We start from the raw sequence: 123077 nt of genomic DNA, 5'->3' as shown, positions 1-123077 counted from the left end.
TGTATTTTGCGTGGCAAACTGTAGTGTATATTGGCGCCATAAAGGTACATTAAGGCCTCATGTCCATGGGGACAGATCCGCAGCGGGTGTCCCGCAAGTGTGATCCGCGCCCCATAGGGATGCATTGGACACCCGCGGGTAATTAAATACCTGCGGATGTCATTTTTTTTCTTGAGGCGCGGATTGCGTGTGCGGGAAAACACCCGCAGCATGCTCCATTTTAGTGTGGGTGTCCCGCAGGCTTCTATTGAAGCCTATGGAAGCCGTCCGGATCCGCGGCACACCTGCAGCTGAATTCCTGCTCTCCGGCGCAAGAGAGCATGACTTTAAAAAAAATAGAGTACACGGCGCATGCGCGCGGCACGCTGCCAGCGTGCCAAGCACATCCGTTGGCCTGCAGAACGAAGATCCGGCCGCGATGGAGAGCAGATCTGCAGTGTCCGGACAGGTAAGTAATTCTTCTTTTCAGGCCTCATGTCCGCGGGAAAGGAGGGACCCGCTGCGGGATTCTGCATGAAGAATCCGCGGTGGGCCTGATTTTCCCCGTGGACATGAGGCCTAAATGTATTGTAAAACTTTTATTACTTTTGTTTGGGAGGGCAGGAAGAGGCCACACATCAATTCTGCCATTGTTTGTTTTTTTACAGTGTCATGCAGCACGATACAAGTTTTTTCTGCGGGTCGGTACAATTATATAGATACCAAAATTATTATTATTTTATTTAGTTTTTTTCACTTTTGCGCTAATTGTTTTTTTTTTTTATGTCGTTGCATTCAAAGTCACATCACGTTTTGATTTTTCCATGGGCTTTCTTTTTTTTGCGTGACAAGCTGTAGTCTTTATTTGAACCAGTTTGGGTTACAATGGGGCTTTTTTGATCATTTTCTTTAGAGGCGAAATGAACATTTTGCCCCCATCCGTTTTTTTAGTTTATTTTGCCGTGCAGGAAAAATAGCATGTTCGATTTATTGGAAAGATTGCAAAATCGTTACGGATATGATGATACCAAATATGTGGGGGGTTTTTTGTTTTTTTTAATTTATATTAACAGAAAAAAGTTTTTTAAATTAGATTTTAGCCCTTGTATTTCAAGGTTTAATCCCACAACATAAGGGTTTAACCCTTTGCAATCCAATTTTAGATTCAGGGTTTCCTAGGGGGCTTTCTCTTTCCGCCATTATACAATGGCGCCATCTGCTGGCTAGAGCTAGTACTGCGGTATTGGACATGCTGGAGAGGCCTCCGACAACAGAGCGGCCAGTAATATACAGTAAGAATACCCTGCCGGACGTCTTCCGACATCGGAGCTGAACAGACTTCAATCAGAATGTCTTCAGACGTCAGACAGTGGATTGGAAATGGTTAAACAGACAAACTTGTTTACACACATTTTTGTGAGCGTGAAACTTACGCCTGCAAAACGTGACAAAGCAAATCCACTGATTTCAATAGGTCAGTTCTCATGAGCGTGTTTCTTGCGCGTAAATCCTGCGCAAGAGAAAAGATAGGACCTGCCCTGTCTTTCTACGTGTTATGCGGAAAGCTGCCATAGAAGTCTACGGTAGGTTAAAAAAATCAAGGTGAAGGGTGTGATGCTGCAGGCAACCCTTGTTCATGCGCAATTATACTCTGTTGCGGTGAGCATATATGTGCATACATTCGTCTGTTGAAGCCCCAAGGGCGGCTTCAGACGAGCATTAGCACAAATACGCTCACCACAGCGCAGTGTATTTGCGCATGAACCATATTTGAAGAGCGGGGTAATCAGGGTGTTGCGCGCATGTTAGCACTTATTACTGTACTTCTTGCGCATGCAGGGGTCGATCACACACACGCATGACCCTCCCTTTCCATGGCTATTAACCCTTTGCAATCTAATTTTGGATTCAGGGTTTCCTAGGGGTTTTCTCTTTCTGCCATTATACAATGGCACCAACTGCAGTATGTGACATGCTGGAGAGGCCACCAAAAACAGAGCGGCCAGTAATCTACAGTAAGAATACCCTGCCGGACGTCTTTCGACATTGGAGCTGTACAGCCTTCAATCAGAATGTCTTCAGACGTCAGACAGTGGATTGGAAAGGGTTAAAGCCTAATGAGGTCCAACTGCACACCCCACCTCTTGCGTAATTTCACACCTGCCATAAACTTCACGCGCTTATGTGAAGGCGTGCTGCGGATCGCTATGTTAGGGCTTAGTCACATGTCCGTTATTTTCAGCAGTATATAGTGAGCCAAAACCAGGAGCGGGTTCAAAATACGGAAGAAATCTCTGCTTTCTTTCTGAAGTTTCCACTTCTGGTTTTGACTCACAAATTACTGGTGAAAACCACAGACGTGTAAATATGCTTTAACTATAGGAGCTTCTATTGGGTCCCCATCCCCCGCTGGGTCCTGCTAGCTGCGGTGTATACTATACACACCAGTACATGATCAGTATACAGAGGATAATGTGTACACTGTATACTGCCTGAATCACAATATAAAGTCCAGTATTCACCAGATCCAGCAACATCCACAAGACTGATTTACACAACGAGACCCGCTGGTTACTTCTTACTGTCTGTTGCCCAATCATCAACGGCATCAGCAGAATCCGCAACATGTAACCCCTGTCTACCATGACAATATATAGTTACTGCATATAGTTAGTTGAAATCCTTTAAGTTCAGCCTTATGGGCTCCCTCACACGGGCGTATTTGCTTGTGTAACATTTATACACACTATATGCATAAGTTTATATTTCCATATTTTGTGTGCCCATTTCAGTTGCACCAAAAAAATGTAGTATTCTCTACTTTTCTGCACATTTGTGCTTCAAAGGTCCCCATAGGAGTCAATGATGATGATTATCCGTTCAGTCACATCCGACACTCGTTCACTCTTTGGATCAATGTTCTCCATGCATTCCTGTCTTTCACGGCTTCTTTCAGTTCAGCGATTGACATGTTGGTGGTGGCCTTGATTGTATCTAACCATCTTGTTCTTTGTCGTCCTGATCTTCTCTTTCCACTGACTTTGCCAAACATCAGTATTGTTTCCAGTGAGTTCACGCACATCACGTGGCCAAAAGAACAGAGTCGCTGTGGATGATTTTGCCCTCTAGTTATATCTTCGGTTTGCCGCGATCTAACACTACCTTGTTGGTTGTCATGGCAGTCCACGGTATCCGTAGCATTCTCTTCCAGCGCCAGAGTTCAAACGCATCAATTTTCCTTCTGTTTCCTGGGCATCCAACTTCCGCAACCATACGTCGTTATGGGACAGACAGTTGCATTGACCAGTCTGGTTTTTGTTGCAATGCTAATATCCTTGCTTTTCCAGATCTTTTCCATTCCTTGCATTACATTCCTACCAAGTGTAATCCGTCTCCTGATCTCGGGTCCAGATTGCCCGTTGCAATCGATTCTGCATCCAAGGAAGATGAAATCTTGGACCGTCTTGACTTCTTCGTTGGTGATTTTTATGTTCTGTGTACCGTTGCCTACCGCGGTCATGACTTTGGTTTTCTTGCTGTTGAGGTACAGTCCCATGTGTTCGCTTTCCTTTAGCACTCGTTGGATAAGGAATTCCAGGTCCCTTCCACTTTCCACAAGCAGGTTGGTGTCGTCTGCATATCGGAGGTTGTTGACATTTCTGCCACTGATTTTGACTCAGTTATTCTAATTCATCCAGATTGCATCGCCTCATGATCATTTCTGCGTACAGATTGGACAGGACTGGCGATAGAATGCAGCCTTGCCGGACGCCTTTCTCGATTCCGAACCAATCCGTATTTCCATAAGCTGTCCTGACTGTTGCTTCTTATAAAGCGACCTTATAAGCTGTTCCATATGTTCTGGGACGCCCATTTGCTTCAGACTCTTCCAAAGCTTGTCATGTTCGACACAATCCAAAGCTTGCTGTAGTCGATGAAACACATGTACACGTCCTTTTGATACTCCCGGGTCTTCTCCATGATCCAGCGCAGGTTCACGATCTGGTCTCTGGTGCCACGTCCTTTGGGGAAGCCAGCTTGAACGTCCGTCAGTTCCCGTTCAACAATTGTCGCGATAGGAGTCAATGGGGGTGTGCAAATAAGCGTGCAATAAGCAAGAAGATGTGTAATTCCACTGGAAAAAGAACACATCTGGAACTTATTAGACTAATTAGCCATTTCAATCAGTGCGTCTTTGCTGAGCCTTGCTCAGTGAGTGTTAAAGTTGTGCAAAGGCACACGCAATTACGCATGCACTTGTGTGAAACCTTTAGGCCCAATGTCCACGGGTAGATTAGATTCCACATGCGGTCACTGCTTACCCGTCCAGGTCTTCTGTGTGTCTGTCCAGGTCCTCTATTTTCTTCACTGCAGATGTGAGCGGAACATGGACTGTATTCCCCCAGTCCATGTTAGTCCATCATTGTCCCTCTAGTGTGCACACTAAGTAGTTGGAGATCGGTCTCTTACGCATTCTGCAGCTTTGTAATTTCTTCGAGTTTATAGAATCATCCTCTGCTTCAGGGACTAAGTCCTGTGTCAGCAGGGAGAATGCAATAAGCTTAGTGTCAGGACAGTGTCCGGGATATGGGGGTCCCTGAGATATCCCGCAACCCCTGTCCCTGCCTACTTGCCCCCCTGGGCTAACCCCCAGGGCGACAACTGGGCGGCGGTCCCTACCCTCACTAGGGAAGCGGGACACGGGAAGACAAACAGACACTGAAGACAAACAACGGTAGAATGGTCAGACAATCCGGGTCGGCAACAGGAGGGTGCGCAGTACAGGGGGGTCAGGCAAAAACGTAGTCAAGGTCCAAAAGCAGAGGTCAGGAAAGCCGGGGTCACAAACAGGAGTCAAAGAATACGCGGGTGCAGCTGGAAGACCAAACTAACACTGGCAAGGCCTGAGAGGAAAACACACCTATTTAAATGCTGTCAGCGCTCCCGCCCCAGAAGCTGATTGGGGCGGGGAGCCTGACAGCAGCAGGGCTAATCAGGGCGGTGCTGGGGGCACGCCCCCAGACTAGCTGCACAGACAGTTACTAGGGAAGCCAGCCTGGTAGTCAAGTGACTAGAAGCACCAGCTGCCTCCCTAGCAACCCGGCGGCGACCAGTCTTACAGCGGCCCGGGGAGATCACAAGAACCGGGGTACCTCTGCGCCGCGCTCCTGTACCCCGGGTGGCCGGACCGGTGGTGCGGGCACGGCGGCCCCGAGAGTTGCCGGTTCTGACAGTACCCCCCCTTCTACGGGGGGACACCGGACCCCCATGGCCAGGTGCGGGCTTAAGAGGGAAAGCCCTGTGGAATGCCTGGACTAGGCGTGGCGCATGAACGTCCCTGGCAGGGACCCACGTCCTATCCTCAGGGCCAAATCCTCTCCAGTGGACCAGGTACTGCAGCACACCTCTAACCCGTCGGGCATCCACCAGCCTTTCTACTTCATACTCCAGTTCCCCCTGTACCAGAGAAGGAGGAGGCGGGTTCTGGGTGGGTAGAACTGGAGTCACATACTTCTTAAGTAAGCTTTTGTGAAAAACCTTGTGGACCTTCCAGGGGTCAGGAAGTGCCAACTTATATGACACCGGGTTGATAACCTGAGAAACAGTAAATGGGCCAATGAACCGAGGAGCAAGTTTCAGGGAGGGAACCTTGAGTCTCAGATTCTTGGATGACAACAAAACTTGCTCCCCGACTACAAAAGGTGCAGAGATGGTACATCTTTTATTTGCGTATTTACGCAGTTTCTCTTGGGAACCCTGAAGGTTCTTACGAACCTGGGCCCAAACTGTGCACAGTTCCTCAGAGGATATGTCGGCGGCCGGATTGTTCGAGACCACAGGAGTGGAAAGCGAGAACCGGGGATGAAACCCATAGTTACAAAAAAAAGGTGACAATTGGGTCGACGAGTTAACATGGTTGTTGATAGCAAATTCGGCGAGAGGTAAGTAGTTGACCCACTGATACTGGTTATCAGAGACAAACAGTCGCAGATACTGGATAAGTTCTTGGTTCATTCGTTCCGTTTGTCCGTTACTCTCGGGATGGAAAGCGGAGGAGAAGGACAAATTTACGTTTAGATTTTTACAGAAGGCTCGCCAGAAGCGAGCGACGAACTGAACCCCTCTATCTGACACAATGTCCTCGGGGATCCCATGTAACCGAACAATCTCCTTGATGAACATTTCCGACAGAAGTTTGGCGTTAGGCAACTTGCAAAGCGGAACAAAATGTGACATTTTAGAGAAACGGTCTACTATTACCCAGATGACCGTATTCCCCAGCGAGGATGGCAGATCAGTAATAAAATCCATGGACAAATGGGACCATGGCCTGGACGGAATGGGCAAGGGAAGAAGAGGACCCTCAGGACGTCTCCTGAGATTCTTCCCCCTTGCGCAAACCGGGCACGCGGACACAAATACCCGTACCTCCTTGGCCATGTGCGGCCACCAATAGAGTCTGGACACTAACTCCAGCGTACCCCTGATGCCGGGGTGTCCAGCTAGGACTGAAGCATGTGTCTCCTCTAACACTTTCAATCTCAGTGACAACGGGACAAATAATTTGCCTTCCGGAAGGGCTTCAGGAGCAGATTGTTGAGCGGCGTGAATGAGAGGTGAAAGGTCGGAGGAGACAGCAGCGAGGACCACCCCAGGGGAGAGAATGCTCTCAGGCTCCGGCTCGGCAGGTTCCGGAGAACCAAAGCTCCTAGACAGGGCATCAGCCTTGACATTCTTAGAACCGGGTCTATAGGTAACAACAAAATTGAACCGAGAGAAGAACAAGGCCCAGCGGGCTTGCCGAGCATTTAACCTCTTAGCGGAATCTAGATAGGTGAGGTTTTTATGGTCTGTGAGTACCGTGATCTGGTGATGGGCTCCTTCCAAAAAATGCCTCCACTCTTCGAAAGCCCACTTAATCGCCAGCAATTCCCGGTTGCCTATATCATAGTTCCGTTCGGTGGAAGAAAACTTCCTAGAAAAATAGGCACACGGTCTAAGGTTGGTGAGAGTGGAGGGACCTTGGGACAGTACCGCTCCCACACCAAACTCAGAGGCATCTACCTCCACCAAAAAAGGGCTGGACAGATCCGGTTGTACTAGGACAGGTGCAGAAGAGAACGCCGCCTTTAGGGTATCGAAGGCCCTCAGAGCCTCAGAAGACCAGGTCCTCACATCTGCCCCCTTTCTGGTGAGGTCCGTTAGAGGTTTGGCCACCACGGAGAAGTCTTTGATGAATTTGCGATAGTAGTTGGCGAAGCCGAGGAAGCGTTGAAGGGCTTTCAACGACCCTGGCTGGGCCCACTCCGTGATGGCTTTCACCTTTTCAGGATCCATCTGGAAGTCGCATGGCGTGATGATATACCCCAAAAATGATATCTTTTGTACCCCGAAAACACATTTCTCGAGTTTAGCAAACAGCTTGTTATGTCTGAGTCGAGCTAGTACAGTCTGAACGTGAGTATGGTGACTCGGCAAGTCGGAGGAAAAAATCAAAATGTCGTCTAGATATACAACCACGAACACCCCCATGATATCCTGAAACACTGAGTTCATGTACCCCTGAAAAATGGCGGGGGCGTTACACAATCCAAAAGGCATAACTAGGTATTCAAAATGCCCGAGGGGCGTATTGAAGGCGGTTTTCCACTCATCCCCCTCCCGAATGCGGATGAGGTTGTATGCTCCCCTGAGATCAAGTTTGGAAAACCATCGGGCACCAGCGACCTGGTTGAGGAGGTCAGGAATGAGTGGAAGAGCATACTGGTTTCGGACTGTGATTTTGTTTAGCTCTCTATAGTCAATACAGGGCCGGAGACCCCCATCCTTCTTCTCAACGAAGAAAAACCCGGCACCCACCGGGGATTCTGAGGGCCGGATGTGCCCCTTGGCCAGGCTGTCCTGGATATAGTCCCTCATGGATTCTCTCTCAGGAACCGTAACGTTATAAATGCGGCCCTTAGGAAGTTTGGCCCCAGGAATCAAGTCTATTTTACAGTCCCATTCCCTATGAGGGGGCAGAGCTTCAGATAATTGTTTGGAGAACACGTCAGAAAACTCGGAGAGGTATTCTGGTAGGGGGGTCCCCTCGCAGGTGGAGATTCCCATCTTCACCGCACAAAGGTGGTTGGCACAGGGGGGACCCCACTTTACCAGTTCCAACGTGTCCCAATTTACTACCGGGTTGTGCTCCCGGAGCCAGGGGAGGCCTAGGACGACGTCCACAGACAAATCTCTCATCACTAGAAAGGTGCAGGTTTCCACGTGTAAGGCTCCTATAGTAAACCTTACTTCAGGGGTAACCAGATTAACCACCCCTGCTTGCAATGGGGTGGAGTCCACTCCTGAAACCAGAATCGGGGTCTCTAAACGTAAAAAAACCCCGGACAGTTGAGCAACGAAATTAAAGTTAACGAAATTCGCCGCAGCCCCAGAATCAACAAAGGCTTGCCCAGTACGGTGGAAAGCATGAAATTCTAGGGTGCAAGGCAATAACATTTTGGATAACACAGGGAGTACCTTGGCTCCTAGACAGTCCTCCGGACAACTGCCTAGGAGCGGATGTTTTCCCTGCCATGGCTTCTTGGCGCAGGTTGCAATGCGGTGACCCGGCTCCCCACAGTAGAAGCAGAGGTTCTTCTTCAGGCGATTTTCCCGTCGTTGCTTAGGGTTCAGGGCTCCCAGCTCCATGGCCTCGGTGGTGGGAGGTGGAAAAGTCGGGTCAGTAGAAGAAGTGGGCGTGGGGAGTGGAGTGGTCCGAGCGGCGTGTCTGGCCCTCAAACGTCGGTCAGCCCGAATAGCCAGCGACATGGCTTGCTCCAGGGTTCTAGGCTCCGGGTGGGCCACGAGTAGGTCCTTCAGACCCTCAGACAGACCGGTCAAAAATAGGTCTTTTAGGGCGGCATCATTCCACCCGGATTCTGTACAGTGCTGACGGAATTGGGAACAGTAGTCCTCCGCCATCTTGCAACCCTGGCGCAGGGCCAGAAGCTTGGAGACTGCGTAGCCGGCACGGTCGGGTTCGTCATAAATTTGACCCAAGGCGGAAAAAAAGGCGTCAAGGGATAGTCGGGCGGGAGAGCCAGCAGGTAATGAGAAAGCCCAATTTTGGGGCTCTCCCCTCAGGCGGGTAATTACAATTCCCACTTTCTGGTATTCAGTACCAGAGGAGTGGGGGCGGAGATCAAAGTAGAGCTTGCAGCTCTCTCTAAATGCGAAAAACTGACCTCTCTCTCCGGAGAAACAATCCGGAAGCGTGGCTCGAGGTTCTGTCATTGTTCCTGGAGCGGAAGGGGGTTGCATGGGACCTGCAGCTGCCGCTTGTTCCTGTCGCTGCAAGCGGGCTGTTAGGTCCTGGGCAAGGTTCGTAAGGAACTGGACCTGGTTTGCTACAGCTGCCATGGCCTCCATCGAGGGGTTCAGAGTTGCCGGGCGGATGCAAGGGTCTGACCTTCGTTCGGCCAGTGTTACTGTCAGGACAGTGTCCGGGATATGGGGGTCCCTGAGATATCCCGCAACCCCTGTCCCTGCCTACTTGCCCCCCTGGGCTAACCCCCAGGGCGACAACTGGGCGGCGGTCCCTACCCTCACTAGGGAAGCGGGACACGGGAAGACAAACAGACACTGAAGACAAACAACGGTAGAATGGTCAGACAATCCGGGTCGGCAACAGGAGGGTGCGCAGTACAGGGGGGTCAGGCAAAAACGTAGTCAAGGTCCAAAAGCAGAGGTCAGGAAAGCCGGGGTCACAAACAGGAGTCAAAGAATACGCGGGTGCAGCTGGAAGACCAAACTAACACTGGCAAGGCCTGAGAGGAAAACACACCTATTTAAATGCTGTCAGCGCTCCCGCCCCAGAAGCTGATTGGGGCGGGGAGCCTGACAGCAGCAGGGCTAATCAGGGCGGTGCTGGGGGCACGCCCCCAGACTAGCTGCACAGACAGTTACTAGGGAAGCCAGCCTGGTAGTCAAGTGACTAGAAGCACCAGCTGCCTCCCTAGCAACCCGGCGGCGACCAGTCTTACAGCGGCCCGGGGAGATCACAAGAACCGGGGTACCTCTGCGCCGCGCTCCTGTACCCCGGGTGGCCGGACCGGTGGTGCGGGCACGGCGGCCCCGAGAGTTGCCGGTTCTGACACTTAGGAGCTTCATATGAGATGTGAAGCTTTAAAATACAGCTGACTTCTAGCCACAGTGGCTAGGATCGGAGTTAACCCTGATCCTGGCTGTTTAAACATTTGGATGTGGTGGTCAGTGCTGCACTGGCATTTATATAGTAACATAGTATGTTAGGCTGAATGAAGACAACATCCATCTAGTTCAGCCTGTTCCAACCCCCTTGTTGATCCAGGGGAAGGCAAAAACCCCAAGAGGCAGAAGCCAATTAGCCCATTTGGGGGAAAATTCCTTCCCGGGCAATTAGAATAATCCCTGGATCAACCTTTGATAGTTCCTACCTAAATATAAGACCCGCTGATCACTTAATGTTTATGTCTTGTAATACCCTTCCATTCGAGGAAGACATCTAGTCCCCTCTTAAACTCCTCAATGGATTTTGCCATCACCACGTCCTCAGGCAGAGAGTTCCACAGTCTCACTGCTTTCACAGTAAAGACCCCCTTCTATGTTGGTGATGAAACCTGCTTTCTTCTAGATGTAGTGGATGTCCTCTTGTTACTGACGCAGTTTTTGGTATAAACAGATCACGGGAGAGATCCTTGTATTGTCCCCTCATGTATTTATACATAGTGTCACGACTGGAGTCCAGGCAGGTGGAAGACCCAAGTCCTACCCGCAACCCCTGTCCCTACCTACTTGCTCCCTAGGCTAGGCCCTAGGGTGACAACTGGCAGACAGTCCCTAGGCTCACTAGGGATGCGGGGCAGGAGTCAGACTCACAGACAAATACAGAAAAGAAAAAAAAACACTAAAGCTGGTCAGGCAATCCGGATCGGTAACAGGAGAGAACGCAGTACAAGGGGTCAGGCAAAGCCAAAGTCAGGTCCAAAGCAAGCGAGTCAAAACAGGGCAACAATTCAAGGTAACGCGGGTGTAGCTGGAGACCAAACATACACTGGCAAGCTCAGGAGGAAACTGAGCAGTTAAAATGCTGTCAGAACTCCTGCCCCAGCAGCTGATTGGAGTGGGTAGCCTGACAGTAGCAGGTCGATGGGAGAAACAGCCCCCGGCATCTGCTAAAGACAGTCAGAGACAGAGCAAGAGCTCCTTGGTGTCATGAAAATGGGGACGTGGCACGGGACGGCACCCCGCCGCTTCCCAGCAACCCGGCAGAGGCATGCGCCTGGAGCCGGCAGCCAGGTGAGGTCACAAAGCCTGGGGCTCCCCTGAGTCGCACACCTGCAGCACGGGTGATAGGACCGGTGGTACGGACACAGAGACCCCAAGAGCCTGAGTCCTGACACATAGTTATTTAAATGCCCCTCAGTCATCTTTTTTGCAGGGTGAAAAGTCCTTATCTTGATAGCCTCTCTGGGTATTCCAGTCCTCTCCAGTCTATGTGACTGCAGCATGTAAAGGGCTGTCACTGCAGCATGTAAAGGGCTGTCACCATCGGACCCCTGGAATGTGATCAGGGGTCCTGATGGGTCCCTGTGGAAGTCCCCTAAAGGGACAAAAAAAAAATAAAATAAAAATTATAAAAAAATAATAAAAACACTTGTCTCCCTTTACTTTGTAAAAAATCAAAAATACAATCACACATGTGGTATCCATGCTTCGTAATGACCCAGAGAAGGAAGTTAATACATTATTTAACCCCTTAATGACATGGCCCCTTTTTTTCTTTTTTCCCCATTTCTTTTTTTCCTCCCCCCTGTTTAAAAAATCACAACTTGTCCCGCAAAAAACAAGCCCTTATATGGCCATGTCAATGGAAAAATGAAAACGTTATGGCTCTTGAGATGCAACTGCAAAATTAGTTGAAATTCAATGATTAAACCATTTTAAAAAACCTGCCCTGGTGAGCACGACAGGGTGGTAGGAAACCCGCCACTCAAGGGGTTAATGCACCCCAAGACTCTATTAGCTTTTGCAGCAGCTGACTGGCATTGGTTGCTCCAGTTTAATCTACAATCCACTAGTACCCCCAGGTCTTTTTCCATCTCACTTTTCCCTAGCAGTACCCCATTTAGTGTTTATTGGTAACATCCATTTCTCCTGCCCATGTGCATAACCTTACATTTATCATCATTGAACTTCATATGTCATTTTTCTTCCCAAGCCCCCAGCTTATCTAGGTCCTTTTGTAGCTGTACATTTTCCTCCGTTGCATTAATTATATTGAATATTTTTGTGTCATCTGCAAATATTAATATATTTTGCTGTGCAGCCCCTCTATCAGGTCGCTGATAAATATATTGAACAGAATGGGGCCTAATACTGAACCCTGTGGCACCCCGCTAGTGACTGTGGTCCAGTCAGAGTACGAACCATTTATGACCACCCTCTGCTTTCTTTCTCTGAGCCAATTCTTTACCCATATACACACGTTTTCGCCCAGTCCGAGCGGTCTCATTTTATATATCAGCCTATTATGCGGCACAGTGTCAAATGCTTTAGAGAAGTCCAGATATACGGGATCAATAGACGCTCCCAGGTCCAGCCTAGAGCTTACTTCATCGTAGAAGCCGATCAGATTGGAGGGAGATATTTTTTTCCTCCAATCATCTCCCCTGCTATGAGTTTAAGGGGTGCTGTTTGGTTTCCATTGCAACTCAGGGTGTAATCAAGGCCACCAGACTTGCTAAGGATTTCTTCCTATTAGCCCTACTTGTGGCAGTGCTTAACTCTTTCATGCAGTCTGATGTAAATAAATGTTGGATGTGGGCAGGGTTAATATGGCGTGGGTTTTAGAGTCTGCTCCATACCAGGCAGGTGTTGGCTGTCTTTGACAGCTGACACTCAGCCGCAGCAGCTACAATTGGAGTTATCTCCGATCACAGCAGTTAACCATTTGGGCATTTAGATATGTAAATAGCCCGAAAGAGGGATGGGGCTTCATTTGTCACTCAAAGGGCCTTCTGCAATGAAATGGTCGTGTGCTGTTCAGGTGTCATGGAAGCCTTAGGCCTCCTTCCCACGAACAGATTTCCGACGCGTAATTCACAGCGAAAATCAGCTGCGTTGCCCGCAGCTACTAGGTTCTATTGAACCTAATAGCTCAGTGCTCACGGTGCGGAATTCCACCGCGGAATTCCGCACCGTGAATTCACCTGTCCTCAACCGTGGCATGCTCTATTTGCCGCGGGTGTACACGCGGACGGCTTCCATTGCAGTGAATGGAAGCCGTCCATTCACGCTATCTTCCGCTGTAGCACAGCGGAAGATAGCGTGAAAACGCTTCCCCGCCCACCACCGCCGCGTCATGTGACACGGCCGGCCGCGTCATGTGACGCAGTGGGCGCGTCACCTGACGCGGCGGAGGTGGGCGGGGAAGCGTCATGCGGGAGCGAGGACGCCGGATCCGCAGGTAAGTATAGGGTCTCCTGGGGGGCGCCAGTGTGCAGCCGGCCTTAGGCCTAATGAAGGCCCCCAGGGCTGCCATCTATTTCTGGATGCCTGCAGAAATTGTTACGGTATACTACCCTTGATACGCCAGCCTGGGTGCCCTAGATCAGCGTTCCCCAACTCCAGTCCTCAGGGACCGCCAACAGGTCATGTTTTCAGGATTTCCTCAGTATTGCACAGGTGATGTAATTATTGTCAGTGCCTCAGACATTGCCACAGGTGTTCTTACTATAGGATATCTTTAAAACATGACCTGTTGGTGGTCCCTGAGGACTGGAGTTGGAGACCCCTGCCCTAGATCTCACCCACAACCCCTATTCCTGCCTACTTGCCTCCACTCCTGGCTAACCCTAGGCGGGCAACTGGGCGGCGGTCCCTATTCTCACTAGGGATCGAAAAAGGGACGCTGGCGTACCTGGATGGAAAGGGTAGGATACCGACAGAAAAGGCAGATGTAAATAACCAACATGAACAATACTAAGCAGAACTGAGGCAGATGGAAAAACCTGGCCGATAATAGCGAAGTATAGCAGACAAGATGACAGAAGCAGGAGACCAACAGAGGCAGACTAGCTAGAACACTGAGGGAAACCAATAACTGGCAGTGATTGCCAGTCTCTGCCCAACCTTTAAACAAAAGCCTCCGCCCAGGGGTGGAGAGAGGGAGACAGCCAACTCCCAACACAACATAATAAAAGGGAGCTCGTGCACGGCAGCTGCATTCACAGGTGCGCGCGCGGCGGCGCCGCATGCCACCAGCACCACGCCGCCCACGCCTGCCAGGCACCCAGACCACAAGCCGGGGGGGCACGCCCCGACCGCGGGACTCTTGCACCCTGCCGCCACAGGAGGACCTACAACCCCTGCGGGGACTATAAAAGGTAAAATAAGTGTTTTTAACAATCACAAACTTACAATTACAATTTTATCCCCTTTTCCCCATTTTTTGTTCAAAAAGTCTTTATTTGGATAGATTACACACTGTACGAATAATAATAAAGTGAGGGTCTGTAAGCGGTACATATATAACCATGACATTAGCATAGCTTCCTCGCACTACAGATATACAGCCCCAGTCTCTACAAATATAAAACAAATTCCATCCATCTTTTTCAATAAAATATGAGAACTAACAAAAAAAAACTAAAATAAAATAGGAAAGAGAAAAAACAAAGCCAAAAGAAAAAAGGAAAGATAAAAAAAAAACAACACGACTTTTAGACGAGGGGAGGGAAAGATAGAGAAAGGGGAGAGGGTTTGGAGAGGGTCCAAGATGAATCTCTATAACACATATGTGAAATTGTTCACCAGTGCTCTCTCTTGTCTCAAAATACTGGCCTGGTGAGATATAAACCAGATAATGACAAAGGGCATCGCAATCTTTGACTAACTTCACACAGAGAGGGTCAAACACCCCAAGCAGTAAAGGAAAAGAGGGAGGGCGAGGAATCAATGTCATATTTGACCCCGTATGACCTCCCCGCACTCCTCGGATGGAGTCGTTCTTTCTGATGGCGTTGGCCAAAGTTTCTATTGTTAAGATATATAATTAGGGTGACAATGGGCAGCCCTGTCTTGTTCCGTTTTGAATGATAAACGTATCCGACAGAGATTCATTGACTCTGACCGGAGCTGAAGGGTTTGTATACAGCGCCATTATCCATTCCCTCATTTGGGTTCCCAACCCCAACCTCTGCAGAGCAAACTCCAAAAACTTCCATCTTACTCTGTCAAAGGCTTTCTTGGTGTCAACCGCCATGAGACAAAGCGGGGACCCCTCACCCCTGGCCTTCGTCACCAAAGACATAGATTTTATCATGTTGTCCCTACTCTTTCTCCCCGGGAGAAAGCTCCCACAAACCGTGGCATCTTTCCCTGGCTGGGCCGCACCCTCTGGCTATCGCATTTAAGGCCCTAGGAATTAACGGGGATAACTCATCTTTAAAGAGTTTGTAGAATTTTGAGGTGTACCCATCTGGGCCCGGGCTCTTCCCCACCTTAAGTTCCTTTTTTATTTCTGTTAGTTCTGTTAAGTCCCCGTCTAGATCCAGCGACTACTCAAATTCTATAGATTTAGGAGCACAACTGTCGAGGTAGGCCTCAATCCTATCATCCTCCGACCTATTCCCCAGCAAGGGATTCTGTTTAATATTATATAGGCCCCTATAATAGGTATGAAATACCTCGAGAATATCCGAGGTCAAGTGCACAACTCCCCCTTTTTCAGTCTGAATCTTGGGGATATGGGTCAGAGGAGCTCTGGGATGTAAGGTCCTAGCCAACCACCTCCCACATTTGTCCCCTTACTCAAAAACGCTTCTGCGCATTCTATCTCTATAACCCATTGAATTCTGATCTAATATTGATAGAATTTGGTGTCGTAATGTGGAGATTTCTGCTTTTGTGGGATCCGTGGGATGTCTCTTATTTAAGGTTTCTTTGGTGTGCAACTCTTTGCGGAGTCTATTCAACTTAGCAGATCTATCCTTCTTGAGACGAGTCCCGTGAGAAATAAAAATACCCCTCAGGATGCCCCTTTTCCTCATTTTTAACACGAAATGAAAACAAAACCAAAAATAAATGTATTTGGTATTGATGCAACCGTCCAATCTATTAGAATACTATATATCTTGCATGGTGAACGCCATAAGAAGAGAAAACACACATCGTCGGATTTGTTCTTTTTGATCACCTGCGATCAGGAAAAAAAAAATTATAAAAAGCGATCAAAATCTTGTATGTTCCCCACAATGGTACCAATAGAAACCATGGGTCATCCAGCAAGAACCAAGCCCTCACACAACTTGCTCGACAGAAAAATAAAAAAAAGTTACATTTGTTTTTCAAAAGTTGCACAACAAACATTATATTAATTTGGTAACGCTGCAATCATACTGACCGACAGAATAAAGATAACGGGTCATTTTTCCGTACCATGTTTGCTATCAAAATAAACCACCCCCAAAGAATGGGGCAATTGTTTTTTTTACTACCGCGTTTCCCCCGAAAATAAGACAGTGTCTTATATTAATTTTTGTTCCAAAAAGGTTTAACTTTTTTACATGTATAGCTGCCTGGACACTATTTAAATTGACTTTTTTAATTAACTGTTAGCAGGGCTTAATTTTGGAGTAGTAGGGCTTACATTTCAAGCATCCTCAAAAAGCCTGAAAAATAATTTTGCATCCTCAAAAATTCTGGAAAATCATGCTATGTCTTATTTTCAGGGTATGTCTTATTTTCAGGGAAACAGGGTATCCTACTCCATTTCAAAATTTTTAAATGTTTTCAGTACATCAAATGGTACCATTGAAAAATACAACTCGTCCTGCAAAAAACAAGCCCTCAGATGGATATTTGGATGAAAAAAAAGGAAACAAACAAATTTTTTTTTTAGATATTCTCATTCGCACAAATACACTCATGTGAAAGGGGCCTAAATATTCATGTTAATGAATCTCTAGACATTATTTATGTAAAAGGGGTTTTCCAGGCAGAAACTATAGATGGCCTATCCTCAGGATAGGTAATAAACAATTAACCGCCAGGGATCTAATGCAGCAGGCCAGTCGTGCATCATAGGGAACGGGAACAGAAGTGTCCTAGCTGGCTTCGCTCCCATTGAAGTCAATGGGAGCTGTCAGAGGCGTAAGTGCCGAAAGAGTAATAGCCGGCTTCAGCTCCTATGAGAATAGGTAATCAATTTTTGCCCAGAAAACACCTTTAAATAATTTTTTCTAATTATTATAATTATAGATGAGCAAGTATACTCGCTAAAGGCAATTGCTCGAGCGAGCATTGCCTTTAGCGAGTATCTTCCCCGCTCGAGACAGAAGGTTCGGGTGCCGGCAGCGGGCACTGAGCTGCGGGGGAGAGCGGGGCGGAATGGAGGGGAGATCTCTCTCTCCCTCTCTCCCCCCCGCTACCTCCTGCTGACTGACGCTACTCACCGCTCCCCCGCGCCGGCACCCGAACCTGCAGTCTCAAGCGGGGAAGATACTCGCTAAACTCACTAAAGGCAATGCTCGCTCATCTCTAAGTATAATCATCATTATTATCATCATATATCTTATATTTAATATTATTTTTTATTATTATTGATACAAATTATACATTAAAATTCCTTTAATTCAGCATCCAATAATTCAAAAAGTCCCATTATCCGCCACTTGTTTCCTGCACAGAACTGCAATGTAATGTTACATTACACCAGATCAGAAGGCTGAGCAGAGAGACGCAATGAGAATATCCTTGTGAAGTTCTAGTTACCTTGTGATTTCTTTCTGAAGGTTCTTTAATAGAGATGAGCGAGTATACTCGCTAGGGCACATTACTCGAGCGAGTAGTGCCTTAGCCGAGTATCTTCCCGCTCGTCTCTAAAGATTCGGGGGCTGGGGAGCGGCGGGGGAGAGCGGGGAGAAATAGAGGGGAGATTCCGTTTTCTTGCTCTGCGAGCCGAGAACTCCCAAACACTGATGTGAACAAGCCCTTAGTTGAGCTTGTCTGTAAGAGCAGCTTCAGATGAGCGCATGCTCAAAATATATTTGCGCAGTGAACGAGGTGGATTTGTGCGCGTATCTGCGCATTGTACTGTACTTTTTTTGCACATGCAGGGCTGTTTATATGTGCGCGGCACCCCCTGATTAAAAGGCTTCTTAGCCTAATGAGGTCCTGGTGTGTACTTTTCCCAACCGTTTCGCAGCATATTCCACATCCCATTGCACATGCATTTGTGCCTCCCCATAAGCTTCTATGGCGTCCTTTGTGCAAATACGCAGGAAAATAAAGCAGATACTTTTTTTTTTTTTGCGCAGACATGAAATACGTGCAAAAAATAGTTAATGTGAATGTGGTGCAAATATGTCTTTCTGGAACCCCCCAAATCTTTGTGCGCAATAAACAAAAAAATAGAACCCATTAATTTCAATCAGTTCATTCTCATGATGTGCGTGCAAAAAATGCAGCTTCCCGATTTTTGTGCAAATTTGTGTACAAAAGGTCCCATGGAGGTCTCTGTCAATGTGCGTGCAAATGCACTATATGCTGTGCAAGTCCATAAAAAAAGAACACACCTGGAACTAAGAAGACTAAAGAGCCTTTTAATCACGGCGCAATGCGAAAAGGTCCAGCGAGTGCAAAGTGTACAGTACTATGCGCAAATGTTTCACAGTGCAAATGCGCTTACACGAGCGTTTTGGCGCATACGCTCATGTGACTTAAAAGGTAATCAGAACACATTTTGTTAGTCATCAGCGCAGAAACCCAGCTAATTCCAAAGGGTTCACTTCTTCTAGCAACTGATATATATCTATATCTATCTATATCTATATATATACATATATCTATATGTATATATATATATATATATATATATATACACACACACACACACCGTGTTACCCTGAAAATAAGACAGTGTCTTATATTAATTTTTGTTCAAAAAGGTTTAACTTTTTTACATGTATAGCTGCCTGGACACTATTTAAATTGACTTTTTTAATTAAGCAGGGCTTAATTTTGGAATAGGACTTTTATTTCAAGCATCCTCAAAAGGCCTGAAAAATCATTTTGCATCCTCAAAAATTCTGGAAAATCATGCTATGTCTTATTTTCAGGGAAACAGGGTATATATATATATAGTGAAATGCCCAGCAATTTTACTACACGGACAGTAGGAGTGGAGGTGTACAGAGGAGTGTGCTGAACGCCTGCAGGGGTAGCCCTGGGCTGTCACGTCACACAGGTGCCACCTTCTCCTGCCCCTCGCTTAAAGGGAGGTTACTGCTAAGTGCAGCACTTGTGTGCAGGAGAGGAGGCGGCAAGGAGGTGCCCGGGACTGGCACAGCACACAGGAGGCAACGATACACCCAGGTAATACAAGACACTGAACATCAGCAGGTAGATCCGCAGCTGCTCACCTCCGTACCAGTGACAGACAAGTATGGGCTTTGTTATATCATCTCTTGCATGGTGTAACCTGTCTGGGTATTAGAACATGATACTTGTGTGTTTGGACATCACGTTAGGTATCGCACTCATGTATCCCATCAAGGACACACAACCGGCTATAGCTGTTGGGGGACTACAAGTCCCAGACTGTCTGCAGCCTAGTTTGATAGATGCGCACTTCAAATGTCCTATGTGGGAAGAATACAATATTTATATACATATGTATCTATACACTTTATAAGTTGCATGGGAAGGTAAATGTTGCTACTTTTCTGCTTGTTTAATGTACACTATATATAATTATAGAAGTGGGGATCCTTTCCTAATTTGAGTAAAGTTTATTTATGTGATGGAGTGTGAAGAAACCGATTTCCCTTCTTGTGCACGTTGCATGCGATTTGGTTGCATATGTGTGTTTTTGTACGTGTTTCATCCATTTTTCACGTGTGCAAAAAAAAAAAGGAAGAAGGTTCAATTGATGTCCCTTTTTTCTCTCAACGAGGGCGGCTTCAGACGCACAAATGAACAAACGTGCCCGTCTCAGCACAACGTACCTGAGCTGTGAATTAGGATGCAGATATGCGCACATATAGGTGCACAGCACTGTACTTTTGGTACACGCAGGTATACTTCACATGCGTGGGACTTAAAATAGCCTAATGAGATCCAGATGTGTTCTTTTTCCCATAGAATTGCGCGCTTGCATGCATATTGAGTGATGTCTATAAGGCCCTTGGTGCGCTAATGCGCAGGAAAATCCGCGGCGGGCCTGATTTTCCCCGTGGACATGAGGCCTTAGGGCTCCTTTTCACTGACGAGGTAATCGCACGTTTTCAGTGCGATGCGAGGGTGCGAGTTCTCGCAGGAAAGTCCCACACATGTTGTTCTATGACAACCTTTCCACTAGCGATGTTTAAGGGCAAGCTGCGATGCGAGGATTAAAAATCGCAGCAGGGGGATTGTTTCAGCGTTTTTCATTTTCCTGTTGCCCATACAGTGCAATGGCAAAACAGATTCTCGCATCGCAACGCAAAAGCTTGCGATTTTGCAGCGTTGCGATGCGATTTTAACATTGCCATTTTCTCGCAGTGATATCGCTATCGCCAGTGGAAAGGAGCCCTTAGGGTGACTACCCACTAGAGTTTTTTTTCACTGCGAAATTCGCAGCGTTTTTTTTTCTGCAGGGGTCTATGGGACTTGTAATGTTAAAATCGCAATCGCGCAAAATCGCAATTTATCGTGAAATTGGAAAGACCCCTATAGAAAAAAAAACGCTGCGAATTTCGCAGTGAAAAAAAACTGTAGTGGGTAGTCACCCTAATAGCGCAGAAAAATAGTCAAAAAATCAAACCAATGGTTCTTTGGCTAATGCGCTATGTAGCGGGAAGCATATTAGTGCATGCGCCCATCTATTTACTCCCTAAACCGTGCAAGGTTTGGCGCAGTATTGATAGCTCCATCTGCTTGTGTCACGCCAGCCGTCTCTCTGACACCTCTTCCAGGCCGGAGATGTCAGTAATCCCACACCTCAGGTAATATCACAGGTACAAGACACCCAATCCGCCGGCATGTGAGAAGTGGATTGTACACGGAGCACCAGGGATCTATGTGTCAACTGCTTTCTGCACCTCCATATCTGCACTGCCACAGCGCTGTCTAGTATCTGTATGTTACATTGTATATTCATATGTTACAATCTGACACATTAGAACAGCTGACTGATATTTATTAACTAATTCAGTTCCAGTGTCTGAAGCGCATCATACCATTGGAAAATGTCGGAGTTTTGGTTAATTTCGGTTCCTGGTGATAAGACAAATTTAGCCGCTCTGGATAGGATGTATACGGTCACTTCTAAAGCCAACCTGTCCGAAAATGCTAAGTTCATCATACCTGACCTGAAGGTAAGGACAGACTGCCCAAATATCTCATAGAGCATTGCTACCAACATGGGAAATTCAGTAGAGAAAAACAAGTTCTTTGTATCATTTTGATTCCTCATTATTTCAAGATCTCTGCTTGCTGTTATTGAATGGAAACCCACTACTGATGCTTAAACAGCTGGCGGGTTGTTACTACTGTATTCACTATATGTCATCTTGCATGAGCTAAGGACGTCTCCCTCTACTGTCCTTGACGCTAGGCCATTAGCTATTACTTAGGACGGCGTCACGTGAACGTATGCGCAGTTGCACAAGCTTCAGTGCAATGTTTTTGCGCACTTAACGAGGTGCTTGTGTATAGACGCATAGTACTGTACTTTTTGAACACGCAGGGCCTGTACAGATGTGCGTGCAAAATACCTCCGCTCTGATTTAAAAGGCTATCTAGCCTAATGAGGTGCAGAAGCGTTCTTTTTTTCATGGAATTGCGCAGCGTATTGCGCATTTGCACACCTGCCATAGACCTCTATGGGGGACTTTGCTGCACAGTGCGCAGAAAGATAGGATAGGACCTGTGTGCGCATGCAATGCCCCTGCGAAAAACAGTCATGAGGCCAACTTTAGACGGGCAAGTGCGATATCGGGCAGTGAAACTCGGCGCGAAGTGTCGCTCGCCAACATGTGATGTCCGCACGGGGGCAAAGTGTTTTTGTGTTAAAACCACCTCGGATCACTTCAGGAAAGTAGCAATCCTCTGCCGCAGTCATGGGAAACCTCGCATCATACCTTTGTCAGCCCCATTGAAAACAATGGGAAATCTGAGGGAACGCCCAAACATAGGACATGGCACGATTTTTTCCCACAATGCGATGAGTTTTCCCACAATGCGATCAGTCATGTGTATGTTCATATGCATGAGAGATTTTCTCGACCGTATGAAAGCGTCCTGAGAGCGAACTCATTAATATCAGTGGGTACTATTCTCTGCGCATTGAGCGCGTATATTTCTCGCACACAAAAGCATGCAAAAATACTGTCGTCTGAAGTTACCCTCAGGGTGCATTCACATAAACAGGTTTCTCACACGTGCTTTGTGCATTGCGAGACGCATAAATCTCACACTAAAATAAACCATAGTGTTCTTAATGGGTCTACCGTGTTTCCCCGAAAATAAGACAGTGTCTTATATAAATTTTTGTTCAAAAAGGTTTAACTTTTTTACATGTATAGCTGCCTGGACACTATTTAAATTGACTTTTTTAATTAACTGTTAGCAGGGCTTGATTTTGGAGTAGGGCTTATATTTCAAGCATCCTCAAAAAGCCTGAAAAATCATTTTGCATGCTCAAAAATTCAGGAAAATCATGATATATCTTATTTTTAGGGTATGTCTTATTTTCAGGGAAACAGGGTATTTACATGTGCGATTCTTCTTCTCTCACAGCGATACTATGAGATAGAAAAATCACAGCATGTTCTGTTTTTATGTGAGTCCACAGAAATCTTGCCCATATTTCCAATGGGTGAGAAAAAAACGCATCACACTCTCGCAAATGCAATGGGATTTTTACATTTTGTTATAGAAAATGTATGTGATTTCCACAAGTGTGAAAACGCACGTGAAAATGGCATATTCAGTGAACATCACTTACAAGCGTGATATCGGTCCGAGTTTCTTGCGCTCACCCATGTGAATACATCACTCTGATACATTTTAACAAACAGCTAGATAAGGACAGCTTTCAGACTCTGGAGGTTACATCACTTCCCTTCTCTGACAGCAGGCAGAAACCTTGAGAATGCTGAGGAACCGAATCACACAGTATGTTACAAAGTTTTAGAACTTTTTATGATACAGTAGTTAGGATTTATTTACATTTTACCATAAAGTTCCTTTAATTAGAACTATAAGTATAAAGAGGTATGTGACAGATATGAGCAGCGCCACTCAGTATCTAACAATGGTCACCTGTCCTCCGGCCTCTCTAATGGCCATTTACTAGGATATTCCTGTGTTTTCGGTTTGTTTCCAAAATATATTTTTTATTTGTTGTGAAACGCTGGAAGTTGTCTGTAGAGTCACAGATAGGTTACATACAGCGGGTGCAGAGATGTCAGAGGAGAAAGAGAGAGAGGTGAGAAAGGGGAAGAGAGAGGCAAGAAGAGATGGAAGAGAAGGAGAGAGATGAGAAAGATGAATGAGAAAAGATGAGAAAGAGATAGATGAGAAGGAGAGAGATGAGAAAGATGAATGAGAAAAGATGTGGAAAAGATAAATGAAAACGATGGAATAGAAAGTGAGAGATGAGAAGGAAAAAAAGAGTGAGGAGAACAAAAGATAATAATGAGACAAACGTGAAGGAAAGACAGATGAGGAAAAGAGTCATGAGAAAGAGAGACAGACAAGAATGGGGGATGGATAGACAGATATAGGAAGTTTAACCCCTCCTCCCCTTCCCAACAAGCATTGCTACTTGTATTGTGTTTGCTACCATATAAATGATGTGATATTACACAGTCATTGTGAATATAGCAATGTGTCTCACATATAACATTAGTTTTATTATATGTTTGGAGGAGGAGTGAACTCATCATAGAAAGATAGATATGAGATAGATAGATAGATAGATAGATAGATAGATATGAGATAGATAGATAGAAAGATAGATATGAGATAGATAGATAGATAGATAGATATGAGATAGATAAATAGATAGATGTGAGATAGATATGATAGATAGATATGAGATAGATAGATATGAGATAGATAAATAGATAGTAGATAGATAGATAGATATGAGATAGATAGATAAATAGATAGATATTAGATAGAGAGATAGATATTAGATAGATAGATAGATAGATAGATATGAGATAGATAGATAGATAGATATGAGATAGATAGATAGATAGATAGATAGATAGATATGAGATAGATAGATAGATAGATAGATAGATAGATAGATATGAGATAGATAGATAGATATGAGATAGATAGATAGATAGATAGATAGATAGATAGATATGATCGATAGATATGAGATAGATAGATAGATAGATAGATAGATAGATATGAGATAGATAGATAGATAGATAGACAGATATGAGATAGATAGATAGGCGATAGATAGATAGATAGATAGATAGATAGATAGATAGATAGATAGATAGATAGATATGAGATAGATAGATATGAGATAGATAGATAGATAGATAGATAGATAGACAGAGATAGATAGATATGAGATAGATAGATAGATAGATAGACAGATATGAGATAGATAGATAGGCGATAGATAGATAGATAGATAGATAGATAGATAGATAGATAGATAGATAGATAGATAGATAGATATGAGATAGATAATTTTGATAAGGTAACATGTCTAACACCCATCCCATTCTTGTTCAGGTGGGGACTTTGGACGCTCTCATAGGACTTTCAGATGATCTGGGAAAACTTGACGTCTTTGCTGAAAGGTACAACATCTCGTGTTTACTGCACACAACGTCAGGGAGCCTATTGTTGTTACATACACACAAATCTTGACTGAACTAGACCCTCACTTGACTAGTTCTGGATCCAGAACTCAACAACGTTGGTTGGGGTCAGCCCCGGCTGTGTTTATGTGTATCTATACTAATCATGGTGAAATTGTAAATGCATATTCCAAAACTATTGACATGTCAGACGTTTTGATGATGGGGTCTGCATGTAGAGACCTCCTCCAATGAGTGAAAGTACTATGTGCCTTGAGCTGTGCTCTAGTGCAGTTTACATTATGTAGGAATACAAGAAATGGGCCGATTTTTATCTGTATGAATTAACTTTTTCAGATATGGTCACAGAAATTTCACACAAATAAGCATGATTTTTTTTTTCAATGAGGTCATTTTTATTAAAATTATATTTTTAAATACAATTAACCCTTAATTTCAAAACATTTATACATACATAAGCATAATATGCATAGAACATACTGTTAGCCCACCAGAGCAATACAATTAATCATACCTATACTCTTTGTAAAAAAAAACAACAAGCACCTAGAAGGAGTTGTCTGTCATTTTGCTGCAAGACTCAGCATGCAGTTATATCTCAGGCAGATATACAAATGCTTAGAGTTGTGATGTGACTAGATGAACGGTCCTGGCACCTGAGGCCCTAAGGCCTCCTTCCCACGAGCGTGACGGGCTCCGCAGCGTAATATTCCGCTGTGAAGCCCGTCACGGCGCCCCCCAGAGCCCCTATACTTACCTGCGGGAGATAGCGTGAAATCGCTTCCCCGCCCACCACCGCCGCGTCACCGCTCGTCACCGCCCACCGCTCTCGCGTCACCAGCCGTGTCACGTGACGCGGCCGGACCGCGTCATTTGGCGTCATATGACGCTCGGCGGTGGGCGGGAAAGCGTTTTTTCACGCTATCTCCCGCTGGTTACAGCGGGAGATAGCGTGAATGGACGGCTTCCATTGACTGCAATGGAAGCCGTCAGTGCGTACAGCCCGTCCTCACCCGCAGAAAATAGAGCATGCTGCGGGTGAGGACGGGAGAAATCGCGGTGCGTAATTCCGCGGTGGAATTACGCATCGTGAGCATGGAGCTATTAGGTTCAATAGAACCTAATAGCTGCGTGCAACGCAGCGGATTTTCGCCGCGAATTACGCGGCGGAAATCCGTTCGTGGGAAGGAGGCCTAAAGGTGGTTCCACCCTTGGTCTATAAAAAGGCTCTCAGAAGCTCCTTGTATATAGTGGACCTCTTTTTACGCTCGTGTAGAGCTTGTTGACCAGGAGATGCCTCTACGACACAGAGAAGAAATTTCACCCCGTTACCAGAGTAGTGGCCCGAAGCCTATATATCTGGCCCCTCCAAAACTGTCATACATGTCATGTCTTCAGTTTGGATGCACTGTGCATATTGTCTTGTCTCTAGTTATGCGTATTGCACAGCTGCAGCATGTAAGAGGTTAAGGTCTATGAATGTCTGGGATATGTCTGGAAATTGTAACCCATTGTCATGTCATGGGGGTATGTGAGATTTAAATATGAGTGCAAGCCAAAAGGGGTGGTCCGTCCGTTCTGGGTGGTGAAGAATGGGAGCAGAGGAGAGGTACTCTGATGTTCCAACTCCAGGACCCCTACTTTAAGTGATAGTGAGAGTGAGAGAAGGAGCCACCGTGCAGTGTTCAAGTGTCCACCTGCAAGTGAGTGTCAGTGGAGTGCTTGACAAAGACCTTAGGTTGTAGGTCGAAACGTTGCCAGTCATTTTTTAACATGGAGGAATAAATTTTGGACCTTTAAAATATTGAATGCTGCTGGGTCTTCCTATTATGCTTGATGTTCATTTAGGCCTTGGATCCGGACCCAACCCAGCTCTGCATAATCTCTCCTAGCCCTATATTGGGCTTTGAGAACATCAGGAGGTTGTTTAATCTCCGTATGCTGTTGGTTATACAATCTTTTTGTTATCAGTGGAGTGTTTTGTCCACCTCCGGTGTGTCTGTCCCGGAGCGGAGTCATACAGATAACTCAGACTGCAGGCCCAGTTTCATCGTGTGTTCTCCTCACTGACCTCTTTGAATTTTTTTTTTTCCTGCACTGGTGTGTGAAGTTTTTAAGTTGATAAGTAAACTTCCAGTCACTGCCCGTTTCCAGTGATTGAAGTTTCCAATTCAACTGTGTGTGGACTTTCTTATTTGCCCGGATATCCAACAGGGTAAAGAAACGGTGGCATCACGCGTGACAAACTCTTCAGGTCCACCACACCATTATTCAGGTAACCGCTGTCCCAGCGTGGCCTGGAAGAGGCCTAGTGGTGCCTTGGCTGAGGTTACATGTGCCCTTCTAGGGAGGAGTTTGGTAGAGCCACTGTGACAAGTGCCATCTCTACTCCCACTATCTCCTCAGCGTGCACCTCATGTCTCCAGTTGCTACGGGACGTTACACCAGAATCTAAGAAAGGGCGCATTATTGGAATGTCAGAAGCAGAAAGGTCATATCGGCGAATATCCCGTCACCCGGGTCGTTCTGACGAGACTATTAGGAGGTGTTGTGACCAGTGGATGTGTGAGGGCACACAAGGTGACCTGGCTCAGGACCCCCAACAGACCACCAGTAGAAAGGATCGTCTGATTGTTGGACAAGCACGAGCAGCTTCAACTATTTCATTGTCCGTCATCCAGAGACAAGTGGCGACATCGTTACACCCCTGTGTCTGTTGGAACCATTTTCATGCATTTGGCTGAAGGACATTTTGTCTCACGATGCCCCTGATGTGTATTGCCTTTGACAACCACCCATCATCGCCTCCGTTTGCAGTGGCATAGTGAGCAACAAAACTGAACTGCAACAGAGTGAAGCCGGGTTGTCTTCAGCAATATATCCAGGTATAGTTTGAGCATTAATGATGGCCGTGTTCATGTCTAGAGACCTAGGGGTGAGCGCCTCAATCCTTAATGGATGGTCTGGGAGGCCATCGTATATGACATTCGGTCACCCCTAGTAGTGGTACTAGGGACAATGACAGCTCAGCAATATGTTCAGGACATCTTGCAGCCACATGTGTTTCTCTCATGGCGGCTTCCAAGAGGCAGCAGGATAATGCTCGACCACACACACAAGGATAATTGTGCCAATAGAACACGTATGGGATCATCTGGGATGCCAACTTCGACATCGATCTAGAGGCTCAGTTACAGTAAATGTTGACCAATATGTTGCAGGATACCATACCTGCCTGTATCACATTTTCCATGCAAGCTAGAGGCAGCCCAATAGGGTACTAGAGCTTCCATACCCGACCGTATCACATCTCATATCCAAGCTAGAGGTGGCCCAACAGGGCACTAGAGCCTCCATGACCACATATATCACATCTTGTATCCAAGCTAGAGGCGGCCCAACAGGGTACTAGAGCCTCCATGCCCACTCATATCACACCTTGTATCCAAGCTAGAGACAGTACAACAGGGTACTAGAGCCTCCTTGCCCATCTGTATCACATCTTATATCCAAGCTAGAGGTGGTACAACAGCGTACTAGAGCCTCCATGCCCGCCCGTATCACATCTTGTATCCAAGCTAGACGTGGTGCAGCGGGGTGCTAGAGCCTACCTTCAAGTGATCAGTTTTCCGCAATAAATGATCCCTTTGTTCTGATATTGTAATCACTTACTTATATCAACGTTACAATTACACTGAGAAAGTTTCATTCGATTCCGATTATTACTTTTTTTTAATAATTAGTAAAACTTTATTGATCTTATTTTTACTTTTTTTTAGTCCCCAGAAGGGACAACAACTTGAGATGCTTTGATCGTTCCTGCAGTATGATGTAATGCCGTAACATTACATCATACTGCGATCGGGCAGGCAGTCTATCAAGCCCCCCCACAGGCATGGCTTAATAGGCATTCTTCTAAGATAGCCCTGGGGCTTTTCAGAAGGCCCCCCGAATGCCCTGACACCCACATGGCTCCTTGCGATCTCATCAGGGGAGGGGCCATAAGGGACCCCTGAACATCATTCGGGGTATTTAATTCTGACAGCGGCATTTAATAGGATAACAGCTCCGATCAGCTGTGTGGCTTATTGGAGCTGCTGCTAATGGGTGTCAGCTGTAAGAAACAGCCGCCACTCACGCTGCATGGAGGGAGATCACCCCGCGATCTCCCTTCATACATACCCTGACTCTGCAGGAGATAAATGTGCATCCCATAGGGGAAAGGGGTCAACGAATCATTGTATACTTCCCCCATCAATGAGTTGGGAGTTGCGGTATCTTCTAGACCTCAAGACTATATTTCTGCCAATTTGCCTCCATTGTTATGAAAGTTTGAGGATAAGGTCAAGGTCTGGAATCCTCTCTCATTGATAATTGGCAAAGGAAATCTTATCAAAATGGTTTTGATGCCTGAACGCCTTTAGATTCTATACGATATTTAGGAGTTTATTATGGAATAAGAAACCTGCTAGAATTCTACTGGAGACCCTTTAAAGGGATCAATGGTCTGAAGGGTTGGGAATTCCAGATGTTTGGATATATTTTCTGGCTCCTCAGTTGCAACAGTTGAAATGATAAAGAGAAAGAACTGGGGTGGGATTGAATGGCAGATTGCTTTTTAAAATTATAGGTTGTAGCCCCCCTATAACGTTATGTGAGAGGAGTTAAAAAGGGACAATTTTAATAACTAAACTGTGGGATAAATTCAGCCCCTTAATGACACGGACTATTTTGGCCCAAAGGACACAACGATTGTTTGAGGATTTTTATCTCCACTTTTCAAAAGGCATAAATTTTTAATTCTTGTCTTGACATGGCCATTAGAACGCTTGCTTTTTGTGTGGCATATCATAATTTTTACTGGTACCATTTTAGGGTACATATAATATATTGTACAACTTTTATTAATTTTTTTGTTGAGGGTCGGGAGAGAAAACGTCAATTGTGCCATTGTTTTGTTTTTTTTCCAGCATTATTTAATGACATGATACATTTTTTCTGCAGGTCGGTATGATTATGATGATAGCAAAATAATTTTTTTCATTTAGGTTTTTCCCGTTTTGCACAATAAAAACCTTTTTTCCACAACATTGCATCCAAAGTCCCGTAACTTTTTGTATTTTTCCATGGACGGAGTTCCGTGAGGACTTGTTTTTTTGTGTACCAAGCTGCAGTTTTTATTGGCACCAAAATTAGGGAAAGCATTTTTTTTCTTATATCCCTGTAAGGGACATGAACCATACAGCTCTGATCACCATGATAATGCTTTGCAGTACTTCTGTACTTACAATAGCGATCATAGGCCATGGCTAGCCGGGACGCCAGTATCTGGTATCCGGTTGCGATTACATTGTAATGTGCTGATGACATCACTGAGGTAGACCGCTCTTTCTATGAACCCTTTAGATGCTGCAATCTTCATAGATTGCAGCATGTAGGTGGTTAACAGTGAAAATTGTTGTTCTTATCGATCCCCGCTGTTGTAATGGGAGGCTGGCTATCAGTAAGAAGCGGCTCCGACTTAGCTTCTGAGCCCACACCAACTACAGGAGGTAAGTTGTCAGAAGTTTTTTTAAAGTAGAGGGATTTTCACCATGGGAGAATAGAGGGTTCTTTTTTATAGCTTTGAACAATTTAGAGAGCTTTATGATGTTTCCCATAGTTATTTTTTCCAGTTCCTTCAGTTACAACACGCATTTGATGCTCAGACCCGATCAGTATCTGTGCTTACGGTTCAACACCCTTTGGTGAATTTTCTTGGGTGTTCTGGAGCTACAAAGGGTGTAACATCTTATTTACATAGACAGATGCTTTCTTACTATTTACAGCAATTCCCAATAAAGGCAAAAGAAAAATGGAAAATAGATTTCAGCCATATTAGTGAAGATAAATGGGCCGCAGAGTTGCGTATGATTCCAATGATATCTCTATCTGAAGGTTAATGAGTATTGCCATTGTATTTAGTGCGGAGAGTTTATCGTACCCCATTAAAGTTGTTTAACATGGGTATTAGATTAAACTCAGACTGTCCAAAATATTACATGAGTGGGGCAGATTTTATGCACATGGTCTGGGATTGTGTAAAATACCGTATATACTTGAGTATTAGCCGACCCGAGTATAAGCTGAGACAATAAGTTTCACCACAAAAAACTGGGAAAATTTATTGACTCAAGTATACGCCGAGCTATACTCGAGCATATACTAGGTAAAAAAAAAACCCCTCCATACTCACCTCCGAGCCTGCATCTGTGTCTGTGCGACAAGCTGCTTAAATTCTCCCCGCTGTCATCCCCCGCCGTCCTCTCTGCTTGGCTCTGTCAGTGCTGTGTAAGTAAGCGCTATGATTGGATTGAGCGCCAGCCAATCACAGCTGGCGCTCGATCCAATCACAGCGCTTACTTAAACAGCACTGACGGCAGGGGATTTGAAAGCCGAGAAGGCAGATGACAGCAGGGAGAATTCTAAAGCAGCTTGATTGGCTGTGAATGATCGAGCACCGACTGTGATCCAATCACAGCTCTTACTTACACAGCGCTGACGGTGGGGGATGACAGAGCCAAGCAAAGAGGACGGGGGGGGGGGGGGGTATGACAGCGGAGAGAATTCAAGCAGCCTGCCACACCGCCACCGGAGACACAGACGCCAGCTGGGAGGTGAATATGAAGGGCTTTTTTAAGCCTTCCCCGAGGGGGGCTTTTTCAGCACAAAAAAATGTGCTGAAAAACTAGGCTTATACTCGAGTATATACAGTAACGTGGATTTTGGAATAGGGTACTAGAGAAAATGTAAAAAATATTTCTTATTCATATTGATCTTAATTAGAGATGAGCGAACGTACTCGTTTAGGGCGATTTCACAATCGAGCACCGCTTTTTTCGAGTAACTGACTACTCGGGCGAAAAGATTTGGGGGGAGCCGGGGGTGAGCTGGGGGTTGCAGAGGGGAGTGGGGGGGGGGAAGAGAGAGGGCTCCCCCCTGTTCCCCACTGCTACCCCCGCTCCACCACGCCGCCCCCCGGATCTTTTCGCCTGAGTAGTCAGTTACTCGAAAAAAGCGGTGCTCATTTGCGAAATCGCCCTAAACGAGTATGTTCGCTCATCCCTAATCTTAATCTCAGAACATGTATAGTGTTGTTAGGTATACATGTTGGAAATTCAGAGAGCTTTGGATCAGACATGGAATCTGATTACTGCTCATTGGTTGCAGCTTGCCCCCCCCGATAGTAGAAGATTTTGTCATAGAAATAATAGATCCGCTTTGGAAAGGGGGGATATATCAAAAAGAGGCTGTTTGACTAACTATGAGGAAGAGTGTCTGATATATATAATGGATAGTTTATATTGACTGCTGGGTGCATTGAGGTATCGTAGAGAAGGTGATGGGATTTGGCGGCATGAGGAAGAGTGGTGACAAAGTGGAGAAGACTTAAGCCCCATTTAGCCACAACGATTATCGCTCAAAATTTGATCAAACAATGGCTTTTGAGCGATAATCGTTGTGTAAATGCTACCATTATTTGCTTTTCGTCCGAATGATGATTTTTAGTTGAGTTTAAAATCCATCACTTGGACGGAAAGCTGATAGCAGGGACCGAACCCTGTGATTTTCCACAGGAGCGCTGATAACACTATATTCAGCAGCAGTCCAGCTGCAGAACAAAGAGATTGTATGCAGATAACAGATCACTGGCTGTTATGTGCATACAGGGAAGGGAGGCTCATTTACATGCAAATGAAGCTAATAAGGGTATTAGTGCCCATTAGCAGGCTATGCAAAATAATCACTCAAACTGTCATTCTCTCTATCTCTTGAATGAATTTTGAGTGATCACCTTTGCGTGATAATGGGGGTTTAGGGTTATGATTTGATTAAATATACATTCATTGTCAAAAAAATTAAGAACCTACCATATTTATAATAAAAAAAATCTAAATAATAAAACAAAAATATACATTTGGTATTGCTGCATCTGTAAAATTCCGATTTATCAAAGTAACACATTATTTAACTCGCATGGTGAACAACATCAGACAAACAAAAACGCCAGAAATTCACTTTTTTGTTCACCCTATCTCTATGAAAAAAATGCATTTTTTAAATTCATTTTAGAATGAATAAACTGCTATTGGCTGAGCCCTCAGCCAATCTGCACAGCCCTTTCAGGAGGCGGGGATTTTTAAATCCCCGACTGCTGAAAGAGCTTAATAGCAGTGTCGGGGAGCCAGCAGGAGGACGCGGCTGAGAACAGGAGAGGTGAGTAATAATTTTTTACATTTTTTTAATCACTTTTTGCTGATTATCAGGGAAGGGCTTAAATTTCAAGCCCTTCCCCGATAATCTTACTGCAGGGCTTGGCTGAAACCATTGATTTCAATGAAAGCAATGGAATAGAATGCTGGGGACTTCTGCCATAGCTGTGACAGCTGTGACAACTGTGGCAGAGGATTCCTTCATTCCCGCGGTTCCTGTGGGGATGAAGGAAACTCCTGTCACAGCTGTGGCAGAAGTCCCTGGCATTCTCCATCTCTTTTCAACGGGGCTAGCGCTGCTGCCGCTGGCCCCATTGAAAAGACTGGCAATATGTTGGCGTGATGCTGATATCCCGGCATCATGCCGATTTGTTTCTCGCACTGCCATGCGAGACTTTAACTTTAGTCTTGCATCACAGTGGAGAAAAAAATGCCAGTGGGTGTCCACCCTTGTTGTTATCTTTTATATATTTTGTTATTTTCTTTTTGCTTCGTTTATTTTGTATGTTAACTTGCTCACCAGGTTGTTAGAAAAGGCTTTTTTGTGTGGGGAACGTGATTTTTTTATTTAGTGTGTATCAATAGTTCCTTTATGCAGTTTGCTATAGACTTCTGGGGGAGCTCAAGATGTCAGCCAGTGCGCCCACTGTTAAAATACGGGGCAACTCACTGCTATGTCAGCCATCTATTGGCTGGCTTCTGTGGTATCGTTCACATTGCAGATTTAGTTGCATGCAGTCGTTCCTCCCCATTCTGGGCTGGGTTGAGTGGGTGGCTGCATATAAGTCTGCAGTGGACAGTTTAGCTCCTCTGGTTTATAGTTTGGCTTGCTGCATATTGTTAGGTTCTACGGCCATTGTGCCGACCCTGCGGCCATTGTGCCGACCCTGCGGCCATTGTGCTGACCATACGGCCATTGTGCCGACCCTACCACTATTGTGCCGACCCTACCGCCATTGTGCCGAACCTACGGTGCCGGACTTATGGCGATTGTGCCTGCTTAGCGGGTATCGTGCCTGCTCTGCACCTTATCAGGTATTGCATTTTTGACTTTTTTCCAGTGAAATATGTTTTTGTGTTCCCCCTCACCTCTGTGATTTTGATTTCTTTATTTAGTTTCATACACTTCTGTAATAGCTGTCCATGACAGCTGGCCCCTGACCTGCGGCACTCACTACTTCATAGCACCACCTTTAAACCAGCTTCACATGGATATATTCGCACGTGTTTTTGGACACACAAAATTTGTGCGCAATACGCAGATAACAGAACCCATTGATTTCAATAGGTTCATACACATTTCCGTATTTTGTGCACACATTTCGGAGGAAGTCAATGGAGGGTACGCAAATGCATTCACAATACACAAGGATATGCGTGCAACACTACGTAATTGTGCTGGGAAAAGAACTCATTAGATGAATTAGCCATTTCAATCGGTGAGTCCCGCATGCAAATGCACATGTCCCGTGGGGGCATAGAGAATACAGTAAAATACGCCTGCAAAAAAGCCTCCTTCATAGTGCAAAAACGTTGCGCTAAGACGTGCACAATTGCGCATACGCTGGTGTGACGCCGGCCTTAAGCAGAGAGCATGGATTGCAGACAGGCCAGGGTTGCTCCGGATTCCTGCAGCAGGACTGCGGCCCTTCCTGTGCCACCAGTGTTATGTTATGGGATACACAGAAGCAGTCAGAACCTGTCAGCGCCGTCCCTGTGCAGGAAGAGAGGGGGAGATGCTTTCAGTGCGTCCGCTCGTCTGTCATTATTTATTTACTATGGCTTGTCTCGGGCTCTGAGTGTTTTTCCATCTCACTTTTGTACTGTCACTTTAAACGTCTAATTAAACTTTACACACTGGAACACTGCGTAGGAGACTTCTGGGGTTCTGCACCTCTTGAGTTGGGAAGGTTGTAGAAAGTGCTTGCATCCACAGAGCTCTCACTAAAACGGCTCTCCCTGGAGGCTCCATAGTTGGCATCCATAAATACGTTGCTGCTTACTAAAGACAATTGGATATTTGTTTTGGATATAAAGTCATCTTACTGCTAGGCAGGAGTGATAGCATTGTTCAGACATGAATACAATGCTAGAACTACAGTGAAGATTGACACTATTATTGTTGTTAGCCGTTTAGCCATTCACGACCCTCGGCGACCCTATAGGCGAGCTCCCGCCATGTTTTTCGGTTTTGCATGGCTTCTTTCAGTTCAGTTTCAGCTTTGACAGTATCAGCCATCGTGTCCTTTGCTGGCCGGGTCTTCTTTTGCCACTGATATGTCCAAGCATTATAGATTTTTCTAGCGAGTCTGCTCGACACTATTATTAAAAACAAGCAAAGTTAATGCACATAGGAGGCTTTAGAAACAGGAGTGATAACTCCTAGGGGCACCAAAGTTGTCACCAGTGATGTTTTAACACAATCTAAAACACAAAGAGTAGTACTTTTCATGTATTTTATTGAGTACATTAAGTAAACATCCACATTGCAGGGAAAAACATAAATGAACCCTTGAGTTTCATAACCTGTAGATCCCCCTTTAGCAGCAAATCACCCCCACCAAAGGGTTGCTTTAGCTGTAAATACACTTTGCACAGCATTGGGGATGCATATTAACACATTCTGCCGCAGTTCTCCAGCGCGGCCGATTCACCCAATCAGCTGGCTGGAATCGGCACATGTGACTACACAGCGTGCACGCGGATTGCCAGCAGCAGCCGTGCACTACACAGTACAGTTAAGCAGCCGTGTACTACACACTCCACTTAAGCAGCACGGGGTTAGGTTTAGGGTTAGGGTTAACTAAACCTAACCCTAACCCCAACCCTAAACCTAACCCTAAACACTAACCCTAAACCTTAACCCTAAAGCTTAACCCTAACCCTAAACACTAACCCTAAACCTAACCGTAAACCTAACCCTAAACCCTAACCCCGTGCTGCTTAAGTGTAGTGTGTAGTACACGGCTGCTTAACTGTACTGTGTAGTGCACACGGCTGCTGCAGGCAATCCGCGTGCACGCTGTGTAGTCACATGTGCCGATTCCAGCCAGCTGATTGGGTGAATCGGCCGCGCTGGAGAACTGCGGCAGAATGTGTTAATATGCATTGGGGATGAAGTTTAGACCATTCCTTCCTGCAAATGTGTTTCAGTTCATCAATATTTCTGGGATGCCTTCCATGAAAAGACCTCTTCAGGTCATTCCACAGCATCCCTATAGGGTTAAGGTGAGGACTCTGACTTGGCCCTACCAAAACACAAATCTGGTGTTTATCTATAAGTGTGACTTACATTGAATGATCACTGCACTTGGAACACCTATTCAGTAATAAGTCGGTCCACCTTTTTTGTGATCACTGCTTTCAGGCATTGGGGAACATCATCCATACTTAACCCAACCCATTGCCGCTGCAGCAGCTCCGTCAGTTGATGCACATTTTGCAGAGAAGTGGGAGCAGATCTCACAGCCCTTTCAGCATATCCCAAACATGTTTGAGGGTCACAGTCTGGTGAGTTTGAAAACCAAAGCAGTGTGCAGAATTCATTGTCGTGTTCCTCCAAGCACTACTTTGTGATCTGAGCTTGATGACTTGAAGTGTTGTTCTGTTGAAAAATGACACTGTGGTCAGGGAAGACTTTCTGAAGATTTGGGTGCAGATGGTCAGCTAACAGATGCCTGTAACTTTCACTTCAAGGATTGTGGTATGATGAGAAACTGTTCTAGGTCATGCTAGAAAAATGCTCCCCAGACCATGACACCACCACCACCAGCCTGTTGAACTACAATGGTGCCCCCATGAGATACTGCTTCATGCTAATTAGGCTAGATGCAGACCTGGCCATCTGCATGGTTCAGCAGGAAACAGGTCTCATCACTCCGGACCACCTTCTGCCATATGCCTAAGTTCCATTGATGTATTTCCTGGACCTATGCGGAGAGTTGTTGGCAATGATGTGCGTGGACCTTAGTATCTGGCTCATTAGCGACATTGCATTAAAAGTCCAGTACCTGTATATCAGGTTTATCCAAAATTCTTACCTGGTAACTAGGGTTTCAGTCTATGTCATCTTTTCTCAACCGGTTTCTCAAAAGTCCTTATCCGGTCACCACTAATGTAGTCTCTGGTAGCAATGTATCACATACCCATTGTACAACAGAAGAGAGTACTGGGCTCCCTTTATGGAGAAGAGAGGCCTTATGGGCCCCCTAAGGCTCCTGGGCCCGGGTGCAACCACATCCCCTGCATCCCCTATAGTTATGCCAGTGGCTTCTGCTGCACAGAGCAGAGGTCAGCACATTATCTGACAGCAGGTCGTGAATTGCCCATCACATAGTATCTCATCACTGATCACAAGATTTCACACTCCAGCTGTTACTAATGCAATGACCATTCAGTATAGATAACAATTAGACCACATATTATTAGTAATCAATGCTGATATCCAGGTAATTCCAAGGGTTTTGCTTACATTTTTTGCAACTGTGCCAGCAAAGATCCCATTTCATATATTGTATTGTGAAACGTCAAATTATGAAATGGTTTAGAATGACCTTATAAATCCCAATATTATGGTGAAGATACATGAGCCTCTCCTTTCTTTTTATTTTCCCTCAGTGTAATTAAGAAAATTGTTCAGTACATAGGAGAAGTAATGAATGACTCTGCAGAGAAAGCCCAAGAAAACCTACTGGCAAATGGAGGTGAGAGATAGCACATCCGCATTGTACCTTCATAAGTTGCATGTATAGGTGTACCTTAAAGAGCATTGACAAGTCTCAATGGCAAACTGCTGTGTAGATGTTATGCATGCTACCTATCAGACCTGGACTACAGGTAAATGCCACAAAAGTTTATTTCCCATGCATGCCATTGCCAAATTCTCTCCTTGATATGTTTATATCTGCAGTCAATTTCCCTTACAAGTACTGTCCCATCACGGACTAAGATCAGGAGGTAAACTAGGTTCCAAACTTAAGGAAGAGATGGTAGGTTGTGTCAGGTGCATAAGTGCCTGACAGTCATCCCAATGACTATTGCTTTCCCATAGGAGTGATGGTAGTTCAGTGAATGGAGGTAAAGCGTGTGGGGTCTCTTCCAGCCACTGGTCTCCATTCACTGTGAACAGGCAGTTATTCAAGAATGAGCGACTGCCTGTTTACACTGAGAAGTCACTCTCTAGTCTCTTCATTTCAGTGATCTGAAACAAAGCAACTAGCGACTACTCAGTGATTTCTCACTCCTGTTGGGTCCCATGTTTACAAGTATCGCAGAAAATTGCATTTTTGCAAAATTTTTAGACTGATAGTTGTCCCATGTATAGCCACCCGATGCTATTTATAATGATAATGGAGACAATGGAGTGGAGATAAAAGTTAGGTTTAGAGGGATAGTCTAGTTGGAAAGCTCTAGGGAATAGGGGCAGCTCAAGAGAAGTCATATAGTAATGCAAGGGAAAGGGGTTATAAGAGAAAACTACAACAGTACTTTAGAGCAAGGGCACAGATATTGGTTTAGAAGGCTAGCCTATTTTGGCAAGGAAGAAAACTCCAGAGGATAGGGGAAATTAAAGTAAAGTCTTACAATAGTGAATGAGCATAGGTTATAATAGAAGAGGAAATCAGTTAAGAGGATATTTGTGGACATGATATGATGGACACTGAATGGACACTTTATTAGAGACCCCGGCCCTTTCACGATTTGTGCTTCACTGTATGGAAATTAGACATGTGACCCTGGAGTGCAGCATAAAATCAAGTGAGCAAGTTTTTTGTGGATCAGAATCAGTGTGAATCCATAGTAGAATAGGAAAAATCAAGCAATCTAAGTGACTTCCAATGTGGCCTGGCCATCATTGCTAGACTAGCTGTGGCCAGGCTTTCACAGCCAACCTTGAGGGGTTTTCTCGTGCAGCAGTGTGGAGAGTATAGAGAGAGTGGTGTGATCAAGGAAAAACATCCCGTGAAAGGGGATCCTGTGGCCATAAATATCAAGAATGTCAAGTATCATTCTGATGAACAGGCGGTGCACAGTCAAGGCTAATGTTCCAACTAATGTGACCAAATGCACAACTCATTGTTCCTTAGCAATGGGCAATAACAGCAGGTGACCATTTTCAGTGCCATTGCTGTGTATGAGAAACAAAAGACAAGACTCCAGTGGGCAAAAGGGCACAAAAATTGGATCACTGAGCAGATGAATCCAGATTGCTGTTACATCGTGCTGATGGGAGGGAAAGAATTGGGGACAAGCAGCATGAATCGATGAACCCTTCTTCTCAGGCGACAACCGATCAGGTTGCTACACTAATGGTGTGGGGAATGTTCTCTTGGCACTTCCTGGGTCCCCTGATACTTTTGGATGAATGCCACAATGAATTGCTGAAGTTCTAAAGGCCAAAGTAAGTCCAACGTGCTACTACATAGAGGTCTCTAATAAGATGGCCATTCAGTGTATAAGAAGTGAAGTAATTTGAAGACAATTGAATTTGAGATGAGGAGCATTACTTGCTTTTGACTGCTTAGAATACGTTATATGTTTGCAGGTCTCATACTCGGTCTCAGGCCCCAAATCCAGACTTGAGGTTTGATGCTAGAAAAGAACATAACTGGGGATATAGGGCAGTTCTGCTTTTACCAGCACGTTGGATGTAGTTGCAATTAAAGCCGTAATCTGCGGGGGACAAAGTAGACATCAATGTATAGATGTATTCTGCAGGGGAACTGTGGTGGTGATGATCTTGTAGATGGGATTGTTGACCACCATTACATCATATGCGGCATTGGAACATGTCTAGTGTTCCAGCTCAGAGATGAACCTAGAGCCTCACAGTTGATCTTTTTCTAGGGAAGAAGAAGAAAATGAACCGCGTGCACAGTATGTAGACTGCTCCTGAGTGTTGTGTGCTTTCTTTCAGCATGGATTGTCCAGGTTTCGATGCTCTGGAGACTATGGCTCTAGTTGTAGGGATACAGTGATCAGGTTACGATGGATGTGTGACATAATGGCCTCGTAGCCTGGTCACCATATCCGTATGACTCAGATAACATCCCTACTCTGCTTTATCAGTTTTTCCTTTCTTCTTTCCCAGCTGCACAAGGACTCATACTTCCATCTTTGTTTCCCAGGTTCTTCTGACTCTTCTGCTTGTTGAGCCTTATGTAATACTGCATATAGAAATGGTATCTGGAAGTGTAGCAAGTGGCAACCATCCAAAGCAAAACATGTAGATGAAGGATTGTAAGGGATTGCAATTCTAACTGGATGCACAAAAGCCTATTAACAACATGAGATACAAGCGTAGACATAGAGTATGATGCTTTTGGCTAAATTTGGCCCATTTGCCACCTACAATAGGGTGCACATACTATCCTACGAGAAGTAATTGGCCACCTGAGCAAGAATCAAAATCAGTATTCATTTTCATATGTTAACACTTAGAGGGGCTCCTTCAGCCCTGGCGAGTTCTCTTAAAGAAGATGCATCAGCCCTTCTACAATTGTGCAAGGAGCATCATCATTGGACAGTTGAGAAATGAAAGAGCGTTCTGACGAATCACGCTACTCTATCTCCAAACCAGATGGAGGTACCTGGGTGTGGAGGATCCTTGGGAATGCCTTTAGCCCAAGTGTGTTGTGCCATCACTTTAGTACAGAGGGGGTTACATTATGGTCTGGGGCTGTTTTACGTGGCATGGTCTTGGTTCGTTGGTTGTAGTAACAAGAACCATGAACATGGAGTTATCCCCTGACATTCTAGACAATGTGCTGCCAACAATGTGGTAATAATGGTCAGCAATACTTCCAACAAGGCAACACACCTCGTCACAAATCAACACTGTTTCACATTGGTTCGAGGATATGGATGTTCTATGATTGGACTGGCTGCACAGATTCCTGACCGGAACCCTAATGAGCATCTTTTGGATGAACTGGAACGTTGGGTAAGGATATATGAACAGCATCCATCTGAGACCTTGACAGACTTTTTCAGGATAGATGGAGGGAAATAACAACTGAAGTATATGAGTTGTTAGTAGAAAGTATGCCATGGAAAGTATCCGATATCGTTAGGGCCAAAGGAGCCCCACTAAGTATTAACATATGGAAATAAATACTACTCTTGATTCTTGCTCAGGGGTCCAATTACTTTTGGTAGGATAGGAAGATGTATAAATTCATATGTAGTGAGCTCCACCTAGTGGTGGCTGCTGGCAGCTAGAATTTTATCAGTTTACTTTATTACAGGATAGAGGAAACCAGCGGATTTGTGCAAAGAAATTTGAATTCTTCCATACATATAATATATGAACAGGTAGAGAATTAGCGACATGAGGACATAACAGGGGAACACAATTTAATTTTCCAAGTCAGGTTTTTCTATGATCATTATATTCTAACCTCACTCCTCAATGTGCAGTCCTAAAAATACAATAAGTAGAGGACGTGTTTTCATTTTCTCCTTAACATATCTACAAACATAGAAATTTCATTTATTAGAACACCCTCGATATACTATGACTTTGTAATGGTTTGCAAAGTATGATGGGAGTTGTAGTTTTACTTTTAGAGGGACCTGCAATATACCTCACTTCTGGAGGAATGGAAACATTGCACAGTTCATGCTCTTTTCAGGCAGTATCAGTTTCTGCACTTCTAGTACCTGAGATGGAAAAGCAATAGTTGGGGTCAGCTATCAGTGAGAAGAGACAACCCCATGTACAGCTCATATCCTGCGCCTACAGTGCAATTAACTCTTTGATGTCACCAGGCCTATTATAATCAATTCAGATTGTAAATATAACTCAATTAATTACAGGTCATTTATGATTCGCTGCTCAGACAATGTCATTATCGGGCTTTGTGAGCAGGTGCTAGCGTTAAGGGGCCAACCCATGCACATTACAGTTCTATTTATGGGGAAAGCAGTCCACATCCTCAGGAATCTGAAGTTCTCTAAACGGAAAGGTCCCTTTTACACAGCCTATAAATCGTTCAGGTTCCGGCATCCAGCAGAAATCTGATCCATTATCGTTCAGTGTAAATGCAACCCATTCATTTCAGTGGACGCCATGAAATGCTTGATTTTCTCTGTGGGGGCCCTGCAGGGGGATTGAACACTTGCTATCAGATTCTCCCAGTTGATCAATGAGGGTCCATTACTGGATATGGATTGTCCAAAGTAAACAAGATCACATCAGTGCCATTAGGTTACAACAGTAATAGATGTAACAATGGTACTACCTAACCGCCTAACGTAAATGTTTGTCGTGAAGGGTTTATGGGAGTTAGCTCTGATTGCGGAATTTAACAGTTTAGTTGCTGTGTTTACAGCTGACTATGACTAAACAGTCAGCAAGGGGGGGATCTGATCTCTTACCCCATTGGTACCACACCACAATGTGATGAGGGTGTGCAGAGGCGTAACTTGAAGCTCCCAGGCCCCGATGCAAAACTTGTAACAGGGCCCCCAACTATAATGCTTTATTTATAGTACTGGGCTCCCTATATGGAGAAGAGAGGCCTTATGGGCCCCCTAAGGCTCCTGGGCCTGGGTGCAACCTCTATAGTTACGCCCCTGAGGGTGTGCCAATCGGCAAGCATTGCAGCCCAGAGCCTACTAAAGGCTCCCAGGACAATCAAGTATAGATGCTTATCAAGCACTGCCCATGGCAGAGTTTCATGGGCAACATGTAGGCTGGGTCGACAAGGGGGGTGATTTGCAGCGGAATGTCCACAGCGGGCATTCTTCTGCAGATCAGCAGCAGAAAGCCTGTCTCCAAATCCACAGCATTCGGGTTCAGATTTTGAAGCGGATGTTCTCACGGATTTCTGTGTGGAACTTATCCCCCTTGTTGAGAGGAGTGTCCACACTGAAATTCTGTGGCAAATCTGGACCCCCCAAAAATGTTATATAGTAACAATATAGTACAAACAATCAGATGATCACAATTTCAAGTCCCCTGTGAAGACTAAATAAAAGTGTATAAAAACATACCATAAAGTTTTTTTAAATGTAAAAAAAATGTTAAAAATATTAATAGTTCAAAAACCCCCCTTTTACTATTTTTCCCATTAAAAATTACCAATTTTAAAAACCCCACACATTAGCATTAGCACGTATCGGCATGTACATAGAAGTCCTTCTTATTAAAATATCACAATATTTATTCTACACGATGAAGTTCGTAAAAAAAAAGGACAGAATACCAGAATTACTATTTTTTTTGTTATCCCAGCTCCCCAAAAATGTGATTAAAAAGTGATAAAAAAAACACATTTTTCTAATTGGTACTAGTAAAAACTACAGCTCACCCCACAAAAAATGAGCCCCCACACAGTGCAATCAATGAAGATGTGGGAAACCACAGCAGCGAGGGCCCACAGGAAGAGCCCTTGTACGTATTTATGTGCGTTCAGTGGACTCGGCAACCAATGAGCGTGGGTTGGGGAAGGGTCAAACTTTCTGATAGCGGTCCCATGTACAGTCACCTTTAAGACTCTCCAGATTTTATAGGCCTAGTACCTCATGGCTCAAAGTGTATAGACACTTGGGCAACCATGTGCCAACTGGCTTTATTCTTCCTATGGGCTGCATGAAATTCCTTATGAATGTGCCAAACTAGTCTTTCACAGCGGTTATTTAATATGTACAATATTATAACATCAATTGTAATACAGGGTGAGCCGCAGAGAAGTAGGCCGGCACCACACTCTTTTCGTCCCATTTTGTGGCTCGTGATTTTCATGCGTTTCAGATTTCAAAAATAAATTTCCCAGAAATAGCACCACCCATGCCCACAGGCTCTGCCTGGTATTGCGGCTCAGCATCGTTCAAAGAGCTGTAGTGTAATACCAGGCACAGCCTATGGCAAGGGTGGTGCTGTTTGCTGATGGAAAAAAACACCCTTTTCTAATTTTACACAATGGCTTTAGAAGCCAACTCTTGTGTCCCGGATTGATATGCAGGTTCCAGGATGACACTGCAGACACTCAACTTTTAATTATTCGTGTATGTTTCTTTATTACGCTCTTTGGATTGCATGATAGTGAAGGAATAACCATGCATATATTGCCTTGTGTTGTCGTATCGTATGGCATTTCCTTTCATCCGGCATCAAATGTGCAACGGATAGGTGCCAGATTATCACATATTCTGGATTATCAGACAATCATATAAAAATACATATAACTCAATTGTAGGATAGAGAATCTTCAGGAAAAAAACATACAATATGTTAAAGGGGTTAACCAGGCAGCGCCCACCAGAATAAACCGGGGTCGGAGCGGAAGTACTGCTCCAACTCCAGTCTAGTGGCTGCTTGCGTAATTGCAGGTGCAGCTCTCATTGATATCAATGGGACCCAGCCTGCAATTACAATTTCAATAAGAGCTGCGCTTTCAATTACGAGCCACTGCAAAAGGTCGGAGCAACAGCTTCTGCTCCGACCCCGGTGTGTCCCAGTAGGGGCTGCCTGGAAAACCCCTCTAACACAAAATCTGCTTCTATCACCTTCTTCTTTTCATAATCAGAGGAGCCTCATCGTTTGTTCTTTGGGCTCCGTTTTCTGCTTCTGATCTTCTGAAATTACACATAATTTGACTGTTCTGTGCTGGATTATCAGGCTTTCTGGATTATCAAATGCCGGATTAAAGGAATTTCACTAGAATTATCGTGTCGAAGTGCAACTAATGTTCTTCTATTCTTGCAGTTGACTTGGTCAGCTACTTGGCCCGTTTTGAGTGGGACATGGCTAAATACCCTGTGAAGCAGCCACTGCAGAATTTAACAGACTCCCTCAGCAAGGTGAGGCGGTATTGGGTATTATTTCAGCACTTTTTCTGAACTCACTTATTTTATTAGGCCGCTCTCGGGCAAGCATATTTTTACTTAGCATTAGAGATGAGCGAGCATACTCGCTAAGGGCAATTACTCAAGCGAGCATTGCCCTTAGCGAGTACCTGCCCGCTTGGAAGAAAAGATTTGGGTGCTGGCTGGGGGCGGAGAGCGGCGGGAGAGTGCGGGGGGGAACGGAGGGGAGATCTCTCTCTCCCTCTCTCCCTCCCGCGCCCCCCTGATCACTCCCGCAACTCACCGCTACCCCGCGCCGGCAGCCGAATCTTTTCTTCAGAGCGGGCATGCTCGCTCGAGTAATTGCCCTTAGCGAGTATGCTCGCTCATCTCTACTTAGCATCTGTTCCAGCTTTCAAGAAACGTAATATGAAGCTAGTGTAAATCCATGTATCTATTCACGTAGACATATTTTTCACGGGCGTGTTTTAAAGACACAGCATTTGATATTTTTGTCCATTTTTCCATTCATATTTGCTGTCGTTGATATTTTTTTTTTAATGGGCAAAAACGGGGTAAAAAATAAACTAATAACAGCAAGTATGGGGGTAAAAACACATCAGTGATGAGATACTGATGATACATGAAAAATCGCACGTGTGAATTAACCCATTCAAATGAGTGGGCTGTTTTCTTGCGCAAGTTGAGTCCATCTCGAAATTGGAAAGGGCTTGTATCGAAAAATCGCCTGTGTGATTACAGCCTAGGTGAATAGCCTTAGGAATCTAGTAGAGATGAGCGAGTATACTCGCTAAAGGCAATTGCTCGAGCGAGCATTGCCTTTAGTGAGTACCTGCCCGCTCGAGACAGAAGGTTCGGGTGCCGGCACGGGGGAGCGGTGAGTAGCAGCAGTCAGCAGGAGGGAGCGGGGGGGAGAGAGGGAGAGAGAGATCTCCCCTCCGTTCCGCCCCGCTCTCCCCCGCAGCTCCCTGCCCGCCGCCGGCACCCGAACCTTTTGTCTCGAGCGGGCAGGTACTCGCTAAGGGCAATGCTCGCTAGAGAAATTGCCTTTAGCGAGTATACTCGCTCATCTCTAGAATCTACAGGATGGAATATTCTTCAAAAGCGCTTTGAAGTGTGCCTTCCTGCGGAATATTCAGCCCCAAAATCTGCACTGCTAACGTACGGATTTTGGTGCGGAATTGAAAATAGCGGAATTCTGCATCAAAATCTGTAGTTAGCAATGCGGATTCTGGTGTGGAATTCAGGAACAGGGATTCATATTCCACAACGCTCAGGATGGCTGGTTCTAGGAAAATGCGCAGGTTCAGCTGAAGTTGATTTGTGTGCATCGCACCAAAGTTTACCTAACGTTTCCTATGACTTTTCAGAATAAGTTGCCATGTGTGCACATGAGAAATAACACTGTTTCTGGCCATGATACGACTTGTAATCTACATATTTGCCCATTTGCCCCTCTGCAGGGTGTACATCTGACTCTCAATCGTCTCAGGACTGGTGGGAAGAACCTGCTACTGTGCTGTGTTCTATAGACTGTGCATAGAGAACTTGAGATTCTGCTCTATAACTGTCATAACACACATCATCATGTAGAACAGTGTACTAGTGATAGGTTGTTCGCGAATGAGCCGGTTCCTTTATGTGAATGATGGAAGCCAGAACCTGTCGATGAGCTGGAAGTGGCTTTTTCAGTAGTTCTTATATTGGGGTTGAGAAGTCACTCAAGCTGTTCTGCCCTCTGATTTGGCTCTGCAGAGACTAAAGGAAGGTTGAACAGCAAGCAGATAGGCAGCGCAGCCCTCCCCTTCCCTTCATGTAGAGAAGGTGAGAAGAGGGGCTGCCTGTCTTCCCTCTTCTCCACTGTCACACAGGCGACAGCGATATCGCAGCTTTGTACACACAATTTTGCAGCGTCAGTGATGCTTTTTCTTGTGAGGCTGTATCCGCACGGGCTACAAAATCTTGCTACAATGTGAAGCCCTTAGTTTCCAATGGGTTCTTTCATGTCGCTGCTACCTGCAATAAAATCTCCCGATTTTATCACGAGAAGGTTAATAGGACTTTCCAATGTTAAAATCGCATCGCACGAAAAATTGCAAATTCATGCTATGTGATTCGATAAACAAGGAGGCTCCATAGGGAAACATGGGCTACAAAATATCGCAAATTGCGGCCGTGTTGAGCATGCCGAGATTTTTTTTTTCTAGCAACATAGCATTAGCAAAAGCATAACTAATGTGAAAGAACCCTGGGGAAACCGCGGGCTTCACATACACGAGTTTTGTAGTGCTGTCACATTGCTACAAAATCGCGCAATTTTGTAGCCCGTGGGAAAGCAGCCTAAGAGAGCCTGTAATGAAAAGCCATTTAGGAACTGAAAGAACCAACTCTTTTTGATGAGCTGAGCCAAATGATGCAGCCCACCAAAAAGGGCTGAACTTCACATCACTACAATGTACAGCAAGAGTGAGCAGTGGAGATGTAATTTCTGTAGCTGAAGCACAGTAAACAGTTTCCCATCGCAGGAGAAAACGGAACTTTGAACAACATGATGTCTTATGGCAGCTTCACACGGACATATTTTCGTGTGCAATTTGCAAAGAGTAGAACCCATTGTTCTATTCTAATTAACCCATTGTCTTTAATGGGTTAGTTCTCATTTCCTTTTTTTCCTCATGCATGTTGTGCACGCAAAAAAAAACGCAGCATGCTCTATTTTTGTGTGTGTTCACGCACCAAAGGTTCACATAGAAACCTATGGGAGGTACGCAAGACTAAATAGCTATTTAAATCGAGGCATGTTTGTGTACAATGCGCAAATAAACATGCCCTGTCTGAGCAAAAAGTACATTAAAATGTGCCGATATGTGCGCAAATCTACCTCTTCCATAGCTCAAACAAGAGTGTGTAATTGCGCATACGTTCGTGTGAATCCGCCCTTGCATGTACAAACAGCTGCTATTTTTGTAGGCGATGGTATTGATACAACTTGTAGCTCTTATGTTGTATTTACTTGAATGGGTCCGAGCTGCCATACCAGACATGGCACATAAAGGAAGGTGGCGCTGTTCCTGGACGCTTTTTTCTAATCTTAAACAACCCTTTACTACATATAGTCTTTGTGAAATACCTTTTAAGTTTTGTGTAGGTGGAACCCCAACGGTGGTATCATTTTTCCTCTTTTTTTTTTCAGCAAATGTCCCAAATAGATGCAGACCTCAAGTCAAGAGCGCACACATATAACAACATTAAAGGCAACCTGCAGAGCCTGGAGAGGAAAACTGTGTATGTATAGATGCTTATGTGAGTGACTTTGTACTTCTTTAGGAGAACTATTGATAAGAGCAACATCATTAGGCCTCATGCACATGGCTCTGTAATGCCTCACCCATAGACTTCTATAGGCTCTCATGCCTGGGTGCCTCTGTGAGAAAAATTATGTAAATTATGGTACCAATGGGAATGCCTATAAGTATGTGCCTATCTGTAGGGTCTTGTTGATTGCGGGTAGCAATGCCAAACACATGGAAACTTTAAAAGTTGTCCGGTTGCCCTTCTAACCTGCACTCTGAGCGATAGTACTATTTAATATACATTGTGCCTTAATAAACTGTTATTCTTGAGTTACATCATCCACATCTCCTACATGGTGTTTCTTTCACTTCACAATACGTGGTTTCTGGCCATTACTCTGAATGGCATGTTTGTTGTAGGTGTTGCATGATTCAGGATACGGTGCAGCAGATGAAGTAACTAAAATATACATTATTTAATAAAACAACACAGTAATATGTTGTGTTACCGACCTAACAGTATCAACAACACTAGACTAATAGTACCATTTCACATTCCAACAGATTACAGAGTATATGGCACAACTTCCTCTTAGTGGTTAACATTCCAATGCAGTCAAAACGGCAGATCTACTCTTGTGATATCCCTTTAAGGCTTGCTTGATACCCTAGGCAACCTCAGTCTTCCCCTTGCTAAACAGACGGTTAAGCTCTATAAACTTGGCCAATGTTCAGCATCCTTAGTATCAGCACTATCTCCTATAGCAAGCCTGCTAATGAACTTTCTTTAACTCTTGCTTCGGTGTGCACACCCCCAGTTGCCTATGAGGCCGGCCTCACTTACAAATCATTGTGCCAGAGCCGCAGCTTTCACTGACCCCAGTGGTTCTACAAAGTTGTATGAGAAGTTGGGAGCGCCCCTCTTTGTTTTTTGATTGATGCTGATTAATCCTGTTCCCATGGCATGGCCTCCAGCTCTCCGTCTTGATCTAGTGCCACCACAATTCTGCTTTCTCTCTCCAGCCTTATTCACACAGTCTCTGTGCGCCATCTTCTGCCCTTGTGGTGCAACTCAAGATACTTTTATATGGTGCCTGCAGGGCCAGGGCTCAGCCTCCATCCATTTCTCTACTTATGGGGCTGTTCTTCACTGCCGTGGCATGCATTACTGACATTAGTTAGGGGGCGAGGCTTCCACCCAGCGTTTTACAGTATCTCTAGCTTCTCACTGTGCCCCTTCCAGCCACATCACTAATGTTAGAAAGTAGATTATTCAGTAAATAGTTTTTCATGTGACAGCTTTATAGTGGGTTAGGGTGTTTTTTTAAAAATGTAATTGCCATAAAGGAGCAGATGCCGAAAACATCACTGTGATGGAACATCCAACCAGAAATGCATGGAACCATTTGCTGACACTTTCGTGTCCGTTTCACAAGGGTTCAATTCATTTCCATTATATTTGTTTTATACAATAGCGTTGATGACTATGCTATTCTATACGCCAGATATAATGCAAATGAATGAAACGCATGTGAAATGGGCTCTGTTTGGGGTTTCCGTCACAATTCTGTTTTCGGCACCTGTGATGGAACCTCCTGACGGAATCCGACAGCAAAGTGAAAACCGCTATTCTTCTATAAAGCCATGGTTGGCTTGTGTTTGCTACATGAAAACAATGATATGTACCTAATAAAATGACTGCATACAATGTATTGAGTAGTAGACCTCTCCTTTCTTCCATAGGGGCAGTTTACTGACCAGGACCTTAGCTGACATTGTAAATAAAGAAGACTTTGTATTGAACTCAGAATATCTCATCACGCTTCTGGTTGTTGTCCCAAAGTAAGTAGCATAGACACACAGCATGTCGGACATAGCAAGTAAAAGAAGCTTAGAGAAATTGAGGTCTTAAAGCAGCTGTCCAGTAATAAGCTGCAATATCATATGTAAATCAGTACCTATAGAGGATGATTACCTGCTATTTATTTTCCTTAGATCTTGCTGCTTGTCTAATTTTTAGCTCATCTTCATTAGGACAGAGCTGTGATCTGTGACTACAGCTTATCTGCAGTGTACACAGGGAGTCTGAGACACACCCCCTGTGTCATCATTGGTTCACAGAGACACACCTCCTGTCCGTCCACCTGCAGCTCTGCCTCCTCTGTCTGGCTGCTATGTAATGCAAGTTTCTGACAGGCTCACCAGGAAGTCGCAGTATGGAGAGATTATTTCTATTACAGCAAAGATAGAATGGAGAATCCCTTTAGAAAATAAGATCTCTACTTGCTGTCATTCAATGGGAACCTTAATTGTTTATCACTAGGGAATGAAAATGTCATGGTGATCACACAGAAGTTTGGTTTATTATAGTTAGGTATATTTTATGTCCATTTGCTGTCCATGTATTTTACGGACCACACATGGACCCATTATAGCCTATGAGGCTATTCATACGGACTGACAGTCCTTGTAAAAAAGTTTGCCTGAGATTATTGGGCACAACTCGTAATAAGGCTGTCCATAACATGACCAGGACAAATTCTTCTAGAACTAAACAATGAAGACTTCTATTTAATAACTAGAAGCAGACATCTTGAAAACAGTAAGGAATTGATACAGAAAGTACATGGAAATGTTGCATAATAGAGATGAGCGAGTATACTCGCTAAAGGCAATTACTCGAGCGAGCATTGCCTTTAGCGAGTACCTGCCCGCTCGAGACCAAAGGTTCGGGTGCCGGCGCGGGGGAGCGGTGAGTAGCGGCAGTCAGCAGGAGGGAGCGGGGGGGAGAGAGAGATCTCCCCTCCGTTCCACCCCGCTCTCCCCCGCAGCTCCCTGCCCGCCGCCGGCACCCGAACCTTTGGTCTCGAGCGGGCGGGTATTCGCTAAAGGCAATGCTCGCTCGAGCAATTGCCTTTAGCGAGTATACTTGCTCATCTCTACTGCATAACTTTTCATTATACTGTATACAGAATAAGCTTTACAGAGACATAATACCCCACCGCTCGATTATTGTGCAGCACCTACTGATCCAAAAAAAAACCTGCATGGAGCGCTGGCTTAGCATATGCAGTCAAAACTCCATTCACTTCAATGGGAGTGAGGGAAATATCCCAGCGAGTGCACTGCTTAGGTATTTGGCAGTCCCATAGAAACTTAATGCAGCGCTGGTGCACTTGCGCGACCAGAGCTCGATTCAGTCTCTTCCTCACTGAGGGGAGTACAATAACCTCACAGAGAGGATGATGGGGGACTCGCAACCCCAGTTGTTGAGAGTCTCAGTGGTGAGACCCCCACCGATCAGTAAGTTATCCCCTATCCTGTAGGCAATTAACTTGATTTACCATGTAAGCTCTTTACTTTTACTAATTCCAAATGCATGCATATTATAAAGTAGAACATGTGAACCTCATTCTACATCTGATGCTTACAAATTCTGTAATCTTTCATTTACAGGACCGGCTATGCTGCTTGGCAAAAGACCTACGAATCACTGTCTACTATGGTTGTACCTCGATCAACCAAGTAAGAGCCAGTGGGGAAAAGTGTTTAGTAACCCACATGGTGTAAAAGGATGGAGGGGAGATTGGGCAACCGAACGACCTGGGAAATGCACCTACTCTGTCAAGGGTACATCACAGAAGGGGAAATATAGAAACATAAAAACAATCACAGAAAACGGACATTACTTACTGGGTGAGGAGTGCATATAGATGCATCCTCTCACCATACAGGTAGCAGACCACCAAATGAGGGAGCTAATTGCACCTGTGCGGGACACCGATGAGACAGCCACTCACACTGCCTCTTGATATAGAGGGGGGGTGGCTGCTTGGTGTATACTCCCACACAGAGTGGATACAAAGTGGCAGACCATTCTGATACATGTAGTTCACCATATCTGCATGGTGAACTACATGTATCAGAATGGTGAGAGGATGCATCTATATGCACTCCTTACTCAGTAAGTAATGGCCGTACTCTGGCAGGGGTGGATCAGCAACTTAAAATGGGCCTGGAATTTTTTTTAAAAGTGACTCCATGTTGTAGGTGGGTCCAAATTAAAAGCAAAGGGGGGCAACAGAAGTATTACTTGACTTGGATCTCTGCTTTCAGAGGTCATCCATTTGTTGCTTGTTTCTATGGGCCTGGTTGAACTTGAGTACAGTGGATTTGCACCAGCACAGCTCTTTATGGCACCAAAAAGGATGCAGAGGGGGCATGTTTAAATTTAAAGGGGTTGTCCAGTTGTAAACTATTGATAGCCTATCCTCAGGTTAGGACATTAATAGTTGATCAGTGCAGGTTGGTCATCCAAGACCTCCGCCATTTAGCTGTTAGCCAGACTGGTGTTCCCATCCTCTGAGCTGCTTTCTGCAGGGAGGAGACAGTTCCGTCCTAATGTAGTGACCAGGTTTGGTATTACAGGCAAAGTTCCCATTGAAGTGAATGGATGTAATACCAAGCTAGGCCAATGTATTGGGAACAGAGATGTCTGCTTCCTGCAAAAAATCAGCTCACTGCACGAGTGCACTGGCCCAGCAAACAGCTAATCGGTGGTAGTTTGGGGTGGCTGACTTGTGCTAATTCTGTAGCCTAACCTGAAGACAGGCTATCAATAGTTTACAACTAGAAAACCCCTCTAAAAAGGGATGCTACAGCTGCTTAATGATGACATAGGCGCTATCACCACCTTCATGATATGCAGCCACACTGCTATCTGTAATAAAACGTCCCCCACTGCAACCAAGCTGCAGCTGCTCTCTGGGCCCCAGTGGGAGAGCGGGGTCTGTAGCAAGTGCTCCATCTTGCAACAATCCCAACTCAGTAAGCCCATTGTAATGCAATGGATCCCAGCAGCTGCCAGCCCTGCCTGACCAGACTGACCCATGACCTGACCAGCCAACCAGAATTTTTTTCCAGGGAAGCCTATGACCAATCCACTTCTGGACTCTGTTTCCTGGTGGGCTCAGTAGATTGCACTGGTGGAAGATGTCAAGAACATGGTTGTGGTTTCTACTAGGGTTTTGTAATTTAGTGATACTCAAATCTATTCCAAAACCATCATTTCAGCTGTGCGAGTCTGCTGAGCAGTCATAAAAATTCTGCAGTACCATTAGGTGGATAGGTCCTCCGCTGTCTTGTAATCTTGTTGGGCCTAAGAGTATATAGATGCAAGAAAAACTCATTTTGCCTGAATTTTTTTTGTGAACCCCAATAGAAACTAGTAGACAGTGGGGTCCATCATTGAGAAGGTCTGCATACATTTCCCCTTTGCTTTGATATTCGTTATTGTAAAGGAAATATAGTAAATGAGTCCAAGATAAGAACTAATTTTCTGTAATTTCCAGCTACCAATACGGTCAATAATCTTTCGTCAATTGGCCTTATCTAGAAGTCTGTATTGCGCATCTGATTGGCTGTCCCAATGGCTGGTGGAGTGGGGGGTAGCAGTGGGGAACAGGGGGGAGCCCTCTCTCCCCCCCCCCTCTCTGCAACCCCCCGCTCACCCCCAGCGCCCCCCAAATCTTTTAGTCCGAGTAGTATGTTACTCGGAAAAAGCGGTGCTCGAGTTCAAGAACACCCGAACCGAGTAGATTCGCTCATCTCTACTCGTAAACTGTTCATTTTTAAAAATTGGTTTATTCAGATCATAACATTATTTCCTTCAATAGAAGCCATTGAACCCCCAATAACATCTTGGAAATACCCCTTTGACCCACCCCCCAACAGTAGGGGGGCGGGTCATAGCCACAATAAAATTTTAAAAACCCTGACAAAATGTCACTTTTTATCATAGATTTTGAATTTGCCTCTTGTAAATATAGTTGGTGCAGAACTCAGTCGCCTTAAGTGCATTTCAACCCCATTTAGCCTTATGAGCCAGTAAATCGTTTCCCCTTCTATTTTCCAATGGTCACCACTTTTATATTTTTTTTTGTACAATGTAGCTGTATGACACCTCGTATTTTGCAGAATGAGTTTTAGTTTTTTTAGGAAGCAATTTTGAGTACATAAAATGTATGGAATAACTTTTATTTTTTTTTGATGCGGGACAATGGCAATTTCACTATTGATTTTTGTGATTTCTTGCTATGGCGTTCACCATGTGGTATGATTATTGTTACCTTTTATTCTATGGGTCATTACGATTATGGCAAGACCAAATTTATAGAAGTTTTGTTATCTTTTATCACAATATAAACACTTTTTTTCTTTACAAAAATATTTTTCGAATGGTGCCACATTCCAGTGCTATTTTGGATTTTTTTTTTCTTTCTTTTACAGAATTCACCATGCTGGATAAATAATGTAATATATAGTACAGGTTGTTATAGATGTGTCAATACCAATTATGCATAGTTTTTTTTTTGTTCTTTTTATTTTATCTATATTTAAAGCCTTCTGAAAGGGGTAAAAAATATTTTAATTCATTTTTCTGTAAAAATGTTTAGATGCCAGCAATGATTGCAGCATCTGTGGTGTTAAATAATGTAGAGGAATGATTGGATGAGCAAGTCCTCATCATTTCACTCATTTTCTAGGGAAAACCCCATATGCGACAATCAGAGAGCAAATATGCTCTCTGAGTGATGTTAAGGTGTTAAAATAAACAAAAATTCATATCACACCTCCCCTTAAACAGGGAGATATCACAGATCTCCCACCGGTCTCCCCTCTCTACTCTGCACTGCACACTGAAAAAGGACAACTGTAAATACTGTATTCCCGCCTCAACTTCAAACTGCTGTAGCTCCAGGTTTGTAAGGGCTACTGACATGCTTCTGGTGTCATTTTAAAGTCAAGAATTTTAGCAATGACACCAAGCGCATGTAGATAACACTGATAGAAACGGAGTAACAGGTGTTTAAAGTAGAATGAACTCTGTTCGTCCAAAACTGTAATGTCCTTTTCCAAAACGGCTGGGAGGGCTGTGGGTGGGTGACGGGGAGGGGGGGGAGGGGTTAATGCAAATTGTGCCAGTAAACCTTGTTGACCACAGATGGGACAGATTTACACACACTATATCACAAACATTGTTAAATCCGTAGCCTGATCTGTTTTCAGCGGGCCGTGAAATGCAACAGATTGCAAAACAAAAGGGTTTTCTTTTTACTTACTGTTCTTTCAGTCCTAAACAAAAAGGATGTAACGGAAGACAGATAGTACACCTATTGGAATAGGTGGAAGCAGATGCCTAAAATGATTTATCTTCTAGATGCAGGAACCGTTGATGGATTTAGACAAGGCAAATAATTTGTGACACCAGCGGCTGCAGAGCCAAGTAGGACACAAGTCGATGTCACTCCAGGTCAGCAGGAACTGGCATCACTGACATCCCTGTTCATTGTGCTGTCTGTTTGCTTCTCTTGTAGGTTGATCGCAGAGGACACAGATGGAGGCTTGTTTACAGTGACCCTGTTCAGAAAAGTCATTGATGAATTTAAAGCCAAAGCTCGGGAAAACAAGTAAGACTATACCTATCTCTGCAGCTAAATGTACATTAACCCCCTTAAGGACACGGCCTATTTGGGCCATAAGGATGCAACGATTTTTTGAAGGATTTTCATCTCCACTTTTCAAACCCATAACTTTTTTATTTTTCCATCGACACGGCCGTATGAGGGCTTGTTTTTTGCGTGTCGAACTGTAGTTTTTATTGGTACCATTTGTGGGTACATATAATGTACTGTAACACTTTTATAAATTTGTTTTGGAGGGTAGGGAGAGAAAACTCATCAATTCTGCCATTTTTTACAGCGTTACTCATGCAACATAAATGACATGATACGTTCTTTTCTGCGGGTCAGTGCCATAACACTAATAATAAATGTAATATAATTTTTATAGGTTTTTCCACTCTTGCACAATAAAATCACTTTTTTTTCTACATTGTTGCATTCGAAGTCCCATAACTTTTTTATTTTTCCATGGAGGGAGTTCTGTGAGGACTTGTCTGCACAGAAGTTCCATGGCAATCCCACCCTGTGTGAACCCAGCCTAAGGGTAGAAGAGTTTGAGTTTGTCCACACAGGTCGGACATGCTGTGGATTTTCCACTACGGACCTGTGTGTAGAAAAGCTGCAATATATTACAGTAGCAGAACAGTTAATGAGATTTTCTCATGATATTTCTGTACGGTCTTGTTTTTAGGTTCATGGTACGGGAGTTTTTCTTCAATGAAAAAGAGCTACAGTCAGAAAAAGATGAAATCATGAAACTGATAGCGGACAAGAAGCAGCAGTATGTAAGTCTTTAATATGAGCATCCTGTAGTTTGGATACATACACATAGTACTGAATTCGTCACTATTAGAGATGAGCGAGTAGTGCCTTAGCCGAGTATCTCCCCGCTCGTCACTAAAGATTCGGGGCCCGACTTGGGTGACAGGTGAGTTGTGGCGGGGAGTGGGTTGGAGCTGGGGGGGGGGTGGAGAGAGAGAGAGAGATCTCCCCTCCGTTCCTCCCCGCTCTCCCCCGCCGCTCCCTGCCGCCCGCCGGCCCCCGAATCTTTAGAGGCTAGCGGGGAGATACTCGGCTAAGGCACTACTCGCTCGAGTAATGTGCCTTAGCAAGTATACTCGCTCATCTCTAGTCACTAGTCTATAGGTGAATCACGGAAAAGTCAATCCAGGCATCATTAAAGGGTTTGTACAGTATTATGTAAAATCATTAAAGGGGTTGTACCACCACTATGTACAGTACTGTGGAAAAGTTTTAGACAGGTAAGTTGTTCCAAACATCCTGGAGAACTATGCACACATCTTCTGTGAATGTAGCTCGCTCAAATGCTTCTGTCTCTCCATGTGATCCCAGATAGACGCAGTAATGTTGAGATCAGGGCTCTGTAGGGCCATATCATCACTTCCAGGACTCCTCGTTCTACACAGATGACAGCTGTGGTAGCGAATCAAGCTGCCGGGACCCAGTAATTGTCTTTTAGGGAAGGGCTTTAAATATAAGCCCTTCCCTGAAAAACATGAAAGAATGGTGATAAGAATAAAAAAAAACACATACTCACCTTTCTTCAGCTGCCGGTGCTCAGCCGCGTCCAGCCAGCTCTTCTCCTGCACTGCTCTGAGGAGTATTCAGCAGGCAGGGATTTAAAATCCCCGCCTGCTGGATGGACTGCCTCTGATTGGCTGAGCACTGTAACCAATCAGAGGCAGCTCTCAGCTATTGAATGACAGCTGAGAGCTGCCTCTGATTGGTCTCTGCGCTCAGCCAATCAGAGGCAGCAGTCACCCATTCATGAATTCATGAAAGGTGAGTATGTGTTTTTTTAGTCTTATCACCATTTTTCATGTTTTTCAGGGAAAGGCTTATATTTAAAGCCCTTCCCTGAAAAACAGTTACAGGATGCCGGCAGCTGGATCTCCTACCGCAGCTGTCATCTTTGACAGCTGTGGTAGGGAATTCTTTATTCCTCGCCGGGATGAAGAATTCCTTTGCTGCATTTGTCACAGATGTGGCAGGTGCAGCAGGGAATTCTTTGTTCCCCCCGGGGACGAAAAAAACATCTGCCGCATGCGGCAGATGTGTTCTTCATCCCTGCGGGGATTTGGAATTCCTTTGCTGCATCTGTCACAGATTCTTCATCCCCGCAGGGACACGGCAGCGGCGGATAGGCAAGTTTTTTTTTACACTAAAATTGTTGTTTTTCAGGGAAGGGCTTATATTTAAAGCCCTTCCCTGAAAAACAATTACGCGGTGACGGCAGACGCGGCTCTATAGAACGCAATGCACGGACCTTCATACATGCATGTTTTTGCGTGTACATAGGTGCGCACCTATGTATGCACAAAAACACGCTCGTCTGAAGCCACTCTTAGTAAACAAAACTGCAGTAATATGATTATTGGGTTGTGCCTTGAAGACTTAAGGCCCATTTACACGCAACGATTATTGCTCAAAATTAGCTCAAAAACCATTGTTTGAGCGATAATCTTGGTGTGTAAATGCTCCCATCTTTCACTCATCAGTTGAATGATGATTTTTAGGTGAGCATAAGATAACACAAGCTGCATGCTGTGTTTGCTGTCCATGGTGCTGTATTCTCTATGGGAGTGCTGAATACATTGTATTCAGCTTGCAGCTCCGAGGCAGCCTATGGCAGAATAAAGGCACTGAATGAACAGACCACCTGCTGTTCTCTGCATACAACTCCTGGAAGCTCATTTACATGCAAATGAAGGTGATAAGCTGCTAATGGACATTAGTGTCCATTAGCATTTTATGCAAAACAATTGCTCAAAACCTATCTTTTAAATTATCTTTGCGTGTAAATTGGCCTTTACACTTCAAGGTCCAAACCTCAGTGCTAAATGCGTTCATTAAATGTCTATAAAGGGTTCAGAGCTTCACATTTCTAAAACAGAGCTCCAGATCTCTGATATAACTGAGTGAAATGATAACATTCAGGTTGCCTAAAGCTGCCACTGGGGGAGCTTACAGTATATAGGATTATACAGCTTCTTCTGAGCTCAATAATAAATCAGAATGCAGTGAGCTCCCCCTAGTGGTGGCTGCATACAGCTAGAATTTTATCATATCTGTACTGGGAATTTAGAGCTTTGAACCAGAAAAAGCTTCCACCCACTATAAAGATATATTAAATATACCAGTACATAAAATAACAATCTTAAAAGGAGGAAATTTGCTTGAGGCAAAGTGTACCCAATAACTTCCTGTGTGTTCTCCTGTTAAAATCTTTGATTGAGGGGGCCAGGGCTTATACAATGGCAGTGCTGAAATTGGTTATACCACTGATGGTAAATGATACTCTTTAGTCCATATCTACATAAGTCTACTGCTAAGTACAGTGGAGGCTCCGGAAATATTGAGAATGTGCTGTACTATATAAAAAGTTGACGTATATCTGCACTGTTGCATCCTACAGGGGCCTCTGCTGCGCTGGTTGAAAGTAAACTTCAGTGAAGCTTTCATTGCTTGGGTCCATACAAAAGCCTTGCGAGTTTTCGTAGAGTCTGTTCTAAGGTGAGAACCTTGTAGTTTATATTACATAAGTAAGGGGTCATGGTACCTATAGTATGACCCAACTATAGTATAGCACCAACCTATAGTTGGGTCATACTCTACCTCCTCATGCCTTAATTGTGAACAGGTAGCATATAGAGTTTTTGTTCTGTCAGATTGGCCATGTGGCACATTCCATTCAATGCTGCATTACAGAGGTGTTTGCTCCTATGAGCATTGTTCTGCGCTGTCATAGCAGGTGGCAGTGCATTATCATAGCATACTATCTGTTGGTCGTCCTCTGAATGCCTTGGAAGTGTCAATTTTTTTTTTGCCAAAAATCATGCAATTTTTATTGGATGTGGCCTAACTGTTACTTTGGTGCCTACTGTATCAGTAGTTTAGACAGTTTTAATATTAAAGGGGTTTTCTGCTCTTTTTCCAACTGATGACCTATAGATAGGTTATCAGTAGTTGATAAACTGAAATCCATAGTCCAGCCTGCTGTCCTTACAGTGGACAGGGGAAGGAAGTGGGAGTGACGGTTTTACTCCAATTGAAATCAATGGGAGCACCGCACTACTATTCCACTTCCTGTTACTGACATCCTGTCTGTAATGAGGAGCAGGAAGTGGAATAGCAGCGCAGCACTCCCATTGATTTCAAATGGAGTGAAGCCGATGCACCAACTTCCTTTGCTGACTGTTGATGATGACGTCCGTAAAGATTGCAAAGGAAGACCCGGCCGCCAGAGAACACGATGGCTGATCCTGTCAGAGCTGATACTGGCATGGATATCACACAACTGAAGGAAGCAGTGCAAAACTGAAAAACATGGAGGGAGGGAGCCTTTAGGGTCACCGAGGGTCGTGAACGACTAAACGGCTAACAACAACAAAGATTGCCAACACATTTTGTCACTTTTTTAGGTATGGCTTGCCAGTGAACTTCCACGCAGTGATTTTGCACCCCAACAAGAAGTCTATGAAAAGACTACGAGACGTTTTGAATGCTCTATTCCGACATCTGGACGAGGCAGCCGCTGCAAACATGAAGGATGTAAGGAAGCTCCCTTGTAAAGTCACATGTAGAGGCTCTTTTGCCTCAAGCTAAGGGTGAAATGTTGCAGAAATGTCTATGACTCTTCCATTCATCTCAATGGGGCTTGCAGAAATCCATGTACTCATCAGTATAACAACCCCATTCAGGTGGATGGAACATTGATTTTCAGAGATAAAGAAAGTCCCCTTTTGGATCAGGCTGAACCATGCAAAAGCCAGATCGAGAATCCAAACCAAATGATTCCAAAACAGTGTGTACCATACAAAGTTGAAAGAACTGGCAGCATAATGGGATGCAATGAAGAAGTTGTTTATTGCCCCATCACCACAGAAGCAACGTTTTGGCCAGATAGCCTTCCTCAAGAGGAAGGCCATCTGGCCGAAACATTGCTTCTCAAGAGGAAGGCCATCTGGCCGAAACATTGCTTCTCAAGAGGAAGGCCATCTGGCCGAAACATTGCTTCTCAAGAGGAAGGCCATCTGGCCGAAACGTTGCTTCTCAAGAGGAAGGCCATCTGGCCGAAACGTTGCTTCTCAAGAGGAAGGCCATCTGGCCGAAACGTTGCTTCTCAAGAGGAAGGCCATCTGCCCGAAACGTTGCTTCTGTGGTGATGGGGCAATAAACAACATCTTCATTGCATCTTGTTATGCTGCCAGTTCTTTCAACTTTGTATGGAACCCGATTTTCAGTCGCAAAATTTTTACAACAAACGTGAATATACCCCAATTCTGTGCATGATAATAAGAGGGAAACTCAAAGATATGTTGATTCAAAGGACTTTTCCTCTCTGAATCACACCCTTTTTGACTTGAGTAGTTCCCAGCATGCCATATAGCTGCGATCCAGGAATTCATCATGCGCCAACTGCAAATCTTCTTGTATGCAGCTGTTTTTTACTTCTTCCCCATTCTGTTTCCTGTAGATGATATAAAGTTCTTGCCCTCAATCATCTCTACAACCCCTGCAGAGAGATGGTGTTTGCATACGGCCTGTGACATACATGCTGCTGCATGGGTGCAGCCTGTATGTGCCTTATACCTGCATCTACAACTCTTCAGCATGATGCTCCAAATGTTAATGATCTGTATAAGTATAGCTTTTCATACACCTGATCTGGCCTTACTTCCATATGTGACGCCTGGGATGGCATCATGAGACATGCAGTTTCCAGTGCTGCTGCCTGCAGATCATAGAGATCACTATCAGTATATAGTTATAAAAAAGAGGTCATCACCTTAACCCTATTGAGATGCTGTTGTATGACCTGAACAGGTGCTGTGCACGCAAGGCATCCTAGCAATATCGATGAATTGGTACACATTTGCAGGGAGGAATGGTCCAAAATTCCTCCATATTGTGCAGTTCTTATTTGCAGTTACACTAAATATTTGGTGGAGCATTTGCTACTAAAAGGGAATCTACAGGTTATTAAGTTCACGGCTTCCCTTACTTTGCTCCATACACTGTGCTGTATACTAGACATGGACAATACAACTGTTTGTGTTATTAGTTAGATTGTGCTTGGCCGCCTGCAGACGAGCGGAAATCCCGCCGCGGGATTTCCGCCGCTGAAAGTCTGCATAGGAGTGCATTACAATACGCACTCCTATGCAGACGGCCGCGGTTTGGCCGCGCGAAATCTCGCGCGGCAAACAAACCGCGGCATGTTCTAATTTCCTGCGGGGCACGCACTCACCCGGCCGCCGGCTCCGGTCTGCGCATGCGCCGGCTGCGCGGCAGCCGGCACATCAAAGAGCCGGGGCCGCCAGGCGCGGGTGAGTACGCGCTCGTCCCTGCAGGCTCTGGGGTCGGATCGCGCGGCGAGATTTCTCGCTGCCGGATCCGACCCGCTCGTCTGCAGGCGGCCTTTATCTATATTCATGACTTGGATAAGAATAAGATAACATTTCATTAGTAATCAATGCAAAAATCCAGGTAAATCCAAAGGGTTCACTTACTTTTTTCCTGCAACTGTAGCCGGACTATACTTTTATAGAAAGCAAGTTAGTGATAGACCAAGTGAGAACAGAAGAATACTGATAGAACATGGACAGGTTAAGGGGTGGGGGGAATGATTTTGTGTATCTGCCTGATTTAACCCCTTAGTGACCGAGCTTTTTTGCTTTTTTCCCATTTTCGTTTTTTCCTCCTCCCTGTTAAAAAATCGTAGCTCCTTTATTTATCCATCGCCGTCGCTGTATGAGGGCTTGTTTTTTGCGGGACGAGTTGTAGTTTTCAATGGTGCTATTTATAGTACCATATAATGTACTGAAAAACTTAAAAACAATTCTAAGTGGAGAGAAATGAAAAAAAACCCACATTCCACCATCTTTTGGTACGTCTTGTTTCTACGGCGCACAAACTACAACAGCAATGACCTGATAACTCTATTCTCTGGGTCAGTACGATTACTACAATACCAAACATATAGTTTTTTTTTGCTGTACTACGTTTATTTTTTTAAAGATATTTTTAAAAATTTTGTGTCCATTTTCTGCGCGCAATAACTTTTTTATTTTTCTGCCGACATAGTTGTGTGAGGGCTCATTTTGTGCGGTACGTCCTGTCGTTTCTGTTGGTACCATTTTTGCATACAATTGACTTTTGATCATTTTTTATTAGATTCTTTCTCGGAGATAGGGTGATCAAAAAAGTGCGTTGCTGGCATTCTTTCATTATTTTTTTTTTAACCACGTTCACTATGCGGGTAAAACAATGCATTATTTTGATAGATCGGACTTTTATGGACGCAGCGATAACAAAAACTTATTTTTGGTTTATTATTTTGATTTTTTTTATCGCAAATATGGCAAAAGGGGTTTTTCTTTGAGCTTTTATTACTTTTTTTTTAATAATTAGTAAAATTTTTGTTCTTATTTTTACACTTTCTTTTAGTCCTTCTAGAGGACCACAACCAGCGATGCTTTGATCGCTCCTGCAGTATGACGTAATGCTATAGCATTACGTCCTACAGCTTTTTGACAGGCAGTCTATCAAGCCACCACATGGGGATGGCTTGATAGGCAGTCTGCTAAGGCAGCTCTGGGGCCTTTCAGGAGGCCCCTGGCTGCCATGACACCTGCACGGCTCCCCCGATCTCACCGCGATCGGGGGATTTAAATGCTGGACAGAATTGACAGCGGCCTTTAAAGGGTTAATAGCCACGATTTGCCACACGGGCAATTGCAGCTATTGCCCGCGGGTGTCAGCTGTAATAAACAGCTGATGCCTGCGCTGTATAGAGGGAGATAGCGGCGCGTAAAAAAAACTATGTAGCCGTCGCTAAGGGGTTAAAGGGAACATGTCACCTCCCAACAGCACCGTAAACTTAGTTATGGTGCTGTTGGGGGAAGAGCTGGGGGATGCATTTTTTTATTACACCCACTCCCCCTATCCCATGCTGTCACCCGCTTCAGTCCGTCTTCCAAACTCTTTTATGTCTCTTGTTGGGCGGCACATAAACTTCAGCAGTGACATCTGCCTCTTTTTAGATTGCCGTGCACGCTCTCTCTCTTAGAAGTCTATTGCAGAGCGCACGCATGGCGATCTGAAGAGAGTCAAACTTTCATGCCTCAGCGGGTGACAGTGCAGGATTGGGGTTAGTATAAAAAAAAATACATACCCGACTCACCGTCCCATTCGCTAACGGCACCACAACTTAGTTTATAAGGGTTTAGTGGTGTCATAGGTTCCCTTTAATGTCCATCTTCACGTACAACTCGTATTTTCCTCGTAATGACCATACTTTGTTCGTTATTGCAGGTCGGTATGGATATTCCGGGTTTACAACTGAACAACCAGGACTATTACCCCTACGTCTGCTTCAAGATTGACCTGAATAGCTTAGACTTTGAGCCTTAGTGTTAGATGTCATATAAGAGACAGAACAAGACATAGTGAATTCTATAGTGACCATCAGTCCTTTGACACTGTGCTGATATTACTGCCTAGTCCTTCCTAGAGACAACGGATGCCATCTCAATCAGTAGACTGCATGGAATGAGCCAGTAACGTGTCTGCTAAATCCAGAGCCACTGTCCCCTTGTCTTAGAAGACGTCACTCAGCAGTATGTAATATTTGTAAATTATATCCTAGACCGACTCCCTGTGCCTGCTGGACAGTAACGACTTGCAATAAAAGATTATATATGTAGAACTGTGCAGAGTTTTTCTGTGGCTAACTAGTACTATAGTATACAATGACATGCCAAAAGTCATGGGATAGCAGTATGGAAGTTGATTATGAAGAGGTGTTACTTCAGGGGACAGATTGGGAAAACCCACACTTGTATATGTTGGGAGGTGTGGTCATCTAAGTGAAGTTGAACACTGGCCAGTGTGCTAATGGCAAGGATGGATGGGGCATTCCATTTCCAAAGTTGTGCGAGCATTTCGCATTCCTAGATCAAGTGTCACATGTGTATTGGCAATAGGTCATAGAAGGCTTCACCAGTGGATAGTGCAGTTGCTGGCCATGGGTGCCTAATGATCGTGACTCGTAGCATCTATTCTCATGGCTAGTTTTACCTAGACAAGTGACTTGGATAGAAATCACATCCACATTCAGGGCACGAGGCCCCACACACATAGCTTGCAGGCCAGTGAAGCATTCTTTAGCTTTTATGGGAGATAGAAGATCCACCTCTGAACACCACGACACTGGACAGCGCCTCACCGTGGCTCAGGACGTTGCTAACTGGACCCTAAGGATTGGCAATATGTGGTCTGAGGAGTCATGGCTCCAATTGCTTCCGGCTAATGGTAGGCTTCATGTGTGGTGCAGATCTCATGATGCCATGGACCCAAGCTGTCAACAAGGCACTGTGCAGGCTGGTGATGGTTCCATACTGGTGTGGGGTATATTCTCATGGCATGGGTTGGCTCTGTTGCTTTGCCTAAACACATCATGGACTGGTGCCCAGTATGCGTCACTGCTTGCTGACCAAGCAGGATAATAGTAATTAAACCCTTTCACATTAAGGTAAAACGAGAAGTTAGCCATTTCACCACTGAACTAAACTTCTCAGTTTTTGGGAGTATGGGGAGTCAAGTCTCTTCCTGGCCTCCCACAGGGAGGGTGAACAGTACGGTATCTCTGCTATGCTGTTGCGCCCGACCCACAGAAGAAAAAAGGAGGCACGATCATGTCTTTGCACACTAGATGTAGCCCGCCAGCCATAGGGTTCCCCACACTGGAACGACTCATAACAAAATACACGTTTTTACTGCAACTACCCCCCCACCCGAAAAAAAACAGAGCAAAAAAATAAAACACACAGAGCTAGCTATGCATAAGAGTTTCACACGTGTGAAAGTTTGCATGTTGCTCCAGCATTTTTAATTCCAAAAATTACATTGCAGTCGCACATGGCATGCAGGTATTTGCCTTCCATAGAAAATAATAGGCAAGATCATCCAAAAATAGGACCTGCTGCAGTCCCCCCCCCCCCCCTCCCCTCCCCTCTCGCAGCAGGGTTCTATTTCCTTGTGTATTGCAATACATAAAACGCACAGAATAAAATTACCTTTATAAATACAGCCTTAAGCTATTGTCTTTTAAAAGGTTTCAAAAAAACTATTTAGAATTGTTCACTACAAGATAACCAGATCAGACCCTTAGGTTGGGTTCACACGGAGACGGATTTTCAGCGGAATTCTCATGGAGTGGCCACACCGAGAATCCTCTGGAAAACCGCAGCTGCAGGTTTTGGAGCGGCTTCGCCACCTGCATTTCCGCTGCGGCCATCTCTCCCCCTAGAGAGGAGAGGCCGCTGCAGAAAAAAAATAAAATAAAAGAATTGACATGCTGGGTCTTAATTTCCACGCCACATGGCAGTTTGTGTATGGTTTGGCCGCAGCACGTGGACGAGATTTTTGCAAAATCTCGTCCACTTTTCTGGCTAATTGTGCGATTAGGAGCTTCCGTGAGGACAATCTGCACAGAAATTCCGCAGCAAATCCATCCCATGTGAGCCCAGCCTTAAACTCATTCAGAAAAAAAAAAAAATTAAAAAAATTCACAACTCCTGGGTCACAGGCTGTTGACTTCCAATTAGGCCTGGTGATTGGTGCTAGATTAGCAAAGGCCAAGTTTTTATATACTGCCAACCTTGTGAGGTTCATACAGCAGGAGGGAAGAGTATGTCAAGAATGGTGTGCTCAAGGAGAAAACATCCATCGAAAGGGGATTGTTAGATATAAACAACTCTGATGAAAGGGGTCAGAGGAGAAGAACCGTTTTGATGAACAGGCGGTGCACACTCAAGCACATTGCAGCTAAATAAAACACTATGTGCAACTAGTAATGCCTTAGCATGGATGGGCTATAACAGTGGATGACCAGTTGAGCGCCAACACTGTGAGGCTTTTTTCCCGCGATTTGCGGATCGCATGACGGATGCGCATCCACAAATCGCGTGACCGGGGCAGAAAAATCACCCGAAAAAAAACTGCTCCTAGCCGCGTTTCAATAGAAACGGGCCGGAGCAGCTCAGCGCATTGAATTCAATGGAGCCGGTAATATAGCCGGCTCCATTGAAAGCAATGGGCTGCGGGCGATCTCACGATGAATTTTCGGGAAGGGCTTAAAAATATAAGCCCTTCCCGGAAATTCATCCAGAAATGTGTAAAAACAAACAAAAAAAAAATATACTTACCTGGTCCCAGCAGGCGGAGTTCAGCCGCTGCCGTCCGGCAGTTCTCCTGAACTGCTCTGAGTAGTATTCAGCAGCCAGGGATTTAAAATCCACGCCTGCTGAATGAGCTGCCTCTGATTGGTCACAGCCTTACCAATCAGAGGCAGCTCTCACTTACCCATTCATGAATTGGTGAGTGAGTGCTGCCTCTGATTGGCTCAGCGCAGGGACCAATCAGGGGCAGCTCTCAGCTGTCATTCAGCTGAGAGCTGCCCCTGATTTGGTCCCTGCGCTGAGCCATCAGAGGCAGCACTCACTCACCCATTCATGAATGGGTGAGAGCTGCCTCTGATTGGTCACAGCCTCACCAATCAGAGGCAGCTCATTCAGCAGGTGGGGATTTTAAATCCCCGGCTGCTGAATACTACTCAGAGCAGTTCAGAAGAACTGCCGGCCGGCCGCGGCTGAACTCCGTCTGTCGGGACCAGGCGAGTATATATATTTTTTTGTTTTTACACATTTCTGGATGAATTTAAAAATATAAGCCCTTCCCGAAAATTCATCGTGAGATCGCCCGCAGCCCATTGCTGTATTGCCGGCTCCATTGAATTCAATGGGCAAACATCGTTCTTCTCTGTCACAGCTGTTACAGCTGTGGCAGAGGAGAAATGATTTGTCTACTATGTTCTCAATGGGGTCGGCGCTGCTGCCGCCGGCCCCATTGAGCGCATATAGAGAAGAGAACAGGGATCGCAGATAGGTGCGATCTGCGATTTCTGTTCTATAATTTATCAAACGAGCGCATAAAAAGCGCTCATGTGTCCGATACCATAGCAAAGAAATGGTTTTATAAAATCGCCGGACGCATGCGCATATCGAAAAAAAACGCCCGTCTGACTGAGGCCCGAAAGAGAAGCAGACAGAACTCTTATCCAACTGACTGATCAGTGGATAATCATCGCCTGGTCAGATGAATCCAGATTTCTGTTGCATCGTGCTGATGGGAGATCTGAAATTGGTGAAGCAGCACTAAATTTATGACCTCTTCCAGGCAAGACCTGCGTCCAATTTGCAGCAAGAAGCTTCCTGTCCACATGGGCCAATATTCTTGCAGAACCTTTGCAACATCTAGTTCAATCTATCCACTGGAATTGCTGCCCTTCAGAAGGCCAAAGGATGCCCAATGGGCTACTGTTTGCAGACCATTACACACAAATAAAAACACTACAGTATGTCAAAAAATATTTTATTCAGAAAACTGAGTCAAGCGGATTGATTTGCCAATGAAAATACCCAAAACATAAAATACATTAAACATAATATTTGCAGTGTCAGCCAAGACGACATTCCGGGAATAGTTTCTGGTTGGCCCAAAAAAAGCCAAATGGGGCATCACTAATAACTCCCTCAGTATGCAAACCCAGAAGAGCCCCAGACAATAGTAAAAAAGGGGGAAAAAAACCAAAAAGAAAAAACCAAAACCTAAAGAGCAAACAATAGAACTCACTGTTACGACAATTCATAGAATTTTTCAGTGTTCTCCCGAGAGGAACTGTCCATTGGTATCATTGGAACCCTTCTCTTCTGTGCACATGTAAGTCTTAGATAAGAGGAAGTCACTGCTGCGGCCACCACAACATTCTGGACGAGTGGATGACCACCAGCTGAAAAGTTCCTCCAAGAAGAGGGATGTAACAATACAACATGGAGGTGCGTGCCTCTTCTCTTCACAGTTCATCTTTGTCAAAGTCATCCATGTCTACATCGCTGAGATCAATGTCGTCCTCAACGGGCAGCTGCAGAAGAGACAGAAGTTCAGGGTGGATTTATTTATAATGAACTGGAAAGAAACCCCCAATGGGTCGTGTTGTAGGACAGGATAAGCCGCTGGTGTGTGGTGTTACAACGCGAGCCATTTGCACAGATGTAGCAATTGTGTGAGCCCCTCCGTTATTCCTCCTGGAAACTAATAAATTGGCAATATGGCACTAGCTTTAGAGCAGAGGTCCCCAACTCCAGTCCTCAGGGACCACCAACAGGTCATGTTTTCAGGATATCCTATAGTAAGAACCATTGGGGAAATCTCTGAGTAATTACATCACCTGTGCAATTCTGAGGAAATCCTGAAGACATGACTGTTGGCGGTCCCTGAGGACTGGAGTTGGGGAACCCTGCTTTAGAGTGCTACTACATGAACATAGTTACAACCCAGCAATTAGCGCTATGACATAAGCGTTAGTGGTGCTTGTGCAATAGCACCATAACGCTATAAACAGCATGCGCTTCTACAAAGTCAGCACCGATTGCTCAACTTAAAGGGGTTTTAATGACCGAAGAAATGTATTCCTTATTTTACAGGCTAGGGAATAAATGTCTGGTTGCTGGGGTCTGACAAATGGACTCCCCACAGATCCAGAGAACTGCACCTCTGCATGCCCCAGTGACTAAAGCGGCAGGGTGCATGCCCAATTGCTTCTCCCTTCACTTCTTTGGGACAGGTGCAGATCGATGTGCTCTGCCTGTTCCATAGAAGTGAATGGAGCGTTGGACACTCCTGTTTACAGGGGCATTAAGAGGTGCAGTTCTCCGGATCGGTGGGGAGCCCAGCGGTCAGATATTTATACCCTATCCTATGGATAAAGTTCTTTGGTGGTTAAACCCCTGTAAGACGGTGTATAAATACATTCCAGTGACCAGGGGATTAGTAACACCCAGGTGTCAGTTTATTCCTAGATTTCCAGGAAGATTTTCTGACGTGCTGTAAGTTTCCCATCCTCTATATAGAGACCCTGTCACCTTCTTTTAGCCTTATGAGCTAAGCTTATGGGCTGAAAGTAGGTGACCTGTGGAGTCCAAGAATGTAAGCGTTATACTTACCTCCCCAGTCATTCCCCCGTTTGCAGTGCTGCTAAGTAGTCCTACGATTATAAAATTAGGATGGAGTCAAACTCAGGGCACCGCTCAACACATTGAGCAGCGGCCTTCAGCACTCACACCGGGAGCGACAGGGCAGGCAAGTAGAACACTTCATCCCCAGCCTCCACAGGTCACCTACTTCCAGCTTACAAGCTTAGCGCATAAGGATAAAACTGGGTGAAAGTCCCTTTCAGGCCGCTATCAGATAAGCGTACGGTCACACATCCATAATACGGACGTGATACAAATGCATGTCATCAGTATTGATCCGTACAGCCATTTATTACATGGTGGCCCCTTGAAGAAGCACCATATATCACATTTCTCCAGTAGCATCTGCAGCAAGAGAACTGTGTGGCTGGGTTCAACATCTCCATCCCGACACAGCTAATTTAGAAGGGGGGTTAGGAACCATAGAACTCTTACGAGTAACTAAAAACCACACGTATTCTTACCTCTCCGTCTTTGCCATCCCAAGCCTCAACTGTGTTAATCTTGGGAATAGCGCCACCACCAACCGGCAAAGTAGAGCCGCGGCCAAATGAGAGCTCTCTGCAATTAGAGGGGGGGGGGGGGTGATAAATAAATACAGATGTTAGAAAAGTGTCTTGCGGGACAGGAAGGTCACAGCCCAGGAGCAAAGGAAGGGAATTTGTAAATCTACAAGGATACAGAATTCTGCGCGGATTTATTGTTTTGGCTAAAGGGGGATTGGAGTCTAGAAATCAACCATAAAGCATAGAATGACAGGGCTTTATCCTTACCGTAAGAACTCGTTGATTCCCTGCTCACTAAAGGAGCCCTTCAGTAGTGCAAATTTCATCTTCCGTGCATTAACAGCAGCCATGGCTGGGTAACCAAAGCCACCGATACCGAGAGCGGTCTCCAGATCCGGCTGTGCCCCGGCCTCAGTCCAGAGCCACCTGTAAGAGAATACAAAGTCACTGAAATCTGAGGACTGACACTTTAAAGGGTACTTGTGACATGTCAGTAGTTTTGATTGGTGGTGGATCCGGGTGCCGAGACCCTCATCAATCACTAAAAGGAACGGGCAGAAGCGGTCATCTGAGAACCGTGCCTATTCGGCTGTATCCATAACTGCTCGGAGCGCTGTACAGACTCCATAGCAAGTCCGTAGACTGCTCATAGAGAACAGCTGAATGGGCACAGCGCTCAACTGCGTGCTTCTGACAGTTGGCTTTAGTAATCTGTGGAGTCTCAGCACCGGGATTCCCATTAACCAAAACTTTTGAAAACTGAAGAAGTTTTAGTTATACTTTAACCCCTAAGATTTTTCATTTTTTTCATCCCCGCCTTCCAAGAGCAATAAAATTTTATTTTTTTTCTTTTCCCATTGATATGTCAGTATGAGAGCTTATTTTTTTGCGGTATTATTTATTTAATGGTACCATATAACGTATGGTAAAAGAGACTAAACATAAATGACCAGGCTAAATTTTGGAAATCTAGTGGGTTTGACTTTCACAGGAGAATAACTCTGTTAAGGTCTTACACAGCCAAGTAATCCTCACATGTTTTTTTTTATCACATATTGGACTTTCTATGCAAATCATAAAAAAAAAAAAAAAAAAAAAAACAAACAAAAAAACAAAACAAAAAACAAAACACAGTCTACTTGTCACCTAAAAATTTATTTAAAAAAAAAAAAAAAAAAAAAAAAAGGAAAATAATGTTTAAAAAGTTTTTAGTTTTTTAAAAATCTTTTCAACTGCAGTAAGTCACATATGCACATACCGACTGTGCATTTAAAAAAAAAAAAAAAAAGTCATAGAAATATATTTCCATTTGCTTACTTTATTTTGGAAGCACATTTGATGTACTCAGCAATTTAGGAGATTTACGAATATAAAATGAATCTTTAAAGTTGTCGCCCCAGTTAAGGAAACCCCGGTACCTCAAGCATTAAAACGACAAGTCAGCAGTTACACCCCCCGTCCTACTTCCTGTTCGTTAGCAAACAGCGGCTCCAGTTTCCGCTCTGATGCTCTGCATCAACCAATGACAGCGCTCAGCCATAAATCAGTGAGTGTCGTCATGGTTTGTTGTAGATGGGATCTGGCTGACTGCAGCCTATAAAGGGAGGTCACTGATAGACTGGAGCTTGCGGCGGGGGTGGGGTGGGGGAAGTAACCGATCATTTGTTATTTTAATGCACAAGTAGGCCTGGGGATAAGAGTTGCCTTAACTCGGACAACCCTTTTAAATATATAATTAAGGGCGCATTCAGACGACCGGATATCAGCCGGGTATTCGCGCCGGCTGATATAGGGCGTCTCTCTCTGCATGGGGAGGAGGCTGGAAGAGCTGGGAGCAGTGCACTGAGCTCCCGCCCTCTCTCTCTCTCAACTATTTGCAATAAGGGGAGGTGGGATGGGGGCGGGGCCAAATCCTAGAACTTAGCCCCACCTCTTCTCACTGAAAATAGTGCAGATGGGCGGAGAGGGGACAGGAGCTCAGAGCACTGCTCCCAGCCTCCTCCCCCTGCAGAGAGAGAGACGCCGTATATCGGCCGGCGTTAAAACCCAGCCGATATATGGTCATCTGAATGCGCCCTTAAATGTATATTTTTTAATTCATATAAAAATGGTATTGACTGTTAAATAAAGTAATAAATTAAGATAAGGGTACAGTCAAATTCCACATTACACCATTGGTACGGATTGTGATGCTGAATCACAACAGACTTCACCTCTCCAGTTTAAAGGATGAAATCAGCTGCAGATCCACACTAAATAGTGCGGATTGTGATACAGATCTGCCAGCCCCAGCTGAACTTTGGCACCCGAGCCCATAAGCCAGCAGCTACACCCCTGCCTGCAGCCAAACTTACCCCCACATCTTCTTCTTGTACTTATCAGCCATTTTCAGCATGACCTCCAAGTAGGAATTCCTTCCAGACGCACCTGCAATAAAGCCCAGTGCAGATGAGAGATTTCCAGTGCAGTCACATCACATAGTGCAAAGTTAACAACAACCCATCCGATTGGTCAAAAATCATACTGGACGATTAGGACTTAGTTACTAAAGATGTTCACAACCCCTTAGTGACCGGCCTATTTTGTTTTCATTGTTGCACTGTAAGAGCCGCTAGGCGTAGACATTGCTGTACGAGGGCTGTTTTTGTGGGGACAAGTTGTATATTTTAATGGCACCACTCTGGGGTACATATGATACATTATATAACCTATTACTTTTCGGAGTTGTGGTGGTGGTTGGATTGGAAAACCTCCCAGCCGTTCCGCCATTATTTTGGGGTTTTGTTTTTACGGCGTTCACCAAGTGGTAAAAACAACTTATCTGGATCAGCAAGGTCACTGCGATACAACGTTTAGAGTTTATTCTTTACTACTTTTGCACAACAAAAACAAAACAATTAAATCTGCATCACCGAGTTCTAAGACCTGGAATATTTTTCTGGTAATGGAGCTATACGAGAGCTTGTTTTTTTTTTGCAGGAAAATTGGAAGTTTTAACAAGCATTTTTGGGAAGGCGAACAAAAAAAAAAATAAATAAATAAAAAAGGGGAAGAAAGCAATTCTGGCATTACTTTTTAAAATGATATTTACAGCGATCACCATTTGTGATAAATAAATTATTTCCAGTGTCAGAGTGGTTACGAAAGCAGTAATAGCCTTAATGTGTGTTAAGTTAAAAAAAACAAAACAACATTTTATCCATTTAAAGTGGGTGTGTGTGTGTGAAATAAAGTGTCCCCCCCCCCCCCCTCTTTATATTAAGCTTTATTGAACCTTTTTCAGTCCCTGAAGACTGGGGACTTGGACAGGCATCAGGATAGTACACTATTACTTAGGCTGTTGTCATATGCTTAGTAGAATGCACTGCGTATCAGACTCTGCCAGAGACCAGGCCTAATAGGCTGAGTTACATGGCAGACATGCAGGCCCTTGTCAGGCTTCTGGCTGCCACAGTAACCCAATGGTACCTTGCTGTCTCACTGTGGGACCCCGATGGGTGACAGAAGGAGCCCCCTCTCCCTGTGATCTGCTTAGATTTGCTGCAGTTGCTATTGATTGTGGCATGTAAGGGGTTAAACTGCCAGGATCTGAGGTTTCTCTGATCCTGGTTGTTAGAGCAGGCGCCTGGCTGTCACTAGTCAGCTAAGCCACCACCTTCCAAAAAAAAATAAAAAATAATGTATGTGCAGGTTTAAAGCCCATCAGTGACCCCCATAAAAAGGCATATTGGTGGTCACAAAGAGGATATGCAGGCGACAGAATAGATTACCTGTATCCAGGATATGAGGTAGGACAGCAACAATGCAGAGCTGGTGATCCTCGCAGGTCTTCTTCGCCAGGTCGTCATTCAGGATCTGTCAGAGTGAAAGAATAAAAGGCTCGTAATTCACATCAGGGAATAGGGAGTGGGGTAAAACAAAGGCAAAATAGGCAACTTGTGAGCATAAATGTTAAGGATTGTCTTTTGTACGATTTTGGCATTAATCGTACATCTGTTTTGATGACTCTACATTTTAATATGTGGGGTGTAGCCAGACTTATTTATTCTGTATACGGATCAGTGCTCTTGTGGTTTGGTAGTCACACAATTCCAGGAGGAATAAAAGAGGAACACCACAGAGTCTAAGAAAAGATGCTCAAGAATGGTTATTTTATAGGGACTACTAGTTCATAAACAGACAGGAGACAAGCCAGATCCTCTTCAACATGCAAGAGGAGCTTCAACAAAAAGCATGTGCAATGTCACTCGAACAGGAGGATAATTAGCCGTCAGACACCTCCGCCGCCGCCTCAGCATTGTAATCCTATTTGCCTACACAAGTCCTTGGCAGTCTGCCTGGCCACACAGATGTCGGCAGAGGAGGCTTTAAGAAGACACTACATATAGTTAACAGACGGGAGAGAGGTGAAGTAGACCAACCTCCAGGATCTCCGGGGCAGGCGCACTCTCCGAGAACAAGTCAAGGGCGCGAGCCACAATATCAGCCCTCGTCCGGCCGCCTTCATAGTCAATAGGCTCCTCGCCCTTCGAGAAGATTTTAATTGTGGGAAATCCTCTGATCTGGAAGAAGAAAAAAAATGATATAGTTCTAGAGACGGCAGAGCTTGAAGTCGGTCATTAAGAAGCAAAGCCTCCCCACTGAAATAAGTGGAGACGCTCATTAGGGAATTACACATCAGCCCCTATCACGTAAATATGGATCATGCGGTCGTGAAGGCTATATGGAGCAGGCTTGGGAGTCAAGTCTACTCCCTACCTAGTGGCTATCAGCTGCTTTTGACTGCAATCAGAGCTAGCATTCATTGTGACAGTTAACCATTTAGATGCCATGGTTAAAGCTGACTGCGCATCTAAGTAGTGAGCCATGAGGGGGTGGGGTTGTGGCATCAATCACTGATAGGACCGCCCATTGAATGTGCAGAGATACAAAGGAATATAAATACAAGTTATACTGAAACTTTCCCCATAAAAATATAAATCTATATCAATATAAAAAAAAACAAAAAAACACAACTCATCCCACAAAATAAAACACAACAAAACCAAAAGCAGCACAAGCCTTCCTACAGCTATGTCGCTGCTAAAATAATAAAGCAGCAAAAAAAAAAAAAAAAAAAAAAAAACAACAACAAAACAAAGCCCTCTGGGGGGAGGAGAAGCAATTCTCCAATGTAAATCTATTTCCCTAATTTTAGGGAAAGTTTAACAAGACGACAGAACAGCGCTTGCATTTGGTCGTCTCGGATGGTTCCACTGAAGTGAACGGAGTGGCACCGTGCAGGTGCAAACACCGCTGCCCTCACTTCGAGACCTGCCCTGATATTAGCGGTCAGATCCCAAATGATCTGAAAGCTATACACCATATTGTGAATAGGGGAAAACTTTTCAACAGGACACAACCCCTTTAAACATGACAGCCACCTTGGTATGGGTCCAACAAGACCAATGAGGGGGAAAAAAAAAAACCAAACAAAAACACTGATTTTGCCAGATGAAGTTGGCCGAGCAGTGACTTCTACAGGCGATCATGTGTTACACAGCAGCTATTCAGATGCATGGCTGTCCATAAACTACAAGATAAGTAAAGCACAGGTTAAACCCCCCCAACCCCCCCCCCAAAAAAAGAACCCCAAAAACAAATACTCAACGAAAAGGGACCAGTGCACATTGGTGATCACCTGACCTGATAGAGATGATATTACAGTCAATAGCTAATAAAATAAATCTCACACTTGTTGCTGTATGTAGAGATATCGCACCAGTCGATGATTTTATAGTCTGACGTCAGCAATTCCTTTACATGAGGCCAATCCCTGTCACTACTCACCCCATAACGGCTGGCTAGTCCTTGGTGAACGGTGGCATCAACTGCGCCCAGTTTAACTTTGCCTTTGGTTTGTTCCGCAACTTCAGAGGCTGCAGCCGCCCACTCCGGCTCCAAGCTGAAGACAAAGAGTAAGCTTCAGTAGGGACTTCAATTACTTTTATAAAGTGCTTCTAACTCCTCAATGTCTCCTTGCAGACAGACAGGGGTCATAGGGCAGGTGACAGGCAGTGATGCCACACTGATGGACCATCCTTCGGATGAGACAAGGCTATGTGATCGGTTGGGCTTTTTTTTTTTGTAATTTACACTTCTGCACATCCCCTGTAATTGTGTTCTGGTCACACAACTATGGAAATCCAAAAGTTGATTAGGTGGATAAGCCCAACTATCATAAGATAGTAGAACATCTGGTTTAGATCGGCATGGGACATAAAGTGTAGAATCTATTCTATAGCAGCACGAATACACAAGATTTTAGAAGGAAGTCCAATGAAGAAGGAAAAAAAAAAATAAATATACAACTCCCCCCAAAAAACTTTAGACTTTTACAGTTGCAGCAGAAGTTACCTTTTTTTGATGTAACGACTTTAGTTTTAGTAAACAACATCTGACTTATTTTTACTTTTTATGAACTAATGATCCCTTCTATAGTACATTGCAATACTATAGCACTGCCTTATACCATATTTTGACTTGTGTACTATTAAGGTGTGCCAAGGCAGATCTTAATAGGTAAACACTCATGGCAGCCCTGGAGAGCTTCAGACTGTCATGACACCCGGATGGCACCCCATGAGCTCAATCCTGATCAGAACATTTAAATGCCGTTGTCAGAATTGACAGTGGCATTTAAAGGTTAACCACCACGATCGGAGTTCTCTGTGTATGGAGCAGGCGCGACTCCATAAAATGACATCCGTACACGTCAAGATGTCCCATTAAAATGAGCACCAGCGCTGCCACTGACGCCAAGTCTGCCGACACTTGACAGGCTTGACCTGCTAGTCTAGGTGCAGCCAGGCGATTAAATGTAAACAGTGCAGCCCTCACAAGCACCCTTACAAAAAATAAATATGTATACATATATATATTGTTCTGTAGCCTATAGCAACCAGAGATTATGAAATGATCTCTAATTTGAGCGGCTTCGGAAATTTTTTAACAGAAGCCAATTGGTTGCTATGAGCTGAAAGCCCAGGTTTCTGTTAGTGTATGGTGCCCATTTATCAGTATATGTCTGGTTCAGCTATCTCCAGTATTAAAGAGGACCTACACTGGTGTACACTTACCTCTTACAGTGGCCGCACCAGGGAGCAAAGAACTCAACCAGCCAAACATCATCGCCGTTCAATACTTGTCTGTCAAAGTTGTCATCCGTCAACTCAATAACATCCTTTTTGCTTCCAGTCCTCTGCTAGAGAAAAACAGAAGATGGTTGAGATGAAGATTCATAATTCTACACCTTAAAAGACACATTTAGGATTTTCTCAAAAATTTAGCAAAAGTTTTTGGTCATCATACACCAGCATACTGGCCAACAGTCCCGATTTTGGCGAAATGCAACTGGAAGTGTTCTGCAGCACCATTCTGAAGCATCGCAGAGTTCCCATTAAAACCAATGGACTGATTATGTATAAAAGAAACACATTTGGTCCCCAAGAAGATGTGCTTTTCAAAGACTCCTAAATAGTGCCTCCCTTACCAACTTAGAATTCTCTAATAGAGTATTTGAAAAAGACCAACCTTGGCCACCCCTACCTTCATTGGCCAGCCATTCGCTAGCACTAGCTGCCACTTCCTAAGGGAAAGGAAGCACGTCTCCAGGAATTGTCTTATGACCTTTCCATATTTGTAATATACAGGCAAGGCAAGAGCCATTATGGAAGTGGACAGGTAGCTCCCTGCAATCTGGGATGCCTATGGCAGATAGTAACCCCATATTTCTCAAGTCATGGAGGAAAGTTTTTAGGTTCTCTATAAACTGTACACTTTAGGAGCCCCTTTCTAGGCGCTCCGGCTGCACTGCTCCTGGAATTTGTCCAACAACAAGATAATCGCAAAATAGATCTACGCTAAGTTTATAAAAACAAAGCACAAAAACCCCAAATTAAAAACATCAAACCATGTTAAATAGGGTTATTTTACTTTATTGACTTCCGTATTAGAGATGAAAAAATAAAACCAGCCACAACTGCTGCTCAAGCTCACACCATACCAAAAATAGAATTTGGGTTCCTGCAATAGAGAGATACAAAAGTAGAGAAAGACGTGAGACTGGCAGCTCACGGAGACGTACGACCCAATAGCGGCACTTTTCCAGTTTAGCTATGAAGCGAATACCGTCAATCAATGGACTCCTCCAGGAGTATCCTTCTGTACAATGGAACTAAATGTAATTCACTCCAGAATTATTGAAATTAAAAAGTCACCATAATAAAGAAATTGATGCCTCTACACAAAATGAAATATCTTAAAACTAATGACCTAATACTTTAAGGGAAACCAGTCAGTACGATTTATTCCCTAAACCACCCATACGGCCTTACACTGCAGGGGGATTAGGTTTCGAAAACTTGTCACTAGATCAGTTTTGTGTTTGAACCTGGTGTGCACCACAGTAAGATTACTACTAAATAGTCACAGAAATCGTCACGGTCCCGAATATAGTCCCTCTGCCTTGAGATACACCATTACAAGCCAGTTATTGCACTTGCGCCAAAGACAGTACACTTCACTGCACATGCGCTAGATGCCACCAAGCTTTTGAGGGACCCAAGCCATGAAGAGTCCAGCCAATGTGACTACTCAAAAAGGTAATTTTCAGGCGGCATATGCCTTTAGATGATGCAGGAACACAGTATTCGTATAGTGAACAATTTAGAAATATAATCCTTTGCACTATAAAGCGGTAACAGCGGTTTAGGGGGTGGGTGTTGGGTTAAAAAGGTCCTGACAGGGTCCCTTTAATACGATGGGTAACACACATCCTCCAGACACCATAACATGTCTCCTCAGTCAACACAGATTTCAACTTCTCTGTATTTCATTCACTATTTCAAGTGCACTTCCTCCCAACTTAAGCCAAGACTGACCACCATCTTCCATAACGGCTTCATGGGTATTCACTAACAGACCGCTATGTGAATTATTGTCTGGAACCACGAGTTACATTAACTGGGAGTCAAGCTTGTTTTAAAGGCTCGTCAACTAGTGTCACATATCAAGTTAGGTCATTTGGAGAAGATTCGCCACCATACAATACGATACAACTTTTCGTATCTTTCACAGCTGTAGATAGTAGCCTAGCCTTCCAACTGTCGAGGAACAGGTCAATGAAACACCTTGATTGCTCCAATTTATGGAAGCTACTATTGCATGTTCGCAGCCTTTAGTTACTTCATATTCTATAGACCAGGCGAATCCTGTGAACGATCCTATCATGCGTCAACGTCAAGACGTTGCATCAAAATCTTCAACTATGTGTTCAGGAGCCAATAGTCTTCTTCGGGCCTGTCCAACCACTTTTATATGTTGCACTCAGCAGACATCTGCAGAAGACGACAACAACCATGGATGGCACTGCTTGATGGAACTTCATGTGCCCAGAGCTTCAATCCAATCAAACTGAGAATAAGGTTGCCAAGCAGCACAACAGTATGGACCATGTTTTAGAGCCGAAACCAAAGCTTAGCAGCCAAACATTTCATTTGGTGCTAGAACTGAAGGAATACCATTATAGTTTCATGTCCAATCCATACCCAAACCACCAGTATGAGGTTATGGGGTTCGCTCTAGTAATTCACTTGGCGATGTAGAGTAGGACTTAGGTTTTTTTTGTTTTTTTTTACTCCCCCCCCAGGTTCGCAGATGTGATGAAAGGCAGAGAGGTCCAGGCAAACCTGGACCTACATTTTAAAAAAAAAATTTTTTTTTAAATCCACGGAGGTATTCTCCTTTCCAAATCGGAGGTGGCTGCAGCTGTTGGTCACATTGCCGCTGATACAATTACCCTGGCTGAGGAATGACTATTCTCCATTTTGCCTGTCATTACTCTACACATGGCACACTTTTTTTTTAAATTTCCCTAGGTTCCCAGGTATAAGATACTCATTTTAGGGGTTCTAAATTGTGGACAATCCATACTGGTTCAAAGTGTCCCCATTAGGACCTGCAGTGATCAGCGATGATCTGTGAAAAAAAACTTGATACTAAGAGTATTTCATTTCCCTGCAGCACCTCTACAGGGCAAATTTAGCATTACACACTGCCCATTCAAATCAGTGTCTTGTCTGTTGTTCTGGAGGACCAATCCTTCCCTGCATCAGAGACGCTCTTTGTAATCGCTCTACCCTCTAGCTAAGAAATGAGGATCCTGCAGAGAGGACTCCCCTCTAGTTACTCAGAATTCGGTGGTAGGGTGTATGAACATGAATTTTCAAAACCAGGTGAGCCCTTTAAAGTCAGAGTTCTGCCTAGGTTTTAGACTACTGAAGGAGTGTGCAATGAACCGGGCATTTAGTATCCATTTCTGCATTCAGCCGTCTCCAATCTGTGTTGAAAGATCAGCTGTGGAGGACAATTCTGTGGTGTGACTCCAGTATGCAGGAATACATTATGTGAAAGAGTAGAAAGCCCATGGGGGGGGGGGGGGGGGGGGGGAATTAGTAGGGTTTAAAGTCAATATGGTGGTAGGGAAGAGGATGCAACTGGAGGTGCCGGTTGTGTGGATATGTGGCCTTTGACTCATTAACATCACTCATGAGGTGAGAGGCTATGGTCTTCTGGATGGCTATCTTCCTGTGATATATAGAATTGATTCTTAATGAGTTGAAGTCACTTCATCAACATATTGTCAAGTGTCTGGTGGGACCGAGCAAAAGGTTTTTTGTCGTTTAACTCCAATACATCTCCAGAACTACTTGCATTGGTCTTGAATGACACCTATCAATGCTTTATCTTTATTCAAAGATTGCGGACTGACTTTTTTTTGGTCATGTGATTCCTATAATGATGGAAAGGATGGTGTGCGCATATGGAAAGCTTGTGCTGTGCCAGACCTAATCCATTGCCATTTAGTTCAACCTCGATCACACCAGTCATTTACTTGGAGATGTGTATTGTGGATGTAAACCCGGCCCTTCAATTCATGTTGAAGGGATACTAAAGTTTCATTCCATCCCTAGCACCACCGAAGCCCTGACACAAAGCGCTACGTGATCGCAGGTACGAAATAACAGAACTCGTGGTTTAAGGGCAGAACTGTAGTGTGATTTATAGCTTGTAGAAGTACAGAATTCATAGTGTATTTGCAAGGACTGCTAGAACTTTATGCAATCTTTAGATAAGTTGGAGGAACTGGTTCAAACAGTCCTCACATAAGCGAGCTAATCAACAAAGATGAGAGCGCTTTGGATTTTAAGAAGATCCAGGTTTAGATTAGAGGGCATATTCTGTTCCCTACTCCTCTTCATACTGGGGACGGTATTCCTCTTCATTCTGGGAACGGTAGCCATATTGCTTATGGGATGGTTGACGTTGATTCTGCTGTCGCTTGCAGCCGCCGCCACCACCACCACCACGACCGCCACCACGCCGATTCTGCTGCTGTTGCTGGCAGCCACAACTACCACCGGCTTGCTGAAAAGGACAACGCTGACGATTCTGCTTCTGTTGCTGGCAGCCACAACTACCACCGGCTTGCTGAAAAGGACAACGCTGACGATTCTGCTTCCCTTGCTGGCAGCCACAACCGCCACCGGCTTGCTGAAAGGGACAACGCTGCGGTTGAGGTTTCTGCCGACGGTGCTCTTGCAACTGGGGATAATTGGGCTGGCGGGGTTGTTGCCTCGGGTACTGCCTTCCTGCCAGTTCTGGCTGCTGCATCAGCCGTTGTAGCTGTTCTGTAAGCGGGCATGGTTTCTGCACAATGATAACCCCATCACAGAAAAGTGCACATGAAATAGAAGCCTACAACATACTCTATGTATCATATTGGTAGTGACCTGCTCATCAAAGTAAACCTCCAGATTGCCTTGTAGTTAGGGTCTTTTTACATGTGACAAGCTAGCGCCAATCTAGGAGATCGCCACTTAGCTCTGGTAAAGGACTGGTAGACCAGTCAAACGTTTGTTTGTCCCCATAAAGTGGTCATTGATCGCATACACAGATCCCAGTTTACATGGGAAGATGTGCAGCCAACCAGAAAGTATTTTTATGCTCACATAAAAGAGACAATTAGCATTTGCTCATTCGCTGGCTAATCATTAGTCTTCTTGCACAGCCCGACAGTGGGCCAAACAAAGGTTGATGGAGGACAATCAGGTAGTGTAAAAGTCCCTTTAGGCTGATTTCCCTCCGTATGTGTGACAGTTAATGGATATTCATCTGCTTCTCACTGGTGGTTGAGCAATCTGTCCACTTTGTTCCTTTCCTCACTTATAAGTTGTAGTCCTCTAGCAACAGCTGAAATTTGACAAGTTCAAGAGAGCTGAACAACTACTGTTCCTTTATTTCTGTGCGGTCTCAAAATATAAGGATTTCTTCTACACAAATCCCGTGGGACAGTCAGTCCATAAAAACTGCAGATCCCAACAGTTGGACTGTAAGGCTACTTCGTGCAGCATGAGCTCTCCCCCACTGCAGCCTAGAATAGGAAGCAATGCACTGCAAGCTCCACCCTTCAACCATCTGCCAGCTACAAGTGAGATGGATCAGAAGGAAGTGATGTTCTTTGCAAGATTTCTATGCAGACTAGTTTGGAAGTATCCTGATATGTTGAGGCCGTCTATTTGTTTTATATGACTAGTCACTCTGGAGTTCTTGTATGGTGAGTCTCCAAGTCCCACAAATGTTCCTTACAGCTAGGAAGGTGACTTCATTTACATTCATCTGTTGAGTGATGTGGTGTATACAGCCCTACAGATATGCAACCACTAGACGGTATGTGAACGTTATGTGCTTACTTATCTGGAGGTGGAACATGACAATGCAGATGGCATACTGGTTAACAAGAGCACCTGCACTTTTCACAAACTTTTGACACGTCTGAGCAACTTGTTTAAAGTTCTGATCAGATGTGGTCCAGCTGCTGATTACTAGAATGAAGGGGCAGCAGCGTGCACCCGAGCACTGTGCCCCTTCGACTGTCTTTGTTTGCTTGTTAAGAGTCCAGCTGCCGTAAGGAGCCATAGACCCGTTTATCCTGGTGCTTCACATTGATAGAATTAAATGAGAGATATAAGGCGATAGGTTTCCCTACTAGTAAACATCTACTTTTTAGAGAAAGCCTTAAGTATTGAGATAACATGCTTTTTTCTAGAGGATCTCACAATTGTGACAATTGAAGAAGCGCTAGATAAGTTGGCCTAGTCAATCAAATGCCAAAAATACAGGGTAGCTTCCCTGAAAAGGGCAACTCTGCTTAAGATCTAAATCTAGTTAGATTGCCATAGAGAACCTGGCAATAATGGCAGTTGAAAAAGTGCCACCCTTATTCCCTATACATTACACCCATTCAACAACATGAGCATCGTCACAGGACAGAATAGGACAATATGCCTGCACCAATGGGTACTAATCATCCCCAAAAAGTAGTGATCAGGCATATGCAATGCTAATTAGCTATGAGAATTCAATAGGGCTAGTCTAAGCCATCATCTTTTTATTGTCATTTATTTACATAAGCCAAGTCCAAATAAGAGCCGGATTAGCCCTTGTTTGGACCCAAATATGGAGTTTATGTTTATCTCATTCTACCCTATATGTATTCTTGATCCTTTTGTGTTGGTGGAGATTAGGGCACAGGTTTACCTGCCTTGGTTTTAATTCAATTCAGATGATTAGTAATCCTTAATAAAGGCAATCTCTTTAACACTTATATGAGCTTTATCATACACCTATTTTATCGCCTGCCATGTAAATGTATCAATGCTGCAGCAAGGAAGGTCTTTCATAAGCGGTTATCTGGTTAATAAAGCACCATGTGCAATATGTACATAGTCTTCAGCCGAGTGAAAACCCTGAAGTAGTAATGCAAGGCAAAGGGATTCTTTCTTTGGCAATCTGTGCATCATGCTCTGGTTATATAAAGCCAGGAAAGTGAGGCTACAAGGAGAAAGAATGAGTACTTGCAATTCTGGGCACTCATCAATGAAAAGGCTCTAACAAAGTGCTCAACTCCCACTATTCAGATAAGCAGGACGTCATCCATAATTCTTCTCTGCAAACAAGAGGCAGAAATATTCTGTATGCTTTGATACCTACCTGTCTTCCAGAATCAGAGCCAGCACTACCTCCACCCCCTCCTCCTCTTCCACTAAGCCGATCCTTCACGAAAGATCGGAGGGCACCTAATGCAGAATCAATGATGGATTCACTTGTTCTTCCTCCTGTACAAAAGAGAGGAAAATATACATTGGAATGCTAAAAGAAACTGGGATACTTTAGCTTAAAAATGCTGATTTCACTTTGTATGAATGGGCGACCCTATCCCTCGCTCACTAGGAAAGAGAATTCTACTTGGAAGAGTTGATGACTCTGTAGTAAAAAGTTGAGGCAAGACCATCAGCACATAAAGAGAATCAAACCCGCATCATTCAGAGAATACTGGGGTCCAATGAGAGAATTCATTCAGCTGGAGAGGCGAGAAGCAGATTTCCACCTTCCTTCTGCACAAATAGTTTTCTCGTGGAAAGACAGCAGAGCAGCGGGAAATGTATGAAGAAACGGACAGCCGGGGAGTTAATCATTCTCATATAAATTGATGTGTGCAGAATAGTAGAAAAATGCTGGAGTGACACAAGTAGAAAAATTAAAACACGGAATGATACCCTATTTTTAGAGCACAGTAGGCTACATATTCTTATACAAGTGAAGAGAGGGTCCTGATGTGGTAGTACAGTGGTTCCCTGAAAATAAGACCCTGTCATTAATTTTTGCCCCAAAGAGGTGCTAGGTCTTATTTTTGGTGAATTTTTTACACTTACCTAGCAGGCTCAGTCCATGTCCCTCCCGCTGCTCTCCGGAGCTCCGACAGATTTCTGCAGTCATTGACCACCCACAGAAGATCCCTTAATACTTACGGGATTCATATATCCTGCCTCCACGAAGCGATAGCTCTGATTTGGCTGAGCACTGCTCGAGAACCAATCGATGCAAAATGAACCAATGCGAATTGGCTAAGTGTGGCATTGATTGGTCAATGCATAAATCCCACCTCCACAATGCGAGGACTGTTTTTCAACTGCTGCTCAGCCAATCAATGCAGCGCTCTGTCCATCAAGCGCTGCATTGGTTGATTCTCAAGCGCTGCTCAGCCAATCAGAGCCATCGCTTCCTGGGAGGTGGGATTTATGAAATCAGTAACCAGGAGGTGATCTTCTGTGGGCAGCCAAGGACTGCAAGTCAGAGTTCCGGAGAGCAGCGGAAGGGACCTGGACCGAGCCTGTTGAGTAATGCGTTGCCTTTTTTCTCTTAATGTAATGCAGCTAAGGCTTATATTTCAAGCTTCCATGAAAATCCCGAAAAATATGGATAGGTGCAGCCAAACCAAAGTCCCGTTATACCCAAGTGGGTCAACATGTAAACCACAGGATTTTTTCCTATCCAGGGCATAAATTGCTATGGAGAATAGTAATGCAAATTGTCAATTGAGACAAATCCTCTTTAATCAGGTGTCCATATAGGCCACAGTACTGAACGGCACTAGTTTTATGGTTTGCTTCAGGATACAGAATATATTTAACCCTTTTGTGGCACCATGGAGTCTACTTGACCCCAGCCTTGTTCATTGCAGTCTGCATTTTTTACCCTTACGTGGTACCAGTCTCAAAGTGCTGACAGCAGTGAACAAGGGTCAGGTAGACTCCATAGCACCACACGAGGGTTAGAGGGAACCAGTCACCACCTTTCAGTCCCATAAACTAAGTTATGAGGCTCAAAAGGTGAGGAAACGGAAGTTGTGCGTCATGCTCACTGGGCGCCATGTTCCAGTGCTGTGTCTCCGTAAAGTTGATACATGTCAGCAAATTGACTCTTTCTGCGGATGCATCTCTCATTCATCTCTAAAGAAGGTAGGTGTGCAGAAAGAATCAAGTTGCTGGCACACACTAACTTCATGGGAACATGGGGCAGAAACTGGGCGCCTAACAAGTATGAGGCACAGCTCCCCGTTTCCTCAGCTTTGTGCCCTAAAATGTAGTTTATTGGACTCCAAAAAGGTCATGACCCCCTTCAGGAAAAACTCATAAGAAGTTGTCAGGATGGTAAGGAGGGGTTAATATGCCATTTATCAAAAAAGGGGTTGACGTGTCCCAGTGCACTCAGTAATGGTCAGTGTATAGCGAGTTGTACATTGAGCCAGGAAGCTTCTGCAAAAAAAACAAAGCAAAAAAAAAAAAAACAAAACAAAAACACACAACGGCTTACCTTGATACTCCTCTGGCTTGTTCTTGTTCGCTCCAAATACCTTGATTGTTGGGTACCCTCGGATCTCGTACTGACCGCCCAGAGCCTTATGCTGATCACAATCAACGGCTCCCACCTTCACTATTCCCTGGAACAGACAACAGCCGGTCATTTACAGGGTTCCTCTATAAACAGCGATGTTGACTCTACAAGTCATCAATGCGAAAAGTTTACCTTCCATAACAAAGTTACAAAATAACAGGGGAGAAAAAAAAATGATACGTCAGCATATTCTATATTTTAATGCTGTATAACAGGTCAGCTGTGATAATGGGGCGTTTCATTGGAAATACACAACTTTAGGAACTTCCAAATTCCAAACCTGGCAAGTGTAGCAGAATTACCAGGTTTAGTATTGGATTTTGTGTCATTTTCAGTGGTTTTTCCAGTTTTTTTGTTATTTAGTTCACAACTGCTGCAGCCAGTTGCTACATTTAAGCCTTTAGCAAGAAGAGTCCACAGAGTTCTCACAGTGCAAGAAGGGTCTACGAAGATATTGGAGCACATCCAACAATTTACACCAGTTTACTAGCATTATAAAAAAATGTTGTACAAAATATAGAACTTTTACCCTTTCTTGTCACTTTTGAAAACGTGATGGGAAAGGGGCACGGCCTTCCAAAATTGGCAGAGTTACTATAATGTACGCCATAAATTGGCTTAAACTGTAGTGGAAATCTATGCCAGCTTACACTTGGTATAGATTTCCAACTTCAGCGCATGGAAGCCAGAGATGCACCTATTATTAGGGGGCATGCACCGCTAAGGATACCTTCACACCGTGAACATGTGATTTACCCACGGAGGCAAGGTGGCTTTCAGCCAAAAACACCTTGCCTCTGAGAAATTCCGAGCCTCTTGTGCGATTTTCCCGCTTGCTAGAAAGTCGAAAGGGTTTTCCATTGATTTCAACGGGAAACCTCGCCTTGCACTTACATGCAAAAACCATGTGATGCATTAAAATGAATGGGCAACGCTTCTGAGGAATGTGAACAGATAGAGCAGGTCATGATTATTTCCCATACCACAATACGGAAAAAACATCACTCGTGTATAGGACTCCATTCAAAAGAAAGGGGTTCCTGTTCACTTGAGTTGTGGGCTTCGTAACACACAAATCTTGCGTGAATTTCTCAGTCGTGTGAAGGCAGCCTTAATCCGTTAAGGACATCTTATTCCAGCATTCCGCCCTATTAAAGCTAGTGCATGAAAAGCCAGTAAATGTATTGAACCATCAGGCCGCTTTCACACAGCCGAGAAGATGCACAAATATGAACCCCATTTTTTTTTTTTTGAATGGGGGCTCTTCCATAAGCAGTGTGGGGAGGGGGGGTGGAATTCATGGCATGTCTTATTTTTGGCCGTGCCCTTGCATCGCCCATTGGGCCGGCAAAAAAATTGTGCAAGATGCATGCAAGGTTTCCCTAGAGTGATGAAGTGTTTTTGACACCTCGGGAAAATAAGACAAATTGCGCAATTGCGAGCGCGATATTGGGCCGAGTTTCACGGCCTGATATCGCACTCGCCCGTGTGAAATTAGCCTGCAGGTATGGCCATACAAGGGAGGTCTGCCGCTGATTTTCGGCAGCGGCAAAACCACCACCGAGCAATGTGGTTTTGGGTCCAGATGGGCCACAGACTTCAGCATTTGGATCTCAAGGAGTAAAATCTGCAGGGAAAGTCTGTAAGACTAGATCCACGAGCTGCAGATATAAAAGCAGCCTCTGGGTAGATCTTCTCTGGAGCCCCTGGGTGGATCCTTGTGAGGATTGTACGAGTCTCATCCACCTCGTTGCTACTGTAAGTGCTGCAGAATCTTTGCAGCGGACTCGCCTTGCGTGGCGGCGCTCTACCCCAAGACACACGCTTTATCGCACACAGACGGGTACCTTTAAAGCAGATGCAGCCTTTTTCCACTCGGGGGTCAGTCTCTGACAGTGTCCGCACCTGGCAAAAGAAACCACCACATGTTACGCACTATAAGGCAGCCATACTACTTACAGAAAATGCAGACTACTGGATGTATAACACTGCCAGCTGGCCAGGGTTTGGAAGGAACCTGAATAGGGCTGAGCTGCAATACCAGACACAGCCAAGGGACAAGAGTGGCAGTGTTTTTAAAGAAGGCAGGCTGGAGGCCTTGTTCTCTAATCCTGAACAATCCCTTTATCATTTATGAGCCGTTTGCCATGAGGTGTGGCTATAATGTCCAGCATGCTGGGAGTTGTAGCTCCACAACGGCTGGCGACGACATCATTCCCCAAGTTACAATATTACATCATACTTACCAGGGGGCGTAGAACTCCACCAGCCATAGACTATCACTCTCGACAACTTCTCGCTGGAAATTGGAGGGCGTTAATGTTACGACATCATCAGTTGGAGAGTAAACACACTGCGCTGCAACAAGCAGCGAGGAAATGACCGCACCTGAAAGGAGATCGCTGCACGTTAATATAGCAGGGAGGGGGGAGAAGACTCACAACATAAATCTAATTGTACATACAGATTTTATTTATTAGTGTGTGTCGATGACATCACATGACTTGGTGATGTCACTTGTGGCATGCCGACAGGTAAAAACATAGCTGGGTGTAAAATACGATCTTCTGGGTTTATTCATTAGGAAAGCCATTGAATACGTTTACGGCACTGCGACAGCTTACGGTCCCGTCAGATTTTCTGCCCAAACGATCAATGATCGAACAATTTGATCAGCAGCCCTTTAAAGGGAACCTCTCCCCTCTGAACAGCAGCATAGACGAAGGCCGGCTTCACACGGGTATAAGAGCCTCTGCGTGCTTCGCTGTATTTTTTGCACACAACTCGTGTATAATTTGCGCACGCAAAAAAGCATGCAGCCATGCTCCCATTGATTGCAATGGGCAATTAGTGTAATTTGTTCAATATGTGCCATTTTCCTAAATATTTCTAAGCATTTCTTTGTATGAACGAAATGCGCACACAGAATATGCGCATGTGAATGAACCAGCGGGTTATAGTCACTGTGTTGCGCAAATACGTTTGCGTAAATAAAGCCAAAGTTACAATGCGGAGGTGATGTGGAGTTGGGGGATGTAATGGACCACGGTGAAGCACACATTCGGCACGACAATCTGACTCTTTTCAGATTGCCAGGTGCATGCTTGCCATAGACTTCAACGGGAAAGCACATGCACAGCAATCCGAAAAAAAAAAAAAGTCATGGATTTCACTAGCGGACCGTGCGGATACAGGAGAGTGGACAACTATAAAATAAATAAATAACTATCCCCGACTCCCCCCTCAACCGCACGGTAACTTTGTTTCTGGTGCTGTTCCGAGGCGACAGGTTCCCTTTAAAAGAGCACTGATGTAAAACGCATGGAGACGAATGATTGTTATTACGCTCGTCCGCACCTTGTACAGTTTGTACGGCGCAGGCAACACATTCCCGTCAACACGAAGCGGTGCGCCGCCGGCATTTTATTTCTGGCTGACGCGGTCAGCTGACAGATGAGTGTTTGAGATCAGCTGATCGCCAAGGCAATAGTCAGAAACAAACGCTTGAATTCCGGCCCACGTAGAAGGCACGGGTCACATAAGTTAGTGCGCCTTTACATAAAACGTTTAACATTCAAATAATCGTTAAATCGTGCAAAAACGAACGCTAATCGTTCAATGAAATCAGGGCCGACAACTGAATGATAATTCATTCATTTATTGGTCATCCTATGCAGGCATAAAAAAAAAATCTAATTCATTTGCCAGTTGTTGCGTGTAAAATGCGATTGCTCGGTCATTCGAAAACCACCCCCAGACTCCCAAAACAGACGGGCCGAACAAAAAAAAAGGGTAAGAAAAAGCTCAGCATTATCTACATGTATAAACGGCCGCCGTTTGAAAGCAAACAACCTGTTCGCGCTAAAGATGTAAAAGGACCTTTAAAGGTAATGACTTGTTTACATCGGTGTATGTAAACTTCGCTATGAACGAGGAGCGTTTGCATATATATTTTTTGCGCACGTAGCACCTATTCACAAGGATGCCCCCCCCCCCCCCCCCCAGTGATTTAAAAGGGCTAGGTCCAGATATGTTCTTTGCCCTGTGGTTCTGCACAGTATTTTGCGCATACCATTGCGTATGCATTTACGCGCCCCCGTTTTGTGTGCGCAAGAAAAAAAAGGGGGGGGGGGATGCGAATGAACCCACTAAAATCAACAGGTTTTATTCTTTGCATACGCAAATTTTTCTGTGTGCAAATACGCCCGTGTGAGACAGCCCTACACCAGGTCAGTGGAAGCCTAAGGCCGGATTCACACACACGTATTTGCACATCGGGCGTTACATATTTGCACGCACAACTGCAAGTTGTTTTTTTTTCTCCGTACTTTGTCGGCACGCAAGTCGTCCGTAATACATCCGCAACACCAACAGGATTCTATGGTGATGTAGCGAAGGATATGGAAAACAGGATGGGGGGGCCCAGATTATAGCAGATCCTGCCCCAATACGAGTAACCGTGGCTAGAAGTTACCCCAGAGGGCATCAGATCGCTGGCACAAATGGGCATAAGTGGGCACATAGGATGCAATGAGCTCTATAAGCAACCCAAGAGTCAGACCTTCCCCCAAGAGACTGGTGAAGGAGCAGGGGAGGTGCACTGTAGTGCTCAGCACCATCACTGAGGTCAGCCCTGCAGCCCCTATATACAGTAACAGCTCACATATACATAGTAGCAGCTATAGATACTACAAGACATTACTAATAGATAAGATAGCATCGAGTGCCTTACCCAGCAGCATCCTGGCCACGCTCTCGCCGGCTCCCCGTCAGTGTCTGGAGAAGGTGTCTGACTTCTCTTCGGCAGCACTGTGGATACAAGACACTCACCTTCCGCCGTGTCCGCCGCCTATTGGTCTCTGCTCGGATTCCATCATTAATATAGCCAATCAGTGGCGGCCGGGTAGCGCAGACTCACCCACAGCCTTCCTCTACCAGGGCGAGCTGGGGGAATCTGATTGGTTGGCTGCGGCTGACCGCTCGCTGTGGGCGGGGTTTAAAGCGTTCTAGAGTGGAACGTGACGTCAGAGGACTAGAGCGCTGAGAGGAGTTCTGAGTGGAAGGTTTCCCGCCTTCTCCTTTGTGTGGTGTTTTCCTGCCCTTTCCTCTTATCTGAGGATCTCCAAGACCTGTCATTAGTCTTAAGATCAGTCTTATCTTTTTTTTAAGGTTTGCCTGTTGGCAAAGGGTGAAAAAACATGGCTTAAGTAAATACATGAGTAAATACAAAACCCTTCTGGGTGCTGCAGAGGCGTAACTTGAAGCTGCTGGGCCCCAATGCAAAACTTGGAACGGGGCCCCCAACTATAATGCTTTATTCGTAGTACTATGGAGAAGAGAGGCCTTATGGGCCAGTAAAGGCTCCTGGGCCCAGGTGCAGCTGCATCCCCTATAGTTACGCCCCTGGGGTGTTGGGTTAGCAAACTACCTAGATTAGGGCTTTTTCACACAAACGTCGTTGAGTTCTTTCAGATGAACAATTCTTTGACACACCGAAAAAAATCGCACGTCGAAAGATTGCACCTGAGGCACCTTCTTCTGACCCCGTGATTCCTCTCCGCCAAACGCAAAGCCATGTCCTATCCACGGCACAGCGCCGGCGGCTCCCATGGACTCCGATGGGAGCCCGCCGGAAAAGGGAGGGGGCGCGCCATACTCGCTAATAGTAGCCGCGTCGTGCTCACGGCTGCTATTCATACACCCGATTTAACCATTTCAAATCCAATTTGTATCCTGGTTTTCCTAGAGGGCTTACTCTTTTTCTGCTGTCATACAACAGTGCTATCTGCTGGCTAAAGCTAGTACTGCATGAGGTAACACGTTGGATAGGCTCCGACAGCAGAGAGGCTGGCAATATACAGTAAGAGAACCCTGACGGATATCTTCCAACATCGGAGCTGTACAGCCTTAAATCATAATGTCTTTAGACGTCAGACAGTGGATTGGAAAGGGTTAACACTCGGATAGCCGTGCTGTTTTAGCTCGTGTGAAAGAGCCCTTAGGACGGCCTTAAGCCGCGTTTAGACTGAGCGATTGTCAATGAAAAAAAATTACTAAAACGAGCAAAAGTGAACGATACGAGGGCTGCTGATAAGTGTTTGGCTTTACCCAGAAAGAAACGAGATAGAAAGATGAAACTTTACATTTATTCCACTGATGCCAACACACTTCTTACATCGGGATTCCAAGTTCTGTAAGCCTTGCAAAAAGAAGGATTTCAGTTGTGCCTCAAACCAGTCATCTGTAGCAGCCATGGCATCATAAATGGTGTGAAATTTGGTACCCTTGAGGTGTTTCTTCTGGTTTGGAAACAGATGATAGTGAGAGGGAGCCAGATCTGGTGAATAAGGTGGGTGGTCAACCAGCTGGAAGCCTAGCTCCACCAGTTTTGCCGTGGTCGCTTGTGCAGTGTGAGCGGAGGCGTTGTCTTGCAGGAACAAGATTCGTTTGGACAGCTTGCCGCGCCTTTTGGCCTTCAGAGCTGCCTTCAATTGGTCCAAAAGTTCAATGTAACACCTTGCATCGATGGTGGAACCATTTTGAAGGTCGTCCACTAGCAGCACGCCCTCTAGGGGTGACCAGTTGATCCAGGAAGTTCTTATCAGTCCAGAAACGCTGACAAATGGACCGGGAAGTTTTCACTCGCATGCTTTTCTGATCTGTTGTCAAACATTTGGGGACCCACTTTGCAGATAGCTTCTTCATGTTCAAATGTTCATGGATAATGACACAAAGACGTTCACGAGAAATCCCCATGATGTCGGCTATTCCTTTAGCTGAAATTGGCCGATTCTCCAGTATGAGGTTGTGCACAGCATCGACGATCTCCGGAACAACAACCTATCTCGGTCGTCCAGGACGTTCCTCATCATTGGTGCTGAAGTGGCCCGTATTAAATTTGGCAACCCAGTTCTTAACTGTGGAATATGAAGGGTATTGATCCCCCATTGCCTGCGACATATCACCATGAATATCCTTCGCGGACTTTCCTTGCAGAAACAGAAATGTTATCACTCCTCTGCTCCCATTTGCTGTGAATATCGCCTTAGACTCTGCCATTTTGTTTTCCCGCATGCCGAGATCACTGTTACCATAAGCTGCAAACACAACATTTTAGTTTCTGCAGGTTTAAAAATCCCCGTTGGCTCGTTGACTGATTCAGTTTAAACAGATCATTCGGTGCCTCTAATTCGCTTATACAAGGACTGAACGATTCTCGTTTGAACACGCCAGCGAAGAATTTGCCTGTCTAAACAGGCTGCCCGTGTGCGCACGGTGGCGGTGACGTCACTGGCCCGTTCAAATGAGGGCCGGTTCGTCTAATAGGAGCGTTACACGGGATCATTCAAACTATTCGAATAGCTGCTTGATAGACCGAATGCACATGCCTCAGCACAACGCTCTTACTCTATGTACGAGGCTTTTTTGTGCGGGCATCAGAGCACTTTATTGCGCTTTTTCTGACCGCAGGGCATGTTCATCTGTGCACAGCAAACAAACGCACTCATTGAAATGGCTGATTAGTTCCAGACGTGTTTTTTTTCCAGCAGTGTTTCACGCATTTCCTTGCGCACGCATCTGCGCAGCTCCAGTTGGTTTCTTTGCAAAAGATAGGGCATGTTTTTTGTTTTTCTTTTCCCTCATGTGACCATAAATATGGAAATGTGAATGAACCCACTGAAGTCAATTGGTTCTATTCCCTGCGTATTACACGTGCGAATACACCAGTGTGAAGCCGGCTTTACACAAAGCAAACAGTGACAGAGGCCTTTGCTTTAGAATGCCGTCACTTTACAAGTGCAGATAATTATTTACGTTTTTCGTCACTTGTTCGTTCACTCAATTGTTTGTCTTTCAAGGGAACAACTGAACGATCGCTGTACACCTAAAGGGGGTCTGTCGGTAAAATAAAAAAATAATGTATACTCCCCTGCATCCCTGTAGAGTGTAACCTGTAAAAAGGAAACAGTGAAAAAAATAAAGCTAACTCACCTTATCCCGTTGTTGTTCTTCCCTCCGCTGTATACCCGGCGTGTGAGGGGTCGGTCCTGTGCGCGCATGCACGCTCTCGTTGACCTGGCCGTGTCAATCCTCTACCGTCCTCGTGAAAGCGCCAAGCTGGGCCAATATAGCGCCTATGGTAGCCAATGACAGCAGGCGGAGAAGGAAGGTGGGAGGGAGTTTCGCTGCGTGGCTGCTAAACTCCCTCCCTCTTCTCTCCTCCCCACGGCTGTTTGCAATCGGAGGGAGCGGTACGGAGGCGGAGCTAAGCTCCCACCCCTCCCATTGCTGGCTGTGGACAAGAGGAGGGGGCGGGAGCTTAGCCCTGTCCACCCTCTCCCATTGCAAATAGCCAGGTGGGAGGGGAGAGGAGGTGAGCCGGTGAGGGGGAGGAAGGGGAAGCCCAAATGCATTGCAGGTTCAGCGTGTATGCGCGTTGGGCCCGTGCTGTCTGAACAGCTACACAAACGTTAGATTTGTCCTGCAGAAACTGAAGAAGAAACAAGAAGCGAACGATTCTCGTTTGTCATTGGCTGTGTTTACCCGGAACAATTATCGTTCACTTTTGCTCGTTTTAACGATTTTTGAATGACAATCGTTCCATCTAAATGCACCTTGAGCCATCAGTCCTGCCTCACTGATGCATCTCCTGCTTAGACTGAGGGCTCCTTCACACGGGCGTATCCACATTTGCGTGCTACTCAGTGCTGCGCTTTGGCGAAACAAACTATGCTGTTTTTGTGCACGTATCAGCATTTATTACCATAATTTTTCGGCCTGCAGGGCGTGTACATTTGTGTGCGGCAAACAAGATGCACCGCTTGACATGGTTAATCAGTTCCAGATGTGTCCTCTGTCCGGTGGAATCACGCAGCGTACAACACATCTCCTTGCGTATTGCGTGCGCATTTGCACCCCCCCCCCCATTGACTCCTAATTTGGACCTTTGGTGCTCAAATGCGCAGAAAAGTAGAGCATACTGCATAGTTAGGGGTTTTTTTGCACGAGTAAAATGCACACACAAAATACGAAAAAGTGAACAAATCCATTGAAATTTATGGTTTCTATTCTCTGCGCAAATATGCCGCTGTGAAAGAGGCCTTAGACTGCAGTGTCTCTATACGGTGATACGTAGAAGATGGAGCCATGGTAGATTTTTCATTAAACTCCATTGAAAAAATGACTGTCAGCCCAAAATACAGGCACTTAAGTGAAAAAAAAGCCTCAGAAGGTGTCCATAGCCTTTAATGATTAAAGGGCTTGTCCGGCCATGACAAATGGATCTATGCACTTCTGTATGGCCATTACAAAGCACTTTGTAATATACTGTATGGCTCATTTACAAAGCACACAGACGTTATATACTTACCTGATCAAGTGAATCCCCCCCTGTATTTACCTGTCCGTCATCACTGGACACGACAAATCCAGCAGTTTCAGCAGCCAGGAAGATCCAAAGGAGCAGCCACCATCAACTGACCAGAGCTGAAGGGTAAGTGGGGTGGAGTGTGGTGGGGGGGCACCTTCAGGGGGTACTATTACCACTGGTGGCACTATGTAGGGGCACTTTGGGTTGGCACTATATGGGAGCATCATGTGGGGGCACTGTGGGAGAACTGTATGGGGGCACAGTGGGTGGGCACTATGTGCGGGCACACTATGGGGCACTGTGTGTGGGGGGGGGGGTACTGTGGGTAGACACTGTGGTAGCACCATGTGGGATGGCTTTATATGTGGGCACTGAGGGAGCACTACGTGGGGGTGCTATGTGGGGGTGCTGTGGGTGGGCATTATGTGGGGGCACTATGTTATGTGGGGGCACTATGTGGGTGGGCACTATGGGGGGGCACCATGTGGGAGCACTCTGTGGGGGCACTATGTTATGTGGGCGTGCTGTTGGAGCACCACATGGGGGCACTATGTGCGAGCACTGTATGTGTGGGCAATATGCTGGAGCGTTAAATGGGGCACTGTGTGTGGGCACTATGTGGGGGCACTGTGTGCGGGCACTATGTTATGTGGAGGGCTCTGTGTGCTGGCACTATGTGGGGGCACTGTGTTCTGGCACTATGTTATGTGTGGGCACTGTGTGCTGGCACTATGTTATGTGGGGGCATTGTGGGGGAGTGTGGAAGCACCATGTGGGGGCACTGGGCGCACTATGTGGGGCACTGTGTGAGGGGGAACTGTGTTATGTTTGGGCACTATATGGGGGTTCTGTGGTGGCACTATGTTATGTGCGGGCACTGTGTGTGGGCACTATGTTCTTTGGGGGCACTATGTTATTTGGGAGCACTATATGGGGGGGCACTATGGGAGCACTATGTGGGGGCACTGTCTTATATGGGGGCACTGAGTGCTGGCACTATGTTATGTGGGGGTGCTATTTGGGAGCACCATGTAAGGTACTGTGAGAGCACTATGTGGGGGCACTGTGGGAGCACTATGTGGGGGCACTGTGGGAGCACTATTTGGGGGCACTGTGGGAGCACTATGTAGGGGCACTGTGTTATGTGTGAGCATTATATGGGTGTACTGTGGGGGCACTATGTTATGTGGGGGCACTGTGTGTCAGTACTATGTTATTTGGGGCCACTATCTTACGTGGGAGCACTATGTGGGGGGGCAAAATGTGTGGGCACTTTGCGGGCAGTATGTGGAGGCACTGTGGGAGCACCATGTGGGGGCCCTATGTGAGAGCACTATGTGGGGGCACTGTGGGAACACTATGTGGGGGACACCAAGTGGGGGCACTGTGGGAGCACTATGTGGGAGCATGTGGGGTCACTTTTAATTACTTTCAATGACAAAGCATGGTGATCTCCTGCTACAGCTGTGACAGCCCGATATCACTCTCCCCAGAACAGCGTGCATCTCTCTTAATGACGTTGGTCTTCCAGTCATGTGACCGGCGTTGTCGGGAGCACGCACGCTGTGTAGGAAAGACAGCAATGCATCATGGGAACTACCTCGGCGGTGCCACCATCTTTGAATGTTTGTATAGGTCAGCTTTACAAGGAGAAGATAACTATTGAAAAGGTTAGCAGAATATCGTTTTTTATGTGTAATGCTGTACTGTATGATGCTTTTACTTTACAGGCCATTAATGCTAAAAATAAAATTCACTTTGGGCGGACGGACAACCCCTTTAAGGGGTGAGACAAACCTGGTAACTACATTAAGGTGCTTTTATATCTGTGCTGGGACAGAACTGAACTGCAACAGGCAGACCACATTGAGTATAATGGGGTTTGCGTTTTTTTCAGTGTGGAAGAATATCTGAAATTCCAGCAGAAAATTGCGCAAACATGGGGATAAATGGGTCTGGTCAGGTACAATGCTTACATGCACTCGTTCTTGAGTCCAGAGGCTTTCATTTGATGTTGGGAACACATATCTCTTGTCATTTGTTGTGGCTGCAGCTGGTTTTCTCCTGGATAGACTGCAGTGCACATTCTAAGGCATCTCCTAATTTTCAGTTTTAATCCTCGCAAAGAAGTATGGACTTTGCTGCCAGAGGATCCCGGTTTTGCGGTCCCCAATTGGCAGTCAGATGCAATAGTGATGATAGGATCAGGCATAGAACAGGACGTAGAACTTGTGGTTCATGGAACAGGATCAGGAATGGAGCAAAACCAGGGAGACGAGGCGTGGAGTGTGAAACAGGGAGACCACAAGTGGAGCACAGAGCACAAATAAGGAAATCGGGTTTGAAATGTGCAACAGGGTGAAGGAGACCAGGTGTGGAGTATGCATTAAAAATAGGGAGATCAGGCATGGAGCGTGGAACAAGACTAACATAGTTACATAGTTCGTAAAGCTGAATGAAGACAAGGTCCATCTAGTCCAGCCTATTTACCCTCCTGTGTTTGATCCAGAGGAAGGCAAAAACCCCAAGAGCAGAAGCCAATTAGCCCTTTTGGGGAAAAAATTCCTTCCCGACTCCCTAATTGCAATCAGACTGTTCCCTGGATCAACCCCTAATAGTTCCTACCTGCCTGTAAACCCGGATTACAATTAACCTAAGATTTTTAACTAGGAGTAGAGTATAAATTATGACCAAGGTGACCATTCATGGAGCATAGAACAGGACCTAGGAGACCAGTATGTGGAATGGGAAATTGAACTAGAAGCATGGACACCAGTAGCACAAACTATAGCTGGAACCAGGAGCACAGACACCATGGAAAGTGGATACGGTATAGGAGTCCGGTCACAGCACAGGAGTGACAAACAGAAAAACAACACGGCTGTACAAGACAAGACAGCAGCAAAGCCAAGTTTTTAATCTAGAATAAAGTTTGAATATTCAACTACATAGACAAATTCAGGGCTTAGGATACAGACCCAGGTCCAGAACTCAGAGTAAAGTCTCAAGTTCAGGATACAGGTCCAGGACTCAGATTACAGGCTGAAATTCAGGGTTCAGGATACAGGTCCTGGTCCAGGACCCAGAGTGCAGGCTCAAATTTGAGATTCAGGGTTCAAGACACAAGTCCAAGTCTTAGGTTACAGGCTTAAATTAGGAGCATATAATTGGAATAAAGTGACTTGAGTTAGAGTTTACAGGAACAAAGGACCAGACAAGCCTGGATTCAGGAACTGCACTGTGAAGAGTACAATGACACTAAGACCCCGGATGAGGGAAATAGTTTGGTTTATATAGCAGACCATGATGGAAGCCCGAGACTCACCCTTCCAACTCTTCCTCTTCATTATTTGGTTCCTTTCCATGACTTAGGCCCTGTTCCTGCTTACTAGAGCAAGATGTGTTGACAATTTTAAAGTACCAAGATGGTGACCTATTTCCTTAAATTTCATGTGAAAGTCTGAAAATAATTTTGATATGCAATGCCTGAATTGGTGGTCTTGAGTGTTCATCAACTGACTGTGTCCATGCCAAATGCTATAATGCTGCTCTTTGTAGGTGGATCATATTTCTATGTGCCTCTGAATAAGAGATTGCGTTCTTATCAAATATGACATTATTAGTTACAGAGGGCAGTATATTCTGGATCTGATGTAAAACAATTTATAAAGGTTAATAATACGTTATTTACAATGACTTAGCAATATACTGTGCTAGACGACTTAGCGTGCTTAAATGCTACTGCACGTCTGCTGAAGTCAAAGGTGAACCCGATAAACTACCCCAGTAACAAAATATAGTTAAACTTTTGCAGAGATATGCGAGTTAGAAAAGCCAGTGGTCAAAATATAATGTCCCTGGCACTACTCCAGAGCAGTCGGTGACTTTGCTGGTCTCTGCTCATTGAGAGCTGACAATAGAACTATAGACTATTTCTTAGGGTAGTCTGCAAAGGAGAGCACAGTTTGATGCTCATGGGCTGTGATGGAAAAGCTTTATCTTTATCCAAGTATGCAAGTACGAGAGAATGGAGTAATTAACCAGAGCCAGCCTGGGTTTGTAATAAACACGTCATGCCAGACTAATCTAATTTACTTCTATGATAAAATCACTGACTGGGTTGATCAGAATGATTAGGTAGATATAGTATATCTTGACTTTAGTAAAGCAATTCACAAAATATCATAGCATCCTTATAAAAAAAATGACTAAATCTGGGATTGACAAGGCAACTGTTAGGTGGATTCACAACTGGCTGAGTGATTGTACTTAAAGAGTGGTCATAAATGGCTGCACATCCAAGTGGAAGAATCACGTGAGGTAATTATCCCCCTCTACTCTTCCTTAGTCAGACCTCATCTGGAATACTGTATCCAGTTCTGGACACCCCACTTTAAAAAAGACAGACAAACTGGAGCAAGTTCAGAGAAGAGTTACCAAGATGGTGAGCGGTCTGCAAATCATGTCCTATGAGGAACGGCTAAATATCTGGGAATGTTTAGCTTGCAGAAAAGAAGGCTGAGAGGAGACTGAATAGCTGTCTACAAATATCTGAAGGGCTGTCACAGTGCAGAGGGATCAGCCCTATTCTCATTTGTACAAGGAAACACTAGAAGCAATGGGATGAAACTGAAAGGGAGGAGGCACAGATTAGATATTAGAAAAAACCTTCTGACAGTGAGGGTGATCAATGAGTGGAACAGGTTACCATGGGAGGTGGTGAGCTCTTCAATGGAAGTCTTCAAACAAAGGCTGGACAGACATCTGTCTGGGATGATTTAATGAATCTTGCACTAAGCAGGGGGTTGGACCCGAGGACCCTGGAGGTCCCTTCAAACTATACTATGATTCTTCCTGGACCCACCATCTAAAATAAAAGTACGCTTTATCCTACAATGTGTATGAGATCTGTATACAATGTAATAATGTTTAATGCAAGGTAAATGTATTTGTGTAGTGAGATAGCAATATATACAAGATCAGATTAGCCTACTAGGCCCTGGCAGAGATTATGATATTTTTGGTGTTAATGCACTAATAACCTATTAACACTTATTGCCTTTGTGGAAAGCATGTAGATAACAGCGGAGTATGCAGAATACATGTTCAATGATTGATAGCTGTGGTCTGACATTTGGAGCCCCAAGGGAACATTAAAAAGACATACTTTTGAGTCCCTTGGGAATATGATGCCACGGTGCACCACCACTCCATTCACTTCTATTGGACTCTGCCAACTGATTTGCCCAGCTATTTCTTTGGCTCCCATAGAATAAATGGAGAAGTGGTCGTTTGTTGTGCATCGCTGCTGCATATTTTTGGGAAGCTTGAGGATGCACCGTTCTCATAATCTTTGGGGGTCTTAGTGGTTTGACTCCCAGCGATCACGCATGTATTCTTTGTGGTGCAATAAACTCTTCAAAGGGTTTGTCCCAAAAAAATGAATAAACTTGAACCCCCAAAATATTTGGTGAGATGTGAAGATGGCGGCTGCAGCCCACCAACTCAAAAAATTAGTGATCTGGAGACCATTGCTTATGAAGAATGGTCTAAGATTCCTCAGGAACGCTTTCAGAAGCAGCTGTCTGGCTTTGCATCATGTTTGCAGTAGGTCATGATGACAAAAGGAGCTCTACTAAGTACTTGTTAGGTTGTGCTCCTGGGACCTGTAGTTCTACGGGTTTCCAGGAGCACACTGCCACAGGTGTGGGATGTTTGAGCTGGCAGGGGGTGGAGTTCTCCAGCCAGCCAATCACCACCAGTCTGCTGCACATACATACCAACTTCTTTGGCTAGAGGTGCTGGTTTCCTCATTTCCCTCCCAGTACCCTTGTGTTTGCATCCATGCATGTTCGGTAGGTGTGAACAGCATTGTGTTCTCTGTGTCTGAGCAGGTGGTTTGAATAGTTCTGATCCATGTGGTATGCATTCCCTTGGGTGTTGGTGTGAACAGTGTTCTGTTCTGCCTGGATCGTTTTCCATCTAGGGCGAGTCAGGCCCTTTGGTTCCAGCGTGGGGCTATCCCTATTGGAACAATTGCCGTACTTGCAGGCAGGACTCATGGCGTAGTTGTCTTGTTAGAGTAGGGACCCACAAGACAACGAGGACCCTTGTCGTGGGCTTAAGGCCTCATATCCACGGGCAAATTAGGATTTTAAATCCGCAGCGTTTTTCCTGCACGCGGATCCGCGCCCCATAGGGATCCATTAGACACCCGCAGGTAGTTAAATACCTGCAGATGTCATTTTTCCCTGCAGGCGCGGGTCCCGCATGCAGGAAAAAATCCGGACATGCTCCATTTAGGTGCGGGTCTCCCGCGGTGACAGCTCCCGCGGGCTTCTATTGAAGCCTATGGAAGCCATCCGGATCCGCAGGAGACCTGCGCCTGAATTAAACTCACCTGCTCCGGGCAATGCAGGTCTTCCTTCCTTCGCGGCCGGAAACTTCTTTCTTCGGCCCGGCGGATGTGCCCGGGGGATGCGTGCGGCACGCAGCCCGCGTGCCGAGCACATCCGCTGGGCCGAAGAAAGAAGATCCGGCCGCGAAGAAGGGAAGACCTGCACGGTCCGCAGCAGGTAAGTTTATTCTTTTTTTCAGCCCTCATGTCCGCGGGGCAGGAGGGACCCGCTGCGGATTCTCCATGGAGAATCCGTAGCTGGCCTGATTTTTCCCGTGGACATGAGGCCTAAGTATATTGGCCAAAATACGAACCAATACCTCGTATGTACTGTAGCGATTCCATCTGTCTATGCATGCAGGTATGTTAGGTGAGTGCTTTGGGTGTTTGTCAGTTGTCATGTCTGCTCGTAAGTCCCGTATGGAGTACACTTTCTTTTGGTGTTTAGTGTGTGCAATTGCATTGTGTTTGGACATGACCGTACTAAAGATGCTTTTCGTGAAGGGGTTGAATAATCGTGAGACTGCTGTAATCATTAAAAGGGGTGTTTTGTGTTGAAGTTGGAGAAACCACTTGTTATATTAGTTCTGTTGAGCTATTTACATGGTTCTTCATTTTTTTTGTTGCAAATAGCTAAAAGCTCATAAACTTGGCAAATAAACCTAATTTGTAATGGGGGTTAATAATTTTGATTGCAGCTGCATTTATGTTGCTTGCAGTTAAGTGAAAATGATTGCATCATACAACACCAAAATTCATGTAACGACTTTCCATTGTCATGATTCATTAAAGCAAAGCTTCACTTTGTGTAATTATATTGGAAACCCACATAAAGAGCAATCATGATGCTTTTTACAGAGTAGTAATATCTAAAATGTCCACAGGATGGCACCAATATCACATCAACTATACAGTGTATAGGAGAAGGTAGAGTGTCCAGAATGGGTATGGAGGCACAGGGTCTCTATGGCTCCAAATGACCTATCCGTAGGCTCTCTGTGTGCCACCATATGGTGCTTCCATACGGCGTTCTTGTATGAAGATATTCTCTCAAAAGAAAGAATTGCTCCATTACATGGGATCTGATGGAACATAGCACAATTTAGTGTTTTCAGATTGATATAGAATATCGTTTTGATCACCAGGTATCAAATACCAGTAAAATAATAGGCACATGCTCACTAGCTGCAGAAGAGATGCTGATGTTATAACCTGGCACATGTAGCCGTATTGTCCAATGTAGCCAAGAGTGTCATTGTAGAAGCCACAAGGACTAAAAAGTGTGTTGCAAAACTCCTGAAATTAGTAGTAAAAACTCATGCAGTTTTGTCTTGTGGCTTTTGGGCACAAAGTTCTGCTGTGTCTATGGGCAGCCTTAATCTTTTAAGAACCTCCTAACAAGTAACACAAATAAGAGCCACAGTAGTTGGATTCACATTTGCGTCGATTGAGCATGTTGAGTCGATTGAGTGGAGCCCCCCATTTGGAATCTTCATCATTTAGCGCTGACCAGACATGGTTGCAAGGAGGAAATTCTTTTTCTCTGAAGGACCCAACATGGTGGTACGTTAAAGTGGTCACCATGGGTCGGGAAGGGTTTCTCCTTAAGGAGAGCACCTAGAAGGTGTGTGAGGAGACTTATAAGGCCACACATACTCCTCTGGGAAATATGTTAATAAGGAATATGCAAATAGCATTCCTGCAAGTCAATGTTAGACTCTTTATATGAGCCTTATGGATGGTCTTATTTGTCTCCTCACACACCTTCTAGGTGCTCTCCTTAAGGAGAAACGATACCCTTCCCAACCCACATCTATAGGCCTCTCACCAGCCAAGCCAGAAACCTTCTGCACACCGATAAGGATTCTGGCTTGATTTTCAATTCCCGGTCATTGTCATAAGGCTAGTATAAAGAGTCCAACTTTCACTTGCAGGAATGCTGCTTTCCAATAGGTGGCGCTGCAGAGGTATTGTTCCAGCTTCATTAGTGGGCACATGTAATGCTTCCTATCCTCTGTGATGCTGTTGCAGGGTAATTGAACACTTGCTTCCAGGCTTTGCAAACTCGGCAGGAGCACAGCTCTTACATAAACTGTCATAAAAGGGCAACCCCGAATAATAAATACAGGTCCATGTATTCACAACAATAGATTCTCTCTTTATGGGCTTTGATGTTGTCCGTTACAAAATGTTCCAACCGCTTGAGGAGCCAGGACTAAAATCTGATAATTATAGAGGTGCCACATATACAAGGCTGGTTGGCTTAGACTGCTTCGGTATTATGAGGTGACCTTCATATCAATGCTTTCCTTTCTTACAAGTAGGTTGTGTGATCTGTCATGGTCACTTCTAAGCGTTAATGAATACTGTGTCACACAGGCACATACAGAACGGAGGCAGAATACAGGTCACTCAGCAGATCAAGCTATATGATGCTCCATGTATTGTGGGAGACAAATATCATTGATCTCCTGCTAGTACCACATGTACAAATCCTTTATGTTGTGGTTAGGGTCACCTGATTATTTCTACTTGGTGATACTAATTAGGATTCCACTGCCTTTGGAGATAGAGGTCACAAGCTATTGAGTCTGTGCTAGATAAGTGGGTTCGGTGGTCATTAGGTAAGGCATGAGTATTGTATATGACGCCGAACACATCTAGTAGTGCGCTGGACCTCCTTTGGCCTTCAGCATTTGTCGCAGCATAGAATCTGCTAAGTGTTAAAATTGTTCTGCAGGATGAAGGTACTAACATGTTCCGAACAGCTGACAGGAAGGGTTCATCTATTCATGCTGCTTGCCCCAAATTCTGACCCTCTCATTAGCATGGGGCAACAGGGATCTTGATTCATCTGACCAGGAGATGTTTTTCCACTCATCAGAGATCCAATTTTTTGCATTTTTTTTTCCAACTGGAGTCTTGATTTTCTGTTTCTCTTAGGGAGGGTTGCACCAACCATTCTGCTGATCCAGGTTTAGTTAAACTGCAATCAGCTGTTGAACTTAGGGCCCATTTAGACACAACGCTTCTCGCTCAAAGACTCCCTTTGAGCGATAACTGTTGCGTCTAAATGCAGGGACATCGTGCAGTTTTTGTGCACGAGTCGTTCATCGTTCAATGCTAGTTTTCTTGAATGGAGCGATGAACTTTAATCAGCAGTGCAGGTTGTTATCACAGTCAGCAGCACTGATAAGATTCTTTCAGCTCGTGTCCCGCTGGTAGTTCACAGCGGGACGTGAGCTGTAAGCGTGGAGAACAATGCAGCTGTTTGCTTATGCAAAACAGCTGTATTGTTCACCGAGTGATAGCGGCGGTGTCCCGCTCTGCCTGCATAGCTCTTCAGTAGCTACATAGGTACTATAAACTATGCAAAGATGCAAGGGGGAGTCCAGGTTGTCAGTGTGGTTTACCTTTGGGGTGCAGGGCAGCCCACTGGTTTCAAATATGGCGTCATTAATAGGTTGTGAGCCTGCATGGTGCACTACATGTATCATGTAGTCTGACATATTGTATTGACTTTTATGTGTAGGAATAAACCCTAAACAACCACCCCCCTCATCATAAAGAGGGTTTGTGAGTGGTTGTCTCATCAGTGTCCTCACATATGTCTGTTTTTCACTCCTCCATTTAGCAGTCTGGCTCTCTGCATGTTTGAGGGATATGTGGTTTATATGCCTACCTTCTTGTATCAATGTATCAGTAAGTATACAGGCCACTTTCTGTGATTTTTATTTTTTAGATCAATTCTTTAGTGCAACCGGCCTATAGACAGCAATGGTACTGAAACATCAACGTTATAGCCCATTCGTGCTAAAGAAACGACGACTTGTACGTTTAGACATGTTAGTCGGAGCACCAGTGTTTTTTTGGTTACAATTTCCTTGACTGTCCTCCGCCTATTCATCAGAACGATTCTTGACATCCTCCTCTGACCCCTTTCATCAATGAGTAGTTCCCATCCATAAGATCCTCTTTCGTTGGATGTCGAAAATAAGCCACTTATTATATAATATATCATGAAATGGAATTACTAATCATCTAATATACTCCAGAGACATTACATTTCTGCGATGTCAACTACATAGAATCCTCCTCCACATCATAAAGGGCTTCAAATTCTCATATGTCCAAATCACTGGTAAAGAATACATATAACCATTCTTCATATAAGGTTCCTAGAATGTCCATCATCAGCAAGAGTAACAGAATCGTCAAAAAATGAGTACCTAGATATAAAAGGGAAAAAAACATGTAAAATAAATGATATAAAAGTCATGTTACCCACTTAGTGACCAAGCCTGTTTGCGCCTTAATGACCAAATAACTTTCATTTTTTCTATCGCCACATTCCAGGAGACATAGCTTTTACATTTTTCCATCAATATAGTGATATGAGGCCGTGTTTTTTGCAGGACAAGTTATATTTTTTAATGGCATCATTTTTGGATGCATACAATGTACTGTTTAGCTTTTATACATTTTTTTCAGGGGGATTGGGGGAAAAAAAAGAAATTCTGTCATTTGTTTTTTAGATTTCATTTCTATGGCGTTCACTGTGCAACATATTTGCTTTTCTGTCGCCGCATTCCAAGAGTCATAACATTTTTATCTTTCCATCGACGGAGCTCAATGAGGGTTTGTTTTTTGTGGGATGAACTCTAGTTTTCATTTATCCAATTTTAGGGCTCGGTCAGACAGGCGTTTTTTGCTCCGCATGTTTTTTGCGCTTGTGATCCGCATCTATTAGAACCAATGGTTTTCAATGGCAGCGATCACATGTCCGTTTTCTACCTGCGCACAAAAATTTGCACCAGAAAAATAGGGCAGCGGATTTCAAAACGCAAGTAACTACGGCATTCAGGATCTTTTGGATGTGAAGCCCCTGGATGCTGTCACATCCAGGGGTTTCACCTTGAGGTCATCGGGGCCGGCGGCAGCAGCGCCCACCCCATTAGGAATGTACAGTGAAGATCGTGATCCTCTGGCACAGCTGTGACAGCTGTGGCAGAGGATTTCTTCATCTCCGCAGGGAGTTCCCTTATCACAAGACACTGTGACAGCATTGTCACAGTGTCCAGTGACAAGGGGACTCCCCGCGGGGATGAAAAATTCCCCTGTCACAGCTGTGGCACAGGAGCGCGATGTTCTCCCATTGCTTTCAACGGGACCAGCGCTTCTGCAGCCTTATTGAAAGCAATGGGCTGTCGGCAACCCCTGCAGTGATTTAAATATAAGCCCCTCCCTGAAAATCATCTCTAGAATGTGTAAAAAAATAAAAAATATATGCTCACCTCTCCACTGCTTCCGGGGCTTAGGCGCTTCGAGACGCTTGTGCTTCTGAACTGCTCTGAAGTGCTGAAGAGGCAGCGCTCAGCCATTCATTGAATTCAATGAATACCTGAATTCAGTGAATGGCTGAGCACTGCCTCGGATTGGCTGAGTGCAGAGACCAATCACAGGCAGCACTCAGCTATCATTCAATGACCGAGCGCTGCCTCTGATTGGTCACAGTGCTCAGCCAATTAGAGGCAGCCCTTTCAGCAGGTGGGGATTTCAGGCTTGAAATATAAGCCCTCTCCCCAAAATAAGCCCTAGCTACACTACATGTAAAAAAAAAGCAAGCAATACTCACCTAGCAGCTGGCGTTCGGGTACCTCTCACTGGCCTGAGGAGCTGCTGCGGGCTTCCGTGTCTACCTTCACGTAGCCTCCTGATTGGCTGGAATCGGCACACGTGACGGAGCGGAGCTACGCGATGACGCGTCGAAGGGGGCGGAGCCAAAACGCCGCTGCTGCCGGACAGACACGAAGGCAGAAGACCCTTCTGCGCAAGCGCGTCTATTCGGGCGATTAGACGCTAAAGTTAGACGGAGCCATGGAGACGGGGACGCCAGCGCAGGGAAGGTAAGTGAATAACTTCTGTATGGCACATATTTAATGCACAATGTATATTACAAAGTGCATTAATATGGCCATACAGAAGTGCTTAACCCCACTTGCTTTCGCGAGACAACCCCTTTAAGTCAGCAGAAACTTTTTACCCTAAAAGATATTTTATTTTTTAAAAGTAGTACAGCAAAAAAAAAACTATAGAAATTTGGCATCATAGTTATTTTTTTATTTTTTTTTATAATCAGTGTTTATTGAAAATTTTTTGATTATTCAAGAAGTACAGACATGAAAAAAGATAGATTTGGTTACAATGTCTGATGCAAGACCATTCAAAATTGTTCAAAGTCTCATTAAAATATAGTACTTAAGTACATCAGCAGAAAACAGCGCAACCACGTGGCTATTAGGGCCAGGGTAAGCCCGGTCGGGGAGAAGGTCTCCACAACGGGACAGGCCCACGGCCCCAGTATGTTTGAAACTGGGAAAACAATGAATCAACACAGGAAAGAAGGGGAACAATACAAGGGAAACGGAAGGGGAGTGGAAAAAGGGGAAGGGGAGGTGGGGGGGGGGGGATATGGGCAGAGTAGGGGATATCATAGTTATTTTTGCTGCAGTTTGTACACTATAAAAACAACCCTCCCTCCCCAAGATGGCGGAATTGCACTTATTTCCATTTCACTTCACTTCCCTCTGACAGCCACATCGATGGATAAATAAAAGAGTTATGAGTTTTTTTTAAAGTGGGGAGGAAAAGCCAAAAATGAGAAACAAAAAAAGGCTGGGTCCTTTGTTCATAAATTTTTCCACCATAGAAACTGATTCCATATGTTTAGGTAACGCAGTCACTTTTTAATTGGTACGGGTCCGACTGCTGTGATCCCCAATGATCCTGAGAATAAAAAACCTCTGTATGCCTCCATATGGAATCTGATGCATACAGTGGGATGGTAGAGGTCCAATGCAAAAGAGCGCCGTAATATGACTGTGTGCACGAGTTTGAACATTTTTTATTTAATTTTCTACATCTTAAAGTCTTAAATCTTGAAGTGCTGTACCTGCCATTGGCCACTTGGTGGGGCTCCAGCCCTGGGAGATTTACGCTGTGCATTTAAAGATATATAATAGTGCTCCTATAGCAGGAGCAGGTGTTGTACAAGATCTTAGAAAGGATTCTAGACATTCCCATGTAAAACAGCCCTAGCTTATAAAAATAGTTTAGCAGATAGTGCAAATGATATCATTGTGCCGGCGTAATAATAAGTGGACAGGAAAATTTCACGTAGAAGCAATGAAAGCATGCTAAACTGTATTCTGTCAATTCTGTATGGAAAACTTATGAGACAAAGAGATGATCTACCATAGTAAGACTTCATACATGTGACCATATTACCGCTCGGTTTTCATTGGGACAACATATCTCCCAACTTTACAGGGAAGGAAAGAGGGACAGGCAAGGCAGTTCTCTTAATGTGTTTCGGCAAGCCCCAACCAGTCCCCACCCTTGGCCATACCCAGTCTCCACTCCTGACCACACCACATCTATCAGGAGGATATAATTCCCTACATGGGTGATTAAATTATGCATGTGAAATGCCCATGATGTAGCATGCTGCAGAAAATTATCCCTAAACTAATAGTCCACTAAAGCAATTACTATACTCCAAAAATATATTATTGTAATTATTGAGTAGAACAGTTCATTACATAAATACAGCCCCAGAACCAAGCTCAGTACATAAGTACAACACTGGAACCAAGCTCAGTACATAAATACAACACCAGAACTGAGTTCAATACATAAATACAGCACCAGAACCAAGCTCAGTTCATATTTACAGTACCAGAGCAAAGATTATTAAAATGTTAATTTGTAAAGTCAAGTCAACTCTGCTGTTTAACCTTGTACTTCATAATATGACCTGTATAATGGGAGTTGTCAATTCACAAACAAGAATGTTACTACCTATCATCACTGTACAGACCATACAGTGACTACATGACTGAGGCAGCCAGTGGCAGAGTAAACAATGACATTGTGGCTCATATGTGATGTCATCTCTAATTAGCATTGTCGTTTTGTTCTCCATCCAGTCTAGATTGACATGACAACTTCTCCTGCACACAGCTTGTCCCTTCAGAGGTTGCCACACAGATATCTTTGGTCGTCTGCTTTTTCATATTCGTGATCCCTACATTAAGATAACTCTTAATACTACATGGTTTCTCCTAAAAACTGTGCCCCCTGAGCAATTAATAACAAGCCACACTATCCCCCTGTAGTAAATAAGGAGTCATACTGTCCACCTGTAATAATAAATAGTTATCTTGTCCCCCTTTAATGTACAATAATTTGCACTGTCCCCCTGTGGTAATGAATAGCCATACTGAACCACTGTAGTAAATAAATAGCTATACTGCCCCCTGTAGTAATAAATAGTCATATTGTCCCACTGTAGTAATAAATAGTTATACTATACCACTGTAGTAATAGCCATACTGCCCCCTGTAGTAATAAATAGTCATATTGTCCCACTGTAGTTATATACATCATGTTTCCCCTAATATTAATAAATTGACATAATGTGCCACTGTAGGAATAAATAGCTGTACTGCCCCCTGGAGTGATATACAGACATTATATTCCTCTGTAGTCATAAATGTATAGCTGTAATGTCCTCCTTTAGTAATATATAGACATACTGTTCCCCTGCAGTAATGAATTGCCATAATGTGCCCCTGTAGGCATATTTAGCCATAATGTTCCCATAGGAATATATATCTATAATGTCCCCTTCTAGTAATATGTATCCATAATGTTCCCCTATAGTAATAAATAGTCATACTGTCCCCCGGTAGTAATACAATGCCATAATGTGGCCTTGTAGGAATATATATTTATAATGTCCCCCTGTAGGAATCTATAGCCATAATGCTCCCTGTACGAATATTTAGCCATAATGTCCCATTATAGGAATATATAGCCATAATTTAACTGGTAGTATTAAATAGTCCTACTGTCCCCCTGTAGTCATAAATTGTCATACTCTCCCCCGGTAGTAATATATAGCCATTATGACCTTGTGTAAAGATATATAGCCATAATGTCCTCCTGTAGTAATATATAGCTGTACTGTTCCAGTGTAGTAATAAATTGCATAATGTGCCCCTGTAGGGATATGTAGCCATAATGTCCCCCAGTTGTAATACTGTTCACCCTGTAGTAATAAATTGCTATAATGTGACCCAGTCATAATATATATCCATAATTGCCTCTTGTAGTAATAAATTGCCATAATGTGACCCTGTTGTTATATATAATTATAATTGCCTCTTGTAGGAATCTATAGCCATAATGTCCCCTGTAGTAATATATAGCTGTACTGTTCCCCTGTAGTAATAAATAGTCGTACTGTCCCCCAGTAGTAATACTCTTCACCCTGTAGTAATATATTGCCATAATGTGACCCTGTTATATATAATTATAATTGCCTCTTGTAGGAATCTATAGCCATAATGTCCCCTGTAGTGATAAATAGCCGTACTGTCCTGGATCTGGATAAGCTGGGGGCTTGGGCAGAAAAGTGGCAAATGAGGTTTACCACTGATATAGGTAAGGTTCTGCACATGGGCAGGAGAAAAGGATGTCCCCAATACACACTAAATGGGAAACCACTGGGTGACACTCAGATGGAAAAGGACTTGGGGATTTTACTTAAAGGGGTTGTCCCGCGGCAGCAAGTGGGTCTATACACTTCTGTATGGCCATATTAATGCACTTTGTAATGTACATTGTGCATTAATTATGAGCCATACAGAAGTTTTAAAAGTTATTCACTTACCTGTTCCATTGCTGGCGTCCTCGTCTCCATGGTTGCCGTCTAATTTTCGCCGTCTAATGGCCAAATTAGACGCGCTTGCGCAGTCCGGGTCTTCTGCTGTCTTCAATGGGGCCGCTCGTGCAGAATGCCGGCTCCGTGTAGCTCCGCCCCGTCACGTGCCGATTCCAGCCAATCAGGAGGCTGGAATCGGCAATGGACCGCACAGAAGCCCTGCGGTCCACAGAGAGAGAGGATCCCGGCGGCCATCTTCAGCAGGTGAGTATGAAGACGCCGGACCGCCGGGATTCGGGTAAGTACTACCCGGTTTGTTTTTTTAAACCCTGCATCGGGGTTGTCTCGCGCCGAACGGGGGGGGGGGGGGGGGGTTAAAAAAAAAAAAAACCCGTTTCGGCGCGGGACAACCCCTTTAACTGTAGCTTAACTGCAGCAATCAGTGTCAGGCAGCTGCTGCCCAGGCAAATAGGGCCATGGGGTGCATCAAGGGGACAATACAGAGATCTCCCACATGATCTATTTATACCCAGGACTGTGACTGTAACAAGGGGGCATCCTCTACGCCTAGAGGAAAGAAGGTTTCTACACCAACACAGAAGGGGGTTCTTTACTGTAAGAGGAGTGAGACTATGGAACTCTCTGCCTGAGGACATGGTGATGGCGAATTCAGTAAAAGAGTACAAGAGGGGCCTGGGTGTCTTTCTCGGGCGATATGATATTATATGTTATAATTACTTTAGAAGGGTCGGTAATCTGGGGATCATTCCAATTGCCAGATTGAAGTCAGTAAGGAATTTTTCCCTTAGATGAGAAAAATTGGCTTCTACCTCATGGGGGTTTTTGCCTTCCTTTGGATCAACATTGGGGGGTAACAGGCTGAACTAGATGTACATATGTCTTTTTTCAGCCTGACATACTATAGTACTATGATGTAAAAGACACCATAGTAATATGGTGTATTATTGGTACATGGCCATAGTACAGTAAAGTGGAAACATTCACTTGACAAGTGCTAGAATCCTGTCTCTCTTCTTTGAATAGAAAATTTAGCAAAATTCTTGAAGTTGTCTCCTTCTCTCACCCGCAGTGTCGGTTGAGTGACATTCTTCACTATGCCGTTTCATTGTAACTGTATGACATGTTTTCATGCTCTGCTAACTGTAAACGTTGCTCTTTCTACCTTGTAATGTGTGTGTTTGTTGTTCTTCATTATTAATGTTTGTTGAGAGTATTTGTAATCACAGTACTTTATGGTGACATTATCTGGATGCATATCTAACATTACACAACTTCCTGCCCCTCGGCCTCCCTCATGTTAATGAAGCCTCATCCATGTATAATGAAAAGTTCTGCAATGTTTAAAGGGGTTCTCCCGCGAAAACAAGTGGGGGTATACACTTCTGTATGGCCATATTAATGCACTTTGTAATGTACATCGTGCATTAATTATGAGCCATACAGAAGTTATTCACTTACCTGTTCCGTTGCTAGCGTCCTCGTCTCCATGGTGCCGTCTAATTTCAGCGTCTAATCGCCGGATTAGACGCGCTTGCGCTGTGCGGTCTTCTCCCTGGTAAATGGGGCCGCTCGTGCCGGAGAGCTGGTCCTCGTAGCTCCGCCCCGTCACGTGTGCCGATTCCAGCCAATCAGGAGGCTGGAATCGGCAATGGACCGCACAGAGCCCACGGTGCACCATGGGAGAAGACCCGCGGTGCATCGTGGGTGAAGATCCCGGCGGCCATCTTAGTAAGGTAAGGAAGAAGTCGCTGCAGCGCGGGGATTCGGGTAAGTACTAAACGTTTTTTTTTTTTTAACACATGCATCGGGTTTGTCTCGCGCCGAACGGGGGGCCTATTGAATAAAAAAAACAAAACGTTTCGGCGCGGGACAACCCCTTTAAATATACTTTGTATCCCGTTATGATCTTTTGCTTATCATTGATAACAGGTACAGATCTATTACTTTGGGGATTTGCTACTATGTATCTAGTTATGCTGCTATGTATACTGATACATTGTAACAAAATTTCCAGGACAGGAGAAATATTTGTGCTGCTGGTGCTTTTAGCTCATAGAGTATCGTCTACACTGCATACAACTGTAACAGATCACTGTGAATATTAGTGTAGGACTTCATGGCATTGCCTGCAAATTGTGTAGAAGTCATGACATTAGTACAAAGTTTCTACAAAAAGTTGCAAGTGACATTGCAACCATCATAGACAATTAGAAGGCTTGAGTTTTCTATGTTGTTGCCAGATTCCTTGCCATTTTCAGCCCATCATTAAAGTTGTGGCACAAGACAAGGTAATTCACAGTTTTTACTGCGACAAGCAGGCAAATCTATGTAACTGTGGGTTGCTAGCCCAAGTCTATATAGGTTTGAGCATCTCAAACTGTTGTGTAGGTCTACCTTGAGCCGTCACAACAGACTATCGAGCCTTGAACTCCATAAAACCTCAGAAGGTGTCTTGTGCTAAGTACTACTGAAGTATTACCAACAGATCCTTTAAGTCTGTAAAGGTTCTCTTATGTGGGACGATTATTGGACTGAAACCTTTCTCCAACATTTGCCCAACAATCATAGCGTGCCAAGGGACCAACAATGCCAGGGCTCATTCATCAGCTGATCGTTCAGTTTCAGCGACCATAAACATGCCTGCTGATTGGCAGTACATCTCCTCATATGAAGGTGGAGATGTACAGCTGGCTTATGGGGATGAACAATTGTAGTGGTGATCGTCTGTCCCCATAAGCTGATTCTCCACTCTATGAAAGACAAACAAGTACTGATTGACTTGTATGTCACTTAGTGCTTATGACATCGTTCCACGAACTCAGCTTGTCTAAAAGGACCTTAGGTTGTGATGTGGGGCCTCCATGGATCGGACACCATTGTTGAGCCTTTAGGAGCCTGTAACCCTGTTACCATTTCTTCCTTGGACCACTTTTGGTAGGTACTAACCATTGTAACCCTAGAACACCCCAGAAGACCTGGCACTGTGGAGATGATCTTGCTCAGTTGTCTACTCATCAGAATTTGGTCCTTGTCAGCGTTGCTCAACATTTGCCAATCTTTCCTTCCTCCAACTCATTAACTTCAAGAACTGAGTGTTCACTGGCTGCCTAATATATTCCACACCTAGACAGGAGCCATTGTTGGGATAAAATGTTATTTACTTCAATTATCAGTGGTTTTAATTGGTGCCTAATTAGTGTATGTCCTGTACAGTTGTTTGGCTGACAGCTGTCTGCTTCTGCTCTCCTAATTGTGCTACTAACAGATAATTGCAAGGGAATGGATGGACGGAAGAAAGGTATGAAGTATGACTGCAGGATACGACTACACAGGGTTTGTTTGTAGTCTGTTACCTTGGAGATACATAGGTTTACATAGGAGCTGTAGACATAAAACAGTTGAATTTTTTGTGAAACATAACTATTGCAAAGTTACTTCATTTTTTATTTTAGATACATTGGAGCAATACAAAGCATTGGTTACAGAGGTGGACAAATAACCTTTCACTTTTATCTCCAGCATATTCGTATAGGATTAAACAACTGTCAAAATACTATCAGTGTTGCATCGAGAAACAGAGAAAACCAGATAATCCATTGTTTATGCCAGTACTTTTTATTTTTGATGAGAATGCTCATGATGCAATCAGTTCTGGAGTGTCCTAACAGCATCTTCTTTGCACTTCTGGGCCAAAAATGCCTACCAATGCAATCTACATTACATACATCACAAGGAAACTTACAAGTCAATGCCAAGTTTTTACAGATAGTGAAATCATTCTTTCTCGTCCAATATTTCCTCCTTTTGTGATTTATAGCAATGGATTAGTACATTATCTCTTTGAGAGCACAAGCATTCATCACCATTACACATAGCCAAGGTATGATATGTCGTGGTCGTCCCAAGCAGTACTCTGTCACACGTAATTAATGGGATACAATCTCACCTGTTTGGAGAAGATTTCTTATTAGGCTGGGTTCACCCAAGGCAGATTTGCCGCAGTTTTGCCGCGTGGAATTTCGGCGCGGCAAATCCACCCGCGGCCGCTAATCTCGGGATTAGCCAGCCATGTGGACGAGATTTCTCAGAAATCTCGTCCACACGGGACGGCCAATCCGCTGTGGTAAGTCAGGCTGGAACTGCGGCTGCGGCGACCGCAGCCGCGGTTTCAGAATATGCAGTATGTCTGTTTATCTTTTCTTTCTGCCGCGGCCACGCTCTCCTCTATGGGAGCGCTGGCAGCAACGGAAAAGCGAGCGGCCAGGCCGCTTCAAAGCCACCGCGGGTTTTTCCGCAGCGGTTCTCCCGGCGGAAATCTCGCGGTTTTTGCTGCGGCTAAACCGCGGAATTTCCGGCGGGAATACGCCCCGTGTGAACCCAGCCTTAAGGTTTTTACTACTGTGAAATCTTTACTTTCATAAATATTCTGAGATGTTCTGCTTTTTATATCATTGGTGGCTTCCACTTATCTAGGTCGTGGCACATCTAATGGTAGTAAATCAGGATAAGCCAGACACGTATAGCACTTTTGCAATTGAGTAGTAAATTTCCCATCATATATACCCCTGTGGATAATCCAATTACTTCAAAGGGGTTTTACCACAATTCCGAGTTATCCCCTATCCAAAGGATAGCAGATAGCTTGCTGATTGGTGGGGATCCCACCACTGAGACACCCGCCTATCTCAAATTTGTGTGAGTATATCCTTTGGGCTCATATCCACGGGCGGATTTGAAGTCAAAGTGCCCATAGGAAAGCATTGGCATCCACAACTGTATTCAAGCATGCGGATTTGAATTGCGGAACTCTCGCTGTGGAAAAAAATGCAGCATGCTCCATTTCAGTGCGGATTCCGTGTGAGTGGGCTCAATAGAAGTCAATGGCAGCGGATGATCTGCAATGCATCCGCAATTCAATTGCAGATGGATTTGCGGATTTGAAGGTTAAAATCAATTAGGGAGGTGGGGAAAAGGCTGGGAGGTGAGGTTGTGTATTTTTTTCCGCCACAGTGCATCTGCGTACATCCGGGCGGAAAAACCATTACATCCGTGATCACCCGCAAATGGTTTCTGCCAGGCTTCCGCTGCGGAGTCCTCGTGCGGAATCCGATTCGCCCGTGGACACAAATACGTCCATGTGAAGCCGGCCTTAGTATGGTGAAAGAAATTACCACTAAAATCCTGAAATAACAAATTGGTGAAAAAGTCTGAGATGACATGAAGTGTTTTGACGTAACAGGCAGGAGGCGGTAAGTTATCTGATCGCATGCTGAAGGATCGAAATTGGCATTATCAAGAAAATTTTGAACCCCTTAGTGACAAGACTTTTTGCGCCAAAGCCAAATTTTGGAAATCTGACATGTGTCACTTAAACATAGAATAACTCCGTTAAGGCTTTGCATATCCAAGTGATTCTGACATTGTTTTTTCGCCATATATTGTACTTCATTTAGGTGCTAAAAATAGATGGATGGAATTTTTGCATATTTATTAAAAGCACCAAAACTGGTAAAATTTCAACTGCAATATCTCAAATATGTTGAAACATACTGTACAAATTTTTGATAAGATTTATATTACCATCTGTTTACTTTATTTTGGATGCAGATTTGAAAAACTTTATCTTTTGTTTTAACCATTTAAGAGAAAAATTGAACATTCATTTTTAACATTTTGGGGAACACTTTGTTTTCCTGCACCAAGCCAAGATTGCAAAGGCTCATAGGTGTCAGAATGATAGATACCCCCACAAATGACCCCATTTTAAAAACTACACCCCTTAATGTATTCACAGAGGGGTGTCGGGAGTATCTTGACTCCACAGTTTGTTTTCAGGAGTTAATGAAATTAAGAGGAGAAAACATAAAGTATTTTTTGCAAATATGTCATTTTTTTCTAGAGTGCACATAAAAAAATGAGGATTTCCACCCCAAAATAAATACTCCTGTTCGTCCTGTGTTCAGAAACATACCCATTGAGGCCCTAATCTTCTGTCTGCATGCACAACGGGGCCCAAACCAAAAGGAGCAGCCGGTGGCTTTCAGAACTGAAATTTTGCTTGGAGGTGTTTTAGGCCCCATTGCACACTTGTAGAGCCCTTCAGCGGCCAAAACAGTGTGAGAACACCCACAAATGACGCTATTTTGAAAACTAGACCCCTTAATGCATTCCTTCACAGCTAGCACCTGACTAAAATTTCAACTATTTATTAATATTTATTAAAACACGTAGATTATAGGGCACGTACATGAGACAGAGGACGGTGCTTTCTGGTACATATAGTATCAGAAGCAAATGTTTGATTAGCCACAGGACAAGAACAAAAACAAACACAACAATTGTGATGCATGCAACCAATCAGAAAGGGCTCATTCAAACAGATATAAGTCCCCCTTAATGTATATTCGGGAAGGACTATTAGTAGAGCTTTCTGTGGTGTGTACTAGAGATGAGCGAACACCAAAATGTTCGGGTGTTCGTTATTCGGAACGAACTTCCCGCGATGCTCGAGGGTTCGTTTCGAACAACGAACCCCATTGAAGTCAATGGGCGACCAGAACATTTTTGTATTTCGCCGATGCTCGCTAAGGTTTTCATGTGTGAAAATCTGGGCAATTCAAGAAAGTGATGGGAATGACACAGCAACGGATAGGGCAGGCGAGGGGCTACATGTTGGGCTGCATCTCAAGTTCACAGGTCCCACTATTAAGCCACAATACCGGCAAGAGTGGCCCCCCCCCCCTCCCAACAACTTTTACTTCTGAAAAGCCCTCATTAGCATGGCATACCTTTGCTAAGCACCACACTACCTCCAACAAAGCACAATCACTGCCTGCATGACACTCCACTGACACTTCTCCTGGGTTACATGCTGCCCAACCGCACCCCCTCCCCCCCACAGCGCACACCAAAGTGTCCCTGGGCAGCCTTCAGCTACCCTCATGCCACACCACGCTCATGTCTATTTAGAATTGCGTCTGCCATGACGAGGGACCGCAGGCACACACTGCAGAGGTTGGCACGGCTAGGCAGCGACCCTCTTTAAAAGTGGCGGAGCGATAGCCCACAATGCTGTACAGAAGCAATGAGAAATAGAATCCTGTGCCACCGCCATCAGGAGCTGCACACGTGGGCATAGCAATGGGGAACCTATGTGCCACACACTATTCATTCTGTCAAGGTGTCTGCATGCCCCAGTCAGACCGGGCTTTTTAATTCATAGACACAGGCAGGTACAACTCCCTATTGTGAAGTCCCTGTCGACCCACAGCATGGGTGGCTCCCTGGAACCCACCGGCGGTACACAGAAATATCCCATTGCATTGCCCAACACAGCTGAGGTAGTAATGTCGTGCTTAATGCAGGTGGGCTTCGGCCCACGCTGCATGCCCCAGTCTGACTGGGGTTCTTTATAAGTGTACAGATGTAGTAAAAACTCCGTGTGCACCTACAGCATGGGTGGGTGCCAGGAAGCCACCGGCGGTACATAGAAATATCCCATTGCATTGCCCAACACAGCTGAGGTAGTAATGTCGTGCGTAATACAGGTGGGCTTCGGCCCACACTGCATGCCCCAGTCTGACCGGGGTTCTTTAGAAGTGGACACATGTAGGTTAAACTCCCTGTGGACCCACTGCCTGGGTGGGTGCCAGGAAGCCACCGGCGGTACATAGAAATATCCCATTGCATTGCCCAACACAGCTGAGGTAGTAATGTCGTGCGTAATACAGGTGGGCTTCGGCCCACACTGCATGCCCCAGTCAGACTGGGGTTCTTTAGAAGTGGACACATGTATTAAAAACTCCGTGTGCACCTACAGCATGGGTGGCTCCCTGGAACCCACCGGCGGTACATAAAAATATCCCATTGCATTGCCCAACACAGCTGAGGTAACGTCAGCTGTAATGCAGGTGGGCTAAAAATTAATTTGATTACACTGTAGGCGAGGGCCCACAAAAATTGCTGTATCAACAGTACTAATGTACATCCCAAAAATTGGCCATGGCCAGCCAAGAGGGCAGGTGAAACCCATTAACCGCTTTGGTTAATGTGGCTTAAGTGGTAACTAGGCCTGGAGGCAGCCCAGTGTAACGAAAAATTGGTTCAAGTTAAAGTTCCAACGCTTTTAAGCGCATTGAAACTTATAAAAATTGTTCAGAAAAATTATTTGAGTGAGCCTTGTGGCCCTAAGAAAAATTGCCCGTTCAGCGTGATTACGTGAGGTTTCAGGAGGAGGAGCAGGAGGAGGAGGAGGAATATTAGACACAGATTGATGAAGCAGAAATGTCCCCGTTTTGGATGGTGAGAGAGAACGTAGCTTCCATCCGCGGGTGCAGCCTACGTATTGCTTACGTATCGCTGCTGTCCGCTGGTGGAGAACAGAAGTCTGGCGAAATCCAGCCTTTGTTCATCTTGATGAGTGTTAGCCTGTCGGCACTGTCGGTTGACAAGCGGCTACGCTTATCTGTGATGATTCCCCCAGCCGCACTAAACACCCTCTCCGACAAGACGCTAGCCGCAGGACAAGCAAGCACCTCCAGGGCATACAGCGCTAGTTCAGGCCACGTGTCCAGCTTCGACACCCAGTAGTTGTAGGGGGCAGAGGCGTCACCCAGGATGGTCGTGCGATCCGCTACGTACTCCCTCACCATCCTTTTACAGTGCTCCCGCCGACTCAGCCGTGACTGGGGAGCGGTGACACAGTCTTGGTGGGGAGCCATAAAGCTGGCCAGGCCCTTAAAGACTGTTGCACTGCCTGGGATGTACATGCTGCTCGATCTACGCACATCCCCTGCTACCTTGCCCTCGGTACTGCGCCTTCTGCCACTAGCGCTGTCGGCTGGGAATTTTACCATCAGCTTGTCCGCAAGGGTCCTGTGGTATAGCAACACTCTCGAACCCCTTTCCTCTTCGGGAATCAGAGTGGGCAGGTTCTCCTTATACCGTGGATCGAGCAGTGTGTACACCCAGTAATCCGTCGTGGCCAGAATGCGTGCAACGCGAGGGTCACGAGAAAGGCATCCTAACATGAAGTCAGCCATGTGTGCCAGGGTACCTGTACGCAACACATGGCTGTCGTCACTAGGAAGATCACTTTCAGGATCCTCCTCCTCCTCCTCCTCCTCAGGCCATACACGCTGAAAGGATGACAGGCAATCAGCCGGTGTACCGTCAGCAGCGGCCCAAGCTGTCTCTTCCCCCTCCTCCTCATCCTCCTCATGCTCCTCCTCCTCCTGTACGCGCTGAGAAATAGACAGGAGGGTGCCCTGACTATCCAGCGGCATACTGTCTTCCCCCGCCCCCGTTTCCGAGCGCAAAGCAGCTGCCTTTATGGTTTGCAGGGAATTTCTCAAGATGCATAGCAGAGGAATGGTGACGCTAATGATTGTAGCATCGCCGCTCACCACCTGGGTAGACTCCTCAAAATTACCAAGGACATGGCAGATGTCTGCCAACCAGGCCCACTCTTCTGAAAGAAATTGAGGAGGCTGACTCCCACTGCGCCGCCCATGTTGGAGTTGGTATTCCACTATAGCTCTACGTTGTTCATAGAGCCTGGCCAACATGTGGAGCGTAGAGTTCCACCGTGTGGGCACGTCGCACAGCAGTCGGTGCACTGGCAGCTTAAAGTGATGTTGCAGGGTGCGCAGGGTGGCAGCGTCCGTGTGGGACTTGAGAAAATGTGCACAGAGCCGGCGCCTTTACGAGCAGGTCTGACAAGCGTGGGTAGCTTTTCTGAAAGCGCTGAACCACCAAATTAAAGACGTGGGCCAGGCATGGCACGTGCGTGAGGCTGCCGAGCTGCAGAGCTGCCACCAGGTTACGGCCGTTGTCACACACGACCATGCCCGGTTGGAGGCTCAGCGGCGCAAGCCAGCGGTCGGTCTGCTGTGTCAGACCCTGCAGCAGTTCGTGGGCCGTGTGCCTCTTATCGCCTAAGCTGAGTAGTTTCAGCACGGCCTGCTGACGCTTGCCCACCGCTGTGCTGCCACACCGCGCGACACCGACTGCTGGCGACATGCTGCTGCTAACACATCTTGATTGCGAGACAGAGGAGGAGGAGGAGGAGGAGGAGGGTGCTTTAGTGGAGGAAGCATACACCTCCGCAGATACCACCACCGAGCTGGGGCCCGCAATTCTGGGGGTGGGTAGGACGTGAGCGGTCCCAGGCTCTGACTCTGTCCCAGCCTCCACTAAATTCACCCAATGTGCCGTCAGGGAGATGTAGTGGCCCTGCCCGCCTGTGCTTGTCCACGTGTCCGTAGTTAAGTGGACCGTGGCAGTAACCGCGTTGGTGAGGGCGCGTACAATGTTGCGGGAGACGTGGTCGTGCAGGGCTGGGACGGCACATCGGGAAAAGTAGTGGCGACTGGGAACTGAGTAGCGCGGGGCCGCCGCCTCCATGATACTTTTGAAGGACTCCGTTTCCACAACCCTATACGGCAGCATCTCAAGGCTGATGAATTTTGCTATGCGGACGGTTAACGTTTGAGCGTGCGGGTGCGTGGCGGCGTACTTGCGCTTGCGCTCCAACAGTTGCGCAAGTGACGGCTGGACGGTGTGCTGAACTACACTGCTGGATGGGGCCGAGGACAGCGGAGGTGAGGGTGTGGGTGCAGGCCAGGAGACGGTAGTGCCTGTGTCCTGAGAGGGGGGGTTGCATCTCAGTGGCAGGTTGGGGCACAGGGGGAGAGGCAGGGGTGCAAACCGGAGGCGCTGAACGGCCTTCGTCCCACCTTGCGGGGTGCTTGGCCATCATATGTCTGCGCATGGTGGTGGTGGTGAGGCTGTTGGTGTTGGCTCCCCGGCTGAGCTTTGCGCGACAAAGGTTGCACACCACTGTTCGTCGGTCGTCAGGCGTCTCTGTGAAAAACTGCCAGACCTTAGAGCATCTCGGCCTCTGCAGGGTGGCATGGCGCGAGGGGGCGCTTTGGGAAACACTTGGT

At 45.0% G+C, this 123077-nt stretch overlaps 2 protein-coding genes across 4 annotated transcripts; one reads left to right on the top strand and one right to left on the bottom strand.

The window, feature by feature from the left end:
- Positions 1-19289: 19289 nt before the first annotated feature.
- On the top strand, positions 19290-64389 carry ATP6V1C2 (ATPase H+ transporting V1 subunit C2). Of its 2 annotated transcripts, none has more exons than XM_066597268.1 (13): positions 19290-19377; positions 21197-21359; positions 24751-24818; positions 37709-37794; positions 44802-44896; positions 48096-48187; positions 49939-50037; positions 51652-51720; positions 55572-55664; positions 56350-56443; positions 59095-59192; positions 60101-60230; positions 63996-64389. In XM_066597268.1, the coding sequence occupies exons 2-13, from the start codon at positions 21231-21233 to the stop codon at positions 64092-64094; spliced, it is 1152 nt and encodes a 383-aa protein (XP_066453365.1). In that variant the 5' UTR covers positions 19290-19377; positions 21197-21230; the 3' UTR covers positions 64095-64389. The 2 variants fall into 2 exon arrangements, with proteins under 2 accessions (XP_066453365.1, XP_066453371.1); XM_066597274.1 differs by having other exon boundaries at positions 19318-19445.
- Positions 64390-68098: 3709 nt separating this feature from the next.
- PDIA6 (protein disulfide isomerase family A member 6) lies at positions 68099-91466 on the bottom strand. Of its 2 annotated transcripts, none has more exons than XM_066597246.1 (13): positions 91349-91466; positions 88863-89004; positions 88464-88521; positions 86536-86662; positions 84373-84497; positions 77400-77524; positions 76111-76225; positions 74703-74843; positions 74052-74136; positions 72636-72708; positions 70549-70707; positions 70240-70336; positions 68099-68664 (listed from the first exon to the last, which is right to left on the bottom strand). In XM_066597246.1, exons 1-13 carry the CDS (start codon positions 91356-91358, stop codon positions 68596-68598), a joined length of 1326 nt encoding a protein of 441 aa, XP_066453343.1. In that variant the 5' UTR covers positions 91359-91466; the 3' UTR covers positions 68099-68595. The 2 variants fall into 2 exon arrangements, with proteins under 2 accessions (XP_066453343.1, XP_066453352.1); XM_066597255.1 differs by having other exon boundaries at positions 77400-77521.
- Between the last annotated feature and the right edge of the window lie 31611 nt (positions 91467-123077).

This window comes from Eleutherodactylus coqui, chromosome 1, assembly GCF_035609145.1.
Source record: "Eleutherodactylus coqui strain aEleCoq1 chromosome 1, aEleCoq1.hap1, whole genome shotgun sequence".
Lineage (NCBI taxonomy): Eukaryota > Metazoa > Chordata > Amphibia > Anura > Eleutherodactylidae > Eleutherodactylus > Eleutherodactylus coqui.
Note: the sequence above shows the minus strand (reverse complement) of the source record. Positions and strands in the feature narration are given on the sequence as shown.

What these genes read in the sequence shown, in the direction of transcription:
- ATP6V1C2 (XM_066597268.1), top strand. Translation starts at nt 21,231, where the DNA reads ATGTCGGAGTTTTGGTTAATTTCGGTTCCTGGTGATAAGACAAATTTA. An exon ending in CGGACAAGAAGCAGCAGTAT is followed by an intron (nt 56,444 to 59,094) that starts GTAAGTCTTTAA and finishes TGCATCCTACAG; the next exon opens with GGGCCTCTGCTGCGCTGGTT. An exon ending in CCGCTGCAAACATGAAGGAT is followed by an intron (nt 60,231 to 63,995) that starts GTAAGGAAGCTC and finishes TCGTTATTGCAG; the next exon opens with GTCGGTATGGATATTCCGGG.
- PDIA6 (XM_066597246.1), bottom strand. An exon ending in ACCTCATATCCTGGATACAG is followed by an intron (nt 72,709 to 74,051) that starts GTAATCTATTCT and finishes GCTTTATTGCAG; the next exon opens with GTGCGTCTGGAAGGAATTCC. An exon ending in GGAATCAACGAGTTCTTACG is followed by an intron (nt 70,337 to 70,548) that starts GTAAGGATAAAG and finishes CTCTAATTGCAG; the next exon opens with AGAGCTCTCATTTGGCCGCG.